The 144179-nt window shown below is 40.9% G+C and overlaps 1 protein-coding gene across 1 annotated transcript; it reads right to left on the bottom strand.

The window, feature by feature from the left end:
* Positions 1–32848: 32848 nt before the first annotated feature.
* LOC149163348 (putative L-type lectin-domain containing receptor kinase S.7) lies at positions 32849–118150 on the bottom strand. Its single transcript, XM_089429098.1, has 2 exons — positions 118001–118150; positions 32849–33202 (listed from the first exon to the last, which is right to left on the bottom strand). Exons 1-2 carry the CDS (start codon positions 118148–118150, stop codon positions 32849–32851), a joined length of 504 nt encoding a protein of 167 aa, XP_089285224.1.
* Positions 118151–144179: the final 26029 nt, after the last annotated feature.

Below are 144179 nucleotides of genomic sequence, written 5' to 3'. Positions count from 1 at the left end.
GGTTTGAAAACGCGTTTTGCGGGGTACGCACCCCACCTTTAGGAACAGGGCGTGCGTACGCAGGTTCCCTTAAGGCAAGGTGCGTACGCCCGACATTTTCCCAACTGAGAAAATGTCGGGGTACGCGGGTCACCAGTGGAGCACCTGCGTACCCCGAAAAGCGGACCTTGAAACCCCAAAACCTCCAAAAAATGAAAATAGGGCCTAAAAACAAATTCTAAACGGATGGAAATGACGAGGAGGATGTTGTAGAATACCTGATGAGACGGCGTTCGGTTTCGACGGTCGGATTCTCCGCAATGTCCATGGGAAGTTTCTTGCCAAAAACCCTTTTTCTCTCCTCAACAGTAAAATGGTAAAAGCCCTTTTTATAGGTTTTTTGGGTAAATAAATGTTAAATTTGTTTATTTTTCACCATGAAAAGGTATTTTTCAAAGTATTTTTATCTATCTTTAAACAGGTATGAGTAATGTGTTGGTTTTTGTGTAGGATAAAAGGATTTTCAGGGAAAATTGTCATTTTTCACAAACAAAAACATCAGAGTCATCTTTTAAGCCCTTTTCTGACTCCTAAAACATGAAAAGATTGCCGAGCGTTTCTTTTACACTCGTTAAATGGAATTAAAAGACGGTCCCCTTATAACCCTTTTCTGACCGTAAAAACAGGAAAAGATTGCCGGATTTTTGTCGTTTCAAATTCGATACTGGAAATAAAATGATGTGTCCTTGATCGCTTTTTACTTTTCAGGTCAAAGACACTAACTATGAAAGTACTCCTTGGTCGTAAAAGATCAAGCGGTTCTCTCAAGTATTATTTTATACTTTTTCGGGCTTGGGAGACACAAATTTATGAAAAAGTTCAACCCTGGAGTCTTCTTAAGTTTTTCAGACTCTCTAAAATGGAAAAACGCCGAGTTTCTCCTATACTGGACTCGTTACAATTTCATAGTAAAAGACCTGTTCGATTACAAACAGGAACAGACCACTCCTTCTTAGGGTTCGAATCTAAACTAAGTTGGACTCATCCGAAGGATGAGCTTATAATCAAGCATATGTTATCCTCCTCAAGCTTGTAAAAAATAAAGAGGTACTTGCCAGAAATGGTGGGGGAAAAGAGAGAAAAATGAGCCTATTTGTTATCCTTTGTCTCAGAAGAAGCCTTATCACCACTCTTGAACACGACACTTTTCATTCACCTGGGTTGGGAAATCCTTTGCCTAATAGTTGATCAAACCACATTGAAAATCTTCAATCGGTTCCGGGTATTAACTTTGGGTCAATTGTCACCAAACCATCTGTCGTGTCGTTATGTGTTCAAGAGGTCACTGCAAATAAACCATTCATCTGCAAAATACCCGTCATCCATCTCGACCATCCCTGAGTCAGTCCTTACAACTACATTTCTTCAACTTGATCTATGATTTCGTGTTGTGGGCTTGCCTACAACGGGTCGCTTTCTATCGACATCAGCACATTATCTAGAAAGATGACCTAGAAATCGTCAGTACCTTGAAATCTGCATGCATCAATGGCAGGTTTCTCGCCTTTGACGACGGTTTACATCATTGACTTTCGATCGAAGGATTCTGTGATATGTTTGACATCAATACATTCATTCACATCTCATGGATTGTACTGGGTACTTTGAGAACCATTGACATCACTGGTGGTCTCTCTCACACTTGTTAACAGTTCACATCATCGACTGGTAATCAAGTGGTTTCTACCATGTTTGACATCAACTCATTTATTCGCATGGATAGAATCGTACCATTTCGGGAAGTAGAAACGAAGACCCTGGATCTAGTTTCCACCATCCAGGCTGCGAGGAGTTTTGTATTCATTATACAGTAGACTAATCATAAACAGATGGCTGCGTCCATACTGTGTCTACAAGAGTCTATGATTATGATGTATTGCGAAATCATTCCTATATCAGAGCAGTAGTTAGTTTGTTAGTTAAAGTTTTCAATCTGAGTATGGGAATGCCTACCTTAGCGATGATATGATTTTATATATGTATTTTGTGTTGAATATTTGCAGGTTCCGACTGGGCTCTCCACAAGATAATCCTTGAAATGATAAAGTACTTCACCCTTCCTAGATGATATGAAACCCTAATCTACTACAGGCTTCGCACTTTAGGGGGCAATCTGTTACACTAAAATTTGTCACCATGACTATTTACAGTTATTATGGCTCCATCAACTGTCATACTATCCTCCTTGGCAAGTCTTATACCTCTGCTCTTCATGTCAAATTCCAAGAAAGAGAGAAAGTCTTTAAAAATCTATATAACTCTGGGTACGCAGTTTCTCTTAGCCTTACCTGCGTGTACACACCTCAAGTTCACATTCCCTGCGTACTTGTATGCTCTGTCTGTAAAGGGGTGGGTGTGTACCCCTGTAAAGGTCAAAAAGCGCGAGTTTTACTTCAAAAAAGTTACTTGTGGTCGATTCTAGAGCATTCTAGAAGTTTGTTTGACGTGTATTGAGCGCCTCCAGATGGTTCATGTATCCCTATGAAGGAGGAACTTATCCCATCAAGAGGGGAGCTATCCCATTCAAAAAGGGGCTTATCCCATTGATGGTGGACCTGATTTACTTCCTCCAAAGCACTATAAATATAGGCATTGGGCCAGAGGGAGGAGAGGTTGAAAGCTGAACATTCCTAAGGGTAGATGCTGCTAGAATTAGGACTCCCTTATAGAGCTTGAGAGGAGAGATTCCCATCCTTTCTTAGCTTCATTTGGAAGTGGGTGAGTTGATCAAAGTAAAGGAGAACTGTCGCTGGACCCTGGGAGGGACCTGCACAACAATAAGGCAATGGTTGTAATGGTTTTTTTTGTTTCCACTTAATACAATTAAGCTCATTTTTCTCAACAAGTTGTTATACATGATTTGTTTCATATACTCCTTGGTCTTTATGATGAATATGTTTTATTTTATGAGTTATTCAGGTGCTATGTAATCGTTTGCTTGTTAGTGAATGCAGGTTTCGAAGAGAAGGAGGAGCTCATCCGGATTAGCGAGGCTAGACTGCTACAAAGCGTTGGACTAAAGGTATGTTATAAACACCTGATTACTTGTATTCTAAATGCATATTTAGGAAAAGATAGTGTTTAATTGTCTTTTTTGTCATTAGAAAGCCTTAGCTTCTAGGGAGGTCGGTTTTGTCCGCAAAATTGACTCTTTCCGCATTGAATTTATTTGTTTCTTAGGGTAAGTATGCCCGAGAGATACTGGAGAAGTTCAACATGCATGGCTACAAGCCTATTGATACTCCTCTTCTTGGAGGTTGGAGGAAGGAGGATGCTACTTCAGTGGAGGTAGTGGATGCCACTGTATATCGACAGTTGGTGGGTTCGCTTACGTATCTGGTCAATACACGACCCGATATATGCTATGCTGTTAACCAGCTTTCCCAAGCTATGGTTAAGCCAACCAAGCTCTTCTGGAAGGAAGGCAAGCATGTATTGCATTATCTTAGAGGCACATCGGGATATGGATTGTGGTATAGACAGGAGGATGAGGTGAAGCTATGTGGCTTCACAGATGTATATTGGGCAGGGAGCCCAACGGATAGAAAGAGCACATCTGGAGGGATCTTCAGTATCAGGTCGACAGTAGTTTCTTAGTACAACAGGAAGCAGAGATCCGTGGCACTCAGTTCAGCAGAGGCCGATTATATGGCAGCAAGTTTGGCTGCATGTGAGGCTATATGGATGAGGAAGATCCTGGTCAGGTTGTTCGGGTCACACTTGGAGCCTACTGTGATTTATTGTGATAACCAGAGTTGCATTAAACTCTCGGCTAATCCAGTATTTCATGATAGATCCAAGCACATCGACATCAGGTACCATCATATCAGAGATTGTGTGCAGCGGAGAATCTTGTTACTTTCATACATTCCAACGGAGGGTCAGGATGCTGATATCTTGACGAAGGCGCTCACCAGGAGCAAATTCGAATAGCACAGATGTAGGATAGGGGTTGTAGATAATCCATATCTTATTGAGAGGGAGTGTTGAAAATGCAACAAGATGATGGAGCTTAGTGAAAAGAAGTCGCCTTCACTAAGTGTGCCCGCAGGCTATTTTTGGCAGAATGTCTATTTTTAGACATATGGATCATGGTCTATGAGTTGCAAGATGCTATTTATGGGTGATTGGTCATGTTGGTAAAAATAGATGGACCTCTATTTTTAGACATATGGGTGGAGTCTATTTTTAGACTGCCAGTCTAAAAATAGAGCAGTCGAATATTATTAGCTCTTAATAATATTTGGACTATAAACATTATCTTATCCTCTTGCAACACTTCAGTTCGAGCTACGGATGTGGCACATGAAACTTCCAAAAGAAAATACACTTTTCCTATGGGTTAGTTGAGCTATTGCATGATGGAATTTAGTTAGAACTCAAGTGATTGAGTTTGGTGGAGTTGATTGAGGAGTTGATGGAGTTGTGTTCAGTTTGACTTAGTTGAACTAGTTGTATTTAGTCTAACTGCCAAATACACTAGTGATGAGTGATGTGAATCAATTACTAATTAATTCACTAATTATTAACTCATAAATCAACTAAAGAATACATTAGTTAACTCAATGCATGGATATTTTAGTGGAGACAAGTGTTAGAGGTGGGTGAAAGGGTGAGTCTACTATCAGTTGTGACTATAGCTGTGCATGATATTTGCACAATAATTGATTGAGATTGCCAATGAGGATTGTGCAGTACAAGCCAAGAAAATTCGAGCTTGGATCTGATCTATTCTCAACTTGGATTGCGCAGTAGAGGTAGGCAAACAGTGGAGGAGATTTGAACCCGTGACTTGTTTAGATCTGAGCTAGTTTGTGTGTAGCAGGTGGAGATAGTACTGAGTACTTGTGAAGAGTATTGTACTATGTATTGTTACATGTTCTCTATCATTATAATATATAGATAGTTGGGGGTTTTCAGCTGTATGCTTTCCCCATTACATACTGTGTTGATATGTGTGATTGATGTTTAAATGTGCACATGCGATTGTTTTTAATTCCGCAAATTGATGATCAATGTAGAGGAGGTTATGTATTATGCATGCATTCCGCAAATAGTGTATAATCAGGATAATCTCTGTGAATAAGTGTTATATTATTCAAAATTTCTACAATCTGGTCTTGTGGTCAAATGCAGTATTATCCATGTATTCCTGTGTTTTCTATAAGATGTCATGATCTAGGTTCTCAAAGGAAATCCTGTAGGGGTGATATGGCACATGATTGCCAGTTGAGATGTGCAATTGTGACTCGGTCGCAGCACGACGTTGGCTAAGCCAGGCGCTGATTCTTTCACGCTTGCTCCTTTTGATTTCATTGCGCCTCATCATTTAAAGTTTCAATGATGACGAGAGTTGTTATAGGGCGTTTTTATCATATTTTCATAATCACACATAATATGAATGATCTCTGCAAGTGAATTCGAGTGGATCTGATAGCAAATAGGTGATGTATGTCAAGAAGACACCTCTGCACCCCTGGTGTCGATACTACAAAAGTGTAGTCTGCAGAAAGGGGGATGAACCACCACAATGCATAATGAAGGCACACTCTGTGTCAAAAGGGAAGCACAACGCTGATCCATCAAGATGTCACTCCCTCCATATAAACCTCAAGGTATGCCAGATGTGGGATGATGAGTGCGGCATCTTCAGTTTCCTCCAAAAAATGACATGGAATAATAACCATCCCACACAAGTGCAATAAAATGATACGCATTCATTCTCTGTCCCTCCCCTAGGAAGTAGAGTTCTCCAGTAAAGATGACTTCAACGTATCAACAACCTCACCGACCGTTCTCCTTTGTATGTTCGAATCTGTGTAATGAAAAGAAAGGGGGTGAAAAGTCAGTGGGGGAAGAGTCATTTTGAGCTGTATAAGTATTACTCCAGATAGGAGAGAAGGGATTTTTGGGTTTTGAGATGGACAAATTTGATTATTGTGAATAAAGAGATACTATTTAGCTCAATAAGGAGCCTGTGTTTTAGACTTATTTTCCTCTTTTATCTTGTGTTTCGATCAGAATGTTGTCACTGGTATAAATGAAAATGTATATTTGTTTTGTGCATATTGATGACTTTCAGTTCATGGTTATGCCTGGTTATTTGAATATGATTCAATATCAGGGTTGAATCATGAAAGGTTGCTGGCTCAAAACTCTATTGGGCATCAGTTGCAAGCTTCTCTTCCATAAAATAGAATGTGTATTCCTGTATGAATGATTGGATTGTAATTAAGTATTAATGTAGCCTTGTTCTTACATGAACCAGTAATTGATTCATTTAGACTTCGAATTCATATATGATGTTTAACCTCTCTTTGTCAAGCTCATGCAGGATAGATTAGGATAATTAGGTCTAGATTAGAGTAGTTAGAAGTAGTGTAGATAGGATTTAATACATAGTGGTTAACTGTTTTATTTGGTTGATTTAATTGAAGTCTTCTTCCCAGAAGCAATCTTTCAACACCTATTACAGTTCACAGGGTCCCTTAAAACCCGTTGGAACTAGACATCCCAAACAAAAGGAGGCATAATTGGGGTATGTGATTGGATGAGTTCCCCTTTGTTGGTATAGCGAAAATTCACCATGTCAACACAATCCATGGTATTGGATGTTTCGGCATGTATAAATATGTATTGTAACATTGAAAGGAACATAATGAACAATCAAGCTAGTAGTCTCGGTTTTGGGATCCAGGGGAAAATCTCTGTGTATGTGTGTTTTATGTGTTATGCTCTCGTATTGTCTATTTTTTGTGTTTGTAGAATTCGTATGCAGGTAATTTCTGTACGGGATTAAAACAACATAGGTTAGATGAATCTATAAATGTCATAGTTGGATAATGCTTTGAAAGATATTTCCAACCATATGTTGAACTCTAGAAAATGCCTTCTAGATCAGGATTTATGGCCAATCAATGTTTACAGATTAAAAGGTCAACACGCATGGTTCCATGACTCAAGGTTCCACCTCTCCCTTTTTTTTGTTCAAAAATTATTTGACTCAAGCCTTAGGCAGTTTTTGGAGCAAAGTGAGGACTTAGGTGACTTGTACACAGTTGGAGGTCGGTCTGTGAAAAAGAAATTCTAAATGGGAATCATCCCCAACACCAGATCTATGTGGTACTAGCTCTTAGTCAGGTGCCTAGACTAGTCATAAGTTGGCCAAGTCGGGAGGTTTCGGTAAGAGTTAATAGGATCAATTCTGACCCCCGACCTATGTGGGACCCCATGTAGGAAGACAAGTGGTAAGGGTGGCACATATCACAATTTAGGAGGTGCCATATGGCCCCAATGGTGTCAACATGATGTAAGTTAATGGTGTGGAAGGACTTCAAAGTTTGTGTTAGGGAGTATTTTTGTGAATTTTTTCTGTGTATTTGATTTTAAGCGTGGAATGAATAGAATAGGAAAAATAGTGGAAATGGACCCAAGTCGGGTCTCCAAGTCTATTTGAGCATTGAAGGGTAAACATTGGTGCATAACAGGTGGAGTGGGCTGACTCATGACTTTCCGACCTTCCAATGTGTATTGGAAGGTACATCAAAGTCTTAGTTGTGTAGTGCTTCTACATGTTAGATGATCAAGGGCTTTCATGCCATATAAAATTTTTTATGGGGATGTTATGTGAATTCAAAGAGTTGGTAGAACCTATGATAAAAAATTATACAAGAATTAATGGTGTCTGCAGAGAATTGGGATCCAAGAAAAACAAGGACCATGAAAGTTTAAATAATTAATGGTACAATGTCTACATTAAAGAGAGCCATGGTGAGTATTAATGATATCTGGTAGCATTTTAACAAATCGAGAGAAGCCTTAAAAAGTGACAATGGAGACCATATAAGTGTCAGTTGGTTGAGTAAAATGATCCCATATGCATGCTCTTAATTAAAGACCAAAGCGCCACATTGTGTGTTAAATGTGCTAGTTGATGAGCTGACATTATGCATCGTTCACTGTGTTTCCTGTGAACAAAATGCTCAAAATAACACTGAGTCTTTGGGGGAAAGAATTATTGCATGTTGTGTGAAGAGTGTGAATTGAATAGATCAAATGTGATTATAAGGAAGATTGTGGTCAAGAGCTGAGGAAAAAATAAACAAATTGAGGGCCAAGGGCAGAGTTGGTGGAGAAGTGAAGTGTGCAGAGTAAAGAAGGACTACATAACAGAGTGAAAAGAGTTGTGTTTGAATGTAGATCAAGCATTTGTATTTTTGTGTAACTGTAGTAGGCCACTGTTACTTAATTTAAAATTGTGTGAAAAGAAGAGAAGTTGGTTGAATAGGTTGTAGCTTGCATTTATAAGAAGTCGGTTCCTCTTGGCAAGTTATGGGTTGCTAAATTATTTGAAGGGGGTTGGGACCTCCTATGAGTGGTTGCTCACAAAAACAATAACAAACAACTTAGTGGTTTTTCTTATTTGGGTTTCAACATTAAATATGTGTCTATTTGTGTATGTTGTTTATGTTGATGATGTACATTCATGAGAACAATTGACCTTGATCCTTATGCATTTTATTATAAATGTTCACATTGGAGATTTCTAAGTCAAAAGAGATTAAAAGTTATAATTTTATTTCCATTATTTATTCACCCCCGCCCCACCCCCACCCCCACAAGTAATTCCTCATTCCAATAATAATTATGTATAATGTTCACCATACAAACTTATCATTCATATAGTTATAAATTTATAGGTCTATGAATGTGAAACAAGTATAGAATGAAGAAATATATATCAGAGAGGTAGAATATATCGCTTCTACATAAGGAACCTCCATATCTAAGAGAAAACACACAAATTACCACACCAAATTATACTAGAAATTGCACCAACCAAATGTTGCAAAGGAAACATCGTAAGTCATAAATTGGAGAAGAATCATGACATATAGAAAATCATTTAAGATAAAAATTAGTAAACAAAATGTCATTCAAAGCTAGAAGGTAAAGAGAAACCACTTACATTATGCCAAATTTACAAATTCTATAACCTTTCCAACATAGATTGTCTCTTAATATTCAAAGATGCTCTTTCAAGTTCCAATAGTAATATTTCATAAATTTTGAAGAAATACAGGTACTAGATGTCTTCAGATAAGCTAAGTAAAATAATATTAATTCATAAACAATATGATGACTATCTTTCCTAATCTAAATTTGCATCACAACCATATAAATTTCAAGAATTATCACCAATTAGATCAAAATGACCCAGACATCAGCTCCTAATTATTCATAACTTTTTGTGTAAAATCTAAAGTGTTTAAATCCTTTAACATCACCCAGTAGAGCACCTCAACGTCGACATACGCAACTTGGAATTGATAATAAACTTGGTTTACAAGAGTCTTTGCTAATGTCCATATTCAATGGGCCCTAGATTCAATGAACCCAACCCCTGCCATGTATAGCACATGGCTCTCTCAATACAATAACCTAACCCTAAAGTCCTAAATAATTACAAGGGAGAAGGAAGAGAGGATAATAGTTTCATTAGTGAACTCTTTAGTTGTAACAATGCAATAAACCTAAACCAAGAATCGTAAGAAATTATAGGAGAAAAGCACATTATCTTTGGTGAATATTTTTGGTTGTAACTGTGTGAGAGATATTTTAATCCTACACTTCTCGAAATCCTTGATGGATCATGAGGAAACCAGTAAGAATAAAGTGGTGTTTTCCTGTAGAACTTTCTCTCACAAGCAAAAACATATTTGAAATCCTAGTAATTTAACAATAAAAGTATAAAGCACGATTCACAAATGTAAAAGGAGAAGAAAGATTATTATAATGTTTCTCTTCATTAATTTCCCCAAAGTGAGCAACCGTAGTGAAGAAACATTTATATATTTGGAATTTGTACTAAAGAAACAATGTAATGTAATGCACTTAAATTCTAATCACAAAAGATCCAAAATTTTCAAGTGATGTAATGTAAGATGAAAGAGTTTATCATCACTTGAAAAAATTCCAAAGCTTCTAAAAACCATCAAGGCTCAAAAGAATGATTGAACCTTAGAAAGGTTCTTAGGAGTTGTCTGGAACCTTGAACTCTAGAAGGTTATTAGGAGTCAATAGGAAGCTTGAAATTCAAAAAAAATATCAATGGCATATAAAAGCTTAGACCTTTGACTTTATTCATGGATGCAACCATTTAGGGAACACTTTTCCCCCTCCAACAAAGAATAAAAGGATGGACAAAATGCCTTTGTATTTTTAGTTGACAAATTATCTTAATATCTAGGGAGGATTAACAATTCTTGTTTTGATACTATTAAATAATCTTCCACTTAGTTTAATTTTTTTATTTTATTTTATTAATAATACAATTTATGATAAAAAAATATATGGCATAATTACTTTTTTTTTATAAAAAATTCATGGATATCCACATTTAACGTTATAACTCCCATAATAACCCAATCTTACTAAATAGACTAAAGTGGTTTATCTTCCTTGATACCATTTGATTTTTTGACCATGGTATATACCATATGGCCATGTATTTTATATACATAAAATAAGACAATAAGACAACCTTGTTAAGTATGGCATTGTTGTGTTAATGTCTTAGTAGTGTTTATTGTTTTGTAGTGATTTACACCATATCCAAGTGTATTTAGTATGTGTAGGTGAGTGGGTGCAATGATTTACATCATATGTAAGCATATTTTTTGTTTTGATATACATATATATTTATATATTGATTTTAATATTTTGTATTTTAAATTTTATATCTATTTAAAATTAGTTTTTGGTGATTTATATAATATATTATAAAATGTTATTTATTGAATTTAAGATTAAAATATATATTTTATAAATTTTATTCTTTCATGGGAGCTTAATATTGTTTTATATTTGGTGTAATTTTATAAAGTTTTAGATATGTAAGAGTTGGTAAACTTAATAATAGGTGTTTATGGAAAGTTTATAATCTAATATAAGAGTTACTATGAAAAGTCACTAATCTAGTGTGAGTTTCTTTTTAGAAGAAAAAAAACACTAGTTTATATAATGTACCATTATATTCTTAAGCATAAAACATAATTACATAACTTATATATACTTATATTTTGCAAGCACCAAGTCCTTATATACTAACAAAGACAACATGTTCGAGCTATATATCAAAAACTACATCACCTGTATAATAACATAGAAAAATAAGTATCCAACTGAAAATCAATTAATAGAAAAAGTTACAAATGTCTGGGGAAGAATAAGGGATTCATCATCTCTTATGTGATTCTCTTCGACATGTGTATAGTTCATGTCACCCATACCATTAGATACACCCTTTTTTGATAGAGAATCCGTAACAATATTGGCTTCCCTAAAAATGTGATGGAAAGTGATTTGATGGTTTGTGTAAGACCATTGATATGAGCAATCCAACCACTAACATTAGGTGGGGAGAATGTAGTATTTTCCATAATCCCATCTATGGAAAATTTTGAGTCCCCATATATATGTATGCTATAAATACCTAACCTTCTTGAAAACCGCAGTAGACACCATAGTGCCATAACCTCGCATGTTCGTACCTGCACCTACATTCCAAGAAATTTTGTAGTGTCTTACGATCCAATCTGAACCATACATCACATCCATAGTGCCTTTGTTGTGTCGCTTTATCGAAGTAACTTACAAGAAAAAATATATGAGGAGGAAAGTTACAGATCGATTGATCCTTAACTCTCTATGAGACTGATTCGAGGGTATCGAGCCACACACCAAATTTTCAAATGATTATGTAAATGTCGACCCCATAATTCTCAAATTTAAATCCATTTCCAACTTTACATATTTCTAAGAATATGAAGAGTGGAATAGCTTGTAGTTTACTACCATGTTCAATCCACCGATTGAGGCATTGTTCGATGGAAAAGAAGTGTTTGAAAGGGACATTTTATTGTAACATGATGTATCTCCAAACCTACAATGAAATTGGACATTCCAAAAGAACGTGTATTTAATCTAGTGTGTGCTTATCATCATAGACATAGAAAAGTTACGGGAACATTATTGTTAAACCTAATAGGAATCCTAACTAAAGCATCACAAAAATCAATCTACCATGAGCACAAGTATTGTCCATTATGACAATAGCATTAAAAAACTTATTTTATTAAAAATCAATGCTTTTAGGTTGTACCAAAAATCCAAAATTGGAAAATTTTTAGGGAGTGTTGTGTACTCAGTAGTTTCTTACTATTATGGGAGGTTTCTTGTAGCATAGCCTAAATAATCAATAGGTTATTATGATATCATGTATGTAGTAAATCCTACATCAATCTTTCAATATGCTTACAAACTATTGAAAATAGAGAAGAAATATATTGAAAATATGATGTAATTATAGTGAGGGATAATTTTAAGGATGGAAGTTTATCTTAAAGTTTAGAAACCTTGGTGAATCTTACTAGTCCCTAATATGCAAATTGTAAAAAAATTTGTGCTAATTTTGTAGATGTATTTATATTTCCAATCATTTTTATTAGTCGATATAATATTTTGGCGATTTTTAAGGTTAAATAATGGTGTACTATAAAACTTGAGTGAATCATTTTAGAAAAAAATGGAAATTGGCGAATCCTTTTTTTGGAAAAAGAATGGAAAATTAGCCCAACTGTGAATATTAGCCCCTAAAATTTTCCCTAATTATAGTATAATGACATTACATTTTTGTGTTTTGAACGAATTGGACAAACAAAAATCTTTGACAATATGCTCCCTAAGGATTCACAGAAGACATTGTTTACTTGTGTAATGTTGCATTGTTCACTTAGAAACTATTGAAAATGGAGAAGAAATATATTGAAAATATGATGCAATTATAGTATAATGACATTACATTTGCCTAATTTTGGACTAATTGGACAAACAAAAATATTTGACAATATGCTTACTATGGATGGACATAAGACATTGTTTAGTTGTGTAATGTTGCATTGTTATTAACTATACGAGTCACTCTCAATCCATTCTAAATCCTCTAAAGAGAGGCCCACTTTTTATTGTAGACTTGATCCATGCATATAAGCATCTAGAGAACACTCTTCCCCTCCTCCAAAGAATAAAAGGATGGAAAAAATGCCTTTGGAATTTTAGTCGAAAAATTATCTTAATACCTAGGGAGGATTAATAATTCTTACTTTAATACTCTTTAGTTGTAACAATGCAATAAACCTAAACGAAGAATCATAAGAAATTACAAGATAAAAGCACATTATCTTTGGTGAATATTTTTTGTTGTAACTGTGTGAGAGATATTTTAATCCTATACTTCTCACAATCCTTGATGGATCATGAGGAAGCCAGTAAGAATAAATTGTTGTTTGCTTGACAAGAAAAAACATATTTGCAATCCTAGTAATTTAACTATAAAAGTATAAAGCATGATTAACAAAATGCAAAAGGAGAAGAAAGATTATTATAATGTTTCTCTTCATTAGATTCCCCATAGTGAGCAACCACAACGAATAAACATTTATATATTTGGCATTTGTACTAAAGAACAATGTAATGTAATGTACTTAAATTCTAATCACAAAAGATACAATTTTTTCAAGTGATGTAATGTAAGACGAAAGAGTTTTTCATCACTTGAAAAGATTCCAAAGCTTTTGAAAACCATCAAGGCTTAAAACAATGATTGAACCTTAGAAAGGTTCTTAGGAGTTGTCTAGAACCTTGAAGTCTATAAGGTCATTAGGAGTCAATAGGAAGCTTGAAATTCAAAAAAAAATATCGATGGCATATAAAATCTTAGACCTATGACTTTATTCATGGATCCAACCATTTAGGGAACACTTGTCCCCTCCTACAAAGACTAAATGCCTTTATTTTTTTAGTTGACAAATTATTTTAATATCTAGGGAGGATTAACAATTCTTGCTTTAATACTATTAAATCATCTTCCACTTAGATTATTTTTTTTATTTAATTAATAATACAATTTATAATGAAAAATATATGGCATAATTATTTTGTTTTTATAAAAAAATCATGGACATCCACATTAAACCTTATAACTCCCATAATAACCCAATCTTATTAAATATAATAAAGTTGTTTCTTTTCCTTCATACCATTTTATTTTCTCACCATGGTAGATACCATATGGCCATGTATTTTATAAAAATAAAATAAGACAATAAGACAAACCTCTTATGTATGGCATTGTTATGTTGTTAAGTATGGCATTGTTGTGTTGTTAAGTACGACATTGTTGTGTTAATGTCTTAGCATTGTTTATTGTTTTGTAGTAATTCACATCATATGCAAGTGTATTTAGTATTTGTAGGTGAGTGGGTGCAATGGTTTACATCATATGTAAGCATATTTTTTGTTTCGATATATCTATATATTTATATATTAATTTTAAAATTTTATATTTTAAATTTTATATCTATTTAAAATTAGTTTTTGGTCATTTATATAATATATTATAAATTTTTATTTATTGAATTTAAGATTAAAATACATGTTTTATAATTTTTTTTTTATTTTTTATGGAAGCTTAGTATTGTTTTAGATTTGGTGTAACTTTATAAAGTTTTAGATATGTAAGACTTTGTAAATTTAATAATAGGTGTTTATGAAAAGTTTATAATTGAATATAGGAGTTACTATGAAAAGTCACTAATCTAGTGTGTGTTTCTTTTTCAGACGAAAAAACAGTGGTTTATATAATGTGTCATTACATTCTTGAGCATAAAACACAATTAAATAACTTCTATAAAGCTATATTTGGCAAGTACCAAGTCCTTATATACTAACAAAGACAACATGTTCGAGCTATGTATCAAAAGTACATCTCCTATGTAATATCATAGCAAAATAAGTATCCAACATATAATCAATTAATACAAAACATTATAAATGTTTAGGGAAGAGTAATGGATCCTTCATCTCTTATGTGATTCTCTTCCACATATGTATAGTTCATGTGACCCATACCATCAGATAAACCCTTTCTTGATAGAGAATATGCACCAATATTGGCTTCACTAAAAGTGTGATGGAAAGTGATTTAATGGAAATTTTATGTGAGACCACTGATATGAGAAATCCAACCACTGAGATTAGGTGGGGAGAATGTAGTATTTTCTATATTCCTATCTATGAGCGATTTTCAATCCACATATATATGTATGTTATAAATACCTAGTCTTATGGAAAACCAGAGTAGATCCCATTGCGCCATAACCTCTGTATGCATGTTTGTACCCACACCTACATTCTAGGAAATTTTGTAGTGTCTTGTGATCCAATCTGAGCCATACACCACATTTGTAGCACCTTTGTTGTGTCACTCCATTGAAGTAACTTGCAAGAAAATTTATATGATGAGGAAAGTTACGAATTGATTGATCCTTAACTCTCTTTGAGGTTGATCTGAGAGTATTCAGCTATGCACCAACTTTTCAAATGATTATGTAAATGTCAACCCCATAATTCTCAAACATAAAGCCATTTCTGGCTTTCCATTTTTACGAGAAGATGAAGAGTGGAATAGCTTGTAGTTTACCACCACGTTCCATCCACTAATTGAGGCATTGTTAGATAGAAAAGAAGTGTATTAAAAGATTGTATTGTAGCATGATGTATCTCCAAACCTGTAATGAAATTGGACATTCCAAAAGGTGTTTTTAATCTAGTGTGTGCTTATCGTCGTAGACATAGAAAAGTTACAAGAAAATTATTGTTAAACCTAATAGGACTCCTTCGTGAAGTATCACACAAATTGATCTACCATGACCACAAGTATTGTCCACTATGACAATAACATTAAAAAACTTATTTTATTAAAAAACAATGTTTTTCGGGTGTACCAAAAGTGCAAAAATTGAAATTTTTTAGGGAGTGTTGTGTACTCAACAATTTCTTATTATTATGACAGATTTCTTGTAGCATAGCCTAAATAGTCAATAGGTTATGATGATATCATGTATGTAGTAAATCCTACATCAATCTTTCAAGATGCTTAGAAACTATTGAAAATGGAAAAGAAATATATTGAAAATATGATGCAATTATAGTATAATGACATTCCATTTGCCTAATTTTGAACTAATTGGACAAACAAAAATCTTTGACAATATGCTCACTAAGGATGCACATAAGACATTGTTTACTTGTGTAATGTTGCATTGTTCGCTTACAAACTATTGAAAATGGAGAAGAAATATATTGACAATATGATGCAATTATAATATAATGACATTACATTTTCCGAATTTTGAACTAATTGGACAAACAAAAATATTTGACATATGCTCACTAAGGATGCACATAAGAAATTGTTTAGTTGTGTAATGTTGCATGGTTCTCAACTATACCAGTGACTCAATCCATTCCAAAGCCTCTAAAGAGAGGCCCACTTTTTATTGTAGACTTGATTCATGGATCGAACCATCTAGGGAACACTCTTCCCCTCCTCCAAAGACTAAAAGGATGGACAAAATGCCTTTGGATTTTTAGTTGACAAATTATCTTAATATCTAGGGAGGATTAACAATTCTTTCTTTAATATTGTTAACTAATATTGTTATGGTAGTTAAAAATGACTCATCATTTTTGAAAAAAAAAAAAAGAGAAAAAAATTACTAAATGATGGTATATATTTTTTTTCCAAATGGAAACATAATTTTTACAGCAAAAAATAATTTTTATGTTGTAGTTTATAACAAATTTTGGAATTTTAATTCTAGTATTATGATTATTTATTATTTGGTCTTACCAAGAACTTATATCAAAAATTTTAGTCTTGTAGCCATGTATTGGTGAATTTTAAGTTAGATGGGAAAATAAATTCATTTTATATTCTAGATATTGCTTACAATTTATTCTTGCTTGATATTTTGTTAATTTGATAATAAGTTAATATTATTTTTGTTCATTATTGTTTATTTAAGATTAGAGATAAATCTCAAATCATAAAGAATTAGAATATTCAATTTATTCACCTCAAAAACAAATATAGTTGAATAGTTGAATGAATAATCCATTCACTAATGTTTACGTTGTAGTTTATAACAAATTTTGAAGTTTAATTCTTATTATGATTTTTCATTATTTGGTCTTATCAAGAACTTATATCAAACATTTTAGTCTTGTAGCCATGTATTGGTCAATTGAGTTAGATGGGAAAATAAATTCATTTTATATTCTAGATACCACTCACAATTTCTTCTTACTTGATATTTTGTTACATCGATAATAAGTTAAATTTATTTTTGTTCATTATTATTAAATTAAAGTTAAAGATAAATCTCAAACCCTAAGGAAGTAGAAAATTCAATTTATTCACCTCAAAAACAAATAGTTGAATGAATAATTCATTCACTAAACCCCAAAATGAAACTAACACCTAAAAAGGAGATTAAAACTTATTATTTTCTATGCTTATTTTATTTTTTTATTATTCTCCACATTACTACATTATTAACTACATCTTTCAACTACCAAGAAACTAGCTACCAACTTTAATTGTAACTATGATTTTGGTATGGATATTTTTCTAAAAAAGTCACTTGACCTAACATATAAAACATAAACCCATTATCAAACCTCATTACTATATCTTTCAACTACCAAGAAACTAGCTACCAACTTTAATTGTAACTATGATTTTGGTATGGATATTTTTCTAAAAAAGTCACTTGACCTAACATATAAAACATAAACCCATTATCAAACCTCATTACTATAGAGAAGTTTATTTCACAAAAATAATTACCCTTACGTTAAGTGGATTTTGTAACTATAATTTTGATATGGAAACTTTTCCAGGAAAAGCACTTAAGTTATCATATAAAACAAAAACACATTTTCAAACCTCATTACTAGCAGAAGTTTCTTTCACAAAGATAATTATACTTCCATTAAGAAGATTTCCTTAATAATATATAAGAAAATATCGTACTCCTATTTAATATTGACCTAATTACTTCTCATCTTCATGTATCATAGTTGTTAAATTATCACTATTAAAAAACTGATACTACAAAGCATAAAAACTAAATTCGTTAGAAAACTTATACTACATACCTAACATAAAAGCTAAATTAAAAAAAAAAATTACATGGGTTTGATAAATGAAAATTCCTGGCGCCCTCGTTGTACAAAGCCTGCGCAACTCCTGCAACAGACATCGCAACCTTTGGAAGGATGGTTTGCTTCAGCTGGGCGGTGGTGAGGTTGAGCTGCATGTATCTGTAGCTGAAGTTGTTGCCCCCGATCTCTATCATGTATATCTTGCTCTGCTTGAATGCTTCAGTGCTTGGGAGATAGGCTACAGGACCTGTATTAGATAAAAATTAGACTTGAATTGAAAAAGAAGGAGTTGCCGCTCACAGGTGAGTACTACACCTGGAGACTACACTCAAACAAAGAGAACTCTATCCGTACACTCTACATCCATAAAAAATGAGCAATTACATCATTAAGTACATTACTAGAACTCAGGAAGTTGCAACCAAACTCCTAAACTCTAGGAAAAAATCCTAAACTAAGGAGATGCGTTACAACTTGTGTAACCATTTCTCCATTACTACAAAATAATATTAATTATTTTCAACTCCCCCCCTTAATGGAGAAAGGATTATCCTGAACTCCTAGCATCCCTCTAAACAATTCAAACTTTACATGCCCAAGAGGCTTAGTAAAAATATCAGCCATGTTATCACAAGTTTTACAATATTCAACACATATCTCTTTTGACTGTTGTTTCTCTCGAACAAAATGAACCTGAGTATTGATATGCTTGGTATTTTTATGAAAGACTGGATTGTATGCAAGCTTGATGGTACTCTGGTTGTCAGTTTTGATAATAGTTGATTCTTTCTGCTCTTCTCCTGCATCGTTGAGAAGTCTTCTCAACCAGATAGCTTCACATGTGGCTGCACACAATGCTTGGTACTCAGCTTCACATGAAGATAGAGCTACAGTGTGTTGCTTTTTGCTGCTCCATGCTATGACCCCGGATCCAATGTTGAATGCATAACCTGTGATAGATCTTCGATCATCCAAGTTACCTGCCCAATCGGAATCTAAATAACCTACTACAATAGCATCAGAAGTGTCAGTGTACAAAATGCCATAATTACTAGTACCACTAAGATACCTCAACACACTTTTTGCTGCAACCCAGTGACTTTCGAGTGGTTTTGACATGAACTGGCTCAACACACTAACAGAATATGCCAAATCTGGTCTAGTTGTAGTCAGATATATCAAACTGCCAACTAGCTGTCTGTACATGGTAGCATCCACCTCTTTAGTACCGTCGTCACTGCTCAAATTTAAGTTCTGCTGTAATGGTGTTGCTGCTGATCTGCACTGCTCCATTCTGAATCTTTCCAGTAAGCTTCTGGCATACTTCCCTTGAGTGAGAAAAGTTTTTCCAGAGTATTTCCATACCTCCAATCCCAAGCAATAATGAAGGTTTCCGAGATCTTTCATCTCAAACACTTGTGACATCTGTTGTTTGATTTCTTTGATCAGATTGTTAGCATTCCCTGTTATGATCATATCATCTACATACAAAGAAATCAAAATAATTTGCATCTGTTTATTAAACTTGGTATACAGATTTGGATCATTCAAGCTCCTATGAAAGCCATGCTGTACAAAAAATGAGTCAATTTTCTCATACCATGACCTGGGTGCTTGTTTTAAAACATAAAGTGCCTTTTTCAATTTACACACAAGATGTTCCTGCCCCTTTTTCACAAAACCTTCAGGCTGTACTAAATAAATTTCTTCCTTCAAGTTACCATTCAGAAATGCAGACTTGACATCTAGTTGGTGTAGCTGCCATTTATGTTTTGTTGCTAAGGAAATTAGCATTCTAATGGTGTTTAGTTTGGCTACAGGAGCAAAGGTGTCATCGAAATCTATTCCCTCTTTCTTTGAGTAACCCTTTGCTACCAGTCTAGCTTTAAGTTTCTCCATGCTCCCATCTGCATTTATTTTTGGTTTATACAACCATTTGCATCCTATGGGGGTTTTACCTTCAGGCAATTCAACCAAATCCCAAGTATGGTTTCTGTTTATTGATTCTATTTCCTCATACATTGCAGCCCTCCATGCATCAAATTTACCTTCTTCTTCATAATTTGTAGGTTCTACAATGTTTAAAATCTTTGACATTAATGCATAGTCTTTCAATTTAGATGATAATCGAGTCTTCCTACCTGATCTCCTTGGTGGGGGTCTTACCTCAAATCTGTCTATTTCAGCCTTTTCTGGGCTTGCATCTTCATTGATTACATTGTCTGTTTCTTCTTCTTGCTTCTCCTCCTGCTCTTCATCTTCCTCACTGTTTTCTTCCAATAGCAATTGAATGTGCCAATCACTGTTAGATTCATTCTTTCCTTCTTCAACCTGTTCATGAAATATGACATCTCTGCTTGCAAAAACCTTGTGAGTCACAGGATTGAATAACTTATATGCCTTGAACTCAGTGCCATATCCAACAAATATACATTTCAAGGCTTTAGGATCTAACTTCATGTCTGCCTTAGGTATATGAGCATAAGCTTTTGACCCAAATATTCTTAAGTGACTCACTGCTGGTTTGAATCCAAACAATGGTTCAAAAGGGGGTTTGAAGCCTAGACATCTAGTAGGACTCCTATTCTTTAAATACACAACAATGTTCATAGCTTCTGCCCAAAGACCATTTGATAGACCTATACATTGAAGCATGCTCCTTGTGCACTCCACAAGAGTTCTGTTCTTCCGTTCTACCACTCCATTCTGCTGTGGAGTGTGGGGCATTGTAAACTGTTGCACAATCCCATGATGCTTGCAGAAATCCATGAACTCTCCCAACCTGTATTCTCCCCCTTGATCTGAGTGGAGAATTTTTATCCTTTTTCCTGTCTGGTTTTCTACCATGGATTTAAACTCTTTAAAATACTGAAAGGCTTGACTCTTTTTACTCAAAAAGTATATCCATGAAAATCTAGTGCAATCATCTGTAAATAAGAGAAAGTAATATGCTCCTCCTAATGACCTGGTTTGCATAGGTCCACAGATGTCTGTATGCACCAGTTCTAAAATGTCTCTTTCCTTTCTATTAACATGCAAAGGGAACTCTTCTCTATGCATTTTCCCTAATGCACATCCATCACAATCTAGCTTAACATTATGGAAAACAGGGAGTCCATCGACCATACCTTTTCTCTGAAGTAGGATGAGGTCTTGCAGATTAAGATGGCCGAATCTCTGATGCCAGAGATTTTCGGCTATCGATTCAGCTGCAACCATTGCTTGCTGTGGCATACTCTTCACATCTAGTCTGTACAGGCTCCCCATGCGCACTCCTGTTGCAACTGTTTCCATCTAGCTATCCTTAATGACATAGTTAGTCTTGAAGAATTGAACTTGCATGTCCTGATCAGTAATCATTGAGACAGAGACCAAATTTTTCTTAATTCCTGGAACATACAATACATTTTTAAGGTGTCTAATGTCACCGCTAGGTAATTTTACAGGAATGTCACCATATCCTTTGATCTCATGTCCACTATCATCTCCTAAATAGATTTTCGACCCACATGAAGTTTCTTCAAGAAATTCAAACCAATCCTTCTTACCAGTCATATGTGAGGATGCGCCTGAGTCAACATACCATATGTCATCCTCATCTCCCTTTGAAGCTGAAAGAGCACAATCGACTATAAACAGTTGAAGTTCGTGGCTATGTTCCTCTTCTTCCTTAACAAAGTAACCCTTATGTTTTCTCTGTTTGTTTCTTCCTTCGTCTGCCTGCCTCTTATAACAATCTTTAATCTGATAACCAGGTTTTCCACAGTAAAAACATTTCTTGCTGGGAAAATTATCAGTAGACATACCTTTAAACGGTCTCTTCTGAAATGTCTTGGCTCCTTTCTGCTGCTGCTGCGGTTGCTGATGCTGCTTCCCTCTATACTGTCTCCTTTTTGCCATCAGAGCAAGGTCATTGCTTTGTGATTTCAAATTTTGTCGTCGCTCTTCTTCCTGTATCAGAATCCCTATCAGCTCTTCAAATGAAGGGGCTTTCTCCCTTGCTGACAGCCCTGTGATAAACGTCTGGTATTCATCAGTCATTCCGTTCAACGTGATCGTGACCAGATCTGAATCGGAAACTTTCTCTCCGATATCTCCCAATTTGTCCTTCAGGTCTTTGACTCTAGTAATGAATCTAGCAGCAGACTCATTCTCCTCCATCTTCAATGCAAACAGCTTGCCTTTTTGTGACAAGACACGGTTTGTATTCTGCGTCTGGTATAGGTTTTTGATCGTCGTCCAAATATCAGTGGCCAATTTACAGTCTCTAATATGTGGGATAACATTGTCCTTGACGGACATCTTCAATATGACCTTTGATTTTGTCTCCCTTTTATCCCAATCTTGTTCTTGTGTGGCTGATCCTGATCTCAGCTCATTTCCTGTAACGATCGACCACGCATTTGCACTTTCAAGTAAAGTCTGCATCTTGAATTTCCAGTTGGTGAAATTCGATCCATCGAGTTTTCCAGACTCGTGGAGATACGATTCTATACTGTTATTCATATTGGATTGATAAAATTTCTAATCCTCTGATGAATAAGTCTATCCAACTGTACACTTTCAGGACACACTAAAAAAAAATCACCACATACCAGATCCGAACCTCTGTTTTGCTGGAAAAAAAAATTTGTATCTTCAATGCGCCACCACCGGGCAAGTCCGATCTGCTGCCACCAAACAGATCCGGAACTCCAATGCACCACCACCGGGCAAATCTGATCTGCTGCCACCGAGTAGATCAGGAACTCCAATGCACCACCACTAGCAAGTCCGATCTGCTGCCACCAAACAGATCTGAAACTCCAATGCACCACCACCGGGCAAATCTGATCTGCTTCCACTGAGTAGATCAGGAACTCCAATGCGCCACCACTGGGCAAATCCGATCTGATGCCACCGAACAGATCTGAAATTTCAAAGTTCCACCACCAAGCAAGGTCGATCTGCAAAAATTGCAGATTTTCCACAAAGAAAGAGACTGGCGCTTCTCGGCAGCGAAATACACGCGCCGAAAACAAAATTGATGTGTCTTACGAAATTGGCACGATTAACACTTGATTTTCCGCGCCAATAGCACTTCCTGGCGTGCTGGCGCAACTATCACTCTCAAAACCATGCCAAATGGCACGACTATTCCTTAATAAAATGCGCCACCCCTTCGTTCCGCTCAAAAATGGCGTGACTGTTCGTGACGAAACCGCGCCAACCCTTTCTTCCGCTCAGAGATGATCAATCGTCTGAGACCTGTGCTTCAGGTGTTACTGTAGTCCACCTGATTCTACGAATGCTTCTGTACACTCCACCGCCACTATAGTTCTGTAATCAATGATGCATCCTAGAAAAAAAATAAGGCTATCCCTACTATGTGCTCTGATACCAAGATAAAAATCAGACTTGAATTGAAAAAGAAGCAGTTGCAACTCACAGGTGAGTACTGCACCTGGAGACTGCACTCAAACAAAGAGAACTCTCTCCGTACACTCTACATCCATAAAAAATGAGCAATTACATCATTAAGTACATTACTAGAACTCAAGAAGTTGCAACCAAACTCCTAAACTCTAGGAGCAAATCCTAAACTAAGGAGATGCGTTACAACTTGTGTAACCATTTCTCCATTAATACTAAATAATATTAATTATTTTCAACTGTATTAACATTTCATCCAGTCTCAACTCAATACTCGGATAAACCGATTACTCCCCCAATTAGGGTTGGAGATAACTTACTCCTTTTTTCAGTAAGAAAAAAAAGGTTGCATTATATTCATAAAAGATGAGAATATACATCATGTGGCAGATAGTATATGGAAGACCATATATCATGAAGAAACTAATGATAAGACTTATATATCCCTGTAGTATGACAATGAGATAATAAGCTCCCAATAGGATAGTATAAGACCAAGTACCATCTCAATACATTACAAAAATTTGAAGATGTCTGCATAAAAACATCAGATACAGAGAAGATGATAGTAAAAGGATGGAAAACTTAAGGAAAATATATTTACAGGATCATCTACATACCAAATATAGAGGTTCATATTAATAGAGCAAAAAAGGTGCATTCAAAACGTACCAGAATTGTGAGAAGAAATCTGTAAGCTATGTACCAGGGAGACGAAACTCTACGATTTCTTGCTGAATTTCTCCCACAGTGATAAATACCTGCCAGGATTGATTTGTAGTGGAGAGACCTGCTTTTGATAGAGCATCAGCTTCCAAGTTGTAAGACCTTCCAATATGTTGAATGGAGTAATCATGGTGAGCATGCCAAATAGATGAAATTCTATCCAACCATCCCAAGAGATTGATGTTCTGAATGTGATGAACAGATTTCACATGATCAATAATCAGTTTGGAATCACCAAAAATATGCAGTCCAGGAATACCAAGGAAGTCACAAAAGTAAAGGAGGCCAGCTAATGCCATAACTTCATCTTTGTTGTTCGATCCCTTGCCACCATTCCAAAAGATTTTGATACACTGATCCACACATGGAATGATGAAAACTCCACAGGCACAAAAACGTTCGAGGCAGCCCCATCAAAGTATGCATGGGAAAGAATAGCCAGGTCTAATGAGCTAGTAAGATGTTCCTTTGAAGGATGGAGGATCTGTGGATTCTTACAAGAAGGAAGTAGAGTTATTACAGAGTCTATAATATGAGGGATAATCACCTTCCTATCTTGAAATAGGGCCTGATTTCTGCATTTCCAAATGTACCAAATTGTGATCAAGGGAATAGGCCTCCCTCCCTGTCTCATTTTGGGATACTTACTCCTAGTTACATTTAGTTAGCTTGCAGTTTCACGCTACGCTAAATTTAGGATGCATTAGTCATGTTAAAGTTCTAATTTAGGGAGTTTCATCATATATATTGGGGAAAATTTGATTCTATTTAATCAAGTCGTTTCGAATAATTGAATTAAGCAATTTACTGAGCGAATCATATCTAAGCTAAGATTAACATATCTCTTCTTAGCGATATTGATTCTATTTTATGTAGCTTCCAACAATTGAATCAAACAATTTACTTATGATACTTAGCCAATCATATATGAGTGTGTTATTTGGGGGTTTCTTTGTCTTTCCATCTATTAATTGCTACCACAATATTGGCAGAACAACCATACCTGCAAGTATGCCCACTAAATAATATTTGTTGGCACGCTGCATCTGCTCTGAGAACGATTACAAAAAAGAGGCCACAAGTCGGGGTATGGCGCACTGTAGCTGCTCTGACAACGATTACACAGAAGAGACCACAAGTCGGGGTATGGAATTATGAATGTAGTTTCAAAAGAAGCTTTTGTACAAAGAACAAAACCATGTGTGAGAGAGCACTATAAATATAATAAATCATTGCCAATGTTCCGATATGAGGTCACGGGTCATGTTTGGAAATAATGAACACGATGTAACATCAAGAAGTTGCAACGTCGTCATTTTCACTTCATTCAGTTGCAACAATCTTTTCACAACTTCTTTGTGTCCACTCCTTGGTGAAACTTTCTTGACTGATGCGATGAATCGTTATACTCATGTCTTCATATTCTTGACAAAGCACGTAGAACATGGAACAATTGCACAACAGTATATGATGGTACAAACAGGTAAAATGAAGACTTCTTTGTTTCCACTCCTTGGTGAAACTGACACGAGAAAGTTGCCTTTAATATAACACCGTATATACGTCAGCGTGCACCTCCACTTCAGATGGATCAAAAGAAAATAATTAACTTACTCGTAATTTTAACAAAATAAATAAATATTTTTTTTTTTAAGAAAACAAAGAAATAGCCCTGCTGGGCATTGGGATAGAGATAAGTGTTGTTGTAGCCATCTTTTAATTTCAAATCTCCAGAAGCAGAAAACGCAGACTGTAAAATAACCTGAAATACATATTATTAAGCAAAAAGCTACCACTCCAATTACATGCGTTTCATTTTATTACGGAAATATATGTACACATAATATTATTAATCGAGAATATTCAATAGAAATTACAAGCGTTTCATTTTATTGCATAAATATATGTATACAATGATATTTTTTTTGGCTGGTAGCATATTACATATATATATATATATATATATATATATATATATATATATATATATTCGTTTTATTACATAAATATATGTATACAATGATATTTTTTTTGGTTGGTATGTTGGAAATTTCTGGTAATTCCAAACAAAATATAATTTGAACAGAACAGAGAAAATGCTCTGTTTTAACATAGGATCTTAACACATGGAAGCAAAAATTGTTTTCAAAACAGAGTTTCACATATGCACAACGAAATTTTCATTCATTAATAAAACTGGCTATTACAATAAGAAGATCTTCCTCTTAACAGAGGGATTACAACAAGTAGAACTGAAAAAAACCTTTCTGAGTTCACGGAAGCGGCAATTCAAAAATTGCTACACTGTAGTTTCTGCAGTGATGTGCATTAAAAAAAAAAACCTATCTCTGCTTCCAAGTTTACACTGCTGTGTGTAAAAATTTATATATATGTGCGTTGTTGCGTCTTACCTTTACATTCACATTTCTACGCTGCTGCATATATTTCATATACAATGAACAACAACAAAAAAAAAAAAACTTCACGCTGCTGCGTGCTTCCCCTTACATTACATATGCAATTAACAACAACAAAACAAAAATGATATTTCATATTTCTTGTCCCATACTCCCGTAAAATAAAAAATAATAAACTTAAAAACTTTAGCAACGTTTACCAATCACATTAAATTCATTAATGTTTCACTGACAAAAGCTGGCGGTCAAACAAGAATTGCACTTCACGTCAAGTCATGGTGTAGGCATGTATCAACTATTGATCTCATCAGACAGTTGACAAACCATATCGCGCGGCTTTTTCTGCTGAAGTTTACGCTCCGGGAAAAAACTGCTTTGACAAAACTGTTGTCCACGTGTCTGCTGTTGGGTGTTATCGCTGCCCCTCCGGAAAATACCACCGTCTCATGAAAAGCAATGCAATAAACATTGGCGGTTTTCCTGAATTAAATGTTGCAGGTGAAATTAGTATTTCAACACTCCCATTTAAGTTCAACTGCTGGGTTATCAGTCATACCCAGACATTTCCTCAAAAATTCAAAGCTTTTCTACCCCAATGGTTTGGTCAGATTATCAGCGACTTGCTCCTGAGTTCTGCAGTGTACTAAAACAATTTCTCCATTGTTTACCAATTCCCTGATGTAATGAAACTTTGTGTCAATGTGTTTCATTCTCTTATGAAACACAACATTCTTGGATAATGCAATAGCTGAGCTATTATCACAAAAATCCACAGTTCTTTTTGTTTGCTCTTGGCATAGGGTCCTTAACATCCTTCTCATCCAAATTACTTGACATGCTGCTGCTGTAGCTGCCACATATTCTGCTTTTGTTGTAGACAATGCTACAATAGGTTGTTTTTTAGAAGCCCATTAAATGGCTCATGAACCCATGTGAAAAACATAACCAGATGTGCTTTTCCGATCATCTACACTTCCAGCTCAATCACTATCAGTGTATCCAATTAAATCTGAACATTCTGAAGTAGTATATAAAATTCCAAACCTTTTAGTACCTTTAACATACCTCAGAATCCTTTTTGCTGCCTGCCAATGTGCTTCTTTTGGCCTCTCCATGAATCTGGAAATTAAACTAACAACATACATTATATCCGGCCTAGTTGTAGTCAAATACATGAGGCTGCCAACTATGCTCTTGTACAAACTAGGATCAAAATCCTTGATGTTGTCCTCTTTGCTAAGTTTTAATCCCATCACTGTGGGAGTGATTGCTGCTTTGCTCTCCTGCATATTAAATCTTTCCAACACTTCATTAACATATTTCGCTTGTGAGATAAAAATCCCATTTCCATTTTGTTCTACTTCTATTCCTAAGAAGTATCTCAGCAAACCCATGTCGGTTATTTCAAATTCTTCTTTCATGACTGTTTTGAAATTTCCAATAAAATGATCATCATTACCTGTGAAAATAACATCATTAACATATAACACAACAATTAGTAATTTACCATCCTTTTCTTTGATGTAGAGGGTGGGCTCTCCCTCACACTTTTCAAATCCATTTTCTAGTAGATAGGAATCTATCCTACTGTACCACGTTCTTGGTGCTTGGTTCAGCCCATAAAGAGCTTTCTTCAATCTGCACACTTTGTGCTCTTGGACTTTCTTTTCATAGCCTAGAGGTTGTTCAATGTAAACCTCTTCCTTTAACACTCCATTTAATAATGCTGACTTCACGTCCATTTGGTAAACTTTCCACTTGTTTTGTGCTGCTATGGACAACACTGCTCTCACGGTTTCCATTCTAGCAACCGGTGCGAAAGTTTCCTCATAGTCTCTCCTATACTGCTGCTTGTATCCTTTGACAACAAGCCTTGCCTTGTGTATTTCTATTTTTTCTTCAGCATTACTCTTGGTCTTGTAGACCCATTTAACTCCAATGACTTCCTTTCCTTTTGGTAGTTCAACTAAATCCCATGTCTTGTTTCTTTCTATGGCATTGATCTCCTCATCCATAGCTTCTATCCATTTCTTATCCTTAATTGCTTATTCGAAATGAACAGGGTCATCAACATGACAATATAAAGCAAACAAAGAGTTCATACCTTCATTTTCTGCCTCTTGTTCATAAATGTCATTTAATTTTCTAAATTTCTTACCTCTTTCATTTGGTGTACAAGTAATTGAAGAAGCACTTGAATTTCCTCCTTATGATGTGCTTGGAGAAGAATTTTCATTTCTCCTCAAGGGTGTCTCTTGTTGCCCTTGTGTTGGTGCTGCTGTTTGGGGATGTATTTCAGCCATCTCCTCATCATCTTCATCATGTGACAAAGAGCTTTTAACATTCACTGTTTTCTCTATACTTCCATCCCAAGCTTCCTCCTCAATGAACTGAACATCTCTACTCACAATAAGCTTCTTGGTGGATGGGTTATACAACTTGTAAGCTTTGGATCCCTCACTGTATCCAATGAAAACACATTTCTCCCCTTTGCTATCCAACTTCTTTCTTAGCTGATCTGGAATGTGTACATAGGCCACACATCCAAAAACTTTCATGTGGGTGACACCTTGCTTTGTCCCACTCCATGCTTCTTCCGACACTCTGTTCATGACTGCTTTTGTAGGGCATCTATTCAAAATGTACGCTGCACAGTGCACAACTTCAGCCCAATAATAATTTGGCAAATGCTTTGTCTTTAACATGCTCCTCGCCATATCCATGATTGTCTTATTCTTTCTTTCGGCAACTCCATTTTGCTACAGAGTGTACCTAGTGGTAAATTGCTTATGAATTCCATTTTCTCTACAAAAACGTAGAAATTATTTGGAGATATACTCACCTCCTCTATCATTTCTTAGAACTTTGATATGCAGCCCGCTTTGGTTTTATACAAGTGCCTTGAAATTGCAAAATCTTTCAAACACTTCACTTTTGTTCTTCAGGAAATAAACCCAAGTTTTCTGGTAAAATCATCAATAAATGTTAGAATGTAGTGGCTGCCTGCAAGTGATGGAGTTTGCATTGGTCCACATAAATCTGAGTGGACAATTTCTAAGGGTGCTTTTCCCCTTATGCTTTTCCCAGATGGAAAACTTTCTTTGTGTTGTTTCCCCAAGATACAACCTTCACAAAGGTTGTCTGGTTTCTTTAGCAATGGTAATCCTCTTACCATTCCTTTTCTATTCAACAAGTTAAGTCCTCCAAAGTTGAGATGTCCAAATCTCAAGTGCCACAACCAATTTTCATCTTTTGGTTCGCTTTGGAAAGCCTCTTGAGTCACTGCTGCTATTTATTCTCCATTTTTTAAATCTGCTTTCATTCTGAGAGGGAACAACCTGTTCCTTATTATCTTCACTTCAGCAATACATTGTTTGCTGGGTGTTTTATCCATGATGATGCATACATTATTCACAAAGAAAACATTGTACCCCTTTTGAACAAGTTGTCCAATACTTAAGAGGTTACATTTCATTCCAGGAACATAATAAACATCTGCTATGGTTTTCTTTTCACCTTTCTTTGTTAAGACATTTACTTCTCATTTTCCCATAACAGAAACTTTATTATCAGTCCCTAGTGTGACTTGTGACTTCACATTCTGATTTAACATAGAAAACAGGGCTATGTTTCTTGTCATATGGTTACTACAACCGGAGTCTAGGAACCATACATCTTCACTCTTTTCTTCAGCCATATTACAAGCTAAAAACAAATTATTTTGGCTGATATTTTCTCTAGTGAAATTTGCACTAGTTCTATTACTCATATCATGCTGCTTCTTCCTACATTCATTTGCATAATGCCCATATTTTTTACAATAATGACATTGGACATTGGATTTATCGTACCTTTGTCCTTGAGCATGATGTTGTCCACTTTGTTGGCTACTGCCTTGGCCTTGGTTCTGATTTGGATTGTTGCATCTTCCTTGATCATTTGCTGGACTGTTTCTTCCACCTCTGTTTTGGCTTCTGCCTCTTTCTCTCTTGTTTCCTCTGCCTTGACCTCTTCCTCTTTCAAAGAACATCTAGGTCTTAAAGGCATGTTCTAGAGATGAGTTTTCATTTCTACTCAATCTCTGCTCATGTGTTATCAATGATGCATGTAGTTCATCAACTGAGAAGTTCGTGAGATCCTTTATCTCTTCTATGGTGGTGACAATCACATCAAACCTTGAGGGTAAAATCCTCAATAATTTCTCCACAATCCTCCCTTCTTCAAGAATTTCTTCATGAGACCTTATCTATGTGACCAGACCAATCACATGTGTGAAAAATGAGTCAATATTATCTGACTCCTTCATGCATAGATTTTCAAAATCTCTTCTCAACAACTGTAGTTTTGTTGTCTTCACTTTCTCCATGCCTTGATAGGCTGTCTTGAGAGTTTCCCATGCTTCTTTGGATGTCTTGGCTACTGCTATCCTTGGAAACAAACTCTCATGCACTGCTTGATACAAAAAGTAGAGGGCTTTAGAATCCTTCTTCTTATAGCTCTTCAACAGATCTTTCTCTGCCTGAGTTAAATTATTAAACTCATTTTCATCTGTTGGTTCTTCAAAATCATCCTCAACTAATTCCCATAAGTCTTGGGAAGCAAGCAAAGCTCTCATAGTTATTGCCCAATAGTCATAGTTTTTCCCATTAAATTGTGGGAGCTGAGTATTAGAGATACCCATGCTAGTGCTGGCTCAAGTCATTCTTGCACTCTTAACTATGCTTCAAAATACTTGACTGTGATATTAAAATAGCTAACTGTCCTCAACTGTAACACAAAAACCTAGCTTGAGAAATACCTTGAATTTTTTGACTGAATCTTCACTCTGCTAGAGAAGCTGCTACAACAAGAAATCCTTCCTTTAGCTTCTTTGACACCTTCAAAGAGCCTGGACAAGCTCTGACACCACGTTGGGAATTTCTGGTAATTCCAAACAAAATATAACTTGAACAGAACAGAGAAGATGCTCTGTTTTAATACAGGATCTTAACACACGGAAGCAAAACTGTTTTCAAAACAGAGTTTCACATATGCACAATGAAATTTGCATTCATTAATAAAACTGGCTGTTACAACAAGAAGATCTTCCTCTTAACAGAGGGATTACAACAAGTAGAACTGAAAAAAAAAACTTTCTGAGTTCACAAAAGCGGCAAGTCAAAAATTGCTACACTGTAGTTTCTGCACTGCTGTGCATTAAGAAAAAACCTGTCTCTGCTTCCAAGTTTACACTACTGTGTGTAAAAATTTACATATATGTGCACTATTGTGTCTTACCTTTACATTCACGTTTCTACGCTACTGCATATATTTCATATACAATGAACAACCACAAAAAAAAAACTTCATGCTATTGCGTGCTTCCCCTTACATTACATATGCAATTAACAACAACAAAACAAAAATGATATTTCATATTTCACGTCAAGTCATGGTGCAGGCATGTATCAACCGTTGATCTCATCGGACAGTTGACAAACCATATCGCGTGGCCTTTTCTGCTGAAGTTTACACTCCGGAAAAAAACTGCTTTGACAAAACTGTTGTCCACGTGTCTGCTGCTGGGTTTTGTTGCTGCCTTCTGGAAAATACCACCGTTTCATGAAAAGCACACTGGCAGTTTTCCTGAATTAAATGTTGCAGGTGAAATTAGTATTTCAACATGGTAGTATATTACACGTGTGTGTGTGTGTATATATATATATATATATATAGTTTTACCTAAAGAGGATTTGAATTTAGAGTCCTTAGGGACCTACATCCTTACTGACATTGCCAGGAGCGTACCCCTAATAAATTCACTCACACATATATATCAACCTTTAATCCATAATTATTTTGTTTTTTTTAGTTTTTCAAAAAAAAGGGAATGTCAAGGGACCCCTAAAAATTCATGCCATGTGTCTTAACCTTGACGCTGAGCATTGACGCCATTCTAGAACATTGAAACCTCTCCAAACCTTCTGCAACACAAAACCTCGGTAGGGTTCTTGCGAATGAAAAATCGATGTCAAAAATCATTACTAGACAATGTCATCCTTTCCGCTATTAATATGCTTCTGTAACGTACTCTTGGAGGTCTTTGAATCCTCCCCACTATTTATTGAATTGGTGGTGCAAGTGTTGGTGAAACTGTTATCAGAGGGAAGATGGGGCCAAACGAATGTCGACCTGAAGGTTTGTACCTATGGCGGTGGCATGGTTCGAGCCAGTACCTCTGTAACCTCCATCATTGTTGGACGGGCCACCGGATTTGGGTTAGAGCACGCCAGACCCAACATCAGCAAACGTTTGATGTCGTCCTTGTCAATGCTGCCGCTTCCAACCCTAGGAAGGCAACTTTCAGCAGCTTCCAAGATCACGTTCTGGCGGTGCTGTTTCCAAACCCAACCCACTAGATATTGGGCTTCTTCGATGCTAAATCTGGAACGCCTTCCGCAAGTAACCTCAAGGGCAACATCGCCGAAACTAAACACATCCGATTCTGTCGTGGCTTGCCCGGCTTGAAAGCACTCTGGTGCGATGTAGCCCAATGTTCCCTTTAAAGTTTACACCAGTGACCGTGAAGCGAAAAAAACACCCCTACATACGTCTGGATCAGATACAAAGCTGGCTTGGGATTAATTGGAAGAATGATATGAGCCATAAACTCTGTGAATAGATGTATGTTGTATTGGAATAGTTCGGCCTGCAATGACAAAGATACACGAGAGGCCTTATCATATTTCATAGCGGGGTAGAAGAGACATTATTATGGTTTAGTGAGTTACTTAGGTAGTTAGCAGAGCTTAAATGGAGGCAGTGGATTTAAGAGCGGAAAACATTTTAATGGTCTAACATTCTATTCAATAGTGTAGAAAGGGACACAAATTAACATTCTATTCAATAGTGTAGAAAGGGACACAAATGAAGGAGGCAGTGGATTTAATGGCTTAAAACATTTTAAATCTCTAACATTCTATTCAATAGTGTAGAAAGGGACAGTGGCAGCTGGGGAGGGAGTTGTTTCCCGAGAGAAACCCCGTACAACATAAATATATCAAACACCAATTAGGATATCTATAACCTATTAAAATAAATGAACAAAAAAGAGAAGCGACGAGGTAGATTGGTGGGCCCAACCAACCGGCTTGTGCCTCCTATAAAATATTTAAATCACATAGTAGCTATTAAACATCAAATACACAAATGATGAAACATAGAACCTAACATAGGATCCTTATATTAAAACATTGCTCTGTCTTTTACATCATTTGCATAAGATTACAAAAAAATACACATCTTCAACTTTTAGATTCTTTTCACATGATTTCAGCTATTCTTAGTTTTAGCTTTAGTTGTGGTATAATACAGGGTAGAATTATTTAATTATTATTTTAGCTTACAATTACTTTAACCATAATATTAATATACTTCAGTTTAAAAGTTTGTTATACTTCAGTTTAAAAGTTTGTTTTATTTTGTTCAGATTTAGTTTAGTTTTAATATGAGCTTAGTTTAATTTAAGTTTTATTTTTTTTCTTCTTTAACTCATGTTAAGGTTAAGCTCCACTTCTTAGTTTAATTTCTTATTTTACATTAGTTTTACTTCACGTAGTTTTGGTTTTATTTAATTTTAGGTTTTAGTTTAATAAAGTTATATTTTATATTTTTATGTTATATATTAGATTTAGTTATTAAAATTTTTTTAACTAATTTCAATTTTGTTATATTATTAAAATTTTATATTTTGAGTATATTTAACTTGATTTTATAAAATCTGGTTTATTTTAAAAATAAAAGAAAAGATTCTATGCTTTTGGTTTTTAATTTAATTAACTTATTTTATAGCTTTAATTTAGTTAGTTTTAGTTATATATTCGTATCATTTTAATTTAAAAACCAATTGTTTTAGGTTAGTTTTAGTTTTAAGAAAATAATATTTTAGTTTAATTTTAATTTTAATATTTTAGATTTTAATATGATTTAGTTTAATTATTTTAGATTTAGATTTTTCTTTTTAGTTTTTAAATTTTATTTTAGATTTCATTCTTGTGTGAGGGAGTGGATTTTGAGATTGTATGTTGATAATGTAATATTTAGAGCTTAAGCATGAGGAAACAAAACAAACTCAAAAGATTATAAAAGGAGCATAAGCACACACTTGAAGGTGTTTTGGATCCAAAAACTATAGGAAAAATTTTGTGAGGCAAATTGTCAATTACACTATTGTAAAAGAGAGATTTCTCTTATGTAGAATAAGGTGAGTTTTGAGTTTCTAAAAAGAGGAGGCTATGCACTTTTGTAGAACTGATTCTTGAAGAAATTTGGGAACTTAAAGGACTGTACAAAGCATTTGCAACTAATAAAAAGTTTGAATTTCCTTGCACTGTTATACGAATTTGAAGGCTTGTTGTTATCTCCTCTTGTTAGTTTAATTATGAGTTATTTATGTGCATGGTTAGTGTATGAATGCTTGATATTGACACTTTTGTTGATTTCATTTATTTTATGTTAATTACACCTTGTAAAGTTATATTTGCAAGTTTTTGCAGATATAAATCAAAATTGGATATTGAATTCAATGGGACTTGCTTGTAATGACTACTAACTATTTATCAATTAATTTCAATCATGTCTTGTATAAATTATTACTTTGTTGAACAAACTTTTTCTTTAATCCTGTAATGATCTAGGTAGATACTGGTGGCCACCTGCCTATTCCACTTGGACCCCCAACATTGTTTCTTTCAGTTTCCTTCATTGTAACACAATTCAAAAGACATTTAGCCACCACATCTCTTCTTGGAGATAAGAAAACATGGCTCAAGCTAGTCTTTTTCCATTCTTCATGTAAACAGTTTTGAGTAATTTGTTATTAATGAATTGAAGTTATATTTTCGTTATAGCTTTCTGTTTCTATATATATTTTTATTTCATATTGTTCCTTTATATAATATAGATCAATGGTATCATTTAAGTTTTATCTTTCTCTATTTTTATGTGCATGTGCTCAATGAGGTCGAGGTGTAAGGAGTTAGGGCTTCAAATGGTTGAACCTTTTCAAGACTGGGCTTAGAGACCCCGACATCCTCCCATGGTGGAATAAGAGAAAGACGTGGGAGTAGGATATCCTTTCAAAATATTTCTTGAAGAAGCCCTCGAGCAACAAAGGAACCAGATGATGGAAAACTTTTCCTAGATCCTTTGGTGGATGCTCACATGTGAGACATCTTCATTCAACAACCACCATGGAGGTTCCACTCTTGTTAAGGTACAAATCAACTTTGACATTCCCATATTTGAAGGCCTGATAGATCCAGATGTTTTAGATAAATGAGTAAATCTATTGGAAGGATATTTCTGAGTTCATGATTTTTCCAATAGGGAAAAGGTTACTTTTGCACTCCTCAAAGACGCCCCCCACATCAAGAACTAGTGTGAAACCTACTGTGAGCAAAGGGATGAGAGGAACCCTCACTATTTTCAATTGCACCAGCTTGGAATTATTTTTGAGATGCCATGAAGGAAAAATATTACCCTGTAGGGAGCTATGAAGATAAGTACATATAATGGACCACACCGCGGTAGGGAAGGGACCAAGACATGTTGGAGTTCACACATATTTTTTTATACCATTCACACAAATTTGGGTATTAAGGATTCTGAACGACCTCTAATACTCAAGTACGGTTGATATCTACTCAAATAACTCCAGGATGAGATGGAGTTCCTCGATATACTATCAAGATCGAGCAAAAATGTAAAAAAAGGAAGTGAGACTTTGGATATGTGAATCCGAAGCAAGGAAAAGGCACCCCCAAACCATAAAACAAAGCAAAAAGCTAAGGCATGGTGACTCAGGACAACCCATCGAATTTACCAACAAATAATAACACCATGAAAATGAAGGACATAGGGAAGTTGTTTGAGTTCCATTAGATCTCCACTCTTAACATAAGTGAGTGTCGTAACAAGCAGTCACTCGTGGTTGAGCTGAAGGCTTTGGAGTTGGATACATGTTTCAACTCTAAGTCAAACCCCAACAAGGGGAATGACAAAGGGAAGCATATTATTGATGCAAATCCCAATGCCATTGTTACCACGACAAAAGTCTAGAATATTTAGATCAAAGATACAGAGGAAATAGAGCATCTCTTCCATTCACAGATGTGCGTGAAGGGGTCTCCACTGCAATTCATTATTGACAGTGGGAGCCAAAAGAACCTCATCTCAGTAGAGGTTGTTAAGTGTATGGGCCTACCAGCCACACCACACTTGCAACCATACATCATTAGGTGGCTCCACCAAGGACGTGAAATTCGCGTTATCTAATAGTGTTGCCTTCCCTACAACACTAAACCCTTCACGGATGAGGTACCGTGTGAAGTTTCTACCCTTGAAGTTTGTGATGTATTATTATGCCAACCATACTTGTTAAAGCGTCATGCTATGTATAACTCCACGACTCACAATGTCATTATTACTTTGAGAAATAAGTTATATAGGATACCAGAGGTAGCCCCACCTACTACCATATCTTTGAGCAATGCTAAGCAATGTAGAAAGATCATCTCCCATACCAAGAATTTCTTTTTCTTTATGATTCACTCTCAAAGTAAGGGTAAGATCATGGCCACAACCATGGCCCCTAGGAAGGGCTCTTCCATGCAGTAGAAGCAGATGGATAAGCTCATGGAAGAGTACAGGGACATCTTCTCCTCACCCATAGGGGTACCCAGTCACTGTAAAATCAAGAATTCCATTAATATGACTCCTGAAGCACCTATACCATAGCATCACTCCATTCTAGAAAATGAAGAGATCAAGAGGCAGATTCATGAGCTATTACAAAAAGGGCACATCTGACCAAGTTCCTCACCTTGTGGGACCGTGATTGTACTTGTACAGAAGAAGGATGGGACTTGGAGGCTCTACATTGATTATCGGGCATTGAATAAAATCACTGTGAGGACAAGTATCTAATCCCATGGATTGACGACCTTCTTGACTAGCTCAAGGGGGCCAATTATTTCAGCGAGATCAATTTGAGGTCTGGATATGACTAGGTTCCAATAGAGCCCACATATGTATGGAAAACCTCCTTCAAATATAAGGAGGGGATTGTTTAATGGTTGGTCATGCCTTTTGGGTTTACAAATGCCCCTGCAACTTTTATGAGGATGATGGATGACATCTTTCATCCGTTCACCAACTCGTTCATGGTTATATATCTCAATGACATCCTCATCTTCAACAATAGTTGGGAAGACCACTTGCAACACATTCGATAGGTCCTTCAAACCCTGTGGTGACACAAACTATATACCAACATGGAGAAATGTACCTTTGGCATGAGCCACATCTAATATATGGGTTGCATCAATGATAATCAAGGCATGCATGTGGATCTAGCTAAGATCTAGGCCATTTGTGATTGGACAGCCTTGACCACTCTAACAAATCTTCATAGCTTTTTTAGCCTTGCCAGTTTTTATCAAAGGTTTGTGTTGGGATTCTCCCATATCACTTGGCCTTTGAGTCAGGTGTCCAAGGGTGGAGTGAAATCCAAGTTTTCATGTTTTGAGTCCCAAAGGAATGCATTCATTGAGATGAAGAGCTACCTCTGATTTGCACATTTACTCACATTTCGAAACCTGTAGAAACCATTTGAAATTGAGACAGACACCTTCGAATATGATATTCATGCAGTTCTCACATAACAAGGGCATCCAATGGCTTATCACAGTTAGACACTTTCAAATATACTCAGGAAGTACCCCACCTATGATAAAGAGGTGTATTCTATTGTGCAAGCTTGCCAGTAATGGAAACCTTACATTCTAGGGAAGGAGACAGTCATCCACACAGATCACTAACCTATTCAATTTATCCAGACAAAAGGGAAGTTGCGGGATGATAAACATTAGATGTGGTATACATATATGCAACAATTCCATTTGAACATTATATACAAGAAGGGAAACACCAATCATGTTGCAACTTGCCTTAGTTTGCCCCTTGTTGCAACACTAGCTATTGTTTTCAACTCTTGTGGTCACGAGACCTCTGGATGGACGTAACTGTATAGGAATGACCCATAGCTCGCCACCACATATCATATGGTGTTGTTCAGAAATAAATTTCTAGATTTACACCTCCAGGATACATTACTATGCTATTTGGGCCACATTTATGTTAATTCAAATGAGTGTGCCAAATTAATTTGGGAGGCACACTACAATCGGGTCGCAGGACACTTTGGTGTGGATAAAACTATGCTCGTAATATAAATGTATTTTTATTGGCCAAGACTTTGATAGGATGTTGGAAAATATATTAGATCATGCAATTCTTGTGTCAACTCCAAGCGAGCCATTAAGAAGCAAGGCCTTCACACTCCTATGCCTACTCCTAGCCAACTCTAGGACTCCATGTCCATGGATTATCTCTCTAGCCTCCCTTCTATAAAGCATGGAAATGACTATGTATTTGTGGTCATGAACAAGTTTTCTAAGATGGCTATATTGATGGCTTGTAGGACACTTTGGTGTGGAGAAAATTGTGGTTGTACTACAAAATTATTTTTAGTGGCCAAGAATTTGACAGGATGTTGGAAAATATATCGGATCATGACTTCATGTGTCAACGCCAAGCCAACCATCAAGAAGGCATGTACACTCCTTTGTGTAATCCCAATGAAACCTGGGAATCCATCTCCATGGAATATATGTATGGCCTCCCTTCGACCAAGCATGGTAATGACTATGTATTTGTGGTCATGGACAAGTTTTCTAAGATGGCTATATTGGCAGCTTGCAATAATAGTATCACAGTAGAAGATATTGTCAAAATCTTCTTTGAACGAGTGTTGGTACATTTTGGGATCCTGCAGATGATTATATGAGTCGCGATAGTAGGTTCCTGAGCACATTCTGGTTGATCCTCTGGACATTATTGGACACCAAGCTCACCATGTTGGCCGCATTCCATCCCCAAACTGATGGCCAGATAGAGGTCGTCAACAAGATGATAGTGCACATACTATTCATGTATAGCTCCAAGAATCCATGAACCTTGGATAAGAGCCTTCCTTATGTGCAACAAAGTTATAAATTATCTCTCCATAGCTCAATTAGACATAGTCCCTTTCAAGTGGGTCTTAGATTTCAACCATTGTGTCTAATTGATGTTGCCATGCCTCATGTGACTACACAAACAAAATACACACATGTATAGTTCGAGGATGATTAAGCAACCAAGTTTATTAAAGACATCCAGCACATCCGCCATTCAGTACATGACATCTTGGTTAAGTCCAATGCAAAGTACAAGCAACAACATGATCAACATTGGGTGCCAAATAAGGTCCATGTGGGAAACAAAGTTTGGTTGCATTTGCAGAAAGAATGCCTTGGGGAGCCCTTTGTAAACTCTAACCACTCTGATATAGGCCTTACACCATCACCAAGGTTGTGGGAGACAATGATCTTGAGCTCAATATTTCCCCATTCCTAAACCTACATGTAGTGTTCAATGTGGACTTCCTCCAGCCATACTTTCCACCATTGCTTGACACATTAGACATTGCAGAACAACAAACACCAACATATCTCAAACTAGACAACATGGAACATACCACATCTGATCAGATCATGGACACAGATATCAAGGACATTCACCAATATAAGATCCAACTATATCGAGTTGTCAAAACTGGGTATCTCTTGCGCAAGGGAAAATGGTTCACCAGGGACCAAGTTCAACGTAAGTTTCCCCATCTCATGGAGGCACTCAAAACAATGGGGACCATTGCTTCCTAATCAGGAGGATTAATCTAGGTGGATATTGGTGGCCGCCCTTCTATTCCACTTGGAACCTCGACATTTTTTCTTTTAGTTTCCTTTATTGTAACACAGTTCAGAAGGCATGTATCCTCCACATCTCTTCTCAGAGATAAGCTATCATCGCCTGAGCTAGTCTATTTCCATTCTGCAAGTAAACAATTTTTGGGAATTTGTTATTAATGAATTGAAGTTTTGTTTTTGATGTAGATCCATGTTTATATCTATCTATATATATATAGATAGATATAAACATGGATCTACATCAAAAACAAAACTTCAATTCATATCTATATATCTATATCTATATCTATATAGATATATATTACATTTCATTCCTTCATAAATATGGATCAAGTAATTTATCTAATATCAAATCCATTGATTAATAATTGGACTTAAGTATATGTTATGAATGTTTTAGTAACTATTTATTGAAATCACTCCATTGCATGTTTGGTTGAACATTTTGCAAGTCATATGAACTAGTTCTATGATTTGTAAACTCATCTTAACCTTAGATTCAATCTTAGTCGTTTCCCCTTCTTATTAATTTTATCTTGATTCGGTCAAGATCTACATCTTTTCCTAATCAAGATATAATAGATTACATTTCCTTTTGTATCTTGCATCATAGGTTAAACTTGCATCTGCATTTAGGAGAAATTTACAGAAGTCTCCTTTTGTTGGATCAATATTTATGTGGCTAGGATGAGCCCTTGTTTCAACTAACCTAAAGGATTATATTCTTCAAGGAACTATAATAAGGTAATTCCTCTTCTGTGTGCTGACAAAAGAAAGAAACATTTCACATTAGTAGATAGAAACTAGTGTAGATTTTGCATATAGAATAGTTAGATTATGTTAAGAATTAGTTTAGACTTGTTTTAGTTAAAGGGTAACTGGACCCATTTAAAACAAGTTGGAACCACTAGATGATCCAAATTTAAACATGAACGCAACAAATTACAGAGATAACCATAAACACAGAGATGTAGTAGAAAAAATACTTCATTTCATTAATATAAAATACTGAAATATGCTTACAAACATAAATGGAAATAAACCAGCGAGGGCGGTGGTAGCTTATCTCTAAGAAGAGATGTGGTGGCTACATGCCTCTAAACTGCCTTACAATGAGGCTCAAGGGCCTTTTTATTACTAAACAATAAGAGAAAACCCTAAACAACCAAAACCTTAACCCGAGGAGATGTAACACGAAGAGTTTATGGGCCCCATTGGGGTGAGTTGGACAACCAACTTCTCGGGGTCGCGACTTGATCGTATTATCTGTGTTTGACGTGCATGATAGCCCATTGGAAAGATCTCTCTAAGGACTATGATGGAAAAGACGATTTTAAACAAAAAATTGTTATCGATATATTTCGAAAAAAACATCGTTTAGGGCCTCAAAACGGCTCTGGAAGTTTAGGACCTAAAAAATGCTAAAAATAGTAAACTGTGCTACAATTAAGGAAATTGAAAAACTGAAAGAAGAAATGGTGGGGGTCCAAGTGGAATTGGTGGGTGGCCACCAATATCCACTTGGATCATTCCTGCCCCCTTAGGAACCAATGGTCCCCATTGCGCTGAGTTCCTCCATGAGATGAGGAAACTTCTGCTGAACTTGGTCCCTAATGAGCCACTTGTCCTGGTGAAGGAGTTGGCCTACTTTGACAACTTGATACAGTTGGATATTCTGCTAGCGAGTGTGCTTGATCTATGTGTCCATGATTTGATCAGTTGCAGCTTGTTCCATGCAATCTCGATTTAACTTTGTAGGTGTGAGCTACTCTGCAATGTCGGATGTGTTTAGTAATGGTGGAAAGTATGGCCGAAGGCGGTCCACATTGAACACTAGGTGCAGGCCAAGGAATGGGGGAATGGTGAGCTCAAATGCATTGTCCCCCACAACCTTGGTAATGGTGTAAGGACCATACCGGAGTGGTCTAAGTTTCTGATAGGCTCCAGTAAGGCGTTCCTTTTGCAAATGCAACCAGACTTTGTCGCCCACCTGAAATGTGTGTGGCACCCAATGTTGATCATGTTACTTCTTGTACTTTGCATTTGATTTCTCCAGAATGTCATGGACCTATTGGCGAATATGTTGGATGTGATAAATGAAGCTGTTTTCCTTATTTGTTTTGGACTGGACATCAGCCAAATCTACATGAGTAGCATCAAATGGCATGGCCACATCAATGGGACATAGTGGCTGGAATCCCAAGCCCACCTGGAAAGGGCTATGGCCAGTCAAGTTGTGGAGAGCCCGGTTGTAGCTGTGCTAAACATAGGGAAGGATCTCGTCCCATGTGCATGTATACTTTGAGTTGTACATGCATAAAAGGTATACAATCATCCTGTTGACAACCTCTATCTAGACATCAGTTTGAGGATGGAAGGTTGTGGACTTAGTGAGTTTGGTGTCTAGCATCGACCAGAGACTGGACCAAAATGTACTGAGGAACTGGCTGTCCCGATCTAAGATGATAGACTGTGGGATCCCAAAGTGGATCCACACTCATTTAAAGAAGATTTTAGCAGTGGCTTCTGCTGTGATATTCTTCTTGTAGGCCGCCATAATGGCCATCTTCGAGAACCTATCGACAACCACAAAAACATAGTCATTTCCATGCTTAGTGGAAGGAAGGCCTGACATGTAATCCATAGAGATGGATTCCCAAGGTCAACTAGGGCTAGGAAGCGGGGTATAGAGGCCTTGATTCTTGATGGTCGGTTTGGCAATGGCATAGGCAGTGCATGATCTGATGTACTTCCGGACATCTTGTCAAACATTCTGCCAATAGAAATACTTTTGCAGTACTGCCACTGTTTTCGCGACCCTGAAATGCCCAACAGCCTGACTATACTGTGCTTCCAAAATCATCTTGGCAAGCTTGCTTGAAGGAACACAAAGGTGACCCTGGTGGCATAATAAGGCATCCTCGAGGTAAAAATATGGAACATGCTGACCCTCCAAGAGTTTCTAGTATGTTTGGCCGAATTTTGGGTTGCTTTTGTAGAGAAGTGGCCAATCAGAAGTCTCATGCCCACGAGAGTTGAGCATGGTGATTAACGCCATGATTAGTGGTCAACTGAGGTAATCTGCAACATTATTGGTGTTGCCTTTCTTATACTTGATATTTAAATGGAACTATCATAGGTATGTGGACCACTTCTGATGGTGATCATTATGCAATTTTCCTTAGGTCTGTATGAACTGCAAGGATTGGTGGTCTGTGTAGATGACCATTTCCTTCCTCAAAATGTAATGCTTCCATTATCGACAGGCTTGCACAATGTATTACATATATTTTTCATAAGCGAGATACTTCTGGACTGTGTCTAAAAGTGTCTTATTATGATATGCCGCTGGATGCATGTGTTGAGTAAGGACTGCCCCAATAGCATAGTTAGAGGCATCTGTCTCAACCTCAAATGGTTGTTGAAAGTATAGTAATGCAAGCACTGGTGTCGAGCAGAGGTGATCTTTCAACTCTGTGAATGCCTTTTCTTGAGATTCAGACCAAAATAATTTTTCTTTCGCTCCTCCCTTGGTGACTTGACTCAAGGGCCAAGTGATATGAGAAAATCCCAACACGAACCTGCGATAGAAGTTGGAAAAACCTAGAAAGCTGCGAAGCTTTGTAAGAGTGGTTGGATATGGCCAATCCTGAATGAATTGGATCTTGGCTGGATCCACATGCACCCCCTGTTCATCAATAATGTATCCCAAATACTAAACTTGGGTCACGCCAAAAGTGCATTTCTCCAAATTGGCACATAACTTGTGTTGCCGCAGTGTTTGGAGAACCTGCCGGATGTGGTGGAGGTGCTCTTCCCAACTTTGGCTGAAGATCAGGATGTCATCCAAGTATACCACTATAAATGAGTTGGTGAATGGCCACAAGATGTCATCCATTAGCCTCATTGTTGGGTAGCAGATACCCCCCATAATGGGTTTTTTGGGCTTGAAGTCTGGATTTTGGTCAAGTGTAATGTAAAGACCACGCGAAATGCGGGCGTGGAGCGCGAGAGTATAGGTTTGTCTGCCCTAAGATAATGTAAGTTAATGTAAAGTGTGTTAGCCTACCCACGGTCCGCGGACCATGGGATTGTATAAATAGAGCGAGGCTCTAAGTGCAAAGGGAGGCATATGTTCTTTTGGATGATCAATTAGCTCTGAGTCTGTAAGTCTGAGTCTTGGGTTTTAGTGGTAGGAAGAGGCTCTGTAACTAAGTGCGCAGAGGCTTGGTAGATTCCATAGCTGTGTGCGCAAACCCTTGTAACTGAGTGCGTATGATGGAGTTGGGGTTGTACTTGGACAAAGAATTAATAAAGGATAAGTTGATTCTGAAATATTGTGCATCTGCTTATAGATCTGTATTTCTATGTTCTAGTCATTCTTTTTGAATTTATATTATTTTCAAGTATGTGCACTAATCTAAAAGTTGAAGAAGTAATAAGAATATTGGGTCTGCACAAACAATTTAAGCACTAATACAATAGTAAGGATTGGATTGGATCAGAATAATACAAAGGTGCACACGGGTTGGGAAGAATAGGAAGCTGCGTGGAGCAGTGTAGCACGTAGATTAGGATCACAAACCTCTAGAACCCTCGACAAGACATCTATAGGGTGCAGAAACCTAGTTCCAGCACCCTCGCATACTACTTTGGGTGAGACCTCAGTCCACGCTTGCGAACTGTTGCCGAAAGGGCCAGTAGTACCGGAATTTGCTTGGCTAAACTCACTGTTGAACCTGGGTTAGGCCCCACGTAGCTAACAAATGGTTATATTGTTGGGGCCAAGATCTGCATTTGGGTCTTCATCGCGCGGTTCAGACCTCATCATTTGTCTATTTTGAGTCGGAGGAGGGGGCAGGAGATCCTCGTACTCCTCCAAGACCTTGTCCATCTATAGTTGTCGTGTGGAGGGGCCTTGTCTAGAGGTTATGGCCACTGAATTATTCTTTCCTTGAGTTCCTAGTTTTGGAAATGAGCTTACTGCATTGTTTTGTAGTAACAAAAGAGATGGAAGTAGGCGGTGCTACCTCTGGTATCCTGTACAAATTATTTCCCAAAGTAACAATAACAGCATAGGGCCTTGATTCATACACAACATGTTGCTTCCACAAGTATGGTTTTCTTAATAATACATCACAAACTTCAAGGGGAGTAATGTCACACAATACCTCATCCGTGAAGGGCTTAATGTTGTATGGAAGGTGACATTGTTGGCTCACGTGAAGATCTCGTCCTTGGTGAAGCCACCTAATGGTGTACGGTTGTGGATGTGTTGTGTTTGGTAACACTGGGTGCTTCACAACCTCTGCCTAAATGAGGTTCTTTTGGCTCCCGCTATCAACAATGAATTGTAGTGGGGATCCCTTTACCCACATCTGGGAGTGGAAGAGACGTTCCTCCTCCTTTGGATCTTTGGGTTCCTCCTTCTAGATCTTCATGGTGGCACGGTGGCATTGGGCTTCGCATCGATAATCTGCTTCCCTTTTTCATTCCCCTTGTCGGGTTCTAACTCAAATTTCGAACATGCATCTGATTCTGAAACCTTTAGCTCAGCCACCAATGACCGCTTGGCCTGACACTCACTTGTGTTGTGAGTGGAGCTCTTATGGAACTCACACCACTTTCCCGTGTCTGTGTTGTTCTTTCCTTGCAGATTTGGTGAGTTGTCTTGGGCCACCCTGCTTTGGCTTTGTCCTTTATTCTGCAGTTTGGGGGCACCTTTCCCTTGCTTCAAATTCGCAGATCCAAAGTCTTGCTTCTTCTGTTTAAACTTTTGCTCAACCTTGACAACATATCAGTATGCCGTGCTGAGCGAGGAGATTTTCAAGAATTCTATTTCTTCCTGGATGTACTTGTGCAGGCAACCATGGTATTTGAGTACCAAATGCTGCTCTGAATCCTTGATACCCAGCTTTGTGCGAAGGGTATGGAAAATATTGGTAAACTCTAGTACATCTTGGTCCTTTCGCTACTGCAGCATGGTCCACCTTATGTATGGATCCTCATAGCTTCTGACAGGGTATTATTGCTCCTTGATGGCATCGCAGAATGAATTCCAAGTGGGTGCAGCTGAAAATAGTGAGCCTGTACTTTCATCCTGCTTCTCGCAGTAGGTTTCCCACTAGTCCTTGACGTGGGGGGCTGCTTTGAGAAGAGCGAAAATAATATTTTCCCAATTGGAAAAATCATGAACAAAAAAATATCCCTCTAGTAGATTTAACCATTTATCGATGACATCTACATCCATCTGACCCTCGAATATGGGGACTCCAAAATGAACTTGTACCGTAAATGGTGTGGCATTTCCAGAGTAGTTGTTGGAAGCCGATGCGCCACCCCTGGGTAGCCACTAAAGGATCTGGGAAAAGTTGTCCATCATCACGTTACTTTATTTCTTGAGGGCTTCCTCGAGCAAGATTTTGATAGGATCTCCTACCCCCTCATCTTTCTTTTCATCTTCTATGGGAGGCCGTCGGGATTTGCGAAGCTGGTCTTGCAAAGGTTCAACCAGTTCAAGCCCTAACTCCTTATATCCTGGCCTCGTTGGGGACATGCAAAGAAAAACAGAGAAACAAAAAGCATACCACTCTGATACCACTGATCTGGATTTAAATAGGAACACAAAACATTATAGACATAACCATAAACACAGAGATGTAGCGGAAATAATACTTCATTTCATTAATATAAAATACTGAAATATGCTTACAAACAGAAATGGAAATAAACCAGCTAGGGCTATCGTAGCTTATCTCTAAGAAGAGAGGTGGTGGCTACATGCCTCTGAACTACCTTACAATGAGGCTCAAGGGCCTTTTTATTATTGAACAATAAGAGAAAACCATAAACAACCAAAACCCTAACCCGAGGAGATGTAACACCAAGAGTTTATGGGCCCCGTTGGGGTGAGTTGGACAACCAACTTCCCAGGGTCGTGACTTGGTCATATTATCTCTGTTTGACGTGCATGATAGCCCATTGGAAAGATATCTCTGAGGACTAGGATGAAAAGGATGAATTTAAACAAAAAATTGTTGGTGATAGATTTCCAAAAAAATGTTGTTTAGGGCCTCAAAATGGCTCCATAAGTTTAGGACCCAAAAAAATGTTAAAAATAGTAAACTATGCTACAATTAAGGAAACTGAAAAACTAAAAGAAGCAATGGTGGGTGTCCAAGGGGAATTGGTGGGTGGCCACCAATATCCACTTGGATCACTAGCCCAAATGGAAAAGAGTCTAATTTGGGGCTTTGACCGGGTGGTCTCCCAAATTTAAGCCCCAAATTTTGATGAGCTCATTTTTTTCCATCAACATTCTTCACGCCAGATGGAGGGCCACCAATCGTTAGTCTTTGTAGTCTCTTAATTTAAAATATTTAAATTTATCTTGACTCATGTACATATTGTTACTTTGGATCATTCTTTTAGATTATGCAGACCTACCAAAAGCATGCCCAAAAAACAAGTTAAATTATTAACACCAGAAAATCGTACACATATTTGTAAAATCCAAAAGATGCCCAAACTCGTATAGAAGAATGCTTAAGTTAATATTTTCTAGCTGAAGACATTACAAAGTTCAAAAAAGAAAATATCCTAAGGTCCAATCCATATTGAATTAGAAATTGATGAATTTGCATCTTTCCCTTGGATAGATGTTCGGCGAGTTGCATTTCCTTCAAAAGCCATGTAGCTGAAGAAATGGCTGACACAACAATTTCAAGACCTCTTCCCATACTTGGAAGATAATTCCTTGATAGGATCTTAGTCAAGGACATCTGAATTCAAGTCGCCCTGAAGATATGCAACCCTCAAAGGAATCTTCTTGTCCTAATCATAAGTCATTTTCATTCATGAACGAAGAGAGAGAAGAGGGATTACAAAAATTATATATAAGCAAGCCATGGGAGAGCCAAAACAAAAAGGAAATGTTATGCTATCCAAATTGTTATCAGAGCAATCCTCCATTTCATTAATGTAGAAGAAGAAGTAGAGGATTATTGTGTTGGTAGAATTGCTTCTTAGCAATCCACCACTCTAGTGTGGAGATGATTTCACCATTTAGAGAACCTTAGTACTTTTTGGATAGAGAGGAGAAGCTTATAAAGAGAGTCAAGAAAGGAACCCATTGGAAATACTAAGAGGGGGGTTAATCAATATTTCTTAGCAATTATCACTTTTTAATCTATTTTCAGAGAATTAGTTAATATTCATTTATTATTATTGTTCTTCTTCAAATTATCATAAAAATAATCAAGAATAGACAACACCATACAACAATGTAGAAATATAAAATAGAGGGCACAAATATTTTTAGGTGGAAAACCCCCTCTGGGTCAAAAACCACATAACTCTTCTTTAGTAATTGTCTTCTCCTTGTTAAAAGGAAATATATTACATCAAGACTTTAGCTACAACTAAGGGAGGCATAACCCCCTAATTAAAAGGATATAACCTGTAGGATGCTACTAAACCCTAATATCATGTTGCAACCAGAAGGATGCCCCAATGCCCTGTATATCAGGCCACAACTTGATGAGTCCCCCAACACTCTTTTTACCAATTGTCATAAAAAAGGATGCTTCCCTACCCTATTAGCTTATCATCCACAACTGAAATGGATGCCACAACACCCTATGCAATCCAAAACTTTCCCTAGCACCATCCTTCCACACTGAAGTGTTCTCAGGCCACAACCTGAAGGTCACTCCAATCACCTTCCTTGCACCACCCTACCACCCTAAAGAGCTAGAAGACCACATTTCAAAATTTTTAGATTGGATCACCTATACTCTAAATGAGTGTAGAATAGTTGTAATAAAAATGTAGAATAAATGTCAAATCTTGGTATCCACTCATCACTATTCCCACAAACTGATCACTGAACAATTCTACACATCAAGCTATCATTGTTCAACTGCACATCACTGTTACTACACACTATATATCATTGTAACTACAAGTCACTACACAACTTCTACCTGTCACTACATGTCACTTCTCATGAGTGAATAGTTATCAATGCACAATCATTGTCATCATGATATTAGGTTGCGGTCGATGCTACAACCATCTTGAACTACTATCAAATAATGGTATAATCCGAGATGCCTCAGGTCATCCCTATGACCTACACCCAATGCTCTCAAGTTCTATCCATAGAGAGCTATCGACATACATGTAAACACTGATTCTCAGTTAGTCAAACCCTGCTATCCATCCTTACATCAACAAGTTATACAACAAGGTCATATTTCACTCAAAATCATGCCACCTTGAAAAGTTACAGTTTTGTCATTGTACACACTCTAGGTCATCACTACAAGACCCTAGATCATCACATGTACAAATTCATAGGTCATCAATTCAATCTATAGGTCAAGTCATAGTCAAGTAAATTCAAAGTCAAGACATTATTCAATTGTCATGTAAACTCACTATTCCAATCAATGTGTCAATGTCAAGATAATAGCAATGTATCACTTGTTGTCCTAACACATATCTCTGAAACAATTAGATACCGATAATGAAAATCCTAACAAGCCCTCAAGGCAAATGTCACAATAGTGAATGTCAAGATAATGTCACTTTTTATATTATGAGGAAGTTCATTGATCATACAAAATCAAATCAGGTTACTTCAAGTACTTCTCTATGTCAAAATAAGACAGGGCTAACTGTTATATTTTCATAAATTAGTTAGTATTGCTTCTAAGTCTCACAATATCAGTGTCAAGTTTAGTGTACAATCATCAGAAATCATAATATCATTTGTTAAGTCATACAAGATGTTGTGACATGTGTTTTGGTTCAGAAGTGTAATTAGAGGTTTGTCAACAAGATGCACAAACATAAGATTCAAAGTCAATGATTGGGTTACTACCTTTAGTTCTTGAAATGATTTAACTTAACATGAGATTGTTTATATTGTCTTATAGTGAGAATCAACGTCATATAGTGACAATTGTAGGAGAACAAGTGACAAACTTAGAAAACCTAAAAGATGAATCACTAAATTTCAATACAAAAATGATATGGATACTCCTTCAAATATGAGAAAAATCCTCTCAAGATGAAAATTATTTTGTAATGAAAAATCCTATTTTGAATCAACCTTCGCTAGCCTACAAGTTTTACCTTAAGATTCTAGAATTGTTGTGTGGGATTTGTGTCATGGTTACTCCATTTAAGGACCATACCTCTAACTGTAATGAAAACTAACCTAATTAAATTGAAAATAGACAAATATGTTATTTATTGACCTACTATTATTCTTGCATTAAAAATGAATTAATACATAAGAGACAGAACCTTCAGTTGCTTATACAAAAGGATGAGCTTGTGGCCAAGCCCTAATAGAGGCCTACACATAACATGAATTCCCAACAAATTAATAATAATCAATCAGAATTTACATAAGAACGTTGCTCCTCCTTGTAATTGTGACTCCAAAATGACCAAACCTCCTAAAGACACCAAATAGCCAAACCTTAGCTCCCGTATCATTATCTGTCCTTAGCCTCAGTAGGTCTAAATTATTATTACCTTTGATGTGTGCACACTTTTAGAGATAAGTTCAAGCTAAGTGAATATTTCAGAGATATTATGTGATGAGTGGTTATGTGAACAGATTTGGTGTTATTTTATAGTGTATAGTTAGGGCTTTAGAAATGATCATTGGAGGAATTTAAACATTCAAAAATTTGACTTGTTTAATAAACATTTGATCCCAATGGACAGTGGCATCTAACCATGGTATTCATTCACCCATGCTATTTATCCACCTATGGTATTCATCCACCCATGGAATCTACCCATGGTATTGTAAGTGACATCTACCCATGGTATTGTAAGTGACATCCACCCATGGTATTTATCCCTACCATGGGTGGATAAATACCATGGGTGAACGAATACCATCGGTAGATGCCACTTTGCACTAGGATCAACATTAATAATTAACTTTTCATGAATCTGTTGACGGTGTTGGACCCACCAACATGTTAGGGGATCTCCGTGGTATGAAGTCCTAACTACACTGATCCAGGTGGATATTGGTGGCCACCCACCTATTCCACTTGGACCCCCACCATTTTTTCTTTCAGTTTTTTAGTTTCATTATTTGTAGCACAATTTATTATTTTTGGTAGTTTTTCCGGTCCTGAACTTCTGCAACCATTTTTGAGGCCCTAAAATGCGTTTTTGGGAAAATCGGGACCAACATGGGGCAAAGAATGATGTTGGTCATGCAAAATTTGTAGTCCTTAGACAGATATCTCTAACAAGGTATTGTGCACATCAAACGAAGATCGTATGCCAAAGTTAAGACCCCAGGAAGTTGATGTACCAATTTACCCAAACGGGGCCCATAGTTTGATACTTCATCTCCTAGGGTTAGGTTTTTGGATGTTTAGGGTTTTCGATTGTTTCTCAATAATAAATAGGCCTTTGATTCAAAGTGATGGTTAAACCAACAACACATCTCAAAAATATTCATACATACATATATAGAAAATAGGTACACATGCATGCATAAGCAAACAGATACATATATCATTTAGAGTAAACAGATAGCTAAAATACAATACAACATATGCATGAAACATGTTGGCTCTGTTATATTAAGAAGCGTAAGTTCCAGTAATACAATACATCCATGTCCATTCACTAGTTCCGACAGTGAAACGTTACCATCAGTGTTGCCTTCTACTCCAAAGAGATATACTAGCTCTGTGCAGTGGAGAAGCCAAGGCTCATTAGAATACTATCCAAGCTTTCTCTAAGATACTCCTATTGGAAGCTTGGGTGACCAAAAGTCTCTAAAATGAGTTATGAGGGACTATTTATAGCAAAGGGTGGGGTTGCCCTTGACATTCCCCTTTGTGACAGTTCATCTACCCTCATGACACTTCATCTACTCTATGACTATTACATCCAACTATCGACACTTGCGCTTACACTTGACAAGACGTTACATAACAGTGAACATTTACGCATGTGAGACAAAATGTCTTGAGAAAGCCATGAAAGACATCACTATGACTCAGACAACTGTTGGAAGGCTAGCTCTTCGACATCCTCACAGTGGTTGACAGTAGTGAATTGATGCCAAGCTCGGTAGTCCACGATGGTGTCTGTCTCCTCTAAGGTGACATCTTTCTACAAATGAACTCTTGCCTCCATAACATCCGGGTACACTGCTCGGGCTCCTCTATCCAACTCATCTGATAGCATGCCCATCATTGTCTTGAGTGCGACCAGACCAACAACATACTTGTCCATGGTGTCTGCATTGATTGGCAAGTCTGGGATGGTGGCTGTGCGCATCAACTCGTCAAAGTAGGAGTCAAGCTTGAGTCAGACATGTGCCTTTGTCTTCGCCTGGGTGAGTGCCCCAATATATGGGATCACATGTGCATGCACAACAACATCCATACTCTTGAATACCCATGCATGGGAAGCCTGTAGACTAGTGATGAGCATTGGGAGATCTTCATAGTTCTGGATCTAACTCTGGATCCCTGCCTTCAATGTGACCGCTCTAGTATTCATCATCTCAAGCAAGTGTCGCGGGGCCTCCTTGTATCTCATCATCCATGTTTGCATGTAATCGACAACAGCATGCACGTTCGACAAGATACATGCTCTTCTAGCACATCACTGCTGGTAACCGTTGAGACGGACAACTACCTTATGCACAGTACCAAACGTGGAATACAATGCCCACATGACTGTATCAAGGGACAATACTTCATCCAATATTGCCATCTTCAATTCTGCTTGGGTGGATGCTGCACCCAATTCTCCTCCTTTCTTGGTCATCTATAGCTCCTTAGCCATTTCCTTATTCTCAGCTATAAGGAAGTGAACACTCGAGCTAGTGGCTTCGGCATATGCTTTGGTAGCATCAGCCAATGTTGCTGGATGTTTGCACACGTCAGACATGATCATTCTTTCCTAAACCTATGCAGGATCTGTATGATCCTCTGAAGTCGACACTTTGCAAGATTACACAACTCTATGTTGAGACTCATTGAATGAGATGTTGTGCATCTATCCTTCGGTTGATCTCCAAGGATCTCAATGTTTCCTTGGTCTCTTGGGACTTACTTCCCATATGGATGTGGTGAAGTTGGTGGGTTGACCTCTTGGTGATGAGGCATGAGGTCAATGTCTTTCTCTAACTCCTATTTCTCCATATCTGTATCCATCTATTCAAGTGCTTTCTCTATCTCCTGAGTGATGTCCTACTCTTGTGATGGTTCACCCTTTCTACCTGATGCTAGCTATTTTGATGAGTCTACTACCTGTACGAGTACAGTTTCATCTTTCTATACAAGTTGCGCCCCCTACTATACCTATTCCTACTACGCTTCCTCCTTCTGTCTGCGTAGCTCCTATTCCTTATGGAGTTTCTCCTTCAACTCATGCAACTCCTTCTCTATTTCCTCCATTCTCTATTTCTCGCTCTACCTTTGCGCGTTTCTCTTGTCACAATGTTGCCTCTTTACCTTTATTGCCAAAGTTTCTTTTTGCACTAGTGGCTCTTCTTGGAAGTTGCAGCTTTGCTCTTCCTCCATGTTGTCGGAAATATTCCTCTTTCCCTTGTCGCACACTGGTATGTTTACCTCTACTACTGCTGCTTCTTGTGCTCTCTGGGATGCTGCTTCATGCTGCTTCTCTAACCATTTCATAGCGAGGCCGACCAGTTCATTAGGTATGGAGAAGCTGTGACATTATCTCCATTAGTCTTCCTTCACCCAATGAAATGCCCCATGGATCCAATGTTGTCTTATGGGCCTAACCCAGGTTCAGAGGTGATTTAGCCAAGAAAATCCCGGTACTACTGGCCCTTTCGACAATAGTCCATGGAGTGTAGACTGAGGTCTCACCTGAATTAGTATGGGAGGGTACTAGAACTAGGTTTCCGGACCCTAGGGATGTCTGATGAACTTTTGGAGGTGTTAGCTACCTATACCAATAGGTTTTATATTTCATGATTGGCAATTAAAAGTTCCAAATATACTCTGCTTTGATCATGCAAAGATCACATATTTCCAAGAGAAAACAATCTGTGCATATAGCTTGATGTGGACTCAATTTTGATGGATGATCCAACAGCCTAATCTGGATCATGCCATGTGTTAAATTTTCAGTTGTAGAATAGAGAAAGAAGTCTATCCAAAATGTTTAATCTTGGCAGACAAGTAGCTCAGGTAGAGAATTAAGGTTCCCAACTGCTTAATCTGGGACCTTGGAAGCAATAAGGGTAGCATTAGATAGAAAATCAAATGGAAAAAGCCAAAGAAAAGAAAAGGCAAACAAGGGTTTGCAAGCCTAAGTGCACCCTCCAAGAAGAAAGAAAAAATGCTAGGCAGGTAGATGGGCAGGTAGATGGGGTTGCAGAAATATCATTCCTTGCAAATAAATGTGTGCTGAAATGTCCACAAAGGAAAATCAATGGATTGAGAAGCTTCTCTTCTCCATCAGATTGCAGCAAAGCAAAGAAGCATGCCTAACCTCCCAGTTTCCCCTTTCACTCTCATTACTAACATCCCTTCATCTATTGAGATTCATAGAAGAATTTGAGGTTTCATGGTGGTTCTTATCCCTTTAAAAGCCACCTTTCTTGTCTAAAATTCTTTTCATTTTGATCTACTCCCTAAACTAAGTGACTTTCAAATGCACTTAATGACATCACTCCTCATTCACTTTCCTCACTCACATTAACCCCTAAATTCTATTATCTAAATCCCCTAAACTTCCCTTTCCCTACTATTATAGCACCATGGTGTATAAACCCCAAACATGGTATAAATATCCCTCCCCTTGGCACTATAGCTAAATAAGTTGTTTAGGGAGACTTTGGTCCAATTGGGACTATGGTCAACCCTGTAATGGGATTGCTTCAACCTTTCGTTGGAGTGATAACCTTTCCCCTAAGCCCTCACCTTCCCTCTGCTCATAAAATGCCACAGAAAACCCCTTTCCCCCTGCTAAACCCACTCTTAAACCTCTTTTTCCTTATAAAACCCTGGAAAAACCCAAAAATCCCGAAAATACATACAAAAACCCTTAACCCTAAGGTTCTCCGCCCAAAAGTATTTAATTGAATATTTTAATAGGCCAGCGGGACCCCCCCAACCTGCACGATCCGTCGGAGGACCCGCCAGCTGTCCGATCTCCACCGCCCAGATCTAACGGTGGGCGGTCATTTTCGCTCCCCGACCTACCGACCTTTAGCGTCCGGGGAAAGTGGTTTTCCGCCCCGTACAAGGGATGCGTGGTAGGCGGTGGGGTTGTTCGGAGCCCCCCTCCCCGATACTGCCTTTGCCCAAAGGTGGTGCGGGGAACCCGCTTACCACCATCCCGTTACCGCCTCCCCCTTGCGTCATCAATACGTCAGCATGACGTAGTGCCCTACCCCGCCCCCGCGCCGTGTGGCCCTCCACGTAACCCTGCCACCTTATCCACCCGCCACCGTGTCCTGCCACCCTGGCCTACACCTCAGCAGCCACATCATCCTTCGTACCTGGGCCCGCCATGACGTCATCGGCGGAAAGGCGCCAATTACCTATTTTTTCCGAATTTTGTCGTTAAAGTCACGTTTTGGACAGTTTTTATGTCATTTTCACGTAAAGGAAGAGATAGTCGTTGCAGCTGCCAAAGCGCTTTCAGGCTTCCAAATTCAAATTGCAACCATTCCAATTCATCAAGTCAACCTTCAGAGTTCGGCCTGCAGGCTGTTTAAGCGTTCTATCCAGGTATTCACCGTAATTCCCCATTTTCGCCCATGCATACCATTTCTCTGTAAATTGCCATTAAAATACCTGTTGAGTTCCATATAAACTCTACACCTACTATCTAAAGTGAGCCAAGCTAACCTGCTCACCCCCAGAACCATAAATTCAGCATTGAAACAGTCAATTCGCGGGCCAAAACTGTGAAATTATCTTTGAGGTGCCCGGCATTGTTCCCTTTTGCCGGGTGCAGACCAACAACATTTTTTCACCAAAGTAAATCTCACTTACCCTCTGCAATTCACCCCTAGCAATTCAAAACCTCTGTGAACCTACCAAAACTACAGAAGCAAGCCTCCCTTTTCAACTGTAAAAAACGTTTCAGACATTGTCTACAGTTGGCCTATCATTTCAACTCTTAAGAGGTTTGCACACCATTTCACTCATCTTAGTCAAAATCAAATCATACAATGGCAGCCCCTGCACCCACAGCTCTCAGTGTTGCTCCATTAAATCCACCCAATAAAGACCTGCAGTCCTTGCCTCTTACTGACCAGGACTACCTTATTGAAGACTATGTGGGAGACAGAGACTTTCTGCAGACCTTCAGGCAGTTGAGAGAGGACTACCTGAATGGTCATGATACATATGGCATATGGGAGTCCAACCTGCCATACTATTGTCTCCCCTCTGTAAATGTGTTTCCTGAAATCATTTGCCTATGTGCTGAAAACTATGATGTACAGCACAGAGCCATCACCACCCCATCTGGGAGGGTCCTCTTCTACATTAATCCTGAGTCCATCAACAAAATGCTTCATTTTGATCAGACAGAGCTGCTAATCCCATTCTCCATGAATTATCTGCTGGACAGTAGTGCCGAGATGACCAGTGAGGAGATTCAAAAGGTCACCAGGACATTCATGAGACCTGAGTGCCAGCCTGCAGGGTCACCTCCTTATTTGGATGTCTACTTCACTGAAGTAGGCAGATTGCTCCTGGACATGATTGCTTATGTGCTAGGATACAAAACCAGTGAACATGTGGATGAGACAATGCTAGTATTACTAGTTGTTTACAGCCCAGGCCAACCCCCTGCCCGCAAATATAACTTTGCCAAGTTCATTTCTAACAAAATCCACAATCAGCTGGGTGCAGTGGATAGGCAGGCGGTCTTCAAATACTCGGCCTATATCTATCACCTCTTCATGTATTATCAGTCTGAGGCTTTTCCATGCTATATCAAAAAGCTGGATTATAGAGGGGAAAGAAGGTCTGTTATCTTCTGGACCTCTATCTACCACAAAGTCACAAACTCACCCTATTCCTATCGTGACTTTGTTGACCAATTTGTGTATCCAGTATCTTGCCTATTGGTGAGGTCCCCTCCTCCCAAGATGTGAACTGAGATACAGAAGGCTCTGCAGCTTTCCAAGAAATGTAAAATAGGTGATTGGTACCTATATGAGGATCACACAGTCATCAAAGTCTATGGCTGTGAGCTCTATCCTTACAAACTCCCAAAGTATGTGCCCATGAGGATGTTTGCCTTGGAATATTATAGGCAGTTGATTCAGTCTGACCTCACCCATTTCCACAGCTCAAGAAAGAAGGCCCACCTCAAGTTCAAACACCAGTTGGGCCCCTTCATCATGAACAAAAAAGAAGGATGGGAAGATGCTGACCTCATCCTCAAGGACAAATATAAACTATCATATAGTTTTCGGTGGGTCCCTTATGACCCTGAGGGCTTCATCACTGCCAGAAGAAACAAATACAGGCTTCTAGGTTATAGGCATTGTCAATACCCACACATTGAAAAATATGCCAACCAGCAAGAATGGCAGCAGGGTACTCTAGTTGAAAAGCTAACTGAAGAAGAGATAATGCTAAAGAATATGAAGGAGCTTGAAAAGACCATTGACCTAGACTCTGTGCAACAGGTACCCTTCAAACAACCTCACTCAGCAGGAGAAGGGACCTCGGCCACAAGGACTGCACCAGTCATACAGGCACCTTCCACATCAGCACCGGCTACAGACAAAGGCAAAGGGATAATGGGTGCAGAGGAGGAAGCAGTGAAAGAAAAGCCTGCCCCTGTAAATGAGCAGCAAACAGGGCAGCAAACAGAGCAGCAGCCAGAACAGCAACAAGAGCAAACTGTCCTGCCACAAACTGGGCTTCCAGCAGCTCCAATAATGCAAACACCACCACCTCAAACTGAGCCATTGACTGCCCCAATTTTGCAGACCCCAGCACATGAGGAAAGGGGTACAAAAAGAGATAGAGAAGAGTCCACTCCTCTTAGTGGATCCTCCCAGCAACCAGAAGCCAAAAGGCAAAGGCTAGACTCCCCAGAGGTGGAAGACATCACTGAAGAATTCCTTGACAGCTCAAGGAAAAACAGGGAGGGCAGCCAGCACACAGGAACAAGCTCCTTTCAGTAGGAGCAAGGTTTACAACTTGGCTTAGAGGTGTCCTCCTCTTCCCAGCAGAGCAAGAAGCCCAAGAGCACTAAGGCTTCTTTCAAACAAATAAAAGCTCAGAATGATCTGCTGAGGGTAGAGGTTTATAAACATTTTCTTGATGCAACCCCAGCCCAGCAAGAAAGGCTAATGTCGGTATATGACATTCAGGAGGAAAAATTGCTCCTCAGCCATTTTAAGCCCAAAGGGCCGCAGCCTAAGTCAGCTGCTGATTTTGTGAAGACAAGGGTGGAGGTCCTAGCCAGAGATATACATCCCATGGACCAGATTGAACTCCACAAGCAAGCTGGAGAAATGGTTTATGCAACCTTGGTGGAGAAGGCAACCATGGCCCATGAGCTAAAAGAATCCCTGAAAAACACCAATACACAGTTGGATTTTGAAAGAATGTCCTCCTTGGCCAAAGACAATAGAATAAAGTCTCTTGAGGAGATCATCATTGATCTAGGACATGATCCTAGTGATCCAAAGGGTGTGAAGGCCCTTATGAAGAAGAAAGATGATGACCTGAATGCATTAAAGAAAAGGTTGAAGCTGCAGCCCACAGAGCACCCTCAAACTGCAGAAATTCAAAAGCAAAAACAGGTTGATGACCAATTAGACCTCTTAATGCAGCAAGACCAGAGGATTAGGGATTTGGAGAAAGAGCTGGAAGGAGCATTACAAGATAAACAGGGAGAATCCACTTCCCAAGCTCCTCCAACTACTTCAACAACAGCAACAACTTCAGGGGCAGCAGTGGCCCCCACAACAGAAGCAGCAGGAACAGTAGCAGCTCCAGAGGCCAGTGCAAGTATAGAAGAATTGACCAAGGCCATCAAGGAAATGGAGCTCCAGGCCAATGAAATAAAGAAGGCCAAGGAAAAATTGGCAGAACTGGATGCCAAGTATGACAAGTCCAAAGTGACTGTAGCAGAGCAGGGCAGAGAAATAAAGGCCCTCAAGGACAAGATAAAGGCCTTAGAAAAAGAGCTGAATCTAGAAACAGCCATGGCCGACATAAAAAGGATTCTATGGGCCAAAATAGGCCAATCCATCACTCAACAATGGAGATCAATAAAAACAATGCATGAACAGATGGACTTGTTGGGCCAAGCACAAACAGAAATCAATAAGGCCAAAACACTGCTGCAAAACAGACCAGAGAAGGCCAACAGAATGATAGACTTCCTGAACAGGAAGGAAAAGGAGGAACTGGCAGCCATACGCATTCCCAACAGAACAGAGGCTGTCCTCACTGCCAAGAAGGTGCTAACTCTCAGGAACTATGTACAAACTGTGGAGAGGAAGTGCTATGAGATCACAGCAGATGTGGAGGAATTTAAAGTCAAGTTGGCAGTGCTGCAAGCAAAAGGCCTGCCCAGCCTCCTAATTGGTGCAGGAAAACTAGTCTCCCGGGATCAGTTTGACAACAGAATGGGAACATACATTGAGAATCAGATTACTGCATCTGGCAGTACATCTGAACAAACAGGGCCTCCCTCAGGACAGAGCTTGTATGACAAATTGGAAGGCATGTTCTTCATTGAGAATGAAGTGAATCATCTTTTTCAGACTCCTCCTAATTTCTACAGATATACAGAAGCCAATGAGACCTTGATAAATATTAGGAGGCATCAAATGCCAAAAGAGGATTGGTGGCAAGCAATGCTTCAAATTCTGCCACGGTAGCTTCAGCTGTTCGGTCACTGCCGGTTCCAGGTCACTACAAGACAAACAGCATGATAAAGTCAGCATTAAAAGCAGCTGAAATGTGACTCAACACATGGACTACGACGGCTAGCCCAAAAGGTAAAGAAATGCGCAAATTTTGACAGCGTATCATCAGCCGACTCCAACTGCCACCAAGTCAACAGGCTCTGACCATTTTTGACAGCTAAGGGAACCAAAGTTATTACAACATTAACTTTCTCAGCTACTACACTCCAGCGGTTGGCATGATATTAATGGAGCATTTACTCTTCATTTGAGATATTTTCTTATGTAAACTTTGTATATATACTCCCCTTAGTAACGCATAAGGGGTTGGTAATTTTCACTCTGGGAAAATGTATTGTACACTTTCAGAATTGTTTAATACAAAGAGCTAGATCAGCTCAGTGATTTCCTGGAACTATGTTGTCTTGCTGATGATTCATGTGTTGATGCAGAATTCCTGTGCTGTCTGATGAAATAACAAGTTTTTCCTCAATCTCTGTTCTTGTCTTTCTTATGTTTACCAAATCATATTCATGTTACACTAAACTAGCAGTAAAGAAAAACAATAGTGCAGGATTTGTTTACTACACCTTGTACTCAATTTTTACTACTGTAAATGTTTGTCTTCAGAATTAACCATGGACATGAATTCTTAATTGCTCATGTAGCTGTTAATTCTATATGTATGAATGTTACCTAGAAATTCTTCATTGCTTCTAGGTCAATATTCTCACCGTCTTTCTCTAGCAGTTTACTGTAAGATTTTTGATTGCCTTGCATAAACTGGATACAACCCACCCAATCACTTTATGAACGTTTGTTCCTCAGACACTAACCTTGCTCTGCAGCATCACTACAGCATCACATAGCACCTCAAAACAGCTAAAGGACCACTGACTCCATTGCCCAATGACATATAACATTCTAGTGAGAGCATACATATCTTGACTGAAACATTCTCCAACCAAACACAAAAAAAACAAAAGTTTGAACAACATAGCTAGCCTAAAATACTATCAGAGCAGAGACAAATTATAAAGAGAGAGCCCTCTCTGATTACAGTTTGGCTAGAAGCTGTAATCCAAAGATTGGTTAGTGGTTACCCCGGCCGTATTCCCTTGGGATTCATAGGGAACAACCTGGGTGTTAACATAATTGGCGACTCCACTGGGGACAAGCATATTTTTCAAACCGTTGTCTGTCCATAGACAGTGGTTCTAAAAAAGGCTTAAACAGTCCCTTAAAAAATCCTAAAAATATCTTAGAAAATACCAAAAACAAATTCAGAAGCTGGCTCCTAAAAGGGAAATTAGACACACTAGGTCAAATCCTGACCTAAATCCACCAGCTGTTTTTGAAAATCCTAATATAATCCCTAAAGTCATTAGGAAGCAGCAAAGGCAGGAAAATCCTACTGATTTGACTCCCCACCCTGAGCCAGTTCCAACCCCAATCAAGGTTCTATTTAGGTCTACCCCTGTCTCCCCCAGTTCACCATCTACATCCCAAAGCCCTCCTATCACATCTTCACCCACTGCACATATCCCCTTGACCAACACTCTAGCTGCTGCCACACCTGTTACCCCTATGGCACACATCGTTCCTTTGATCCTAGTTGCTCCTGTAAATCCCCCAAACCTTGTGAATATGCCTAACAGATATGCACCCTTGCAGATACCAGCTAATGCTGCAGCCCTACCCCAAGACTACAAAACCAAAATATCATATTTTGAGTCCACTGGCCCTTTGACAGCCATTCAGCATGCCAAAAGGATGCAAGACCATTTTGAAACTTATGAAATAGATGATGACAATGTGAGAATGAGGATGTTTGTTCAAAGTCTGACTGGGGATGTAAGAACTTGGTTTAGATCCCTGAATGCAAATTCCATCACAACTCCTGATGAGCTATATCAAGCCTTTACTAACAGATGGGAGAAAAAGAAAGATCCTCTGCACATACTTGGGGAATATGACACTATCAAAAGAGGTCCCCAAGAGACTGTTTTGGAGTATTGTGCAAGATTTAACAATGTATATAACGCAATCCCGCAAAATTTAAGACCTCCCCCTGATTTGGCCTTGTACAAATTTCCTGATGGTTTTGACCCTGATATGGCCTATCAGTTGAAGGAAAGAGACCCTCAAACCCTTGCAGAGGCCCAAAAGGTTGCTGTCACAGTGGAAGCTAACCTAATTTCCAAAAGAAACAGAGCAAGGTTAGAAAAGAGAACCACTTTCAAAGAAGAACCCTCGGCTTTTGATCAAAAATTGGATGCAATACTCACTGGTATGAAGAGATTGGGTGACAGAGTGGAATCTGTGGAGAGAAAGTCATCATGGGAAGCACCACAAAACAACCCTCCTAGGAATCCAAATTTTAGGAGAACTCAAAACCCAAATGTTGGCAAGGCCAGTGCTGACCAAGACATAAGACCCCCTTTCCAAGAAAACTATGCTGAAACTTCCACATCAAGTGAACCCAATGAAGATTCTCAGATTAATTTAATGGGTTTGGATGGTGAAAGTCAAGTCTTTTTAACACAAGAAGACCATGAGGATGATGTAATCAAGCTGTTCCCAACCAAATCAGGTGAGTCATTTGACTTTAAACAAGGCTATGACACAGCTGTTTATGAAGTCCATAAACAGTACAAGCTAAGGAGCAGAACTGTGAATGTTAATCAGCCTGAAAACATAAAGGACAACCAGCAACCTGAAAGGGCCATAATTACAGAGTCAAATGACCCAAGAGATTCACTTGCAAAAGAGGTAACCATTGAGGAAATCACTGAACCAGCTTCTTCAAAACAGCCGCCCATGGCTACATCATCCTTGCAGCCCAATCCTAGTATTATTCCCCAAGAGATAAGTAACAAGGACAGGTCTCAAGCTCAAAATCAAGAGACCAATCAAGAAGAAGACCTAGTGAACAAGGAAAAGACTGTCATCCACAACACAAAGACTCAATCTGATAAACCGTTTGACTTAGAGGCTGAAATTGGGAAACTAAAGATAGCAATTCCTCTCTCGGAATTGGCCAAACACAGCATCTACAAACAACAAATCAGGAAATCTCTCCAACTTACTAGCAACAAAGATGATGTTAATGTGTTGGATGATACTCCAGAGCTACTTTTCGGCCCAGAGGTGGATGGAAAGACAACAGTTGCAGGCATTTTACCTTTCTATGTTACCCTGCATATTCATGACAAGATACTACACAATGCAATGTTTGACTCAGGTGCCTCTCACAACCTGATGCCCAAATCAGTCATGGAAAGACTAAATCTGGATATTACAAGGCCATATAAGGACCTATTCTCCTTTGACTCCAACCAAGTCAAGTGCTTAGGTCTAATAAAAGACCTGTGTGTGTCCCTGGTTCAGTACCCAAACAAAACAATTCTGATGGATGTTGTAGTTGCTGACATCCCACCCAAGTATGGGATGCTGTTATGAAGGTCATGGGAGGCTAAACTTCAAGGTTCCCTGCAGATAGACATGTCATATGCTACCATCTCTGTCTTTGGGCAACCGAAAAGACTATACAGAGAAACACTAATGAAATACTTGGTCAGCAGTGAAGAAAAGCCTCAAAACTTTCCCATATATGCTGTCCATTCAGACATGGACTCATACATTCTCTTCAATGACAATACAGGTCTCTCAAATAATGATGTTGAAACCAAGACACTCATACAAGAGGAGGATATTAATGAACAAACTGCTACCCAAGAAACAATGGTTCAACCATCATTAAGCCAAGCTGTTGTTCTAGAGATCAAGCAAATTCAATCAAGTGGTCAGACTGTCCTAGAAGACAAACCAGGTGAAAAACCAGAACTCCAACTTATGATCCCAGATCACAGGGAACTTATTAAATCTCCCCTAGAAAAAGAGAACCTATGGTTTCTTGAATTTGATGGGTCAGTCAACAAATTAGGGGCAGGAGCTGGAGTTTGGATACATAATAAACAACACAGTCATGCAGAGGGCCGAGCCTACAGACTAAACTTCAGATGCACCAATAATATGGCAGAATATGAAGCTCTTCTACTAGGCCTTAAACTAGTAAAGTCCTTACAAGCCATAAAAGTGTCAATTCTAGGGGACTCAGACCTAGTTATCCAACAAGTAAAGGGAAATTTTGTCACTAATGACAAAAGACTGAGATCTTATAGATCTGCTGCTGCTGAAATACTACAGTCCTTCACTGAATTTCAAATTATCAAAATTCCTAGAACCCATAACCTGCATGCCCATAGCTTGGCCACATTTGCAAGTACCTGCAAGCTACCTTTTGAGCCCCACCACTACTTTTCAGCCGAGATAAAACACAGACCATCTATCCCAAACAATGTCAAGGATTGGCAAGTGTTTGATGATGATACTCAAATAAACAATTTCTTGACTTTAAAGCAAGAATTTTCAGGACTAAACATTGACACTGAAAGAGCAAATCAATCACAAATACCTGAAAGAGCAAGTCAATCACAAAGACAGAGTAGACAAATTAACAAAGCAATATCACCCAAAACAGTTGTCCAAATACTAAATCCTACAATTTCCAGCAAAGATAACATACAAGAAATTCAACAAATCAGTTATGAGGAGACAGCCGAAGATGAGGCTGAAGTGATACAATTAAAGGACAATTTTCTTCCAATAGGCTTGGCTCCTTTAGAAGACATTTTCGACTCCAATGATGTTCCCAACAAACCAAAAATGCAGCCCCTCAACACTGCCATAGAAGAATGTAACATTGGGACTGCTGAACAACCCAAAATAATAAAATTGTCTGCTTCCCTACCTCCTGACCAAAAGCCCAAATACATTGCCCTCTTTAAAGAGTTCCAGGATGTCTTTGCATGGAGTTATGAGGATTTAAAATCCTATGACACCTCTGTAATTCAACACACTATCCCTCTCAAGCCAGATAAAAAACCCTTTAGACAAAAATTGAGGAGAATCAACCCAATGCTTCTCCCAGCAATGGAACAAGAGGTACAGAAAATGTTCAAGGCAGGCATCATAGCACCAATCAGATTCTCTGAGTGGATTTCAAACTTAGTTCCTACAAGAAAGAAAACTGGTGAAATAAGGCTATGTGTTGACCTAAGGAACTTGAATCAAGTTTCCTTGAAAGACAATTACCCCTTACCCAAGATGGATCACATCTTGCAGAGAGTAGTGGGGGCCTCAAGAATTTCTCTACTTGATGGATTCTCAGGTTTCAACCAGATCTTAGTTCATCCTGATGATCAGGACAAAACAGCATTTACAACCCCATGGGGAACCTTCAAATATGTAAAAATGCCTTTTGGATTAAAAAATGCAGGGGCAACATTTCAAAGAGCAATGGATATTGCTTTTGCCAAGGAGATTCATGACTTTTTAGTCATTTACTTAGATGACCTCACACCTTTTTCAAAATCTGACCAAGAACATTTAAAACACTTAAGGCAGATTTTCTTAACATGTAGGAAATATGGAATTTCCTTGAATCCCAAGAAATCCCTGTTTGGTTTAGAGGAAGGAAAACTGTTGGGCCACATCATTTCTAAAGATGGCATTAGGGTTGATCCAGACAGAATCCAGGCCATCTTACAGATGCCTCACCCAAGAAATATAAAGGAATTACAAGCCTTTTTGGGTAAAATCAACTTCCTGAGGAGATTTATCCCAAATCTGGCCGAATTGAGCAGGTTACTGAATAACATGCTAAAGAAGGATTCAAAGGTAAAATGGACGACAGAGGCAAGTCAAGCCTTTGAAGGAATAAAATTGGCCCTCACCCAAACTCCAGTCCTAACAAATCCACAATTTGATAGGGAATTCATCATATTTTCCTTTGCCTCCCAACACACAATTGCTGCTGTCCTATTACAGAAAGATGACCAAGGAAATGAGAAACCCATTGCTTTCTTTAGTAAAGCTCTCAGAGACGCACCCCTGAAATACCAGATTATGGAAAAGCAAGCATATGCCTTGGTCAAAGCTATCAAAGACTTTAGGATCTATATCCTATACTCCCATGTTATAGCCTATGTTCCAAGCCCAATTGTCAAAGACATACTTACTCAAGAGAACTTAGAGGGCAGAAGGGGAAAATGGATTGCAAATATTCTAGAATTTGACATTGAAATAAAACCTACAAAACTGATAAAAGGACAAGGTTTGGCTAAATTAATGTCTGAAACAAATTTCCAAGCCTTGGACATCAACCAGCTGGACAGTGAACCGGAGCTGGCGACTCCAAAGATCAATGTAGCCTTTGAACAATCCCACTGGTATTCTGATATCTGTTATGTGTTGCAAAACCTGTGTGCTCCCCCAGGGCTGTCCAAAACTAAATGTAGGTTCCTAAAAATGAAAGCTTCTAAATTCTGTGTTATGGATGGAAATTTACTTTGGAAAAACCATGAAGGGATATTGTTAAACTGCTTAATTGAGAATGAAACTAACAATATCATAAAAGAATTTCATGCAGGTGACTGTGGTGGACACTTGTACTGGAAGTCCACTGTGGATAAAATACTGAGGGCTGGTTACTACTGGCCCACCATGTTCTCTGATGTTAAGAAATTCACCACTGCATGTCATAAATGTCAAGTGTTTGAGGGAAAGAGATAGTTACTGCCACTTCCTTTGAGGCCTATTGCAACAGAGAGACCTTTTCAACAATGGGGCTTGGATTTCATTGGGGAAATTCATCCCTCATCCTCAGGACAACATAGATGGATTCTGACAGCTACAGACTATTTTACTAAATGGATTGAAGCTGTTCCATGCAGACAAGCAAATGAGTCCACTATCATTCAGTTCCTTGAGACCAATATCCTTTCTAGATTTGGCTATCCTGATAAAATAATAACAGAAAATGCTGCTGCTTTCAGATCTAAGAAGATGGTAAATTTCTGCCACAAGTTTCACATTACCTTGGGCCATTCTACTACATACTATCCCCAAGGAAATGGCCTTGCTGAATCATCAAATAAAAGCTTGGTAAATATCATAAAAAAAGTGCTAGAAGAAAATAAGAAGAATTGGCATAAGAAGCTTGTGAATGCCTTATGGGCAGATAGACTAACAACCAAGAGATCAATTGGGACCAGCCCATATGAGTTGGTTTATGGATTAGAAGCCAAATTTCCTTCATCACTAGGGGTTCCTGTTATGAAACTTCTTCAAGAAAGCCAAGCAGAACCAAATGATATGCAAAGAAGGATCAATCAAATAATATGTTTACAGCAAACTAGAGATCAAGTGTACAGCAGAGTTCAAGTTTTACAAGAAAAGCTAAAGAAAGCGTTTGACAGAAGAACTAAGGCAGAAGACTTTAATGTTGGAGACAAAGTCCTCAAATGGGACTCAAGGAGAGAGGATAAAGGAAAACATGGAAAATTTGATTCCCTTTGGAGAGGACCATTTGCTGTCCAAGCAGTGTAAGGAAACAATACTTATTTCTTTAAAAGTCTTAATGAAACTGACTTGGATGAAGGTCCTGTGAATGGCAGGATGCTGAAACACTATTTTGACTACTACCCATAAGTGCAGCCTCAGTTTCCCTTGTACATAGTCAGATGTATATATTATTTTCTGTTAAGATGTAAAATGCAGTTTCTCAAGTCTTCTTAACTATCAGCAAAAGGTAAATAGGTTCAGAGATCTACCAAGAAAGAAGAGCACAATTTTGGTATTTCAAAGCAGCATACTTCAAGTTTTGGTAAAAGCAGTGTTATAGACATTTTTGTGCCTAACAGCATGAAGCATGAAATGTCAATAATCTGAGGGATCCAAAGTCCCTAAACATGTTGTTCCTACCCCTAGAGGAACAAGGTCAGCAAACCACAGCACTGAAAATCAGTTCTCCACCTGAAAACACTCAAAAACAAGTTGTTTCTGGATCATGTCAACTGCTCCACTGAGCATCTGCGCTGAATGTCAACTGCTCCACTCTGTACCTGCGCTGAATGTCAAAACTAATGAAGGCTACCTGCGCTGGGCGAGATTGGCCAAGTGGCACAGTCATTCTGCAAGGTGTCAATTGCCCAGGAAGCTTCCAAACTGACACTTGGATCATGGAATTCGCCTTGTGATGAGTAAGAGGGTCTTGATCTCCAAGTGGAAGCAAGAATCTCCAAGTGGACTCAAGAACTGAAGTTTAACTAAAGTGGGAGAGGACACTAGTTAGCGTCATGTCAGTCTCAAGCTGACTCATCCTTTCTCCAAATCTCCTATATATAGAGCTCTCTCATGAGGTCTAAGGAGGCTGGAATTTTGTGCAAGTAAGGAAGTGCTGTTGGTTTGAGTATAGAACTATTGGATGATTTCTTTGAAGGAGGTGAAGAGGAGATTTCTTTCTGCTGGGAGGTGTTGCTGGATTGGGCCTATTATGGTTGTAACACTCTCAGAACTTTACTTCTTCTATTAATAAAGTATTTTAGGTTCTTCTATATGCATGTGTCTCTATGGCGAATTGATGCTTGTATATTTGATTTATTCTAATCCTTGAATCAGTTATGGATGTATGCTTCTTGTAGTTTCCTTTCTTTGTGCTTTTACAGGATCTTTGTGTAGCTGGGCCGGTGAAAGAGCAAGGAGCTAGGAGCAAGCAGCAAGGAGTGAGGATTGGATCAACTATTAGCGCAAGATAACGGTTAGTAGATCATCCTTCTTTTCTCTCTCTCATCTCATAAAGAAGTAATCTTGAATAGCTTTGCATTCAGTTGTTGCTGAGGTACTATCACCCTTAGAGTGGGATAGGGTCATTCCGTATTGGATACTTTTCCCAACAACAAATTGGCGACTCCGCTGGGGATCGTATCTTGTTGGTTGTTTGTGTTTTTTCTATTCATTTCATAAACAAAGGGAGTACCGAATCGAACTGTGTTTGAATCTTTCAAATACAAAGTAGAGGGCAGCTACTCTAGCTCAGTTTCTGGGCAAGTTTATGATTTGAAGAGCTGATTCACAAGGACTCTTATAAGCTCTTAGTGATAGCTTTTCATCCTCCTTGTCATCCCTTAGTGTGTCCTTGACTGATAGCTTCTGATTTGAGCGAAAACTGTGAATTTTTGAGCAATCTGTGACCCGAAAACCACCAGAAACGAAAGTTTCGTTCTTCAGTGCAGGCTATACAAAGGCTATTTGCATTTCAGCGTAGTTCCCGAAGGGGCTACCTGCGCTGAAGGTCAAACAGGCAGTGTTCCACCTGCGCTGGACCAGTCCTGCCTTGTGCTGCTGGGGTTTCCTGCTGTGTCTTGCCCTGTTTTCACTCTTGTTTTTTGCTGTTTGTTACCAGTCAGTAGGCCTATCTGAAACCAACTTTCCTTGTCACTATTCTGCCTCAGTTGTATAAAGAAACTGTGTTTGTTCTTTGTGTATTTCTTGTACATTTACAGTTTCCCATAACGAAAGTGAACTAGTCTTGCTGTGGCCTCTTAGATCTAGACCTGTGATAAAGTGTCATTTTGATCTTAAGAGTTAGTTTGTTTGCTGTTCATAGCTGATTGAGCTTTTGCTTTTGTCATTTGGTTTGAGTTTATATATTTCTAGTGTCGAAACAAGTAAATCTTAAGGTGTCTTTTGATTTTGGACAAACTTGTTTGCTTTCACTTGAAATTGAATTCAAAATTATACAACAACTTTCTTTTTGCATTTCACCAACATTAAGAAAGAGAAAAGAAATACCTGCATCTTTGCATTTTGCATATAAGTTTGTATGTTGATTTAGGGAAAAAGTGCATTAGTGAGTGCTCTTTGATCTGTGTGAAAAGATTTTGTCTCTCTTTTCCCTCAGTAGTTAAGATTTTCATAAGTCAAAAAGATTGAAAAAGCTTGCTTCTCATCTTAGACTGCATTTAGGAATTTGTATCAATACATCTCGTGGTGAACCTTGAAAGGCAAACTTTAAAAATGATCAACTTAAAATATATTGAATGAACCTAACAACGCTTTGAAACATAACGCAAACATCTAGAGGTCTAAGCTAGAGACGTGTTCCGGCGTCGTTAAACGTAGTGACTGTCGATCTCGATGAAGGTGGGTGATTCCTCCTGAGAGTCGGTGGCACTAATACGGACTTGTGCTCCCACGTACCGTCGCGTATATATTGGGAGACCCCTATAGGAATAAAGCCTTTATCCACTAGGAAACTGTGTCGGCCGCCCTACTGATCGCAATGCAGTGAACACAGCATTCACGAAGATCGACCACTCGTACCGTAAAACGTATTCTGTGGTTTTGCGAAAGGTTTGGCACACCCTCTGCCTAGATCTCCAGAGCAATTTCTTTTGGCCTTTTTCAAACTCTATAACTGAAAAAGTCCAACCGAGCATTTGTCACTTCGGGCTCGTTAATACATCGAAGGAGACTAGAGTCATCTTTAGCTTTTTCTCGACTCTTAAAAAGTGAAAAAGCAAGTTGTGTCTAAAAGCGTCTAATAAAATTCATTCAATTCGGAAACACAAATTTCCCCTTTTAATATTTTAGTTGATCGAGTAATCCGCAATCGTGGAAGAAAGTCAATTGAAAACCCGTCGTTCGTGGAGGCTTGCGAGTCAACCGTCTTTGTCCCTGGAATCGAAAACAGTACGGGCAAAGCGAACTCGTTTAACCGGTTCAAAATCCCCTTTGAAAGTTAGAACAAGTGTTCCGACTGCATCTGAGGTTCCGGTTACTCCTAACATTTCTGGAAACTCTGCCTCTATAGAAGAAGTTCAACAGCCATAGAAGGACAGTAATACTGATCCTCGTCTGGGGGCAAATACTTGTGTAACTGAACCAGTTCCATCTGTAACCGGTCCAGAAAGTTTTGTTCCCCAAACAACTGTCGCTGTCGAAACAACCACTTCTTCGGCACCAGAAATATTTTACGGACCTGACGGTCTTCCTCTTCCACCGGGTTTGATTGCAATAGAGGAAATTGCAGAGGATCCGCAAGCAAGTACTCCAACTCATTTTGGAGTCGGGGTCACTCTATTTCCTTCATCAGAAGTTAATCCACCACAAGTGGAAGTCCCTGTAGAATCGCTAGGCAATCTGTTGGATAGACTTAAAATGTCTGAACAACCGTCATCATCTAGGACTGTGTCAAATGACACAGCGACAACAGAAGCCCCTGCCGTCACTCCAACGATGTTTGCCGGCATACCAGCTGTCCCAACTAGCTCTCAACAGCTAGAAGGAGTCCACCAAGGGACTATTTCGACAGTATGGTCTGTTCCAGTTTGTTCATCCGGAGTAATACCCGGTAATTCTTATGTTGAAACTCGACAGATTGATCCTCATGGAGGTCAATTTGGGCCATCTAGTCCTCAAGGATTGACAATCCCTCTGAGTTCCGGATTGCTACCATATGGGGGGCAGTATGCTCTTTCATTACCTCCTCCGGGAGGATATCCATATGGTAGTTCTCAACAGTATTCAGGTTATACTGGAATTGCATCAAGTAGTTGGCTACCTATGCTACCTCAACAACCAAGGATTGTATATTCTATGCAACAGTGTGTACCTGTGACGAACATCCCAACCACACCGGCTATTGTAACCGTGTCGCAAGTTCAAGCGATACCTGTTACATGTCAACCTCAGATTTCTCAGGTTGTAATGCAACAGTCGCTTGACCATGGGTCACAACCACAATCGCCAACTGGTGGGACGACACAAGTACAAACGGGTACAATTACCCCACACCTTGGTCCAATGGTTAGCATGGCGCAACAGAACATGGCGTCACAACCATGGCTTGTACAATACCAACAACCGCAGTTCCAACAGGTGTACGAAGGTTCTGAGCAGCAGATCTTTGCGAATAGTGGACAGCCGTATATCCAAAATGGTCAAAACCAACCACTTTATAGTGGTCAAGTCCACCAGCCGTATCAGTCATACCAACATCAATTACATTATGCTGGTATGCAAAGACCCACTGCTCAAGCGATTCCATCGTACCCTGGTTACGCTTCGCCTAACCTGAATCAACAGTTACCATTCGTGGCAACTTTAGAGTTACCAGATTTACACCGTTTAACCAACGATCCGATTGCTTATGCCCCTTGGTGGCCAGCGATTCCTCATAAACTTCCATCTGACATTCCTAAATTCAATGGAAATCCAGGTGAAGACCCATCGAATCACGTGATGACTTTTCATCTGTGGTGTTCGTCGAACACCCTTAACGACGATTCGATAAGACTTCGCCTTTTTCAGAGGACATTGACGGGTCCAGCGGCTAAATGGTATATTGAATTGCCAAGAGCCTCTTTCGACAATTTTAGTTCCCTAGCCACGACTTTCTTAACCCACTTTCAATTACCGATAAGGTATGAAACGGGAACAGAAATATTAACCAACTTCAAGCAGACAACTGCTACCCATATATCTGATCATATACATGAGTGGCGTCATCGTCGTAGGATGGTGAAAACATATGTTCCCGATCAGCTATTAGCTGAATGGTTTTATAAAGTCGTTACTTCCGGCTATTACGGAAGATGTGGCCAAGGGGGGAGTCGTAAAAGAGGAGCAAGTTATTGCTCGTGCACAATATTTGGACTTAGTTTATACTCAGTCCAGCACACTCTATGACAAAATACCTGACACCCCTAGACCAGAGTTTTCAATTCCTCCCCCTCCTAAATCAAACAGTGACGCTCATGCCGGTGACGGCGTGATTGGCACAGCAAACGCGAAATCGATAAAGGCTTCGTCAAAGAAAGCCCGTAAGAATTCGGATCAAAATGCAAAAGAGGAAATTCTTGCTTCGGAAGTAAATGCCGTATCGGAAGATAAGGGCAAAGAAACCAATCAACCAGGAAGCAAGAAGAAACAAAACAAAGGGAAGAAGAAGAAATCAGGGTGAGTCATCCCCTGGAAAAGATTCTTCAAACCCTCCTGGCAAAGGGAAACAAAATTATCCATGTCTAATATGTGATGATAAGGATCATAACACAAAGAATTGCCCATTCAAAGCTGAGTTAAAGAGGTTCTTTAAAAGTTCCCAAACCTCAGCTGTGTTAACTGATCCATTTCCCAACCCAGGTCAAAATCTGGTTGATAGTGGAAATGCTTCCCCGTCGCAAGTCCTAATGTTGTCGGTTTCGAAACAGCAGAATGATGCTTTGATTTCGACAAGGAACAAAGATTATGGGAATCCTCAGGTGTCGAACGAAAAAGGTAAAGATCAACCAAGTAGTTCGACAACAACTTCGACAGAAGTTGTAACACCCACCATCCCTGAATTAACAATAAAACCGCCGAAGGGTGTAGTACACAAGTCGACATTTAATCCTCGCGCCAGAGCGGCGCAGCATTATAATATAGTGGAAGATTTGGCCCAATCGCCATCCGCTATGTCGACTCTTGAAGTGCTACAAAATTGTCCAACCCAAAGGCAGGCATTGTTATCCGCAATTGGTGGGGTTGATCCTAAGGATTCCAATCTTGTATCCTTTGATCACAAGGGATATGATCCTCAGTTACCAGCTCAGCTAGCTTTCCTTATTCAAGTGAAAGCACTCAACAAAACTGTTCACAGAACGATAATTGATGAGGGAGCCTCGACATGTATTATGTCAATGAGTTGCTGGAAAACTTTAGGATCTCCAACCTTGTCGCGATCTTCGACGACATTAAAAGCTTTCGACGGAAGGACTTATACCCCTTACGGTATCCTTAATAACTTGAAAGTTGAACTAGGAGGAAAAACAGTAGAAATTGATGTAGAAGTCATTGATGGAAATCTTGACTATAACATCCTACTGGGTAGACCATGGATTTATGCCATGGCAGCTGTCGTGTCGACTTATTTTAGGAAGATCGCATTCCCGTTTGAAGGAGGGATTACGATCGTCGACCAACAGAATTTCCTCCCTAATGGTTCACAAGTTACAGGAAGCATTCCCATGATCCATGAAAGCAACCATTCAATTCAAGATATCGGAGTAGGATTATTGAAAGACCCCACATTGATGGGGACTTTCGCGCTACCACCTCCTATTTATATAGGAAATGTACCGTTTGTAGCAACCTGCAACATGATATCTTCCACGAAGGTCAACATGGATCATTCAATGGTTTTGCCCCCAAGCCCTTTAGAAATATTGTAGCAATCAATGTTTCAAGCATGGGAGGCGAGCCCAAATCAACGCTCGTCAAGCGTTTGGGTAGATAGATCTAGAGAATATGGAACCCCATTAGATCCTTGGTCGAAAGTACATGGGACTGACGAAGGAATCTTACAATCAATGATGATTGAGGGGGCACCATGGAATGATCACCACCATCGTTCCCTTCTTCCCAAATATGAAGGAGATACTCAAAGTGACCTTTATCACCCTTCAGTATTTGAGTTCCTAACAAATACTGTAAATACGGTGGATTCCGAGCGAAACCTATCCAATATTGAAGAGACTATAGCCATAAATATCTCGACTAAAACAGATGTTGTAGAGAATATTTATGTCGGCAAAGGTTGTTCCCCTTCAGAACTGGAAATATATAACGCTCTTTTTCGCGAATTTAGAGATGTCTTTGCTTGGTCATATGATGAAATGCCAGGCATTGACTCGAGTATCGTTGAACATGAAATTAAAATGTATCCTGATGTCAAACCAGTAAGGCAACGGCTTCGGCAGGTGCACCCGAAGAAAGCCGCTGCCATTAAGGCGGAAGTTGAAAAACTCCTCCATGCTGGATTCATCTACCCGGTTCCTCTAACCGATTGGGTATCGAATATTGTCCCTGTTATGAAAAAACAAGGGACGATTAGAGTGTGTGTTGATTATAGGGATGTAAACCAAGCTTGTCCGAAGGACAACTACCCTACACCCTTCATCGACCAGATAATTGATGAATGCGCCGGATGTGAAATCTTTTCATTTATGGATGGATTTTCCGGGTATAATCAAATAAATATCCGCCCACAGGACCAGTCAAAGACTGCATTTATTTGTCCGTGGGGCACATTCGCTTATCGAAAATTACCCTTTGGTTTAAAGAACGCAGGGGCGACGTTTCAGAGGGCGATGAATTATGCCTTCCATGACATCAAGAACATTGTTCAACCTTATCTCGACGATCTTCCGGCTCATTCGCGAAAGCGGACTGATCATCCGCAGCATTTAAGAGCGATATTTCTACGTTGCCGACACTACAAGATAAGACTCAATCCACACAAATGTGTGTTTTGCGTCGGTTCTGGTCGTTTACTTGGCTTTGTAGTCTCTAAAGATGGGATTCGTCTCGACCCCTGCAAGGTTCAGGCAATCATTAATTTGCCTCCACCTTCAAATTTGCTTCAGATTCAGAAACTCCAAGGGAAAGCAAACTTTCTGAGGAGGTTCATTCCAAATTACGCAGAACTTGCTAAGGGTTATACTCGTCTATTGAAAAAGGATGTACCTTTTGTCTGGGACCAGGTGGCGCAAGCTTCTTTTGATGCTCTGAAAGATTGTCTAGTAAAAGCATCATTAATGTACGCCCCAGACTATCAAAGAGATTTTAACCTGTATCTGGCTGCAGCGGATACGACCATTGCAATGGTTTTAGTTCAAGAAGTCGATGGAATTGAACATCCTATCTATTATTTAAGTAAAAACTTAAACGATACAGAAAGTAAATATTCTTATGTTGAAAAACTAGCGCTTGCAGCTGTTCAAGCGATTCAAAGGTTTCGACATTATGTCCTCTTTCGGAAAACTACCATCCTGTCAGATTGCAACCCCATGACTTATATACTGTCGCGACAGTTGCTGGGGGGCAAATATTCAAAATGGATAGCGATCCTTCAAGAGTTTGATCTGGAATTTGTAAAATCCAAATCAAAGAAGGCCCTAGTTTTCGCAGAATTATTGTGCGATCTCCCATCATCGTCCAACGATGAAACATCGGAAGAGTCAATCGTGGACGAAAGTTTGTTTCTGATATCTGTAAGCGATGAGTGGTATGGAGATATCATAGTTTATCTCCAAACCCAAAATTTCAGGCCTAACACCTCTCGCTCCGAACAAAAACGTATACGATACCAAGCAAAAGACTACATGATCGTCGGTGATACACTTTACCGTCGTGGTGTCGATACAGTTCTGAGGAGGTGCCTTACCCATGAGGAGGCCGAAAAAGCCCTGAATGATTGTCATTCAGGCGCGTGTGGGGGGCATCAGTCTGGATATGCAACAGCACAAAGAATCTTACGAGCAGGATACTTCTGGCCAACCATGTTCAAAGATTGCATAACCGCAGTCAGAAGTTGCCATGCTTGTCAAATATTTGATAGCAAAACCAGACGACCACCCGCACCTTTACAGCCAATAGTTGTTGTTGGGCCCTTCGCCAAGTGGGGCATCGATTTCATGCAATGTAACCCCACCTCGACCGGGGGGCATGGGTATATTATAGTCGCTATTGACTATTTTACCAAATGGGCCGAGGCGATGCCTACATTGGATAACACTGGTGAAACAGCTGCCCTTTTCTTTTTCAATCATGTAGTCGCCAGGTTCGGCGTACCACAGGCTATAGTTACAGATCATGGGTCGCATTTTCACAATCACATGATGGTCGAATTAGCTGCCAAGCTAGGGCTATCTCACGACAGCTCTACCCCATATTATCCGCAAGCCAACGGACAAGTTGAGGCAATCAACAAGGTCCTGAAGCGTATGTTGCAAAGGATGATCGGGGTTCATAAAAGAAGATGGCACCTAATCCTATACTCAGCTTTGTGGGCTTACCGGACCTCGGTAAAGAACGCAACCGGGTTCACACCTTTTCAACTGGTGTATGGCCTGGAAGTAGTCTTGCCAATCCAGTGCGAAATTTCATCACTTAAACTCGCAATCGACCTCCTCCCCAGAACTTCAGAAGAAGAGGCTCGTTTCTTGGAATTAATCCAGTTGGATGAAACCCGTCGTGGCGCCTCTTTGGCTAACGAAGCTCATAAGAAACGAGTCAAGGCTCAGTTTGACAAAAATGTCAAACCCCGTGTCTTCTCAGAAGGTGATTTGGTCTTGCTTTATGACCAAGAATCCGATAAATTGGGAGCAGGTAAATTCAAGTCCTTATGGATGGGCCCCTATATTGTTAAAAGGGTGTTAGCAAAAGGATCCTACGAGTTAATGGATTACGATGGAATTCCACTGGCGCAGCCCCGCAACGGGTTGTACCTCAAGCGTTACTATGCTTAATAGTAACCTGCATGCTTTTGTTGTATTTTGTTTTCGCTAAAGTGTTTGTTCTGGTCGAGTGATCCACCTTTTTCCGTTGCAGATGTCGAACCTTCTGGAGACATGTGTTGGGTATGCCGACGGAGCGAGTCGTAGTTCGCGGAACCTGTCCTCCGCAGCCTGGGCCATTTTTGATCCAAGCGGCGAGTTAGTAAGTTTCAGAGGTGTTTGTATTGGGCAATCAACGAATAACATCGCTGAGTATAGCGCGTTGATAGAACTACTCTCTGATGCCATCACACGTGGCATACGCCGACTAATTGTCAGGCTAGACTCACAGCTCGTAATACTACAACTCAATGGTATATATTCTGTTCGCAATCCAGCTATTTATCGCATGTTCCTAAGGGTTAAGATCTTGGAAAGACGATTTGATTCAATTCAATATCAACATATTTCAAGAAACTTAAACACATTAACTGACTCATTAGCAAACTATGTGTTAGATAGACATTTGCAACATTTATAAAAAGACACATCATCAAAAATTGTACATATGGATCACGTAAATCAACCAGAATAAAACCTGAAAATCAATATATATAAGCTGTTTATATAAGTTCATACATAATGTTCTGTAACCAAGACAAAATTGGTCATATGACCTAAGAACTCAAAAAGATGCTAGGGGGCACCCTAGCCTAGTGGTGCTCATGATAGTACGTCACGGCCTGTGCAATCATGTGCAAGAGACGAGTCCATCGTCTAGGCACACCAATGGTATGTCGCTGCATATGTAAAGGTAACTCGTCAATCTGTACATCCGGAAGGCCACGAGTAAGGCTCTCAACCTGCTCCTGCACAGCTGTAAGGGTCTCGGTGTCGTCAAGATCGCGAATAACAACTCTCCTAGCAGGCTCCCCTGCCGGGGCAGCAGCTGGCGATCTCGGACGAACTGCTGGACGAACAGGACCAATATCTGCATGCACCCAAGAGTACAATTAAAAAGTCTTGATAGAATAAAGCACAGTAACATTACGAGTAAGAACAATAAACAGTAATATGGTCAAAGAGTTTACCAATGGCACCCCACTGCTCACCATCCGGTAGCACCAAATCCGGATCACCTCGGAAATCCATACCTACATATGGATACTCAGAAAACGCCATCTCCTGACGCTCGAACCACCTAAAGAAGGCCTCAGTAAAAGTAATATGAGGTTGACCTGCATGCCTAGACATGTGGTCAACCCACCTCTGCATGCGTGGCTCGGTCGGAGAAGGCAAGTCAAGTATGATGTACTGAGGCTGCATCAGTGGGATTTTCTCCAAGGCAAAGGCAGTCAGAATAGAACCAAATCCAAAGTTCTTCAGCTTCCCGTCCTTTACCTTGGTCAATTGACTTTTCATCTGAACAAGTACTGCATCACACCAGTTGAATACTTTCGGTTGGAGACACTCCAAGGCGTGCTGCATATAAGACCTGTTGGCAACATGTAGAGTTGCGCTATCGGCCATCCTACCAATAGTGAACATAATGGACCTGAGAGCCTGATCAGTAATCTCATGGATAACAATCTTGCCGTCTCTGCTTGGCTGAGAACCTTCCTTGCAATATTGGCGGACATAATCTCTGGTGCAATCAGTCCCCCGGGCCGTGCCTGATAAGGAAATGGGGGCACCTCGTCAAGAAATACATGTCCTCTATGGTCAAGGGGATGGTCTTCCCCCTAATCTGGAACACTTGGTTAACAGGATCCCAAGCATCAAGCATATACTGCAGTAAAGAAATCTGTGCTCTCATGCTAGAGATACGGAAAAACTTCAGCAGGCCACAGTTCCGCAGCGCGTTCACCGTGACCGGGTCATGGAGGGAAATCATGTCCTCCTCTTCATGTTCTCGTTCTCGCCATGTAAGGGACATTTTGTTCAAGGTTCCCTGCAAAGCAAACAAGAGAAAGAGTGAATTCCTGATTTGATGAAAAACTGGCGAAAAAATCATCGAAAATAACCTTAAAACTCAGTCTTTTTGAGCCCAGCGCAGGCAAGAAGTCTCCCACTTGCGCTGAGGGTCAGGCTGCCTTAAGGCAGCTTGACCTTCAGCGCAGGTTTCGAAAGGGAAACCTGCGCTGATCCTAGGGCGCCCTGGCAAAACCCCAGGGGTTCAGAAAGACCGGAAAACAGGCAAAAAACAGGAAAAGGAAACCGTGAAAAGAAAGAGCTAGGGTTTAGCTCTTACCTGGTCCAGACGGCGCCGAAAATCGTCCGTAGAATCTCCCGGAATCAGCCGGTGAAAATCAAGGGGAAAGAGGCACCTCCAGAGCTCCAACAAACCAAATGCAAATGAAATGGTAAATGAGAGGTAAAAACTCCTTTTAATGGCTTTTTACACAGTTTAAAGTGAAATATTAGGGTTATAATCTCATTCTCATGCAAATATTATTCATTTCTAACAAAGTTTGTTGCAGCAATTGAAAAAACAGTACTATATTTGAAAAGAGAAAAGCTAGTAATGGTAAAAAATCAAAATTCGACCATAAGTCCGAGCAGTTTTAGCACATAGTTCATGCTCGTTAAAAAATAAACATAAGATTGAGCAGTCAAGCTCATTAAAAAATGAACATACCCCGGTAAATAACCACTGTGATCGTAAATTTATTAGCCACAAAAGCCTTGGTCGTGCTTTGCACCTGCCACCTCCATTTCATTTGGCCAATCGTTCACCTCCATATGATTGTTTACCCATTTTGAGGAACAGCTGCGAAGAGTGATTTCACTTAGCCATCCTTGTGACACTGCCGTGATTGGAAAATTCCAACCTGTACCTGGAATCTGCTGCTATCCCTGTTTATCACTCGTTCCTCAAGAGACGAGTCTTCTTTGAGCTCTTTTCTCCTGACTCGTAAAATATGAAAAGTTTGCCGAGTTTTGGCCTTCCAGCTCGTTAAAGTGACCGGAAGAGCTATCCCTCCTCTAGATTTTAATCTTTTTGGACCTGAGGGATTATTACACAAAAAGGTCGAGCGCTTGTTTTATTCGGCTCGTTAAAATTATCGAAAACTCATCCCTTCTGTATTGTTTTATACTTTTTCGGACTTAAGGGATTAGATGACGAAAAAGGAATTTTGGAGTTAACTTTCTGTACCTTTTCAGACTCTCTAAAAATGAAAAGGACCGAGTTTTCCTTGTCGTTAGACTCGTTAAAATGATTAAATAGCGACAAACTTGTCTTTAGACGAGAACGAGTTTCCCTATCGCTAGGCTCGTTAAAACATAGCGATGGGCTTGCCCGAAGGGCAGGTTATAGAACAAGCATATGTTATCCTCCTCAAGCTTGACAAAAATAAAGAGGTACTGGTCAGAAATGACTGGGGAAAAATTGGGAGAACCTCAAAGCTTTAATGGTAGCAAGTCGCTCTTGAACATGACACTTTGTCCTCCGTATCACATCGGGTTGGGTTGTTTCATTCACCGGTCTCATCAACATGGTCCTCGCCAAACCATCCACATTTGGGGTAATGCTACCGATCCATCACATCAGTGTCGTTATATGTTCAAGAGATGTGTTCAGAAAGAGTCAACCGTGTCCCATCCACTTCCATACATTATCCTTCATCCACCCATGATCGCCACCCTGAATCATATTTCACAGATTGTTTTCACCTCCACTAAAATCATTAGCTCCGTTCCGTGTCACTGATGTGGGATTCATTAAGGCCCTCCTTTGACGGATCACTTCTTGTCGACTTCAGCTCATTATCCAAGAAGTCGATCTAGGAACAAACCCCCCAGTACTTTAAAGCTTGCATGCCTCAATGGCAAGTTTCTCACTTCCGGCGACAGGTATACGTCAATGACCTTCGACCAGAAGATTTTTCTTGGTGTTCGACGCCAAGTCCTTTATTCACACCACGTGAATTGTACTATAGTACCTTGAGGGTCATTGTCATTTTTGGTGATTCCTCTCGCGCTTGTTAACGGTTTACATTATTGACTGGTAATCAAGCGATGTCTTTCCATGTTCGACTTCAGCGCAATTCTCACATGGATCGACTTGTACTTAGAGTGAAGATCGAATGAGTTTGAAGACCCCGGATCTAGTTTCATCCATCCGGGCTGCGATATATATTTAGGATATAAAGACATTTGTTATGTACATCATTGCAGCAGATGATCATCCTACTCAAAGGATGATAATTTCAGCAGAGAATTATCAGTCTACCATCAGACGATTGTCTGTTCTATGTACCAAAATGAATTTATAAAGCTGAGCATGGGAATGCCCGCCTCAGCTAGATCATGAAAGTAGAATGAAAAAATAATGTATTGTATTGTATTTTATTACAGGACACCTCTCCGCGATTGAATGAACTTCGGATCCTCCTGATAAAGCATTTCACCCGATAAACGACCTCATACTTTAGGGGGCAACTGTTATAGACATTTTTGTGCCTAACAGCATGAAGCATGAAATGTCAATAATCTGAGGGATCCAAAGTCCCTAAACATGTTGTTCCTACCCCTAGAGGAACAAGGTCAGCAAACCACAGCACTGAAAATCAGTTCTCCACCTGAAAACACTCAAAAACAAGCTGTTTCTGGATCATGTCAACTGCTCCACTGAGCATCTGCGCTGAATGTCAACTGCTCCACTCTGTACCTACGCTGAATGTCAAAACTAATGAAGGCTACCTGCGCTGGGCGAGATTGGCCAAGTGGCACAGTCATTCTGCAAGGTGTCAATTGCCCAGGAAGCTTCCAAACTGACACTTGGATCATGGAATTCGCCTTGTGATGAGTAAGAGGGTCTTGATCTCCAAGTGGAAGCAAGAATCTCCAAGTGGACTCAAGAACTGAAGTTTAACTAAAGTGGGAGAGGACACTAGTCAGCTTCATGTCAGTCTCAAGCTAACTCATCCTTTCTCCAAATCTCCTATATATAGAGCTCTCTCATGAGGTATAAGGAGGCTGGAATTTTGTGCAAGTAAGGAAGTGCTGTTGGTTTGAGTATAGAACTATTGGGTGATTGCTTTGAAGGAGTTGAAGAGGAGATTTCTTTCTACTGGGAGGTGTTGCTGGATTGGGCCTATTATGGTTGTAACACTCTCAGAACTTTACTTCTTCTATTAATAAAGTATTTGAGGTTCTTCTATATGCATGTGTCTCTATGGCGAATTGATGCTTGTATATTTGATTTATTCTAATCCTTGAATCAGTTATGGATGTATGCTTCTTGTAGTTTCCTTTCTTTGTGCTTTTATAGGATCTTTGTGTAGCTGGGCCGGTGAAAGAGCAAGGAGCTAGGAGCAAGCAGCAAGGAGTGAGGATTGGATCGACTATTAGCGCAAGATAACGGTTAGTAGATCATCCTTCTTTTCTCTCTCTCATCTCATAAAGAAGTAATCTTGAATAGCTTTGCATTCAGTTGTTGCTGAGGTACTATCACCCTTAGAGTGGGATAGGGTCATTCCGTATTGGATACTTTTCCCAACAACAAGCAGTCAAGGGCCAAGGCAATCTGACCTGCTATTCTTGGTCTTTCAAATGAAAAACCATTCCCACGTGGAGCCACTGTTAGCTACCTATACCAATAGGTTTCATATTTCATGATTGGCAATTAAAAGTTCCAAATATACTCTGCTTTGATCATGCAAAGATCACATATTTCCAAGAGAAAACAATCTATGCATATAGCTTGATGTGGACTCAATTTTGATGGATGATCCAACAGCCTAATCTGGATCATGCCATGTGTTAAATTTTCAGTTGTAGAATAGAGAAAGAAGTCTGTCCAAAATGTTTAATCTTGGTAGACAAGTAGCTCAGGTAGAGAATTAAGGTTCCCAACTGCTTAATCTGGGACCTTGGAAGCAATAAGGGTAGCATTAGATAGAAAATCAAAAGGAAAAAAGCCAAAGAAAAGAAAAGGCAAACAAGGGTCTGCAAGCCTAAGTGCACCCTCCAAGAAGAAACAAAAAATGCTAGGCAGGTAGATGGGCAGGCAGATGGGGTTGCAGAAATATCATTCCTTGCAAATAAATGTGTGCTGAAATGTCCACAAAGGAAAATCAATGGATTGAGAAGCTTCTCTTCTCCATCAGATTGCAGCAAAGCAAAGAAGCATGTCTAACCTCCCAGTTTCCCCTTTCACTCTCATTACTAGCATCCCTTCATCTATTAAGATTCATAGAAGAATTTTAGGTTTCATGGTGGTTCTTATCCCTTTAAAAGCCACCTTTCTTGTCTAAAATTCTTTTCATTTTGATCTACTCCCTAAACTAAGTGACTTTCAAATGCACTTAATGACATCACTCCTCATTCACTTTCCTCACTCACATTAACCCCTAACTTCTATTATCTAAATCCCCTAAACTTCGCTTTCCCTACTATTATAGCACCATGGTGTATAAACCCCAAACATGGTATAAATATCCCTCCCCTTGGCACTATAGCTAAATAAGTTGTTTAGGGAGACTTTGGTCCAATTGGGACTATGGTCAACCCTGTAATGGGATTGCTTCAACCTTTGGTTGGAGTGATAACCTTTCCCCTAAGCCCTCACCTTCCCTCTGCTCATAAAATGCCACAGAAAACCCCTTTCCCCCTGCTAAACCCACTCTTAAACCTCTTTTTCCTTATAAAACCCTGGAAAAACCCAAAAATCACGAAAATACATACAAAAACCCTTAACCCTAAGGTTCTCCGCCCAAAAGTATTTAATTGGATATTTTAATAGGCCAGCAGGACCCCCCCAACCTGCACGATCCGTCAGAGGACCCGCCAGCCGTCCGATCTCCGCCGCCCAGATCTAACGGTGGGCGGTCATTTTCGCTCCCCGACCTACCGACCTTTAGCGTCCGGGGAAAGTGGTTTTCCGCCCCGTACAAGGGACGCGTGGCAGGCGGTGGGGTTGTTCGGAGCCCCCCTCCTCGATACCGCCTTTGCCCAAAGGTGGTGCGGGGAACCCGCTTACCACCATCCCGTTACCGCCTCCCCCCTTGCGTCATCAATACGTCAGCATGACGTAGCGCCCTACCCCGCCCCCGCGCCGTGTGGCCCTCCACGTAACCCTGCCACCTTATCCACCCGCCACCGTGTCCTGCCACCCTGGCGTACACCTCAGTAGCCACGTCATCCTCTGTACCCGGGCCCGCCATGACGTCATCGGCGGAAAGGCGCCAATTACCTATTTTTTTCGAATTTTGTCGTTAAAGTCACGTTTTGGACAGTTTTTATGTCATTTTCGCGTAAAGCAAGAGATAGCCATTGCAGCTGCCAAAGCGCCTTCAGGCTTCCAAATTCAAATTGCAACCGTTCCAATTCATCAAGTCAACCTTTAGAGTTCGGCCCGCAGGTTGTTTAAGCGTTCTATCCAGGTATTCACCGTAATTCCCCATTTTCGCCCATGCATACCATTTCTCTGTAAATTGCCATTAAAATACCTGTTCAGTTCCATATAAACTCTACACCTACTATCTAAAGTGAGCCAAGCTAACCTGCTCACCACCAGAACCATAAATTCAGCATTGAAACAGTCAATTCGCGGGCCAAAACTGTGAAATTATCTTTGAGGTGCCCGGCATTGTTCCCTTTTGCCAGGTGCAGACCAACAACATTTTTTCACCAAAGTAAATCTCACTTGCCCTCTGCAATTCACCCCTAGCAATTCACAACCTCTGTGAACCTACCAAAACTGCAGAAGCAAGCCTCCCTTTTCAACTGTAAAAAACATTTCAGACATTGTCTACAGTTGGCCTATCATTTCAACTCTTAAGAGGTTTGCAAACCATTTCACTCATCTTACTCAAAATCAAATCATACAATGGCTGCCCCTGCACCCACAGCTCTCAGTGTTGCTCCATTAAATCCACCCAATAAAGACCTGCAGTCCTTGCCTCTTGCTGACCAGGACTACCTTATTGAAGACTATGTGGGAGACAGAGACTTTCTGCAGACCTTCAGGCAGTTGAGAGAGGACCACCTGAGTGGTCATGATACATATGGCATATGGGAGTCCAACCTGCCATACTATTGTCTCCCCTCTGTAAATGTGTTTCCTGAAATCATTCGCCTATGTGCTGAAAACTATGATGTACAGCACAGAGCCATCACCACCCCATCTGGGAGGATCCTCTTCTACATTAATCCTGAGTCCATCAACAAAATGCTTCATTTTGATCAGACAGAGCTGCTAATCCCATTCTCCATGAACTATCTGCTGGACACTGGTGCCAAGATGACCAGTGAGGAGATTCAAAAGGTCACCAGGACATTCATGAGACCTGAGTGCCAGCCTGCAGGGTCACCTCCTTATTTGGATGTCTACTTCACTGAAGTAGGCAGATTGCTCCTGGACATGATTGCTTATGTGCTGGGATACAAAACCAGTGAACATGTGGATGAGACAATGCTAGTATTACTAGCTGTTTACAGCCCAGGCCAACCCCCTGCCCGCAAATATAACTTTGCCAAGTTCATTGCTAACAAAATCCACGATCAGCTGGGTGCAGTGGATAGGCAGGGGGTCTTCAAATACTCGGCCTATATCTATCACCTCTTCATGTATTATCAGTCTGAGGCTTTTCCATGCTATATCAAAAAGCTGGATTATAGAGGGGAAAGAAGGTCTGTTATCTTCTAGACCTCTGTCTACCACAAAGTCACAAACTCACCCTATTCCTATTGTGAGTTTGTTGACCAATTTGTGTATCCAGTATCTTGCCTATTGATGAGGTCCCCTCCTCCCAGGATGTCAACTGAGATACAGAAGGCTCTGCAACTTTCCAAGAAATGTAAAATAGGTGATTGGTACCTATATGAGGATCACACAGTCATCAGAGTCTATGGCTGTGAGCTCTGTCCTTACAGACTCCCAAAGTATGTGCCCATGAGGATGTTTGCCTTGGAATATTATAGGCAGTTGAATTAGTCTGACCTCACCCATTTCCACAGCTCAAGAAAGAAGGCCCACCTCAAGTTCAAACACCACTTGGGCCCCTTCATCATGAACAAAAAAGAAGGATGGGAAGATGCTGACCTCATCCTCAAGGACAAATATAAACTATCATATAGTTTTCGGTGGGTCCCTTATGACCCTGAGGGCTTCATCACTGCCAGAAGAAACAAATACAGGCTTCTAGGTTATAGGCATTGTCAATACCTACACATTGAACAATATGCCAACCAGCAAGAATGGCAGCAGGGTACTCTAGTTGAAAAGCTAACTGAAGAAGAGATAATGCTAAAGAATATGAAGGAGCTTGAAAAGACCATTGACGTAGACTCTGTGCAACAGGTACCCTTCAAATGGCCTCACTTAGCAGGAGAAGGGACCTCGGCCACAAGGACTGCACCTGTCATACAAGCACCTTCCACATCAGCACTGGCTACAGAAAAAGGCAAAGGGATAATGGGTGCAGAGGAGGAAGCAGTGAAAGAAAAGCTTGCCCCTGTAAATGAGCAGCAAACAGGGCAGCAAACAGAGCAGCAGCCAGAACAGCAGCAAGGGCAAACTGTCCTGCCACAAACTAGGCTGCCAACAGCTCCAATAATGCAAACACCACCACCTCAAACTGAGCCATTGACTGCCCCAATTTTGCAGACCCCAGCACATGAGGAAAGGGGTACAAAAAGAGATAGAGAAGAGTCCACTCCTCTTAGTGGATCCTCCCAGCAACCAGAAGCCAAAAGGCAAAGGCTAGACTCCCCAGAGGTGGAAGACATCACTGAAGAATTCCTTGACAGCTCAAGGAAAAACAGGGAGGGCAACTAGCACACAGGAACAAGCTCCTTTCAGGAGGAGCAAGGTTTACAACTTGGCTTAGAGGTGTCCTCCTCTTCCCAGCAGAGCAAGAAGCCCAAGAGCACTAAGGCTTCTTTCAAACAAATAAAAGCTCAGAATGATCTGCTGAGGGTAGAGGTTTATAAGCATTTTCTTGATGCAACCCCAGCCCAGCAAGAAAGGCTAATGTCGGTATATGACATTCAGGAGGAAAAATTGCTCCTCAGCCATTTTAAGCCCAAAGGGCCGCAGCCTAAGTCAGCTGCTGATTTTGTGAAGACAAGAGTGGAGGTCCTAGCCAGAGATATACATCCCATGGGCCAGATTGAACTCCACAAGCAAGCTGGAGAAATGGTTTATGCAACCTTGGTGGAGAAGGCAACCATGGCCCATGAGCTAAAAGAATCCCTGAAAAACACCAATACACAGTTGGATTTTGAAAGAATGTCCTCCTTGGCCAAAGACAATAGAATAAAGTCTCTTGAGGAGATCATCATTGATCTAGGACATGATCCTAGTGATCCAAAGGGTGTGAAGGCCCTTATGAAGAAGAAAGATGATGACCTAAATGCATTAAAGAAAAGGTTGAAGCTGCAGCCCACAGAGCACCCTCAAACCGCAGAACTTCAAAAGCAAAAACAGGTTGATGACCAATTAGACCTCTTAATGCAGCAAGACCAGAGGATCAGGGATTTGGAGAAAGAGCTGGAAGGAGCATTACAAGATAAACAGGGAGAATCCACTTCCCAAGCTCCTCCAACTACTTCAACAACAACAACAACTTCAGGGGCAGCAGTGGCCCCCACAACAGAAGCAGCAGGAACAGCAGCAGCTCCAGAGGCCAGTGCAAGTATAGAAGAATTGACCAAGGCCATCAAGGAAATGGAGCTCCAGGCCAATGAAATAAAGAAGGCCAAGGAAAAATTGGCAGAACTGGATGCCAAGTATGACAAGTCCAAAGTGACTGTAGTAGAGCGGGGTAGAGAGATAAAGGCCCTCAAGGACAAGATAAAGGCCTTAGAAAAAGAGCTGAATCTAGAAACAACCATGGCCGACATAAAAAGGATTCTATGGGCCAAAATAGGCCAATCCATCACTCAACAATGGAGATCAATAAAAAAAATGCATGAACAGATGGACTTGTTGGGCCAAGCACAAACAGAAATCAATAAGGCCAAAACACTGCTGCAAAACAGACCAGAGCAGGCCAACAGAATGATAGACTTCCTGAACAGGCAGGAAAAGGAGGAACTGGCAACCATAGGCATTCCCAACAGAACAGAGGCTGTCCTCACTGCCAAGAAGGTGCTAACTCTCAGGAACTATGTACAAACTGTGGAGAGGAAGTGCTATGAGATCACAGCAGATGTGGAGGAATTTAAAGTCAAGTTGGCAGTGCTGCAAGCAAAAGGCCTGCCCAGCCTCCTAACTGGTGCAGGAAAACTAGTCTCCCAGGATCATTTTGCCAACAGGATTGGTAACATACATTGAGAATCAGATTACTGCATCTGGCAGTACATCTGAACAAACAGGGCCTCCCTCAGGACAGAGCTTGTATGACAAATTGGAAGGCCTGTTCTTCATTGAGAATGAAGTGAATCATCTTTTTGAGACTCCTCCTAATTTCTACAGATATACAGAGGCCGATGAGACCTTGATAAAGATTAGGAGGCATAAAATGCCAAAAGAGGATTGGTGGCAAGCAATGCTTCAAATTCTGCCACGATAGCTTCAGCTGTTCGGTCACTGCCGGCTCCAGGTCACTACAAGACAAACAGCATGATAAAGTCAGCATTAAAAGTAGCTGAAATGTGACTCAGCACATGGACTACGACGGCTAGCCCAAAAGGTAAAGAAATGCGCAAATTTTGACAGCGTATCATCAGCCGACTCCAACTGCCACCAAGTCAACAGGCTCTGACCATTTTTGACAGCTAAGGGAACCAAAGTTATTACAACATTAACTTTCTCAGCTACTACACTCCAGCGGTTGGCATGATATTAATGGAGCATTTACTCTTCATTTGAGATATTTTCTTATGTAAACTTTGTATATATACTCCCCTTAGTAACACATAAGGGGTTGGTAATTTTCACTCTGAGAAAATGTATTGTACACTTTCAGAATTGTTTAATACAAAGAGCTAGATCAGCTCAGTGATTTCCTGGAACTATGGTGTCTTGCTGATGATTCATGTGTTGATGTAGAATTCCTGTGCTGTCTGATGAAATAACAAGTTTTTCCTCAATCTCTGTTCTTATCTTTCTTATGTTTACCAAATCATATTCATGTTACACTAAACTAGCAGTAAAGAAAAAGAATAGTGCAGGATTTGTTTACTACACCTTGTACTCAATTTTTACTACTGTAAATGTTTGTCTTCAGAATTAACCATGGACATGAATTCTTAATTGCTCATGTAGCTGTTAATTCTATATGTATGAATGTTACCTAGAAATTCTTCATTGCTTCTAGGTCAATATTCTCACTATATTTCTCTAGCAGTTTACTGTAAGATTCTTGATTGCCTTGCATAAACTGGATACAACCCACCCAATCACTTTATGAATGTTTGTTCCTCAGACACTAACCTTGCTCTGCAGCATCACTACAGCATCACACAGCACCTCAAAATAGCTAAAGGACCACTGACTCCATTGCCCAATGACATATAACATTCTAGTGAGAGCATACATATCTTGACTGAAACATTCTCCAACCAAACACAAAAAAAACAAAAGTTTGAACAACATAGCTAGCCTAAAATACTATCAGAATAGAGACAAATTATAAAGAGAGAGCCCTCTCTGATTACAGTTTGGCTAGAAGCTGTAATCCAAAGATTGGTTAGTGGTTACCCCGGCCGTATTCCCTTGGGAGTCATAGGGAACAACCTGGGTGTTAACAGGAGGTTTGCGGTTTGACCTTGTGCACACGTTGCTACGCACACTTGTTATTCCTTCACAACCTGTGATGCTGCCTCCACACAGCCCTACTTGCGGCGCAACCTGTATTATACCCAACTTCCTTGCTATTTAATATATTATTACCTGATTACTTATCTTATTTGCATAAGACTAGTGATTATTAAAGCATATCCAACAATCATATCAGTGCGCGTGATAAATAAAATAGTATAAATGTAAAGATGTAATACACAAGTAGATACACAGATATAGGAATCAACTTCTCTTTATTATTCTTCGATCAATATTACAAACTCAACACTGCCCTGTGCACTTAGCTGCAGGGGTCCGTGCACTCAGTTGCGGACTCTACTAGGCCTCTACGCACTCAGGTGTAGAGCCTCTTCCTACTACTACGACCCAATACACTTAGACTATTACTCTATGCTCGAACCGTTTGTATTCTTCTCCCTAATTCACTCCATTTACAACTTAGAGCCTTGCTCTATTTATACAATCCCATGGTTTGTGGACCATGGGTAGGTTGACATGACTTTACATTACATTATAATACTTTAGGGTAGACAACCCTATGACTCAACCTATACTTCGCACTCCGCACCCGCAATTCGCGGAGTCTTTCAATACATTTGACCAAAACTTGGGCTTTGAGCCCCAAAACATGTTGTGGGGGGATTCCATTCCTAATAGACCCCCAACACAATCATCATGACTCATCCTGAGTCACTCTGTTGGTGTGGTGATCTTGGCACGAAGCCCCTCCAACTAGTCTTGTACTGCTCGGAGGTCCGCAGTGCACTGTTTTGCAGTTTGCTAGACCTGCTGCATGCGCTCTTTCGATGCTTCATTGTGAGGATCAACTACCTACCTTAGCACGTAGAGTCCCTACATCTGTGCGAGCTTACCCTCAATATTTGCTGTAGTGGTGAAGGCCTCATCATCCATGGCTAGATGCGCGCTTTGAGTAGTGCCTCTTTCTGTCTTACGGTATCCACCTGCTCTTTCAGTGCCCTTTCTTACTGCATCTTTTCCAGTTGTTGGGTGAGCACGACTGTCTCTGTAGTTCCCCTTACATTATCATACTGCTCCTGAAGCTCGCGTGCCTCTATTTCTAGGTGCTGCATTTTGGGGTCCTCCTACAAGTATGTGAGGACACCAAATGCTTGGTCCAACATACCGATATAGTCCTACACTGCCCGTCCAATTTCTTCCAATCCTTTTTGAATAGTGTTAATGCACTGCTCTCTAACTTCCAGAGGAGTGGAAGGTTGTGCCTTCAACCACAACTCGACAATTTGTAGATTCAGCTCCAGCTGCACACGCATTGTTTCTTCACATGCATTTTGGACTCCACCTACTAGACAGTGGATCCGCATCTCTGTTGGTAGGTCTCCAGTGATGGACAACTTTGGGACTCACCGGCATGCTTCATACACTGTCTGCATGATCTGCTGGTTCTGTGACACCAGTTCATCATGTTGCAGGCTGAGCTATTCTTTGTTGATCTTTTGCTCACTCATCACCTAAATCGCGTGACCCTCCATGGTGTGGAGCTCTACTGTGATGCCATCTTGTAGTTGGTACAATGTGTCTCGCAGAAGGGAAGCCTAATTAAGGCCAAGTCCCTTGATCCTACCCACCACTGCTCTGTCATCCTCTTTCTCTACTGTTAGCACTCCTTCCAGTAGCACTATGGTGTTGGCCATCTTTGTGTGTAGCAGCTGCTCTGTTGCTGATGTGCCTGCTATGCTATATGTGGCTGTGGTTCCTTCCTGTGGGGGCGGCACCTATAGTTCCTGCAATTGTTCTGTCAGGGCCCCCAACACAGTCTGCTACTTCGACATGGCTTCTTGGAGCACTTCCTTGGTGACCTCATGAATCGTGTCGCTGATGTCGTAGAGGTAGCCTTCTGTTTAATGTGATCGGGTCGATGGCCAATTCCGATGCCTTAACCTTTTTTGTGGACCCAATCTCTCTATGACACGCTACCTTTTTAGTTGGGTGGAAGTTGTTCCCAAGTCCTTGCCTTCTTCTACGAGGTCTGTGTCCTCTAGTTCATTTCCTGTAGAAAAGTCTTGGCTCTCCTCATCCTGCATTGTGGTGGTCCCTATTTCTTGTGCTACTGCTGCTTCTTCGACTACCTTTGTCTGCTCTGCGGCTGCCCTTACTACCTCGCGGACAACCCTTACCTCCATGGCTTCTTTTTCATTGTGCCTCTTCTCAGCCAACTTTGTGACGCGCAACTTGGCCTCATCCTTTTGTTTCTATGTTGTTGTCCTATCCAGCTCCACCAGATCCGGGGCACACCACTCGAGGGTCCATGATTCTAACAATGTAAAGATTGCATCATCAATGAAAATGAAGAGGAGCTTGGTCCATTGCTGTGTTGAATCCTTATGCGCGCTGATGTAAACATTATGCATGTTTTCCTTGAAGTCTGCAAAGCTCTGCAAACTGTTGTGCACTGTGGGGGATAGGTGTGGCCATCTATTGATCCACATTCAGATGCTCACCTCGATGAGAACCCAGAAGATCTTTGTCTCATGAATCCACTTTGTGCCCTTGGTGGACCAGAGTGATGCATGCTTTGCGGCCTCTAGTAAGTCCTGTTCAATGCTAGGGAACTGACTGTCCTCGGGCAATTGTCCTGTTACTAGCAAAATGGACAAGAGAAACCACGCATAGTGGAAGGTCTTGCCTTGCTCCCGGGCTTCCTTGTAGTTGGTCAAGAATTCCTCATAAAGGAACTTGGCCTAGTTGAATTGGATTCCCTCTACGCATTGTTCAGCCAATGCAACTATTAGCACTGGTACCTCATCGCTGTGACCTTTTCTCATTACCTTCCCAACCAGGAGTTGGGTGGCTACGTGCACCCCTTTATCTCTAATGTTGCTGATTTCATAACCCCTCTTTTTCTTCTCAAGCTTGTATTTTTGCTTCATGGCCTCTGTGAGTGCCAAATCTCTGCTTTTCCCTACTATCGTCGTGGGGTCCTTTCCCTTACAGGGGAGCCAGGAAATTCTATGGATGAGATCTACCATGAAGGGAATAGGCTCCTCTAGCCATAAGAACCCATCGTGCACCATGCAATGCAGCCACCTAATGACGAAAATAATGATAGGCACGTGGTGAAAGTGTGGAATCCACGACAGATGAAGTAATCCGACCTTCTCCACATCACGTAGACATTTTCGAGCTCTAGTGTTGTGCTTGGCCCCTCCATGCTCTGCTTCATGAGGCTCTCCGTCTCTAAGTGTGGGAACTTCTCGCTATCTGCGAGGTCCCAATCTTCAAACTTCATTGTGCACATGCGACCCATGTGTGAGCCATCAAACACAATTCCATCGGGGAGGAGCAGGGTCTAGAGTGTGCTCTTAGTGGCATCCAGGTCCTTTGGTATCTTAATTTTCCCTTTTTGCGGATGGATGTACTTGGGCAATTTCACTACAGAGCGCACCGGTCAGATGTCCTCTTCCATGTCTTTTTCTTCCTCTATCTCATCGACGAGAGCCTGTAGGTCCTCCTCCTCGTCATCTGTCTCAATGGTGAGAGCCTTGCATTTTTTTCCATTGAGAGCTTATCGAATCACAGATTCCTCGAGGACATGTGAACTGGTCTGGCTGTCTGCTTATATTTCATGTACCATGGGGTTCTGAGTGGCCTCGTCGGTGGTTCCTTCTGCAGAGCCCAAATATCTCCTAGTAGTCGTCATCCTGTTTGAACTATCTATAATCGTTCGTGAACTTCAGGGCTCAAATATTGTTTGGTGCTCAACACTCTATGCTCTAATCAACTGCTCAAATATCAAGTGATCAAGTGTTGTCTCGTGGCTAGCCCCTAGAATTTTATAGCATCTTTTGAATTCAAATTTGATTGTTCTCGCCAATTCTAGGCCATCATTAATTTCTTGGTGGTAGATTGCCCCAAATCTTGCCCTTAATTTGTGTCTTAAATGCCTGCCGCCCACTCCCTTTTGCCTTAAATCAGACATCTTGTTATGAATAGTGACACCAACGGTCACTTCCCAGCCTGCCTGCGTGGCAGCACAACCCTCCATGCATGGTCATGACCCTTGTGACATGCTGATTCTGTGCACACCTCCCTGATCGCGCACCTCCCAAACAAACTCTTTTATAGTCCCACTCTCTCTTTCAACTACCTAGAGTGCTGCGACTGTCCTCCCTATGGCTAGTCAGGTGGTCGTACCACTTGTGCCAGACTTCAACTCGCCTTTCAGCATAGTATCCAAAAACTCCTCAATTTCCTTCGCAACAGCTGGCACCGCACATTCTACTGTATGTAGTGCACTCCCCTGGTTACTACGTTTGGTGAGGTGTAATCGTAGCCACAGTAGCAGAGTCATAAATTCCTGGTGACAATATTATAATCCAGTGGTATGATCATCCGCACCTTGTCTTGTTATCGTTTTTTAGTCGATGAGAACTACGTGCCTGATCTCATTTTTCAGCCTTTTTATCTCGGCATCCATCAAAATGCTTTTATTCCATAGTCATAACTGGTCTTTTTTGAGTTTGCGAAGTCTAAGGTTCCCTCACCGAATGGCTTCCTGAATCTCTATGTATCCTCGCATAGTTGTGTGATTTCTTTGTCCTGGTCTTTGTGTACTATCACAGCTGTGGGAGCTATTACGTGCAGATCGCTGGTTGCATTATCTTCAAAAATTATGGTCCCTACTCTGTTTCGCACCTTTGAAATCTTTTCCACGGTCAAGGCTTTGCACATGGTCCTATAGGCCCATCAAATTACTGGTACGCATAGGTCCTAATCAGTGCTTCTTGCCTAGTGAACCTTGTTCAGTACTCCAAACATCCTATCGAATGCTTCGCTGTGGATGATTAGTAGCATGCGTCGCCTTTCCTGCTCCTGCAGTTTGTTATGATTCTCTATTCTGTGGGTGGTGTGCACTTGTGCAGGCTGTACAACATATGTATGTACCCATCGGGAAAGGTGGGTGCACAAACTATTCTACCCCTGCTGACTAGCTCTCATTCAGAGCTGGGGTTTTCCAAAATGTAGGTGCATCATCCTTCTGCATCCATGCCAATCCTCAAAACTTTCTTCATGCGTACCCCACCATCGTGCAAGCATTGTGCGTACCGCCCATTTCAAAGCATCGAATCGCTGCTATTATGGTATTACGCTTTCAAATTTGCTTAGGAATTCATCCACCATTGTCAATCCATCATATTTCTGTAGCACCCTTGCCTCTATTGTCATGCAATGCAGTGATCTAACCATCATGTTGCAATTAAGCGTTGGTACTTCACACGGCTGATTTTTCCATCTCTCTACTTCGTCTGAATTTGAAGTGCAGGAGCTTTCGCGATCCCATGAAATTCTTCCATCAGCAGTTGGATTCACCCAATCCTGTTCTCACGCAGTTATCTTGTAAATACAATCGAGATCACCATCACTATCATCATCGTGCACTGGTTCAATATGTTGCGCTCCTTCGGCTGGATCTAGTGGTACAACTACGTGTAGTGACTTTTTCTCAAAGATCATTTTGTGCTTCTTCATATTTATGACTCCATTCATATTGGTGGCCTAGTCTATTCCTAGTAGTGCGGGATATGGATTAATGTCATCGAAAATCTCGATTACTTCAAAATCTACTTGCGCACTTGCACCTTCAATGTCTATTGTTACCCCTTGCAATCTTCCTAGGGGAAAAATCTTATGTTTGTTCACCATTCATAACTGGATAGGAGACCACTGTAGTGCGGGTCTTCCCATCCATTCCCATGTTTGTTTTGGCAGTACATTCATGTTCGATCCGAGATTCAATATTACATGATCCATCTCATACTCGCTCATTTGTGTAGTCAACCTCATTTCCCTCCCTGTGTGTAATGTACGCTTTCCAAGTTTCCAGACCACTCGCGGTTCTCCTGACCACGCGCACCTAGTGATAAGTTCCTCTAGTCCTTTGACTGACTTGCTGTTCCGCAACATTTTCATGCATGTCTCTAGAAAGGTAGTGAGCATCCAAGGATCCATCCCTGGTTCTAGTTGATCCTTACCACCTGAAGTGGAGGCCTCCATGAAGCTCTTCTTAGCTTCCATGAATGTCTCCTTTACGCATTCTAAATCAAATTCGAGTTCCTTTGTAGGAGCCTTGTGAACCCATGCACTTTCTTCTGGCTACTTCCCTTTATCATCGCCCATGGTCAGACCTGTTATAGACATTTTTGTGCCTTACAGTATAGAGCATGAAATGTCAATAATCTGAGGGATCCAAAGTCCCTAAACATGTTGTTCTTACCCTTAGAGGAACAAGGTCAGCAAACCACAGCACTGCAAATCAGTTCTCCACTGAAAAACACTCAAAAACAGGTCAATTTTGGATCAAAGCAGCTGCTCCACTAAGCATCTCCGCTGAATGACAAAAGCTCCATGGTGTACCTGCGCTGCATAGCAAGTGCAACAAAGGCTACCTGCGCTGGGCGTACTTTGACATGTGGAGGAATCTTTTCTCAATGTGCCAGTGCCCAGGAAGCTTCCAAAATGACACTTGGATCAGAAGATTCACCTAATGATGAGTTAAGAGCTTCTAAAACTCCAAGTGGAAGGTAGAAACTCCGAGTGGACTCAAGGACTGAAGAACAACTGGAGTTGAAGAGGACAACATGTCACACATCAAGCTGACTTATCTTCACTCCAAAACTCTATATAAGGATCTCATCCCATGGGATCTGGAGGCCAGAATTTTGTGCAAAGAATTGCTGTTGGTTTACAGTTGTGAGCATTGGGTGATTGCTTGAGGGAGGTGAAGAGGAGATTTCTTTCCGTCGGGAAGGTGATGCTGGATTGGACCTCTCACGGTTGTATCACCGCCTGAACCTTACTTCCTTATATTAATAAAGCATTTGAGGTTCTTCTATTCGCATGTGTTTCAATGGTGTATTGTCTTACTTGCGTATTTGATTTATGCTAATCCTTGAATCAATTATGAATGCATGCTTCTTGTAGTTTCCTTTTCTTGTCTTGTTCGCAGGATCTCGTGTAGCTGGGCCCGTGAGAAGACTTGGAGCTGGGAGCAAGCGGCAAATAGAGGAGATTGGATCGACCATTTGCGCAAGACATCGGTAAGTGGATCTCTTCCTTTCATCTCTTGCATGTCATAAAGAAGTAGCTTTAGATAGCTTTGCTTCAGCTGTTGCTAAGGAACTATCACCCTTAGAGTGGGATAGGGTCATTCCGTGTTGGATACTTTTCCCCACAACAGACTGGCGACTCCGCTGGGGATCGTGTCTTATTGGTAGCTTGTGTTTCTTGCTATTCATTTCCTAAACAGAGGGAGTACCGAATCGAACTGCATTCGAATCCTTCGAATGCAAAGTAGAGGGCAGCTACTCTAGCTCAGTGCTGGGCATGTTTATGATTTGAAGAGCTGATCCACAAGGACTCTTTTTAGCTCTTTGTGATAGTGTTCATCTTCCTTTAATCATCCTCTAGTGTATACTTGACTGATAGCCTCTGATTTGGCCAAAAACCATTGATTTTTGAGCAAACTGTGACCCGGAATCTGAGAGAGACGAGAGTTGTCTCTTCAGTGCAGCTGCAGCAAAGGCTACCTGCGCTGCAATGCAGGTCCCGAAGGGGCTACCTGCGCTGCATGTCAGATTGACAGTGCAGCACCTGCGCTGATCCAGTTTTGCCTTGTGCAACTGGGGTTCCCCACTGTCTGTTGCCCAGTTTTCAATATTGTTTTTGCAGCCTGTTGTCAACCTGTATACCCAGCTGAAACTACCTTTCTTTTCCTGCATTCCGCCTCAGTTGTATGAAGAAACCGTGATTGTTCTTATTGTATTTCTTGCTTTCATTCACAGTTTCCCGTAGCGAAAGTGAACTAGTCTTGCTATGACCTCTTGGATCTAGACCTGTGAGAAAGTGTCGTTGTGATTCTGAGAGTTAGTTTATTGCTGTTCATAGCTGCTTGAGCATTTACTTTCGTTATATGGTTCGAATTTCAGTATTTCTTGTGTTGAAACGAGTGAATCTTAAGGTGTTCTTTTGATTATTGGACAAAAACTTGTTTGCTTTCGCTTGAAATTGAATTCGAAATTATACAACAGCTTTCTTTTTGTAATACATCAACATTAAGGAAGAAGAAAAGAAATACTTGCATTGTGCATGTGCATTTTGACAGTTTGCGTGTCGATTTAGGAAAGTGCATCAGTGTGTGCTCTATGATCTGTTTGAAAAGATGATGTCTTTATTTTCCTTCAGTAGTTAAGATTTTCATAAAAGAATTGAAAAAGCTTGCTTATCATTCTTAGACTGCATTTAGGAGTTGTATCATACATCACGTGGTGATCCATAAAGGCAAACTGCTAAGAAAGATCAACCTAAAAAGAACTGAATTTATCTAACAACGCTTTGAAACATAACGAAACACAGTAGAGGTCTAGGTAGAGACGTGAACCGGTGTCGTTAAACATAGTGACTGTCGATCTCTACGAAGGTGGGTGATTCCTCCTGAGGGACGATAGCACTAATACGGACTTGTGCCCCCGCGTACCGTCGCGTATATTGGGGGACCCCTATAGGAACAAATCCTTTATCCATAGGAAGCCATGTCGGCCGCCCTACTGATCGCGATGCAGTGAACACAGCATTCACGAAGATCGACCACTCGTACCGTAAAACGTATTCTGTGGTTTCGCGAAAGGTCTGGCACACCCTCTGCCTAGAACTCTAGAGTAGTTTCTTTGGCCTTTTTCAAACTCTATAACTGAAAAAGTCCATCCGAGCATTTGTCACTTCGGGCTCGTTAATACATCGAAGGAGACTAGAGTCATCTTTAGCTTTTTCTCGACTCTTAAAAAGTGAAAAAGCAAGTTGTGTCTTAAAAAGTGTCTAAAATTAATTCAATTCGAAAACACATTTTACCCTGTGCATTGTTGGTTGATCAAGTAATCCACAACCGTGGAAGAAAGTCAATCGATGAACCGTCGTTCGCGGAGGCGTACGAGTCAACCGTCTTTGTCTCCGGAATCAAAAACAACCCGGGCAAAGTGATCTCGTTCAACTGGTTCCAAATCTCCTGTCAAAGTTAGAACAAGTGTTCCGACGACATCTGAGGTTCCGGTTACTCTAAACATTTCTGGAAACCCTGCCCCTATTGAAGAAGTTCAACAGCCCCAGAAGGACAGTAACACTGATCCTAGTCTGAGAGCAAATACTTGTGTTACTGAATCAGTTCCATCAGTGATCGGTTCAGAGAGTCTTGCTCCTCAAACAACTGTCGCTGTCGAAACAACCCCTTCTTCGGCACCAGAAATATTCTACGGACCTGACGGTCTTCCTCTTCCACCCGGTCTGATCGCAATAGAAGAAATTGTAGAAGATCCACAAGCAACTACTCCAACACATTTTGGAGCAGGGATCCCTCTACTTCCTACTGCATCAGAAGCTAGCCTGTCACCCAGAGAAGTTCCTGAAGAATCACTAGGCAATCTACTGGATAGACTCAAAATGTCTGAACAACCGTCAACATCTAGGACTGTGCCAAATGACACAGCGACAGCAGAACTCCCTGCAGTCATTCCGACAATGTTCGCCGGCATACCATCTGTCCCTAACTCTCAACAGCTGGAGGGGGTCCCTTCGGGGGCCATGACGACAGTATGGTCTGTTCCTGTTTGTTCTCCCGGGATAATACCCGGTAACTCCTATGTTGGAACTCAACAAATTGATCCTTTCGAAAATCAGTTTGGGCAATCCGGTCCCCGAGGTGTAATAAATCCTCTCGGTTCCGAACCACCACCGTATGGGGGGCAATATGCCTTTTCGTTACCCCCTCCGGGAGGTTACCCATATGGGAGTTGACAACCGTATTCAGGTTATACTGGAATAACTACAAGTGGTTGGATACCTATGCTACCCCAGCAACCAAGAGTTGTGTATTCTATGCAACAACAAATGCCTGTGACGAACATCCCGACGACACCAGCGATTGTAACCGTGTCGCAAGTTCAAACGGTGCCTGTTGTATGTCAACCTCAGTTTCCTCATGTTGTAATGCAACAGCCCCTTGACCCGGCGACTCAACCACAATCACCGGCTGGCGAGGCGGCACAAGCACAAACGGGTACCATTACCCCTCATCTTGGTCCAGTGGTTAGTATAGCACAACAACCCATGGCATCACAACCATGGTTGGTGCAGTATCAACAACCGCAATTCCTGCAAGTGTACCAAGGTACCGAGCAACAGATTTTTGCGAACAATGGACAACCGTACCTATAATACGGTCAAAACCAACCACTTTACAGTGGGGTAGTCCACCAACCGTATCAATCATACCAGCATCAAATACATTATGCCGGTATGCAAAGACCAACTGCTCAGGCGATCCCTTCGTATCCTGGGTACGCTTCACCTAACCTGAGTCAACAGCTGCCATTCGTAGAAACTTTGGAGTTACCCGATTTACATTGGTTGACAAACGATCCGATTGCTTATGCCCCTTGGTGGCCATCAATTCCTCACAAACTTCCCTCGGACATTCCTAAATTCAATGGAAATCCAGGTGAAGACCCGTCGAATCACGTCATGACCTTTCATCTATGGTTTTCATCGAACACTCTGAACGATGATTCGATAAGACTTCGCCTCTTCCAGAGGACATTGACAGGCCCGGCGGCTAAATGGTATATAGAATTGCCGAGAGCCTCTTTCGACAATTTCAGCTCCTTAGCCACGACTTTCTTAACCCATTTTCAATTACCAATTAGGTATGAAACAGGAACCGAAATACTGACCAACTTCAAACAAACGACAGCTACTCACATATCTGATCATATACATGAGTGGCGTCGCCGACGTAGGATGGTGAAAACATACGTTCCTGATCAGCTATTAGCTGAATGGTTTATAAAGTCATTACTTCCGGCTATAATGGAAGATGTGGCCAAGGGGGGAGTCGTAACGGAGGAGCAAGTCATCGCTCGTGCTCAATATTTAGACTTAGTATATACTCAGTCTGGCACGCTCTACGACAAAATACCTGATGCCCCCAGACCTGAATTTTCAATTCCTCCCCCTCCTAAATCGAATATTGACTCTCATGCCAGAGATGGCGTGATTGGCACTGCAAGCGCGAAGTCGAAAAAGGCTTCACCTCAGAAAGCCCGTAAGACTTCAGATCGGAATGCCCATGAAGAGATTCTTGCTTCGGAAGTAAATGCCATATCAGCAGATAAAGGCAAAGAAACCAATCAACCAGGAAGCAAGAAAAAGCAAAACAAAGGGAAGAAGAAGCAACAGGATGACCCGTCACCTGAGAAAACTTCTTCGAACTCTCCTGAGAAAGGGAAAAAGAAATGGCCCTGTATGATATGTGATGAAGATCACAAGACATCAGAGTGTCCATACAAAACTGAGCTCAAGAGATTCTTTAAAAGTCCAAAGAACCCAGCTGTGTTGACAGATCCATCTCCCAATCCAGGTCAAAATATGGTTGATAGTGGAAATGCTTCCCCGTCGCAAGTGCTAATGTTATCGATCTCCAAGCAGCAAAATAATGCTTTGATTTCGACAAGGAACAAAGATTACGGGAATCCGCAACTGTCAAACGAAAAAGGTAAAGATCAACCTAGTAGTTCGACAACGACTTCGACAGAAGTTGTCCCACCCATAATGCCAGAATTAACGATAAAACCACCTAAGGGTGTAGTACACAAGTCGACGTTTAATCCTCGTGCCAGAGCGGCGCAGCATTATAACATAGTAGAAGATTTGGCTCAATCGCCATCCGCTATGTCGACCCTAGAAGTACTACAAAATTGTCCATCCCAAAGGCAGGCATTGTTATCGGCAATAGGGGGGGTTGATGCTAAGGATTCCAATCTTGTGTCCTTTGATCACAAAGGGTATGACCCTCAGTTACCAGCTCAACTAGCTTTCCTTATTCAAGTGAAGGCCCTCAACAAAACTGTTCACAGAATAATTATTGACGAGGGGGCATCGACATGTATTATGTCGATGAGCTGCTGGAAAACGCTAGGGTCACCAACCTTGTCGAGATCTTCGACGACACTAAAGGCTTTCGACAGTAGGACATATACCCCTTACGGTATCCTAAGTAACTTGAAAGTTGAACTAGGTGGAAAAACAGTAGAGATTGATGTTGAAGTCATAGATGGAAATCTGGATTACAACATCCTACTGGGAAGACCATGGATTTATGCCATGGCAGCTGTCGTGTCGACTTATTTTAGGAAGATCGCTTTCCCGTTTGAAGGAGGGATTACGGTCGTCGACCAACAGAACTTCCTCCGTAATGGTTCACAAGTTACGGGAAGCATTCCCATGATCCATGAAAGCGACCATTCAATTCAAGATATAGGAGTAGGCCTGTTGAAAGACCCCACGATGATGGGGACTTTCTCGCTACCAAATCATATGTACATAGGAAATGTACCATTGGTGGCTACCTGCAACATGATATCTTCCATGAAGGTCGCAAAAGACAAAGTCATCATGGATCGGGCAATGATCTTGCACCCGAGCCCAATCGAAATATTGTAGCAATCAATGTTTCAGGCATGGGAGGCGAGCCCAAATCAATGCTCGTCAAGCGTTTGGGTAGACAGGTCAGGAGAATGTGGTACCCCTTTGGATCCTTGGTCACGAGTGCATGCAAGTGACGAAGGAATCCTACAGTCAATGTTGATTGAGGGGGCACCATGGGATGATAACCACCATCGTTCCCTTCCTCAGGAAGATACTCAAGGCGACCTATGTCACCCTTCAGTATTTGAATTCCTAACAAATACTGTAAATACGGTGGATTCCGAGAGAAACCTATCCAATATAGAAGAGACTATAGCCATAAATATCTCGACCAAAACAGACATTGTAGAGAATATTTATGTCGGCAAAGGTTGTTCCCCTTCAGAACAAGAAATATATAAAGCTCTTTTCCGCGAATTTAGAGATGTCTTTGCTTGGTCATATGATGAAATGCCAGGCATTGACTCGAGTATCGTTGAACATGAAATTAAGATGTATCCTGATGTCAAACCAGTAAGACAGCGGCTTCGGCAGGTACACCCCAAGAAGGCCGCTGCCATTAAAGTGGAAGTTGAGAAACTTCTCCATGCTGGTTTCATCTACCCGGTTCCTCTAACCGATTGGGTATCGAATATTGTCCCTGTTATGAAAAAACAAGGAACAATACAAGTGTGCGTCGATTATAGGGATGTAAATCAAGCTTGTCCAAAGGACAACTACCCTACACCCTTCATCGACCAGATAATTGATGAATGCGCTGGATGTGAAATCTTTTCGTTTATGGACAGATTTTCCGGGTATAATCAAATTAATATCCGCCCACAGGACCAGTCAAAGACTGCATTTATTTGTCCGTGGGGCACATTCGCTTATCAAAAATTACCCTTTGGTTTAAAGAACGCAGGGGCGACGTTTCAGAGAGCAATGAATTATGCTTTCCATGACATCAAGAACATCGTTCAACCTTATCTCGACGATCTTCTGGCTCATTCGCAAAAACGGACTGATCATCCGCATCATTTAAGAGCGATATTTCTACATTGCCGACACTACAAGATAAGACTCAATCCGCACAAATGTGTGTTTTGCGTCGGTTCTGGTCGTTTACTTGGCTTTATAGTCTCCAAGGATGGGATTCGTCTCGACCCTTGCAAGGTGCAGGCAATCATTAATTTGCCTCCACCTTCGAACTTGCTTCAGATTCAGAAACTCCAAGGGAAAGCAAACTTTCTGAGGAGGTTCATTCCGAATTACGCAGAACTTGCTAAAGGTTATACCCGTCTCTTGAAAAAGGATGTACCTTTCGTCTGGGACCAGGTTGCGCAAGCTTCCTTTGATGCTCTGAAAGAAGCGCTAGTAAAAGCATCATTAATGTACGCCCCGGACTATCAAAGAGACTTTAACCTGTATCTGGCTGCAGCAGATACGACCATTGCAATGGTTTTAGTTCAAGAAGTCAACGGAATTGAACACCCTATATATTATTTAAGTAAAAACTTAAATGATACAGAAAGTAAATATTCTCATGTTGAAAAGCTAGCACTTGCTGCTGTTCAAGCAATACAAAGATTTCGGCATTATGTCCTCTTCAGGAAGACCACCGTATTGTCAGATTGCAACCCCATGACTTATATACTGTCGCGACAGTTGCTTGGGGGAAAATATTCAAAGTGGATAGCTATCCTTCAAGAGTTTGATCTGGAATTTGTGAAATCCAAATCAAAGAAAGCTTTAGTTTTCGCAGAATTGTTATGCGATCTCCCATCATCGTCCAACGATGAAACGTCAAAAGAATCAATCGTGGATGAGAGTTTGTTTCTGATATCATCAAGTGATGAGTGGTATGGGGATATAATAGTTTATCTCCAAACCCAAAAGTTTCGGCCAGACACCTCTCACTCAGAACAAAAACGCATTCGATACCAAGCAAAAGACTACATGATCGTCGGTGATACGCTTTACCGTCATGGTGTCGACACGGTGCTGAGAAGGTGTCTAACCCATGAGGAGGCCGAAAAAGCCCTGAATGAATGTCATTTTGTGGGGGGCATCAATCTGGATATGCTACAACACAAAGAATCTTACGAGCAGGATACTTCTGGCCAACCATGTTCAAAGATTGCATAACCGCAGTCAGAAGTTGCCATGCATGTCAGATTTTTGATAGCAAAACCAGAAGACCCCCCGCTCCTTTACAGCCAATAATAGCTGTGGGGCCTTTCGCCAAGTGGGGCATCGATTTCATGCAATGTAACCCCACCTCGACCGGGGGGCATGGGTATATTATAGTCGCAGTTGACTATTTTACCAAATGGGCCGAGGCGATGCCTACATTGGATAACACTGGTGAAACAGCAGCCCTATTCTTTTTTAATCATGTGGTCGCTAGATTCGGCATACCACAGGCCATAGTAACAGATCATGGATCGCATTTTCGCAATCACATGATGGTTGAATTAACTGCCAAGCTAGGATTGTCTCACGACAGCTCTACTCCGTACTATCCGCAAGCTAACGGACAAGTTGAAGCGATCAACAAGGTCCTGAAGCGCATGCTGCAAAGGATGGTGGGGGTTCACAAAAGAAGATGGCATTTGATCCTGTACTCGGCTTTGTGGGCCTACCGAACGTTGGTAAGGAATGCCACTGGGTTCACACCGTTTCAACTGGTGTATGGCCTGGAGGCGATCCTACCAATCCAGTGTGAAATTTCGTCCCTTAAACTCGCAATTGATCTCCTCCCCGGAACCTCGGAAGAAGAAGCTCATTTCTTGGAATTAATCCAGTTGGATGAAACCCGTCGTGATGCCGCCTTGGCCAACGAAGCCCACAAGAAACGAGTCAAAGCGCAGTTCGACAAAAATGTCAAACCCCGTGTCTTCTCGGAAGGTGATTTGGTCTTGCTTTATGACCAAGAATCCGATAAATTGGGAGCTGGGAAATTCAAGTCCTTATGGATGGGCCCTTATATTGTTAAAAGTGTGTTAGCAAAAGGTGCCTACGAGTTGGTAGATTATGACGGAATTCCACTGGCGCAACCCCGCAATGGGTTGTACCTTAAGCGTTACTATGCCTAATAGTAACCTGTATGCTTTTGTTACATTTTTGTTTTCGCTAAAGCGTTTGTTCCGGTTTAAGTAATCCGCTTTTTACACTTATTGCAGATGTCGAATCCATTGGAACCGTGGGTTGGATATGCTGACGGAGCGAGTCGTAGTTCGAGGAACCTATCCTCTGCAGCATGGGCCATTTTTGACCCAAGCGGCGAGTTAGTAAGTTTCAGGGGGGTATGTATTGGTCAATCAACAAATAATATCGCTGAGTATAGCGCGTTGATAGAGCTCCTCTCTGATGCCATCACCCATGGCATACGCCGGCTAGTCGTCAGGCTAGACTCACAGCTCGTGGTACTGCAGCTCAATGGTACCTACTCTGTCCGAAATCCAGCTATTTATCGCAAGTTCCTAAGAGTTAAAATCATGGAAAGACAGTTTGATTTTATCCAATATCAACACATTTCCAGAAACTTAAACACATTAACCGACTCATTAGCAAACTATGTGTTAGATAGACATTTGCAAAATTGATAAAAAGAGAAGCATCATCGATGTTTCATACATGGATCACATAAAAACTGGAATAAACCCCGAAAATCAAAAATATATATAACTGTTTACGGTTTACATATAATGTTCTGTAACCAAGACAAAATCGGTCATACGACCCCAAAACTCAAAAATGGCTGGGGGGCACCCTAGCCTAGTGATGCTCATGATAACACGCCACGGCCTGTGCGATCATGCGCAGAAGACGAGACCATCGTCTAGGAACACCAGCAGTATGTCGCTGCAATCGCAGAGGCAACTCGTCAATCCGTACATCCGGAATCCCAAGGGTAAGACCCTCGACCTGTTCCTGCACAGCTGCAAGAGTCTCGGCCAAGTCAAGGTCATGGAGAATAGCTCTCCCTGGAGCCTCCCCTGCTGGGGCAACGGCCGGAGCTCTCGAACGAACTGCTGGACGGACGGGACCAACATCTGCATGCACACATGAGTTTGATTAGAGTCTTGATAGAGTAAAGCACAAGGACATTATAAATAAAAAACAGTAAAAAGTGATAAGGTCAAAATATTTACCAAGATCACCCCACTGCTCGCCATCCGGTAGTACCAAATCCGGATCACCTCGGAAATCCATGCCAATATATGGATACTCGGAAAAAGCCATATCCTACCGCTCGAACCACCTAAAGAAGGCATCAGTAAAAGTAATCTGAGATTGACCTGCATGTCTAGCCATGTGGTCGACCCACCTCTGCATGCGTGGCTCAGTAGGAGATGGAAAGTCGAGAACAATGTACTGAGGTTGCATCAGGGGTATCTTCTCCAAAGCGAAGGCAGTCAAAACTGAACCGAAGCCAAAATTCTTCAGTTTCCCGTCCTTTACTTTGGTCAACTGGTTTTTCATCTGAACCAGTACTGCATCACACCAGTTGAAAACTTTCGGCTGAAGACACTCCAGGGCGTGCTGCACATAAGACCTGTTGGCAACATGAGGGGATGCGCTGCCGGCCATCCTACAAATCGTGTACAGAATGGACCTGAGAGACCTGTCAGTGATATCACGGATAGAAACCTTGTCGTCTCTGCTCGGCTGGGATCCCTCCCTACAATACTGACGGATATAATCTTTCACGGAATCGCTCCCTCGGGCCGAACCGGACAAGGAAATGGGGGCACCCTGCCTTGACAACCCAGTCAAGAAGTAAATGTCCACTATGGTCAAAGGGATGGACTTGCCCCTAATCTGGAACACTTGGTTAATAGGATCCCAAGCATCAAGCAGGTACTGCAGTAAACGTATCTGTGCCCTCATGCTAGATATACGGAAGAATTTTAGCAAGCCACAGTTCCACAACGCGTTCACGGTAACAGGATCATGGAGGGCAATCATGTCCTCCTCTTCATGCTCACGTTCTCGCCACATAAGAGTCATTCTGCTCCAATAAACTCTGCAAAACAAACAAGAGGAGGAGTAAGATCCCTGACTCGGTAAAGAAAATGGCAAAATTCTCATGAAAAAGTATGCAACCAAAAAGTTTTCTGCGCCCAACGCAGGTGGGGAAGGGTCTCACCTGCGTTGGGAGACAAACTGCCTTTGAAAATGAGAACCCCCAACGCAGGTTTCGATATGGGGCACCTGCGCTGATGGTAGAGCACCCTAGAGAAACCCCAGGGGCTCATGGGGGCAGGAAAACAAGCATAAAACTGAGAAATAAGACCATGAAAAGATAGAGCTAGGGTTTAGCTCCTACCTGGTGGAAACGGCGCTGAAAATCGTCCACAGAATCTCCCGAAATCAGCTGGTGAAAAATCGAGAGGAAGAGGCACCTCCAAAGCTCCAACAAACCAAATGCACATGAAATGGTAAAATGAGAGGTAAAAACATCTTTTAATTGCTTTTTACGTAGTTCAAAGTGAAATATTAGTATTTTTACTTCATGTTATCCGTTTCTAACAAAGTTTGTTGCAGCAATTGATGATACAGTACTACCTCTGAAAAAGAAAAAGCTAGTCATGGTAAAATATGAATTTGATCTTATCAAACGAGCAGTTTTGGCAAAGTTCATGCTCGTTAAAAAATAAACGCAAAAACGAGCAGTTTTGGCATAGTTCATGCTCGTTAAAAAATAAACGCAAAACCGAGCAGTTTTAACGCGGACTTCATGCTCGTTAAAAAAATAAACATAAGCATGTGAGCAAGCTTCCCCCAGAGTTCAAGCTCATCAAGAAAAAATGAACTGGTAAATAACCATTTGAGACCGTAAATTCATCAGCCATAAAAGCCTTGGTCGTGTTTGTGCACCGTCACCTCCACTTTTCATTTGGCCGATCATTCACATCCACTTGATTGTTTACCTATTTTGAGGAACAGCTGCGAAGAGTGATTTCACCTAGCCATCCTTGTGACACTGCCGTGATTGGGAAATTCCAACTTGTACCTGGAATCTGCTGCTATCCCTGTTCATCACTCGTTCCTCAAAATACGAGTCTTCTTTAAGCTCTTTTAACTGACTCGTAAAATATGAAAAGTTTTCCGAGTTTTGGCCTTCCAGCTCGTTAAAATGACCGGAAGAGCTATCCCTCCTCTAGATTTTAATCTTTTTGGACCTGAGGGATTATTGCACAAAAAGATCGAGCGCTTGTCTAGTTCGGCTCGATAAAGATATCAAACATTCATCCCTTCTGTATTGTTTTATACTTTTTCGGACTTAAGGGATTAGATGACGAAAAAGGACCCCTGGAGTCCACTTTATGTACCCTTTTCAGACTCTCTAAAGATGAAAAGGACCGAGTTGTCTTTGTCACTGGGCTCGTTAAAAATATTAGATAGCGACAAACTTGTCTTTAGACAAGAACGAGTTTCCCTATCGTTAAGCTCGTTAAAACATAGCGATGGGCTTGCTCGAAGGGCAGGTTATATAACAAGCATATGTTATCCTCCTCAAGCTTGACAAAAATAAAGAGGTACTGGTCAGAAATGACTGGGGAAAAATTGGGAAGAACCTCGAAGCTTAATGGTAGCAAGTCGCTCTTGAACATGACACTTTTACCTCCGTAAATATCGGGTTGGGTTATTATCATTCACCGGTCCCTTCACCATGGTCTCGCCATACCATCCATACATGGGGTAATGCTACCGATCCATCACATCAGTGTCATTATATGTTCAAGAGATGTCATTCAGAAAGTGTCAACCGGGTCCCATCCACTACCATACATCATCTTTCGTCCTTCCATGACCGCCACCCTGAATCATATTTCACAGATCGTTTTCACCATCATCACTAGCTCCGTTCCGTGTCACTGATGTGGGATTCATTAAGGGCCTCCTTTGACGGATCACTTCTTGTCGACATCAGCTCACTATCCAAGAAGTTGATCTAGGAACACCCCCTCAGTACTTTGAAGCTTGCATGCCTCAATGGCAAGTTTCTCACTTCCGGCGATAGGTATACATTAATGACCTTCGACCGGGAGACTTTGCGTGGTGTTCGACGTCAGATCCTATATTCACGCCACGTGAATTGTGCTGCAGTACCTTGAGGGTCATCATCATTATCGGTGATTCCTCTCACGCTTGTTAACAATTTACATTATTGACTGGTAATCAAGCGATGTCTTTCCATGTTCGACTTCAAGAAATTCTCACATGGATCGACTTGTACTAGAGTGAAGGTTGGACAAGTTTGAAGACCCCGGATCTAGTTTCATCCATCCGGGCTGCGATATATATTCAGGAGATAAAAACATAGACATGTGCAGCAGATGATCATCCTACTAAAAGGATGGTAATTAAAAGCAGAGAATTATCAGTCTATTATCAGACGATCGTCTGTTTATGTACAGCAAATGTATTTATAAAGCTGAGCATGGGAAATGCCCGCATCAGCTAGATCATGAAAAGGAAGTATGAAAAGATAATGTATTGTATTGTATTTTGTTACAGGTCACCTCCCGACGATTGAATGAACTTCGGATCCTCCTAATAAAGCATTTCACCCGATGAACGACCTCATACTTTAAGGGGCAACTGTTATAGACATTTTTGTGCCTTACAGCATAGAGCATGAAATGTCAATAATATGAGGGATCCAAAGTCCCTAAACATGTCGTTCTTACCCTTAGAGGAACAAGGTCAGCAAACCACAGCACTGCAAATCAGTTCTCCACTGAAAAACACTCAAAAACAGGTCAATTTTGGATCAAAGCAGCTGCTCCACTAAGCATCTGCGCTGAATGACAAAATCTCCATGGTGTACCTGCGCTGCATAGCAAGTGCAACAAAGGCTACCTGCGCTGGGCGTACTTTGACATGTGGAGGAATCTTTTCTCAATGTGCCAGTGCCCAGGAAGCTTCCAAAATGACACTTGGATCAGAAGATTCGCCTAATGATGAGTTAAGAGCTTCTAAAACTCCAAGTGGAAGGTAGAAACTCCGAGTGGACTCAAGGACTGAAGAACAACTGGAGTTGAAGAGGACAACAAGTCACACATCAAGTTGACTTATCTTCACTCCAAAACTCTATATAAGGATCTCATCCCATGGGATCTGGAGGTCGGAATTTTGTGCAAAGAATTGTTGTTGGTTTACAGTTGTGAGCATTGGGTGATTGCTTGAGGGAGGTGAAGAGGAGATTTCTTTCCGTCGGGAAGGTGATGCTGGATTGGACCTCTCACGGTTGTATCACCGCCTGAACCTTACTTCCTTATATTAATAAAGCATTTGAGGTTCTTCTATTCGCATGTGTTTCAATGGTGTATTGTCTTACTTGCGTATTTGATTTATGCTAATCCTTGAATCAATTATGAATGCATGCTTCTTGTAGTTTCCTTTTCTTGTCTTGTTCGCAGGATCTCGTGTAGTTGGGCCCGTGAGAAGACTTGGAGCTGGGAGCAAGCGGCAAATAGAGGAGATTGGATCGACCATTTGTGCAAGACATCGGTAAGTGGATCTCTTCCTTTCATCTCTTGCATGTCATAAAGAAGTAGCTTTAGATAGCTTTGCTTCAGCTGTTGCTAAGGAACTATCACCCTTAGAGTGGGATAGGGTCATTCCGTGTTGGATACTTTTCCCCACAACAAGACCGCTCCTGAGCATCATGTTTACATTTGGGTCTTCTTCACGTGGTTTCGACCTCATTGTCTGCAAATTCTGAGTGAGAGGAGGCTGGAGTACCCATTTTTAATGTATCCTCGCTATCCATGAAGGGCAGTATTCTACCTCAAGATAAAAATGAGTATATTACCAACATGATGTCCTTGTCAGGTTTGTACAATTGTAGGAATAGTGCCCTGGCCCTTCGCAATTGTAACAAATTAGCTGTTTGCGACCCCTTCCTGGTCCCATTTCTCCTCAACCTCGACAGTGCCACTACAGATTGTTTCTTACTCATCCAACTGACTGCACCTCCAAACAGGTTAAACACATACCCACTTGTAGATCTTCTCTGATCCAGATCTCCAACCCAGTGTGCATCAACAAAGCCATGAATATCCAACACTCTGTCCAATCGTGGTATTCCTTGGTAGCACAAACCATAATCACTGGTGCCACGCAAATACCTAAAAACGTGCTTCACTATTGTCCAGTGCTCCTTCCCTGGTTTTGACATAAACCTACTCAATACTCCCAATGCATGTGCAATGTCTGGTCTAGTACATACCATTGCATACATCAGGCTATCGATTGCACTTGTATATGGAACAGGGGACATGTCCTCTTCCTCTTCTTGTGTCTTGGGACACTGTTCAGTAGATAACCTCACACCTATAGAAATAGGAACCTTCACCTGTTTACTATCCTGCATATTAAACCTCTACAGTATTGTCTCGACATACTTCCTCTGGTTTAACCAAAGCTTACTCTTTGCTTGATCTCTTTTAATTTCCATGCCCAAAATATAGTTTGCAGCACCAAGATCTTTCATGTCAAATTTGGAGGACAATTGGGTCTTCAAATCCTGGATAATTTCTTTGTCATTTCCAACCAGCAACATATCATCCACATACAAGACCAGATAAATAACACGGTCACCAATTAATTTAAAATACACATAGTGATCTGCTTTGCTTCTGGTGAAGCCAAGTCCCCGTATAAATGTATCAAATTTCTGATACCACATCCTTGGTGACTGTTTTAATCCATAGAGAGACTTCTTTAACTTGCATACCAATTCTTTCTTACCCTTCACCACAAAGCATTCAGGTTGCTTCATGTATATTTCCTCTTCTAGATCCCCATGAAGAAATGTTATCTTCACATCCATCTGTTCAACCTCAAAATCAAAAGCAATAGCAACAGATAAAAGTAATCTAATAGAAGTTACATTGGTAATGGGAGAAAAAATATCACCAAAATAAATTCCCGGCACCTGGGAATAACCTTTTTCTACTAACCGAGCTTTGTATTTCTCCACCTTTCCTTCTGCATTTGTCTTCTTCTTGAACACCCATTTGCTAGCTATGGGTTTCCCTCTAGCCGGCAACTCCACCAGATCCCAAGCCTCATTTTTGTGCAAAGATGCCATTTCATCAACCATGGCCTCTTTCCAGAGTTTTCCATCCTCTGAATCCACTACTTCCTTCACAGTTCTGGGATCATCATCAGTAACAGATAAAGAAACATTTGAACAGAAAGCAGATGGACTATACCTTTCTAGCTGCCTTCTTTCTCAAACTGATCTTTTCACAGCCGGAGTTTGTGGCTCTTCATCTTCTGATTCCTCCTCTGCTGTAGAGTCTGATTCTTCCTCCTCTAGCTCAAACTCTATCTTCTTAGGTTCCTTTGGTTGGACTTCATGTTTAATAACTTTTACCTCTATGAACACCACATCTCAACTATACACAACCTTCCGTGTGACTGGGTTCCAAAGATTATAACCTTTTAAACCATCCTTATACCCAATAAAGATGCACTTTTCAGATTTACTATCCAACTTGGTTTGTTTCTCCTTTGGAGCATGTACATATGCATCACATCCAAATACCCTCAGATGTGAAAAAGAGGGTTTCTTACCAGTCCATACCTCTTGTGGAGTCTTATCCTCCAACACCGATGAAGGTGACCTGTTGACCAGGTAACATGCAATATCCGCCACCTCTACCTAGAATTCTTATCCTAACCCAGCACCACTAAGAATACTTCTTGCCCTTTCCATCAACATCTTATTCATTCTTTCTGCAACTCCATTTTGTTGAGGTGTATATGGAGTAGTCTTCTGCTGTGATATACCACACTTCTTACAGAATTATTCAAATTCCTTGCTGCGAAACTCTCCACCATTATCTGTCCTCAGCACCTTTATCTTCTTCTCTGTCTGATTTTCCACTAGAGCCTTAAATTCTTTAAACCTGGCAAAGACTTCATATTTCTTCTTAAGGAAATATATCCATGCATTCCTTGAGAAGTCATCTATAAATGATACATAGTACATAAACTTACCTAGTGATGGAACCTTCACAGGTCCAAACACATCACTATGCACAAGTTCTAATATCTATTTCGCGCTCTTACCACCTGTTACACAGTAATTTGTCACTGCCTTCATCCCCGTCTTCCTACTGTGTCATGAGTCCAAAATCATTCATGCCCATGCTCTCTGATGTTGTCAAATGACCCACTTTGCCAAAGTTTCTGCATCATTGCGTCTGTTGTCCAAAAAAACGTGCTGATGAGCGCTCCAAAACAGTCCATATGCGTTGCCATCGCAGAAGTACATGTGATTCCTGCGATGGTCGATTTACATATGACAGTGCAACTGTTGCTTGTATTTTCCCGCGATGACATGACCTTCTCCGTTATGCAGTAGCGATGTCAGCGCATCAGACCAGTTATGTACCCACGATGATCCAGTTTGGGCGAGTTTGTTCTAATAGTCGGCCTTCCAGATGACTCCAGACCTGGTTGTTGGCCTTGTTTATGTCGCCCTCCCTTCTTTGGCATGGCTGTTCCGTCATTTGTGCTACCCTCCTTGGAGATAAGCTCATCTTCCCACCATTCATGGAGACTCCTTCTCCTATTTAAGCTTTCACCATTGCTATGAGCTGCTAGTTTGGAATTCTTAGTCTTTGGAGTGTTGCTGATAGTATTGTGAGCTTGATAGGTAGCTAGTGTGACAAGTGTGGGATTGTTTGAGAGCTTGAGGAAGGTTGTGAAGTGCTTTTGATCTTGTGTGAAACTTGTGAGTGAGAGAGACTTGTATTGGGAGATCCATCTTCAAGGGTGAATGCTTGAGGAACATGTTGGCTGGACCCTCCTGAGAAGGCTTGTGACATCAAGACCTAGGTTGTAAGCTTACTCTATTTCATATTTAATACAATCAATGATGTTTTCCTATGTCTCGTATGCAATGTACTAGGTAGCTCATGATTTCTTGACTTTATGGGTAAATAGTTCTTTGTTGTATCTGGTTATGTGCTTTGTTGTATTTCTTTGCTTTGTTTCAGGTTGATTACTCATTAGGAGAAGGAAGCAGAAGCTGGAGTAGCGCAACGGAACTTCATCGACCACCGGTTGGTAGGCCTCTAACTTGAACTATTTAAGGAGAATTGTTGTTGGTTTGTCCTTGTTTGTGACTAGACCCACTCTAGGGCTAGAGGGGTTGCCTCTGTCCGCAGAGGGAACACATTTTTTTTCTTCACAAATTGGCGACTCCACTGGGGAGCTGGTCTTTGTCCTTTTCTTGATTCACTCTTGCCTTGAGTTTTTATTTTGGTCTCTTTTCAAAATTTTGGGGATTAGTTGTCTATTTCTGGGTTTCCTGGCTTGGTCTAGGAGTTGCTCTATTTGTTTAAAGATTGAATGCTTTGGTTTGGGAGTTTTTGGCTTAACTGTGGCTGTTTTTGAACATCATTGCGCTTTTTAATTTAACAGTCGCGTTGTCATCGCGCCACCCTTTTTGTAATTTCCTGTCCATCGCATTATTACACCTAACAGTCGTGACTGTTCTGTAAATCGGACCATCGCGGAAAAGGCATGTACTTCCGCACTGACATCGCATTGTTGCTGCGTGTCGTTCTTTATCAACGCTTTGTTGCTATGTATTACCCATGCTGATTGCTGTAGAATTGAATTTCTTCAATTCTGCCTCCTGAATTTGTCAGTCTTGCTAACCCCTGATGTTCTCACTTGGTTGATGACTTGTTTTTCACTTTCTAGAGGTTGAAGCACTCTCTTGTGAGTTTTGTTGAGCGAATATTTCCTTTTTGCTTTGTGACCTACTTTTATTGTTCCAAGTTTGCTGGATCAGCTTTTCTTGGTTGCTTGTTTGCTAAGATTCATTTGCTACTTGCTGTTGGTTTGATTGAGCCTTCCCCTTTGCTTACTTTTGGTTGATTATTTAGTGATCGTTGTTGAACCAATCTTGGCATTGTTTCGATTTCTCTTCACTACCCGGACATATATTACAATTGTCTGGGGTCAACCTGTTTTCCACATTTGTTTGTTGCTTACTGGTTTCTTTAGATTAAAGGCATCAAAATCAAAAATTTCATTTCATTTAGCATGCGAAAGTGAAAGAAAATTTGCATTTCAAGTTGCATATTGAAAAGCGAATGTTTAGATCTCTCATTAGTAGTATCCATGCATTTTAGGAATTGATGTCTGCTTGCATTGAGTGACTATGTGTTGCCTTGGTTTTCTTGGTTTTGGAATGATCTCTCTACCCTCTCGTAGGTAGGTGTTCATCGAAGAAAAAGGATACTTCATTCATTTTAGCTGCATCCTAAGCTTTGAAATATACATACAGTAAGGCCTGAAAACTGAAACATAATCCAAGATCAACGTTAAAATGAACTGAATAAATCTAACAACGCATTGGAACATAATGCACACATTTAGAGGTCTAGGCTAGAGACGTGCTCCAGCGTCGTTAAACCTAGTCACTTTTGTTTCACTCAAGGTTGGGTGATTCCTCCTTCCGTGACTCAATAGTGGTCTAGTACGGATTTGAGCTCCCACGTACCGTCGAGTATATGGGGAGACCCCACTAGGTTATCATCCTTTATCCATAGGAAGCCATGTCTGCCGCCTTACAAGCCGTAATGCACCGAACACAGCATTCAGGAAGATTGACTGCCGTACGGAAAGTCCTTGGTTTTCATATGACTGCCAAGGTGTATATGCAGTTTTACGGATTTGTTTGGTAAACCTTTTTGCCTAGTTCTCCAGAGTAGTCACTTTTGTTCCTTTTCGGACTCCCTAAAAGAAAAGGTCCATCTGAGCACTTGTCACTTTAGGCTCATTAAATATTCGAAGGTGGCTAGAGTCATCTTTTGTCCTTTTCTCAACTCTTTAAAAATGAAAAGGTCAAGTTTTTTTCTTGTGTCTTAAAATTTATTCGGCCACGATTCACATTTACCCAGTTAGATCTTGTTTGCGTTAGCTTGAGTAGGGTTCTTTCTCGTTAGTTTGCCTAGGATCTTTTGAAGTTGTCATCCTGGTGGAATCACCGATCTCGTCTCCCGTTCCAAGTGACCAAGGGTCTCCTTCCTCTGTTGCTCCTGAGGTACTAGTTGTGAGTGATACTCTCCCTGTTATTCCGAGTATCCAACCGATTAACTCTCGCGCTCCAGACGACGAGGCTTACGAAATTCACTGGAACCCCATTTGGGAGCCTTCTGAAGAAGATATCCCTCCTACTCCCCCTGGTGTCTCGGTTCCAATGTCTTCTTCTGATATGGAGGACATATCCCCTGTCACAAGTGAAGAATCCATTGCGATGAGCGGTGAAATTCCCACCGCAACGGAAACTACACCTTTTCCTAGCACCCCTCTTGGTGTTACGTTGCCTTTACGCTACAAGGCGTTAAGGGATGTTATGTCTTCTAGGACTCCCTCTACGAGTTCTATATGGTCACACGCCATCACTCCAACCTCGGAGTCCTTTATTCCTCAAATTCACAATGTGTCTGTCACTTCCATCCCGACTATTCCAACTGTTTGTGTGGAATCTTCAACCCCCGTTTTCGGTGCCATTACTGCATCTTCAGTTGTGACCGCTACTGCTGGGCCTTGCTTAGGGTCAGCTTACAGTGGCCCATCAGCATCCGTACCCAGAGTTGTTAATCCTGCGGTAAATGCCTCACCTTCTTCTGGTTCCATTCCAACAGGGGGGGCATACGATCAGTATTTACAAGCTGTCTAGCATCCGAGCTCGCAAGGTCCGTTCCATTACTACGATCCCGTAGGAAATAACCTTTATCTTGTCGGATCCTTACCATCTCAGCCTACCGTTGAGGTCTCGGTTCCATTATCAGTTGCTTGGGGCACCACCACTTATCATGGTGGCCAAGTATCGCCTGCACATCTTCAAGGACCACCTAATCAAGGTCAATCGTCTTACGTGCAAATCCCTCAAGGGAAACAGTATTACAGGCAGTCTTATCCAGGGCAACCTGGGGGCCCACAAGGACAACCCTTTTAGGGACAACCTTCAGCCTTTGGTGGTCTATCTTTTACCTATTTTTCTCAACCTTCTGGTAATCTGGGACAACCTTACATGCAACAAGGTCAGCCTGGTGTCCAGCAAGGTTATCCTTCTGGGCAAGCTGGTCAACCTTACGTTCAGCAAGGCCAACCCACTGTCCAGTATGGTCAAGCATCTGGGCAAGCTGGTCAACCTTACGTTCAGCAAGGCCAACCCACTGTCCAGTATAGTCAAGCATCTGGGCAGGTCGGTCAGCCTCAAATCCAATCAGGTCAACCAACTGTTCAATCCACTCAACCATCTTGTCTGTCAGGACAACCCAACACCCAACAGCCTCATCCTTCTAGGCAGATGGGCATTGAATCTCAATCTCAACTAGGTCAACCTTCTGGCCAGATGGATCAACCTCAACTCTCTCAAGGACATCCTTCTGGGCCTGCCCAACCGGGCACTCAAATGATCGTTGCTTCTCAAGCTCAACCCGGTTTTAAGCCATAGGCTGGGCCCCAGACCCAATCCGGTCTTCAGATGCAGGTTGGATTTCAATCCCAACTAGCCTATCAAACGTAGCCTACTTCTCAGGCTCAGTTTGGAGCCCAGTCGCCTTATGGTTTCCAACAATCCCAAGGGAAAACTCAATTTGCCCCGTACAAAAATTATCAACAAATGCAGGTGAGTCCTTATCAGAATTACCAGCAACAGTACGTTGCTCCTGCAGGTCAAGTTGGTAATCAGTGGGGTGCTGGGGGGAAATCTAGGGTCAGCTGTCCAGTTATGGCTATAACCCCTATGGGCAAAATCCCTACGGACAAATCCCTTCGGGGCCAAATCCATCTGGACAAAATCAATTGGGGCAACCAACAACTAGTTGGAACCCTAGTGCTACCCCTTACCCGTGGCCACAGATGTCCTTCAATCCTCAGTTACCTTTCTTAGCAACATTGGAGCTACCAGATGTGTCCAAATTGACTAATGATCTTATCCTTCATAATCCATTCTGGCCACTAGTTCCAACCAAGATTCCCGGTGATTGTCCCAAATTCGATGGCAAAGCTGGAGAAGACCGCCAAGCCCACGTTATGACTTATCATCTTTGGTGTTCGTTAAATTCGTGGCTTGACGATTCAGTCTAGCTCCACCTTTTTCAAAGGACTCTCACTAGCTCTACTACTAAGTGGTATATTGAGCTAGCTCACGGATCCTTTCAAGATTTTAACTCATTGGCAATGGCATTTTTAACTCATTTTCAGTTGCCAGTCCGGTATGAGACGGGAACGAATCTCCTCACGTCGCTTAAACAGGATACAGCCACGCACATCTCCGATCATATACATGAATGGAGACGGCACTGTCGTTTGATTAAGTTTTGGATTCCTGATCAACTCCTGACCGATTGGTTTACAACCTCCTTTGTCCCTGCAATTGCATGGGACATCGCTATGGGGGCATGTGTAACTGAAGAGCAGGCTATTGCATGTGCTCAATACCTTGACTTGGTTTATTCCTAGTCCGGTACCCTATATGATTATTTTCCTGACGCCCTGAGGCCCGGAACTTCCAAAGCTCCGCCAAAGCCATCTGTTGATGGTGTCATTGGATCTGTAAATCCGTCCTCTAAGAAATCTTCCGCGAACCCTGGGAAGCAAAAGTCGAATGCTTCGAACGAAAATACTTCTCAGGCTGTGTCTAATTCTAGTAATACTTCTGAGGTCAACGCCGTCCAGTCCACCACGGCGGACAAAGCCTCAAAAGGAAAGAAGAAGGGAAAAGGAAAGAATAAAGTGGATCAACCTAAGCAGGATTCCCCTAAACCTCCACCCGAGGAAGGCACCAAACGCAAGCCCAAGTACCCTTGTCTTATCTGTGACGAGGATCACTATACCAAAGACTGCCCAAGGTGGTCTGAAGTTAGTCATTTCTTGAAAGGTGCTCCCGAGACTCCTACTATGCTCAAAGAGCCTTTTCCCTCACAACAAATGTAAATGGTGGTTGATCCATCTCAACCCTCTTCTTCCTTTGGTTCTCAAGTATTTATGGCTGGGACGATCCCCGTCCACATCAGTACTTGGGAAAAAGAGTATTCGTCGCCTATTAGGAAAGAGCCTGAGGTCCCCTCCAGCGCTCCTTCGTCCAGTTCCGGTCCGCTCCATATCGAGAGACCCAGCACTGAGACGCCCATCCGACCCCCTCCAAAAGGTGTACTCCGGAAGTCTTCTTACAACCCTAATGCTCGTGCTACCCAACACTATAGCATCATTGAGGATTTAGCTCAGGCTCCGTCTGCTATGTACGCCTTAGAAGTACTCTAGAGCTGCCCCTCTCAGAGGAAGTCCTTGCTATTGGCCATCGGTGGCATAGACTTGGCCGACTCGGATATAATTATTTTTGACCTGGAAAGCCATACACCGAGACTGCCTCACCAAATCGCCTTCCTCATACAGGTCATTATCAATTCCAAAACGATTCATCGTACAGTCATTGATGAAGGCGCTTCAACTTGCATCATGTTTGTTGCCTGTTGGAAGGCTATTGGTTCTCCGACGCTGAGCCAGTCTCCTACAACCTTGGAAGCCTTTGATGGGAGAGAGTCTCGCCCTTATGGTATACTCCAATGTTTGCACATTTCTTTGGAAGGGAAGACGGTCGAAGTGGAAGTTGAAGTTGTTGATGCTAATCTTACCTACAACCTCCTCCTCGGATGTAGCTAGACATACGCCATGCAAGCCGTGGCTTCGTATCTTTTTCGTGTCATTCGTTTCCCTCATCAGGGGAAGATTGTCACCATAGACTAGCTCTCCTTCTTTGCCTCCTCTTCTGAAGGCAACATGCCTTTTGTGGAGCATACCTCCAAACCATATGAGAGTGTGGGAGCTGGACTTTTTAAAGATCCTACCCTGATGGGTGTATTTTCACTCCCACCTCCTAACGTTGCTCCTATTAATATGACTTCCGTTCGCTCTGATCCATGGGTTCTCCCCCTCGCTGATCAGATAGAATCTTGGGGCGATAAGATGCCGTTGAGTCCTGCCGAGCTCAACTACGTCGAAATCGTTGCTGCATCAGCTCCCCCTTCCGAACCTGCTCCTTCGAGCAGGGCTCCCGACTCGTACGTTCATTCCCCTTGGCTTGGAGATGACGCTTCTTCGGATCCTTTAAAGGAAACATTTCCTTCTGATGAAGCCATTATCGAGACCATGTCTCTCGAGGAACCTCCTTGGTCTGATCATCACCATCGTTCCTCGTTTCTCCCTGCCCATCAGGAAATGCTTACCTGTCTCGAGCGGTTTGCTCCTTGTCTCCCATCTCAACCCCTTCAAACACCTATTCAAGTTTATCAAGTGTCCTCTGAAGGAAATATGGGAAACATCACACAGACCCAACCCATTGACATCTTTGCGAAACCAGGGATTGTCGAGCATATTCATATTGGAGTCACTTGCACTCCAGAGGAAATTCAGCTCTATACCGATCTTTTTCGCGAATTTCGTGATGTCTTTGCTTGGTCCTACAAAGAAATGCTTGGCATTAACCCTAGCATAGTGATGTGTGAGATACCTACGAATCCGGGTGCTAAGTCTGTTCACCAACGTCTACACCCCATGCACCCCCAAAAGGCTGCAGCCATTAAAGCGGAAGTTGAAAAGCTTCTTAAGGCTGGTTTTATTTACCCCATCCCACTCATAGATTGGGTCTCCAATATCGTCCCTGTGAATAAAAAACTGGGTATTATTCGAGTCTGTGTTTATTACCATGACATTAACTGGGCCTGTCCTAAAGATAACTTCCCCACACCCTTCATTGATCAGCTCATTGATGAGTGTGTTGGGAGCGAAATGTATTCATTCATGGACAGTTTTTCTGGGTATAACCAAATCAATATTGCGCCTGCCGATCAGCACAAGACTGCCTTTATCTATCCCCGGGGCACTTTTGCCTACAAAAAGCTCCCTTTCGGTTTGAAGAACGCCGGTGCTACTTTCCAACGTGCAATGTCCTATGCTTTCCATGACATTCGTCACATTGTACAACCATACTTGGATGATCTACCAGTTCATTCTGTCAAACTCTAGGACCACCCCACTCATCTTCGCGAAATCTTTCTCCGCTTTCGACACTACCGCATCAGGCTTAATCCTCACAAGTGTGTCTTCTGCGTTGAGTCAGGAAGACTACTCGAGTTTATCGTCTCCCGAGAGGGCATCCATTTGGATCCCCTTAAAGTCGAGGCTATTCTAAATCTTCCTCCCCCTGCCTCTTTGCAGCAATTGCAGAGCTTGCAGGGAAAAGCAAATTTTTTAGGACGATTCATTCCGAACTATGCCGAAGTCGCTAAAGGCTTTACACGGTTAGAGCGAGATACCCCTTTTCATTGGGATGTCGTTGCTCAAGATTCCTTCGAGCGTCTCAAGGGTCTCCTTGTTTCTGCTCCATTGTTGCGTCTTCCGAATTATCATCACGACTATACTTTGTATTTGGCCACTGCCGATACCACTATCGACATGGTTCTCGTTCAAGATGACGATGATGACACTGAGCATGTCATATATTACCTCAAACATAATATTTTAGATACGGAAACTCGATATGCTTACATCGAGAAGTTGGCATTGGCCACCATTTGTGCCATCCAACGTTTCCGCCGTTATATCTTGTTGCGTACTACGACCATGGTTTCTGATTGCAACCCGATGACGTACATTTTGTCACGTCAGTTGTTGGGGGGCAAGTACTCGAAGTGGATCGTTATCCTCCAAGAGTTTGACTTGGAATTCACCATTGCCAAGTGTAAGAAATCCCTTGTCTTTGCTGAGTTACTTTTCTCTTTGCCATCTCCTACCACGCCCTCTCGGTCAGAGGACCATATTCCGGACGAAACTCTGTTCCTAATTAGCACCCTCGATCCCTGGTACGGGGATATCATTGTATATCTGCAGACGTCCTCCTTTTGTCCCGCTGTTTCCAAGGATGCTCGGCGACGGATCCGTCATCAGTCTCAACCCTACCCTATCATTGGGGACACCCTGTACCGTCTCGGTGCCGCCTCCATTCTCCGCCGATGTCTAACCTTCGAGGAAGTTGAGCGAGTTTTGGTGGAAAAGATTTGTCGATGACACCAACCTGAATTGGACTCATGGTAAGGCAGAGCTTGAGAAGTTCTTCAATCATCTTAACTCTATATCTTCCGAAATCAAATTTACTATGGAGCTTGAGGAGAATGGTAAGATCCCCTTTCTTGATGTTCTGATCAGTAGAAAAGAGGATGGTACTTTGGGACACCAGGTCTACAGGAAGAAAACTCATACTGATAGCTATCTTCATGCTGACTCGTATCATCATCCATCCCAAAAATTTGGCGTCTTAAACACCCTAGCTGTGAGGGCTTTCAGGATTTCTGACCCTGATCACCTAAAGGATGAGATTGATCACTTAACCAATGTCTTCAAAAACATTGGATACAGGGAGTGGAGTATCAAGAGAGCTATAAGAAGGGCTCAGGATAGGGCCCTCTCTAAGCATCCCCCTAAAGACAAGAAAGAAAATCATGGGAAAGTTTACCTTCCATTCATCCAAGGGGTTACAGATAAGATTGCAAAAATTTTAAGGAAGAATAACATAGACACTCAGTTTACAACATGTGGAACGATAAGGCAAATGATGAGGTCAGTTAAGGATAACATTGATCGTCAACAACTCAAGGGCGTGTACAAGATTGATTGCTCATGTGGCAAGAGTTATATTGGGGAAACAGGTCGGTCTTTGAAAATAAGACTTAAAGAGCACGCTGCTGACTTAAAGAGCACGCTGCTGACATAAAGAATGAAAGATCCCGTACATCAGCCCTTGCTGAGCACTCGTCCAAGACCAAACATCATGTGTGTTTGGAAGACGCCAAGGTAATTGCTAGAGAGGACAACTATCATAAAAGAAAAATCAGAGAGGCCATTGAAATTATGAAATTCCCTCAGAACCTCAACAGGGACAATGGGAGTGAAATCAGTGGAAATTGGCTTCCTCTGATCAGACAAATAAACCCCTCCGGACCCTTGGAAGCATAAAGAAAAAGGGGTCTTTCATTTCGAAAGTTTAATTAATTAATTAAAACAAAGTAATTAATTTAATTTAATTAATTATATTAAGTTAATTAATTAATTAATTTAATTAATTATATTAAATTAAATTAATGATTTAATCATATAATTAATTATATTAAAATAGAAACAAATTAATTAATTAATTAATTTAAGTTAATTATATTAAGTTAATTAATTAATTAATTAATTAATTTAATTTAATTAATTATATTAAATTAAATTAAATTAATGATTTAATCATATATTAATTATATTAAATTAAAAACAAATTAATTAATTAATTAATTAATTTAATTTAATTTAATTATATTAATTATGTTAAATTAAATTAGTGATTTAATTATATAATTTAATTAATTATATTAAATTAAATTAATGATTTAATTATATAATTAATTATATTAAATTAAATTATTGATTTAATTATATAATTAGATAAGATTGAATCAATTAAGGATTCATGATGAAAATAATTAATCCTGAACTAATAATGAATAATTAAATAATTAATTAAAAAGTTTTTATAAAACTTTTAAATAAAAATTTAAGGAAATTAATTAATAAATAAGAAATCATGTGTCGGCCCTTACAAAATTAGGGTTCTTGGTTTATTTATATCGTGGTCGCAAGGCTCCCTTCTCTCAATAATCTTTCATTCATTTTCTATCTGATTTGTCCTGATGATGGACCCCCTTTGGGGTTTGAAACGTCGGTAGAATGAACTAGAAACTGTGGGTAATCCGGATCATGACACTACAAAGAGTTTTGAATGACTGCCATTCTGGCGCTTGTGGTGGTCACATGTCCGGATATGCTACTCCTCAAAAAATCCTCTTCGCTGGTTATTTCTGGCCCTCCATCTTTAAGGATTGCATTCTTGCCATCCGCTCCTGTCATGAGTTCCAGATATACTAGCGGAAGATGCGTGCGCCTCCCGCTCCATTGCACCCTGTTGTCACCGTCGGCCCTTTTGCAAAATGGGGCATTGATTATACGACCTACAACCCTCGCTCAACCGGGGGGCATGGGCATATTATCGTTGCCGTCGATTACTTCACCAAATGGGCCGAGGCGATGCCCACATTAACTGAAGACGGTCACACAACGGCGCAATTTTTGTTCAACCACATTATTTCACGGTTCGGAGTCCCTCAGGTCATCGTCACGGATCATGGGAAGAATTTCCGTAATCACATGATGACCGAACTAACAACCCAGCTAGGCTTACGACACGATAGTTCGACTCCATACTATCCTCAGGCCAATGGCCAAGTGGAAGCCATCAACAAGGTTCTGGTTACGATGCTTCAACGTACCATTGGTATGCATAAGTCTAATTGGCACTTGATGTTGTTCCCCGCCTTGTGGGCCTACCAAACCTCTGCGAATGACACCACCGGTTTCACTCCATTTCAATTAGTTTACGGACTGGAGGCTACCCTTCCCATCTAGTGCGAGATCCCTTCGTTGAAGTTGGCCATCGAATTACTTCCCAACACTACTCCAGTAGAAGAATGCCTTCTTTACCTAGAACGACTGGACGAGACCCGTCGGCTAGCCTCTCTAGCTATTGAAGCAAAGAAGAAGAGAGTGAAAACTCACTTCGATCATACTGTCCATCCTCGTTCTTCTGTTGAGGGAGATTTAGTCCTACTATACGATCAATCGAATGATAAGCTGGCGGTAGGCAAACTCGAGCCCATGTGGCTAGGGCCTTATATTGTAAAGAGAGTTTTGCAGAAAGGGGCCTACGAGCTAATTGACTACGAAGGGAATCCTCTCGATAAGCCCCGAAACGGGCTGTACTTGAAAAAGTACTATGCGTGAATTCCATGCACTTCGGTTTGTACATACATTTGTTTTAATAGGTGTGCTGTGTGTGTGTGTTTTCATGTTTTTGGCTTGGTGTGAAGGCGTGATTTCCGCTTATTGTGTCTTTTGCTTCTTGTACAGATGTTTGGTGCACCTTACGTTGGTTTCGCTGATGGTGCCTACCACAGCACCCGCAACTTGTCTTCTGCGGCATGGGTGATCTACAATCCTCACAGTGAGTTGATAGATCTTCAAGGTGTGTGTTTAGGTTGTACCACAAACAATGTCGATGAATATAGTGCTGTGATTGAATTACTAGCTGAGGCGATTAATCTCGATATTCATACATTGGTTGTGAACCTGGACTCTCAACTTGTCGTCCACTAGCTCAATGGGCGATATTCCGTCAGAGACCATCGCATTTTAAGGTTGTATTTACGTGTTAAATTGTTAGAGGAATTTTGATTTCATTACATATCAGCATATTCCACGACGATTGAACATGTTAACTGATGCATTGGCTAATCATGTATTAAACAGACATTTTCGTAACATGTAATCAAAACATCATACAAGAAAGCATATAAAGAACAATAGTAGACCATAGGAATATGTATGTATATATATCGTGCGGCACACCGAGGCGCTCAAAAATAAGTGTACATGTCTAAATAGAGTCTGCGTTCTCTGTACATATGAGACACATGTCTCTCAAAAAATCAGCAGCAGGAAATAAAAACCTAGGTGTCTACTGTGGCGAGTTGTGCTCCCTATAGTGCACAGTCGCTCGTGCCACCCGCCTCAACAGGCGGTGCATCTTGGGCTCTACTACTACTGTGTGGATCTGGGACGCTCTGGGGAACTCCTCGATCCCCCTGTAATCTGGAATCCCTGCTAGTAGGCCCGCAAGGTTCTGGATCACTGTCTCCATCGTGTCATCTTTTGGAGGAGCCAGGGCTAGTGCTCCAATGCCCTGCATGTCCCTCCGTGCCTCTGGAGCCAGTACAAGGGGTCTCACTGGTCCTACATCTACATACCATAGCATTCATCATTAGGACATGTACATGAAAAAATCAAAAACATCATAAAAATAAAAAATCAAAAAATGTGATCAAGTGTCTTACCACCGTCATCCCACTGCTCTCTAGCAGGCAGCTGCATGTCAGGATCTCAACGGAAATCCATCCTAGCATACGGCCAATCCTCCACGAAGATCGTCTGTCGCTCCAGCCACTCTCGAAAAAATTTCCCCCACGCCACTCGTTGTCCGCCACCTCCTTGTGGCATGACGTGAAACCATCGCGTGGCCCTCGTCTCGTGTGGCCTGGGTGCGTCAAAAGCCATGTCTTGCAACTGCAGTGCCGACACCCGCTCCAGCATGAGCGGGACTAAGATCGATCCATAAGAAAACGGTTTCGCCTCTCCTCAATGACAGTTGGTCAGTTGCCTCTTCATGCTTGCCGTTACTACCTCTGCCTGGTTAAACATGGTGGGATTTAGACATTCGAGGGCCAGTCGGAGATGGGTCTTCGAAGCCTCATGTTGGGCTTGGGAGCCCGCTGCCCGTGTCACCATGAAAAGCATAGCATGAAGGATTATGTCCTCCACCGTTGGGATTGCCACCTTTCCACTCCTTGACTTGTGTGCCTGTGGGCACACTTGAGCCATCAGCATATCTTAGGTATCAATCCCGGGTCGCTGCCCCTCCAGATGTCTGTAGAATCGAACTCGATATCCCGGCCTCGGATGACAAATTTCCCATCCGTGGGATTCCAGGCACTGATCAGTAGCTCCAACAGGTCAGGTTGTGCCCGTAGGTGTGGAGTTAGGAAAAATTTGAGTAACCCACATCCCGGCAATGCGTTTCGGCATCCGGCATTGGTAAAAGCCTCTATATCATTGTTATCATGTGCGCGTTCTTGCCAAACGAACGCCATTATAACCCTGCATGACAAAAAATTCCATTAGTGCCTTGTTTGCAAAGTTTTAAACGTGAATTTTATTAAAAAATTGTCACGCGGCATCATCGCGTTTGTTTCTAAAACAGACGCGATGATAATGGGTGCCAGTGTTATTTTTCCCGGGTCATCACGGAAGTACATCACTTTTCTGCGATGATCCAGGCGTGGTCTATGTAAGTTTTTATTGGTCATCGCGGACCCGATAGCCAAAACCGTGATGACCGAGAGTGGAATGCAAATTAAAAATCTGCCCGAATGCACACATCCCACCGTCAAATGCAGCAAAAAAGACATTAAATCAGAGTGTAGGGAAATGTGTGTCTACCTGGAACTAGTTTCGGGACGAATGATGCACGTACGAGGCCGAATTTCGTTCGCCAACCTCAATGCTCCAAGTTGCTCCACAATGATTGAATGGTAACAATGGTAAAAAATTATGGTTTAACCTCCCTATTTATGGTAATTTTGTGAAATTAAATATTACATTTCATAAATGTTGGTTTTTCTCATGGTTTTTGCTATATGCATGGTCAAAATATGGTTTTTAACTATGTCCTTATACGCATTGTTCATATTATCTTGAACGGGTTTATGTGTGCAATGTTCTTTGTGCAGGATCTCAGATGGTGGAATTACGACAATTTTATATGCACTTGATCCCGAAAAGTCATCTTTAAGCTCTTTTCCGACTTAAAACCTGAAAAGATGGCCGAGTTTCCCTCTTGACTCGTTAAAAGAAACGAGAGGTCGTCGCCTTTAAGCTCTTTTTTCGACCATTTAAAATAAAAAGATTGTCGGGTTTTTGTCGTTTCAGACTCGTTATTGGTTACAAAACGACGTGCTTCTGGCCGCTTTTTTACTTTTTTGGGGTGAAGTTACTACTTACGAAAAGTACTCCTCGATCATAATGGTTGGGCGGTTCTTTCGAGTATTGTTTTATACTTTTTCGGGCTCGAGAGACACAACTCTACGAAAAAGGACCCCCCTGGAGTTTTCTTTTCCGTGTCTTTTTCAAACTCTCTAAACATGAAAAAGACTCCGAGTTTCACCTATGTCGGACTCGTTAAACCTTGATGACATTGGAATCGTCACCATGACGAGACTCGAGCTTCTCCTTCCTAGGGCTCGTTAAACTATTACTGGGTTGGATTCAACAACAGGTTTATCATTGATTGTCTATGGCAGCTAGTCACTCTTGAACATCGACACTTTTGCTTTTTGTCGGGTTGGGACATCCATACATCGTCATTTGGCCTTCCACGAGTTTGGGTTATCATTCTAACCTCATTTCATACGATTCATGCCGTCTCCTTCGTGCCCCTGATCCATCGGTGCCTGAATGCTGCCACACCCCCTTCCGTTGTCGTTTCACCGATATGTTCAAGAGTATAATCCCTCTGCAATTTACACCCTCGCCTTCTCCTCTAGTACTCTGCTCCACCATCTACCACTTGTTCCTTATCTCGTTTTGTTGATGGGGGAAACATTATGGCCCTCCTGCGACAGGTCGTCTCCTGTCGACATCAACTCATTATCTCGAAGATTGACCTAGAGATCCCCTTTGGTACCTTAGAGCTTGCATGCCTCAATGGCAAGTTCTTCGCACCTAACAGTCGACTTTCATCATTGGTCGTCGATTGGATGATTCCACAAGTGTTCGACTTCAGCTCCTTTTTCACACTTCGTGGATTGTGCTAGACAGTACCTTGAGAGACATTAGCATTATTGGTGGTTTCTCTCGCGCTTGTTAATGGTTTTCATCATTGACCGGTAATCAAGCGATATTCTATCATGCTCAACCTCATCACCTCTATTCGCATGTTAGGATTTGTACTATGATCGAATGGGTTCAAGACCCCGAACTCAGCTTACACATGTTCGGGTTGCGTGTATTGGTTTTATGATTACATGACTCATTGATGGATGGCTACGACCAAACCTGAGTCTTCATGGATGGCTGCAACCATACCTTTATTATCATCATGGTCTCATTAGCTAGGTGGCTGCGTCCATACCACAGACCTATTTCGTATGTCTTTTGGATGGTTGCGCCCATGCCTAGACTACATGTCATTCATTATCAGAGATATCAGTTGTACTTGCGTGCAAGTTCTTCCAGATGGTGTTCCAGTTCAGTTAGTTTCATAAAGCATTTCACCCCTCCCACTCTCTCGAGCTTCATACTTTAGGGGGCATCTGTTACACAGTAATTTGTCACTGCCTTCATCCCAGTCTTCCTACTGTGTCATGAGTCCAAAATCATTCATGCTCATGCTCTCTGATGTTGCCAAATGACCCACTTTGCCAAAGTTTTTGCATCATCGCGTCTGTTGTCCAAAAAAACGCGCTAATGAGCGCTCCAAAACAATCCATACGTGTCATGCGGAAAGAGTCGTTAGTGCGGACACAACCGACCTCCCTAGAAGCAAAAGCTTTCTAGTGACAAACAAGACCAATAAATCCTACCTTTCTCTAAACATGCATTGCAAATACAAGTAATCAGGGGATCTTTAACATACCTTTAGTCCAATGCTTTGTAGTAGTCCAGCCTCGCCGATCCAGATGAGCTCCTCCTTCTCTTCGAAACCTGCATTCACTAACAAGCCAAAAGATTAAATAGCACCTGATAAACTCATAAAACAATACATATCTATCATATATACCAAGGCGTATATGAAACAAACCATGAATAACAATCTGTTGAGAAAAATAAGTTCATTTGCATTAAAAGGTAACAAAAGGAACCATTACAACCTGAGCCTTGGTGTTGTGCAAGTCCCTCCTAGGGTCCAGCAAGAGTTTTCCTTTACTTTGATCAGCTCACCCACTCTCAAATAAGGCTAGGAAAGGATGGTAATCTCTCCTCTCAAGCTTTACAAGGGAGTCCTAATTCTAGCAGCATCTACCCTTAGGAATGTTCAGCTTTCAACCTCTCCTCCCTTTGGCCCAATGCCTGTATTTATAGTGCTCTAGAGGAAGTTATTCAGGTCCACCATCAATGGGATAAGCCCCTCTTTGGATGGGATAGCTCCCCTCTTGATGGGATAAGTTCCTCTTTGGTAGGGATACATGAACCATCTGGAGGCGCTTCATACACGTCAAACAAGCTTCTAGAATGCTCTAGAAATGACCACAAGTAGCTTTTTTGGAGTGAAACTTGCGCCTTTTGACCTTTACAGGAGTACGCACCCATTTCTTTACATACAGAGCGTACAAGTACGCAGGTATTGTGAACTTGGAGTGCGTACACACAGGTAAGGCTAAGAGAAACTGCATACCCAGAGATATATAGATTTTTAATGACTTTCTCTCTTTCTTGAAGTTTGACATGGAGAGCAGAGGTATGAGGCTTGCCAAGGAGGATAGTATGACAGTTGATGGAGCCATACTAACTGCAAATAGTCATGGTGACAAATTTTAGTGTAACATATTGCCCCCTAAAGTGCGAAGCCTGTAGTAGATAAGGGTTTCATATCATCTAGGAAGGGTGAAGTACTTTATCATTTCAAGGATTATCTTGTGGAGAGCCCAGTCGGAACCTGCAAGTATTCAACAAAAAATACATATATATGATCATATCATCGCTGAGGTAGGCATTCCCATACTCAGATTGAAAACTTTAACTAATTGACTATCTACTGCTGTGATACAGGAATGATTCTGCAGTACATCATAATGATAGACTTTTGTAGACATAGTATGGACGCAGCCATCTGTTTATGATTAGTCTACTATATAATGAATACAAAACTCCTCGTAGCCTAGATGGTGGAAACTAGATCCAGGGTCTTCATTTCTACTTCCCGAACAGGTACGATTCTATCCATGCGAATAAATGAGTTGATGTCGAACATGGTAGAAACCACTTGATTACCAGTCAATGATGTAAACTGTTAACAAGCATGAGAGAGACCACCAGTGATGTCAATGGTTCTCAAAGTACCCAGTACAATCCATGAGATGTGAATGAATGAGTTGAAGTCGAACATTTCACGGAATCCTTCGATCGAAAGTCAATGATGTAGACTATCGTTAAAGGCGAGAAACCTGCCATTGATGCATGCAGACTTCAAGGTACTGACGATTCCTAGGTCATCTTTCTAGATAATGTGCTGATGTCGATAGAAAGCGACCCGTTGTAGGCAAGCCCACAACACGAAATCATAGATCAAGTTGAAGAAATGTAGCTATAAGGACTGACTCAGGGATGGTCAAAATGGATGACAAGTATTTTGCAGATGAATTTTTATTGCAGAGACCTCTTGAACACGTAACGACACGACAGATGGCTTGGTGACATTTGACCCAAAGTTAATACCCGGCTAAAGACTTTCAATGTGGTTTGATCAACTGTGAGGCAAAGGATTTCCCAACCCAGGTGAATGAAAGTGTTGTGTTCAAGAGTGGTAATAAGGCTTCTTCTGAGACAAAGGATAACAAATGGGCTTATTTTTCTCTCTTTCCCCCCACCATTTCTGGCAAGTACCTCTTTTTTTTTAACAAGCTTGAGGAGGATAACATATGCTTGATTATAAGCTCACCCTTCGGATGAGTCCAACTTAGTTTTGATTCGAACCCTAAGAAGGAGTGGTCTGTTCCTGTTTGTAATCGAACAGGTCCTTTACTGTGAAATTTTAACGAGTCCAGTATAGGAGAAACTCGGCGTTTTTCATGTTTAGAGAGTCTGAAAAAACTAAAGAAGACTCCAGGTTGAACTTTTTTGTAAAGTTGTGTCTCCGAAGCCTGAAAAAGTATAAAATAATACTTGAGAGAACCGCTTAGTCTTGCGACCAAGGAGTACTTTCATGATTAGTGCCTCTGACCTGAAAAGTAAAAAGCGATCAAGGACACGTCGTTTTATTTCCATATCGAGTTTGAAACGACAAAAACCCGACAATCTTTTCCTGTTTTTATGGTCAGAAAAGAGCTATAAGGGGACCGTCTTTTAATTTCATTTTAACGAGTGTAAAAGAAACGCTCGTCGATCTTTTCATGTTTTAGGAGTCAGAAAAGGGCTTAAAAGATGACTCTGATGTTTTGGTTCGTGAAAAATGATAATTTTCCTTGAAAGTCCTAATGTCCTGCACAAAAACGACACATTCCTCATACCTGTTTAAGATAAGCAAAAATGCATTGAGAAATATCTTTCCATGGTGAAAAATAAACAAATTTAGAATTCATTTATCCAAAAAACCTATAAAAAGACCTTTTACCATGTCATTTTTACCATTTTACTGTTGAGGGAGAGAAAAGGGCTTTTGGCAAGAAACTTCCCGTGGACTTTGCGGAGAATCCGACCGTCGGAATCGAGTGTCGTCTCTTTCAGGTATTTCACAACATCCTCCTCTTTGTTTTCATCCGTTTAGAATTTCATTTTAAGCCCTAGATTGACTTTTTGAGGGCTTTGGGGTTTTAGGATCCGCCTTTCGGGGTACGCAGGTGCTCCATGGGCGACCTGCGTACCCCGACATTTTCGTTAATGGGAAAATGGCCGGAGTACGCAGCCTACCTTCAGAACAGCTGCATCCATACGCTCTGTTTCCTAAACGCGGGGTGCGTACTCCGCGCAAAGCAATTTCAAAACCCTAAAACTCAAAACCAAACCATCAAATTTTGATTTAATGAATTCTAATGAATGTTTTCTGGTGTGTAGATTGCCCACCATGCTTGATTGACGCGAAAGAGAACACGAAGATGTCGATTTGGCTGCAATAGATCATCAACCCTCCATTGATGCTTTGAAGGCATGCGGTCACTATAAATACTGGGCCATACCTGGCATGAGGGCACCAGCTAGAGATAAAGCCCTCAGACATATATTTTCTCACTGGTTTGCCTAATAGGGGCGAGCAACTGACTCTGTCCGGGACTAGGCCGGGTGGCCAATCCCTTGCTAGCCTCCGGCTAGAGTGGTGCAACAATCAGAACCAGGAGAAAGGGATAGAAATCAAATACATATCCCTGCCTGAACTTATGGTAATTGCCTTTACAGTTACCAAACTCTGCGGCGTAGCCGCCTTGCACATTGCCACCAGGTCCCAAATGCGGATGGCGATAGATTGCTACCGAGGCACCATTTTCAATTGGTGTGACGCTGTGTTGGCCAATATGAAGGGCCAACTGACTAGGGCAAAGAACGGGCAATTAAAGACCTTTGGGTATGGGCCTCTAGTTGTGAGCTTTGCCCTAGAGAGGGTTCCGATGCTGATCCCACAGCATCTCACTATTCCAGCTGGGCCTCCTCCGGAGCCAAAGTTGATGCGATGGGTTGCGGTGATGGCCTGGCATCCTGATGAGGGAGTGGGAGTTGTTCGATTTCCTGCGGGTTACTTTCACTGGTTGGAGGACCAGGTCTTTGCGATTCAGGACTTTCCTTATGTCGGAGTAGATTTTCGCGGTGATCCGGACATGGTTCTTCCACAGGGAGAACAATGGCACGACATAGGTACTTCATTTTCACAAGTTTTTAAATTATTTACTTTTTTTGTTTTTTGTATCGTCTCAAAACTGATAGTGACAATTTTCAAAATGCAGATGTAGGTCCACAGCGTCCGGCCAACCTCTGGCCTTTTGAGAGAAGAGTACCAGTTGCCCCAGCACCGGCCCTACAGGATGCGGCCGCAGAGACCTTAGTCGGGCTGGAACAGGACCTAGAGCATCTCACGGCGGACATACCAGAGACGACTATAGACGATATTCCTATTCGACTTCAGCGCTATGTGGTTGCAGTCCCAGGACCTTTCAGGAGGTTCCTGTGTAGGGTAGCGCGAGCAATGCTCTCGTATAGAGAGCACCACCAGTGATTGGCTAGTCACTTTTTGTAGGCACATGTGACATTTTTGGTTTTTTGTACTTATCATTTTGCCGATCATAAGGTGTTTTTCAACCTATGATCGAAGACGATGTATATTTTTGACACACTCCTATCTATATATATATCATTATTACCGGCTTATCTTGTTAAACATGTATGATGAAATGTTATTAAATTTACATTTATGATTATCGCAAATGTGTGTCTAACATTCGAGAAGCAACTGCATATGCTAATGTATTTAATGACCTTGGAATATGCTGATATTCAATGTAATCAAATTCACGTTCCAAGAGGCGCACTCTCAAAAATAACCTTAATAACACTAGATTTCTAATGGCATATACTCTATTAAGCTGTAATACAACGAGTTCAGAATCTAACCTCACTATCAAACTCCGAATCCCGAATGAAATAGATTCAGATAATAACTCAATCACTGCACTGTATTCTGCAATGTTGTTTGTTGTTTGACCGAGGCTCACCCCATGCATAGAAACTAACTCGTCAAAGGGCGAATAGATAACCCAAGCTGCGGAAGAGATATTCCGTGTACTACGACAAGCACCATCAGCAAATCCAATGTACATTTGGAGAGGCGTCGACATCTGCAATATCAAGAGTAAAACCAAGATAAGCCAGAATAACGACGAAAACACACTTTCTAAGCTAAGCACACTGTCTAAACTAACAAACACACCAGCTAGAAAGAAAAATTAACCTAACTAACCTAACTGAATCTCCATACCCACCATTTAAGCATAATACCTCTTTAGGTAAAGTCCATTTCTGGGCTTACCCAAAGAGTCCCCATCAAAATCTACTAGCTCATAGGCCCCTTTTGCTAGCTTTCGCTTGACAATGTAGGGCCCATGCCACATAGGAACGAATTTTCCAGCACCTAATTTATCGTTAGCTTGATCATATAATAGCACTAGGTCTCCTTCCGAAAAATTATGAGGGGTCACGTTGCGATCATACTGAGCTTTCATCCTTTTTGCGTGAGTCTCGATTTCCAAAGCTGCATCACGTCGAGTCTCATCTAATTTAGCTAAGTATAATAGATGCTTCTCCTCTTCGGAAGTAGCTGGAAGTAAGTCGATAGCCATTTGAAGTGATGGGATTTCGCATTCAATGGGCAACACTGCTTCCAAACCATAAACTAGTTGGAAAGGAGTGAACCCTGTTGATGTTTTCACTGAGGTTCGGTACGCCCAAAGCGCTGAAAATAACATGTTGTGCCAATTCGACTCATGAATACCAATGATTCGTCGGATCATGATAACTAGAACTTTGTTGATGGATTCAACCAAACCGTTTGCTTGGGGATAATAAGGAGTAGAACTATCATGGCGTAAACCAAGCTGGCTTGTAAGTTCTGTCATCATAATGTTTCGAAAATGGCGCCCATGGTCAGTGATTATCGCTTGTGGGACACCAAACCTAGCAATAATATGATTGAATATGAAAATCGCAGTTGTCTTGTCGTCTGCCTCGAATGTAGGCATCGCCTCGGCCCACTTAGTAAAATAATCAACCGCAAGGATGATATATGCATGCCCCCCGGCCGAGTGAGGGTTACATGTAATAAAATCGATACCCCATTTAGCAAAAGGACCAACAGAAATTATAGGGTGGAGAGGAGCAGGTGGTGCGCGCATCCTGCGATCAAACACTTGACAGTTGTGGCATTTTCGGACCGCAATGATACAATCTTTAAACATGGACGGCCAGAAGTAGCCAGCACGCAACACCTTCTGAGTTGTGGCATACCTAGACATATGACCGCCACACGCTCCAGAATGACAGTCATTCATAACCCTTTCTACCTCTTCATGAGTTAAGCAACGACGAAAAACCAAATCTGCCCCACGACGATAAAGAGTATCTCCAATAATTTTGTACTGTTGGGACTGGAATCGAATTTTTCGGCATTCTGACTTTGAAGCTTCGGGCCGAAAGGATTGGGTTTGGAGATAGACGATTATATCCCCATACCACGGATCTAAAGTGCTGATGAGAAACAGAGATTCGTCCGCAATGGGTTCCTCTGCCACAGTTTCCGTGTCAGTACGCGGGAAGTCACACATCAATTCCGCAAAAACTAAAGATTTCTTAGACTTAGATTTTTCAAACTCCAAGTCGAACTCTTGCAAGATAACAATCCATTTAGAGTACTTGCCCCCTAGCAATTGTTTAGTCAAAATATAAATCATAGGGTTGCAATCCGAAATGACTGTAGTTTTGCGGAGAAGAATGTAATGACGAAAACATTGGACAGCTTGAACAGCTACTAGGGCCAATTTCTCCACATGCGAATATTTTAGCTCAGTGGGCTTTAACGTCCTACTAAGATAATATATCACATGTTCCATTTCGAATTCATCTTCCTGTACTAAGACCATTCCAATGGTGGAATGAGCGGTGGCGAGGTACAAAAAGTAATCCTGGTTGTAGTTGGGAGGATGCAGCAACAGTGCATGGGTCAATGCGTGCTTTAGCGCATCAAAAGATTTCTGAGCTATCTCATCCCAAGAGAATTGAGCATTTTGTTTCAACAACCAGGTAAAACCCTTGGTAATCTCGGCGTAGTTAGGAATGAATCGGCGTAAAAAGTTTCCTTTCCCTTGCAAACTTTGGAGTTGGCGCAAACTCGAAGGAGGAGGCAATTTGATGATAGCTTCGACCTTCGAGGGATCGACGCGAATGCCGGCTTTTGAAACTACAAATCCCAGCAATCGTCCCACTTCGATACAGAAGACACATTTGTGTGGGTTCAACCGTATACGATAATGCCTACACCTCATAAAAATTGCTCGTAAATGGACAAGGTGATCAGCTCGACGTAAGGAGTGAGCGGGCAAATCATCGAGATACGGTTGGACAATGTGCTTGATGTCATGAAATGCATAAGACATCGCCCTTTGGAAAGTGGCTCCGGCATTCTTAAGCCCAAAAGGTAATTTGCAATAAGAAAATGTCCCCCATGGACAAATGAAAGCCGTTTTTGGTTGATCAGCAAGTAGAATATCGATTTGGTTGTAATCGGAAAAACCGTCCATAAAGGAAAATATTTCACTGCCGGCACAATCATCAATTATTTGATCGATATAGGGCATTGGATAGTTGTCCTTGGGATAAGAACGATTGATATCCCTATAGTCGATACATATTCTTATTGTTCCCTGCTTCTTGTTAACTGGAACAATATTCGATACCTAATCTGTTAACGGGATCGGATAAATGAAACCTGCTTTCAACAGCTTCTCAACTTCTGCTTTGATTGCAGCCGCTTTCCGAGGGTGGATCTGATGCAGACGTTGCTGAACGGGTTTAGCGTCCGGGTAAGTCTTGATCTCATGAACAACAATGGAGGGATCAATTCCTAGCATTTCCTCATAGGACCAGGCAATCACGTCGCGGAATTCTTGAAATAGGGCCTTGTATGTTTGAATTTCGTCATCTGAACACGAGGCACCTATATGAATGTGTTCAACAATTCCAGGCTTCACTGAAATGTCAATGGGAATAGTGCGAGAAACGTTTCCCAAATTCAGCTCTGAATCAGGATGTTTCATTGGACTCTCAGCGTCTTTGACATATTCAGCTATAAATATTGATGAGAAATTGTTTTCAAAACGATCATCCTCAGGTAAAAACGAAGATCTATGATGGAGATCTTCCCATGGTAAATCGTCTACGCACAGGATTTCACAAAGTTGTTCGTCAGATGACACAACTTCGGGAAACGTTATTAACTCCGAGGTTGACGCGAAAAGGGATTCCTCACGGACCACATTCATTTGGTCAATTTGGGTTGAACTTGGGTCGGAAAAAGACTGCACGGCCTCATAAGAAATTTCATATGGACTCAAAGGCATTGCATCACCGAATGAGTCTATCTCAGATTCAGATGGGACAATCCAAGGATCATCGTAAATAATAGTGTCTGAAGTAATCATATGAATGAATTCTAATGAAGGGTCTGCGTTGATTGGAGGAAAAGGAAAAGTTCCCAGTAAACCAGAATCTTTAACTAATCCTACGCCAACATCCTTATAGAAGATAGTCGTTTTACTGACATGCTGGATACTCTCTGAAGAGGCTGGGTCGGATGAAAAATAAGCCAACTGGTCTATAGTCACGATCTTGCCATTATGTGGAAACTTTATAACTCTGAAGACCGATGAAACGACCGCTGTCATAGCGTAAGACCAACTTCAACCCAAAAGAAGGTTGTAGTCCAGAGGGGCATCAACCACTTCCACATCCAGACTAACGGTTTTTCCTTCAACCCCTATAGGCAAATCCTGTAAAATGCCAAACGGATGGAACCCACGGCCATCAAAGGCCTTAAGAATTGTCGGGGATTAGTTCAACGAAGTAGAACCAAGCGATCTCCAACATTGAATCGACATAATACACGTGGAAGCTCCTTCATCAATTACAGTCCGATGAATAGGCCTGTTTTTGACTATCACTGGAATCTGGAAAGCCATCTGATGAGGGAGACGTGGTGTACTATTTTCTAGATCAAAGATTATCAGGTTCGGGTCCTGAACATCAACAGCTCCTATAGCCGACAAAAGTAATTTTCGATGTGCTGGGCATGATTGCAGCACTTCTAAATCCGACATTGCTGAGGGTGAAACAACTAAATCCTCAACAATGTTGTAATTCTGAGCTGCTCTCGCATGTGGATTGAAAGCAGACCTTCGAAGTACACCCTTGGCGGGTGGTTTGATTACTAAGTCAGGGTTAGGTTTCTCGATCTGTAGTGGATCGGAACCGGGAGCTAAGGTTGATGGATTTGAACGAGAAGATTCTGCTTCTTTCGATCCATCAACAGGACTTTTACTACCATAATCTTGCGATCGAGTCGCAATCCTTACATGAGACATCATCAATATGGGTTCTTCAGTGGCACTCGAGGAAGAACCTATCATTTTACTCTCCTGCTTTGGAAATGGATCTTTCAAAACAGCAGGAGTTGAGGAACCTTTGACGATTTTCACAACCTCGGCCCGATGGGGGCAATCTCTTGTAAAATGATCCTCTTCACAAATTAGACAAGGATATCGAGGTTTGCGCTTTTCGTCATTGGTTTCCGACTTTTCTATTTTCTCCTTTGGAGTCTTGTCTGCTTTACCCTTCTTCTTACCCTTCTTCTTCCCACCGTTTTTTGATTTAGCCATAGATGACTCTACAGCATGAATATCGGCGGAGATTTCAGGAGAAGACTCTCCTGTCGGGGAATCTGGTAAGGTTATAATGGGCGAAGAATTCTTGGAAGATTTCTTCTTGCTTTTAGTATTTACCGTACCAATCATGCCATCAGCAGCATGAGATCCCGAAGGAGCAGCAACGATTTGATTTGACTTTGGAAGATCTGGAATCTTTTCATGTAACGTACCTGACTGAGTGTAAACTAAGTCAAGGTACTGCGCTTGAGAAATTACTTTCTCTTCAGTAACTACTCCGACCTTAGCTACATCTTCAGTAATCTTCAGTAATAATGATTTAACAAACCATTCAGCTAAGATTTGGTCCGGAATAAAAACTTTCACTAATCGCCGTCGACGTCTCCATTCATGGATATGATCAGAAATATAAGTGGACGTCGACTGTTTTAGTGAAGTTAGTAGTTCTGTGCCATTATCGTATCTGACCGGCAACTGAAAATGAGTTAGGAACGAGGTAGCTAACTGACTAAAATTGTAAAAAGAGGCCCGTGGTAACTCAATGTACCACTTGGCCGCGAGACCAATGAGCGTACGCTGGAAAAGACGTAAGCGGATCGAATCATCTGAGATGGAATTTGAAGCACACCAGAGGTGGTAAGTCATCACATGATTGGACTGATCCTCTCCAGACTTACCTTCGAACTTGGGTATGTCGCTGGGCAACTTATTTGGCATTGGTGGCCAGAACGGAAGATATTGTATTGGATCGTTCGTTAGGCGCGACAAGTCTGGTAAATCCAAAGTTGCGATAAACAGTAACTGCCGATTAGGATCCCTAAAACTCTGGGTCACAAGGCCAGTCCCAGGAGGAGGATATCCAGGATAACTTGGAATAGGAATCGCATTCGGGATATTATATCCTCCTGGAAAACCAGGATTAACCGGACCGTACTGGGGTTGTTGAGGTTGTTGATAAGTGTACCCAGGATACAGTTGATACTGATAAACCGGCTGTTGGACAGCAGGCCCGTATTGGTACTGTCCCTGGTATGGTTGATAAGTGAATTGTGGTTGACTAGTGACAACCGTACTTAAACCAGGCTGTCTTGCAGGCATCTGAACCATAGTTTGAATCGTAGATCCAGACAATGGTAAAGACGTCTGAGGAGTAGTTGCAGAGACAGTAGAAACCGGAGCTGTCGATACTCCAGAAGCAAGTGTGGTGGAAGGAGCAGATGTTGCGGTAGTTGCAGCAGCCGTTTGAGATGGAGTACTAGGTGCAATTGGTGGCTGAGTAACTACCGAAGTTAAAGAAGTTTGAACATTAGACTGGACTGGTTGCTGGGATGGACCAGCAACTAAGGGTTGTCCAGCTTGAGATGACAACTGTATACTTGGCTGCAATATCTGTTGAACTTGCGATGGATCCCACACTATGTTCATTCCAGGGTATTGACCCATGACAGGTTGAGGATATTGAGATCCATAACCGGATTGAGGATAGGATTGATAACTGAAAGGCACAGTTCCCGTACCTTGAACATATGATTGACCTTGAGGTGGTTGATAACCTTGACTCGAGTATTGACCTTGAGGTTGATAACCTTGGGGTAAATACTGATAGTGGGGTTGACCTTGACCTTGAGGTTGATACCCTTGAGGTAAATACTGATACTGAGGTTGACCCTGGGTACATATTGAGGCTGGGGTTGACCTTGAGGAATGTATTGTACTATGGGTACATACTGTCCTTGAGGTTGCCCCCCAGACGCAATTTGTGTACCTTGAGGTTGCCCCCCAGGCGTTAATTGAGGCTGCCCCCCAGGCGGTAATTGACCACCTTGAGGTTGAGAACCAGGAACTGAACCTGACATCATGTAAATGTCTCTTACACCCAATGGTTTATTACCATTGTTTCTAGCTAATAACCCATGTTCAATGGGTTGAGAAGATGCTCCTGCAAAAGTACCAGAAAGTGACTGATACCCGGAGGGAACAGATGGACCGCCATACAAGAAAGATTCAGGAGATTGAGTGAACACAAATGACTGACCAGACATATTTACAGGAGTATAAATACCTCCAGGTGGAAAAGGAGTACAAGGTGGAGAAAAACTTATCCCTGAGTTGTCTAAATAATTGGTTAACGAAAGGTACCAAGTAGTACTTCTAGGAGGACTGTAAAAGATAGATTCATGCTCTCTTAGATCAATAGTAGGTTGATCTTCAAGGATAGATACACCTAATTCTTCCTCTGGAGCAAGTTCTTCAATAGCTATCAAACCAGCAGGAAGATTTTCGGTGATGACTCTTTCTACCCTAGGTGAATCAGGTTCACTAGAAGTTGGAGTAACAGGTTCAGATACTTCATGTTCTTCGCCTATATCACTAGTAGATGAAAAACTACCAGCAAGCTCAGAAACTGCAACTTCTTTAGGATTATAACCTATTTCTAGACCTTGGTAATCTGGATGGACTACCAATGACGATTCTCCTTCTTCATGTGAACCTACTTTACTGCCACTAGGAGTTACAAGGACCTTTAAACCTTCATAATGACTCGGGACCTCTTCAGGAGGTTCGCCCCGCAATCTATGGGACTTCCTCAACAAATCGGCCATGGTAACAATCTCAGGAGACTTGCCCCGAAGTCTACGGGACTGTCTCGGTAATTCAGCCACAGTTAAAAACTTTTAACTACTGCACACGCAAACAAAGTAAAATCTCAAAGCAAACCACCTAAAGTCTCTAAAGAACCAAACAAATTTGAATCACACGCCTAAATAATCTAGGGCGTCAAACCATACACAAACAGTAGCCTTCCAGACTGAAAACACTAGTTGGAGATGAAACCCAACATCGCCGAATTCAGTACAGAAGTGGTGGGCGGAACAGTTACCCCGCCAACCTGCTTAATGAATAGACCGGCACAAGTTCCTCCACTTTAACCGTCTCGAGTGAAGTGAACCCCCCGGAAAATCCAAGTGAGTCTAGCCGACGTCTGCTCCAGGTATAGTGGGATCTTCCCTCCACCGTCACCTCGGTAGAATCCTAAAGATAATGGTCACTAAGGTTACCAACAGCAACAAATGCACCTGGGGAACAGTCTACACTCCGACAGCACGCAAGGGCAGAGTATCAAGCTCAATCCCCTTGCCGGCTCCTTGACAATAATCCAAGGTTTACCGACAAGTGACCCTTGGCTCCTCGACAATGGTTAATCCGAGGTTTACTGTTTGTAATACGTGCGTGTCTGGCGTCGTTCCCAACGAGGGAGGATTGATCCCCTCACTAGTTCGGACACGAACTTGTGCTTCTCCTTTAAGAGGAGCTTTCCCAGAGTACAAATGAAACAATTGGATTCATTCTACCACAAGATGAGCTACTTGTTTGGTTTTGCTGTCTTGGAGAGTTAATTACTCTCCTACTCCAAGACACTAGCCTGATCTAAATTGGTGTTTCAGAGCCCTAGTAAATAAACATTACTAAGTTGATTTTACTTTAAGCGTTAATTTTTTATGGTTTTTCTTTAAGACAAAAGGTAGTGGAGATGAAACTGATGGTGTGTAGACTCGACCGAAATCCACTAAAAATATGCACTTAGGATGATTTATACTAATTTTTCTTTTTCAATGAATTTCCTAGCTAAGAGAGTTGGAGAATACAAACTTGATATAAAGCAACCTTCTTGGCAATTAAAAACAAAGAAATAAACTCTTTATCTTTTCAAAACATACAACACATGACCACTAATCACTTCATGAAAATTCCTTTTTCTTTCAAAGACACAAATGCTACCAAAGCAAACTTTCCTTCAAAAGATATTTTTGTATTTTTTCCTAATTAATAAAGCACGTAAAACTTACTTTAACAAAAATCAAAGTTAAAAAAGCTATGGCAATCAAATCAACTCAATTTCACTCAAAAGCAAATCTAAGAGAAAAGCACTTAAAAGTAAATCTATCGAGTCAAAAGCTTACTAAAGATGATTCCTGGATGTTTTACTCAGTCAAAATGTAACTAAGGACTAGTTAATGCAGAACCAAAAACTAGTCAAAAACAAAAATCGAAATCTTTTTGTTCTTTTCTCAAGAATAAAATTCAAAGTTCAAACAAAAAACTTTTCGAGATTCGCAAAGAGAAGACACAAAGGTAGGTCTCTCACAAGGGTGAAATCTATAACAAGTCCGACTCCTAAGAGGACTGAAAAAAACCAAGGAGATCCAAAGTTTGACAACCTCTAACGCCGAAGTCACTACAGGACCAGTTAAAAATCAAACCCTAAGGCAAAATCCCTATGAATTTCACTAAAACCCTCAACAATGATAGAACAAGCTTAGGTGAAGATTTATGGCAGGAAAATAATAGATCTGGGCGGAAAAAACAAATTAAAAATAAAATGTAAAAGGCAAAAAGGAAACAATTGAAATTTTCTTAGTTTTGACAGGGGTACGCAGGCGACCTGTTT

Source organism: Pinus tabuliformis, chromosome 5_1 (assembly GCF_031772625.1).
Source record: "Pinus tabuliformis cultivar Carrire ecotype Pingquan chromosome 5_1, CPIR1, whole genome shotgun sequence".
Classification (NCBI taxonomy): Eukaryota; Viridiplantae; Streptophyta; class Pinopsida; order Pinales; family Pinaceae; genus Pinus; species Pinus tabuliformis.
The sequence above is the reverse complement of the archived record's forward strand: the minus strand, read 5'-3'. Positions and strand labels throughout refer to the sequence as shown.

Excerpts from the sequence above, each read along its gene's own strand:
- LOC149163348 (XM_089429098.1), bottom strand. The coding sequence starts at position 118,150 with ATGGTTGAGTGGATTGAACAGTTGGTTGACCTGATTGGATTTGAGGCT. Across the intron at positions 33,203-118,000 it reads TTGACCATACTGGACAGTGG|GGAACATTGGGCTACATCGC; the intron begins GTTGGCCTTGCT and ends TAAACTTTAAAG.